General features: G+C 43.3%; 12 protein-coding genes, 2 long non-coding RNA genes and 2 other non-coding genes across 32 annotated transcripts in view; 10 read left to right on the top strand and 6 right to left on the bottom strand.

Moving 5' to 3' along the window:
* The first annotated feature begins 2083 nt into the window (after positions 1-2083).
* On the top strand, positions 2084-6289 carry LOC118315731 (lathosterol oxidase-like). 2 transcript variants are annotated; one of them, XM_035643250.2, is made up of 6 exons: positions 2084-2527; positions 3798-4015; positions 4226-4358; positions 4581-4681; positions 5561-5689; positions 5895-6289. In XM_035643250.2, the coding sequence occupies exons 1-6, from the start codon at positions 2494-2496 to the stop codon at positions 6165-6167; spliced, it is 888 nt and encodes a 295-aa protein (XP_035499143.2). In that variant the 5' UTR covers positions 2084-2493; the 3' UTR covers positions 6168-6289. The 2 variants fall into 2 exon arrangements, with proteins under 2 accessions (XP_035499143.2, XP_035499144.2); XM_035643251.2 differs by lacking the exon at positions 2084-2527 and adding an exon at positions 3016-3195.
* On the bottom strand, positions 6215-7394 carry anapc13 (anaphase promoting complex subunit 13). Its single transcript, XM_035643252.2, has 2 exons — positions 7103-7394; positions 6215-6442 (listed from the first exon to the last, which is right to left on the bottom strand). Exons 1-2 carry the CDS (start codon positions 7199-7201, stop codon positions 6317-6319), a joined length of 225 nt encoding a protein of 74 aa, XP_035499145.1. The 5' UTR covers positions 7202-7394; the 3' UTR covers positions 6215-6316.
* A 129-nt stretch (positions 7395-7523) lies between these two features.
* Positions 7524-9075, top strand: LOC124850135. Its single transcript, XR_007031010.1, has 2 exons — positions 7524-7907; positions 8741-9075. It is a non-coding gene; the product is annotated as an uncharacterized LOC124850135 (long non-coding RNA).
* Positions 9076-10469: 1394 nt separating this feature from the next.
* On the top strand, positions 10470-21378 carry rspry1 (ring finger and SPRY domain containing 1). 3 transcript variants are annotated; one of them, XM_035642830.2, is made up of 15 exons: positions 10470-10624; positions 11431-12056; positions 12270-12322; positions 14251-14363; positions 14948-15074; positions 15163-15221; positions 15604-15670; positions 16442-16573; positions 16721-16836; positions 16998-17141; positions 17248-17359; positions 17482-17584; positions 17724-17876; positions 18695-18799; positions 19079-21378. In XM_035642830.2, the coding sequence occupies exons 2-15, from the start codon at positions 11659-11661 to the stop codon at positions 19173-19175; spliced, it is 1779 nt and encodes a 592-aa protein (XP_035498723.2). In that variant the 5' UTR covers positions 10470-10624; positions 11431-11658; the 3' UTR covers positions 19176-21378. The 3 variants fall into 3 exon arrangements, with proteins under 3 accessions (XP_035498723.2, XP_035498722.2, XP_035498724.2); XM_035642829.2 differs by having other exon boundaries at positions 10493-10966; XM_035642831.2 differs by having other exon boundaries at positions 10493-10711.
* An 804-nt stretch (positions 21379-22182) lies between these two features.
* Positions 22183-22288, bottom strand: LOC118316079. Its single transcript, XR_004795082.1, has one exon. It is a non-coding gene; the product is annotated as a U6 spliceosomal RNA (small nuclear RNA).
* A 276-nt stretch (positions 22289-22564) lies between these two features.
* LOC118315290 (ADP-ribosylation factor-like protein 2-binding protein) lies at positions 22565-26236 on the top strand. Of its 6 annotated transcripts, none has more exons than XM_035642462.2 (7): positions 22565-22651; positions 23820-23889; positions 24227-24288; positions 24401-24507; positions 24711-24796; positions 24989-25085; positions 25701-26236. In XM_035642462.2, exons 2-7 carry the CDS (start codon positions 23852-23854, stop codon positions 25797-25799), a joined length of 489 nt encoding a protein of 162 aa, XP_035498355.2. In that variant the 5' UTR covers positions 22565-22651; positions 23820-23851; the 3' UTR covers positions 25800-26236. The 6 variants fall into 6 exon arrangements, with proteins under 6 accessions (XP_035498355.2, XP_035498354.2, XP_035498352.2 ...); XM_035642461.2 differs by lacking the exon at positions 22565-22651 and adding an exon at positions 22778-22932; XM_035642459.2 differs by lacking the exon at positions 22565-22651 and adding an exon at positions 22900-22936.
* Positions 26237-26693: 457 nt separating this feature from the next.
* On the top strand, positions 26694-29278 carry LOC118315288 (ADP-ribosylation factor-like protein 2-binding protein). Of its 3 annotated transcripts, none has more exons than XM_035642457.2 (7): positions 26694-26780; positions 27220-27289; positions 27563-27624; positions 27894-28000; positions 28194-28279; positions 28410-28506; positions 28708-29278. In XM_035642457.2, the coding sequence occupies exons 1-7, from the start codon at positions 26765-26767 to the stop codon at positions 28804-28806; spliced, it is 537 nt and encodes a 178-aa protein (XP_035498350.1). In that variant the 5' UTR covers positions 26694-26764; the 3' UTR covers positions 28807-29278. The 3 variants fall into 3 exon arrangements, with proteins under 3 accessions (XP_035498350.1, XP_035498348.1, XP_035498347.2); XM_035642455.2 differs by having other exon boundaries at positions 26717-26780; positions 27196-27289; XM_035642454.2 differs by lacking the exon at positions 26694-26780 and having other exon boundaries at positions 26988-27289.
* Positions 29279-29532: 254 nt separating this feature from the next.
* On the top strand, positions 29533-33761 carry LOC118315286 (ADP-ribosylation factor-like protein 2-binding protein). Of its 3 annotated transcripts, none has more exons than XM_035642452.2 (7): positions 29533-29809; positions 30136-30229; positions 30435-30496; positions 31080-31183; positions 31375-31460; positions 31660-31756; positions 31921-33761. In XM_035642452.2, the coding sequence occupies exons 1-7, from the start codon at positions 29728-29730 to the stop codon at positions 32017-32019; spliced, it is 624 nt and encodes a 207-aa protein (XP_035498345.2). In that variant the 5' UTR covers positions 29533-29727; the 3' UTR covers positions 32020-33761. The 3 variants fall into 3 exon arrangements, with proteins under 3 accessions (XP_035498345.2, XP_035498344.2, XP_035498346.2); XM_035642451.2 differs by having other exon boundaries at positions 29550-29809; positions 31077-31183; XM_035642453.2 differs by having other exon boundaries at positions 29553-29809; positions 30160-30229; positions 31077-31183.
* A 267-nt stretch (positions 33762-34028) lies between these two features.
* Positions 34029-40520, bottom strand: LOC118315289 (plasmolipin). 2 transcript variants are annotated; one of them, XM_047333430.1, is made up of 4 exons: positions 39991-40520; positions 36887-37060; positions 35978-36209; positions 34029-35363 (listed from the first exon to the last, which is right to left on the bottom strand). In XM_047333430.1, the coding sequence occupies exons 1-4, from the start codon at positions 40153-40155 to the stop codon at positions 35185-35187; spliced, it is 750 nt and encodes a 249-aa protein (XP_047189386.1). In that variant the 5' UTR covers positions 40156-40520; the 3' UTR covers positions 34029-35184. The 2 variants fall into 2 exon arrangements, with proteins under 2 accessions (XP_047189386.1, XP_035498351.2); XM_035642458.2 differs by having other exon boundaries at positions 36093-36209; positions 39991-40514.
* A 918-nt stretch (positions 40521-41438) lies between these two features.
* trnal-cag lies at positions 41439-41521 on the bottom strand. The gene has a single exon. It is a non-coding gene; the product is annotated as a tRNA-Leu (tRNA).
* Positions 41522-43547: 2026 nt separating this feature from the next.
* Positions 43548-49844, bottom strand: tgm2l (transglutaminase 2, like). The gene is made up of 15 exons (XM_035642450.2): positions 49692-49844; positions 49028-49198; positions 48536-48766; positions 47920-48038; positions 47307-47435; positions 46848-47025; positions 46412-46544; positions 46182-46285; positions 45862-46004; positions 45663-45762; positions 45173-45318; positions 44952-45081; positions 44656-44816; positions 44378-44514; positions 43548-44266 (listed from the first exon to the last, which is right to left on the bottom strand). The coding sequence occupies exons 1-15, from the start codon at positions 49705-49707 to the stop codon at positions 44098-44100; spliced, it is 2067 nt and encodes a 688-aa protein (XP_035498343.1). The 5' UTR covers positions 49708-49844; the 3' UTR covers positions 43548-44097.
* A 4512-nt stretch (positions 49845-54356) lies between these two features.
* On the top strand, positions 54357-62167 carry LOC118315599 (cytochrome P450 2F2). The gene is made up of 11 exons (XM_035643018.2): positions 54357-54558; positions 57722-57884; positions 58151-58303; positions 58550-58710; positions 59184-59252; positions 59327-59431; positions 59620-59758; positions 60528-60613; positions 60893-60994; positions 61281-61422; positions 61537-62167. The coding sequence occupies exons 1-11, from the start codon at positions 54397-54399 to the stop codon at positions 61719-61721; spliced, it is 1467 nt and encodes a 488-aa protein (XP_035498911.2). The 5' UTR covers positions 54357-54396; the 3' UTR covers positions 61722-62167.
* A 260-nt stretch (positions 62168-62427) lies between these two features.
* LOC118315598 (cytochrome P450 2F2) lies at positions 62428-69338 on the top strand. Of its 2 annotated transcripts, XM_035643016.2 has the most exons (11): positions 62428-63647; positions 64055-64217; positions 65208-65372; positions 65503-65663; positions 66033-66101; positions 66275-66379; positions 66485-66623; positions 66754-66839; positions 67241-67342; positions 68081-68222; positions 68331-69338. In XM_035643016.2, exons 1-11 carry the CDS (start codon positions 63486-63488, stop codon positions 68555-68557), a joined length of 1521 nt encoding a protein of 506 aa, XP_035498909.1. In that variant the 5' UTR covers positions 62428-63485; the 3' UTR covers positions 68558-69338. The 2 variants fall into 2 exon arrangements, with proteins under 2 accessions (XP_035498909.1, XP_035498908.1); XM_035643015.2 differs by having other exon boundaries at positions 66275-66623.
* Positions 69339-69538: 200 nt separating this feature from the next.
* On the top strand, positions 69539-86950 carry hsf4 (heat shock transcription factor 4). Its single transcript, XM_035643407.2, has 13 exons — positions 69539-70070; positions 72653-72761; positions 72858-72985; positions 73560-73684; positions 76500-76575; positions 76981-77048; positions 77663-77762; positions 78005-78123; positions 78303-78539; positions 78643-78760; positions 78892-78957; positions 82813-82878; positions 83807-86950. Exons 1-12 carry the CDS (start codon positions 69945-69947, stop codon positions 82870-82872), a joined length of 1332 nt encoding a protein of 443 aa, XP_035499300.1. The 5' UTR covers positions 69539-69944; the 3' UTR covers positions 82873-82878; positions 83807-86950.
* LOC118315820 lies at positions 84899-87772 on the bottom strand. Its single transcript, XR_004794950.2, has 4 exons — positions 87679-87772; positions 85716-85825; positions 85278-85382; positions 84899-84979 (listed from the first exon to the last, which is right to left on the bottom strand). It is a non-coding gene; the product is annotated as an uncharacterized LOC118315820 (long non-coding RNA).
* Positions 87773-103022: 15250 nt separating this feature from the next.
* LOC118315465 (guanine nucleotide-binding protein G(o) subunit alpha) overlaps positions 103023-138742 on the top strand; it is an 80990-nt gene continuing 45270 nt past the window's right edge. The window contains exons 1-3 of one of the 3 annotated variants that reach the window (XM_035642756.2): positions 103023-103843; positions 104936-104978; positions 123945-124086. In XM_035642756.2, coding sequence (XP_035498649.1) covers positions 103726-103843; positions 104936-104978; positions 123945-124086 — 303 coding nt within the window. In that variant the 5' untranslated portion in view covers positions 103023-103725. The remainder of the gene's footprint in view (positions 103844-104935; positions 104979-123944; positions 124087-138742) is intronic. The other 2 variants (XM_035642755.2, XM_035642754.2) reach the window with 2 other exon arrangements.

The following is a 138742-nucleotide window of genomic DNA, read 5'->3' on the forward strand; positions in this document are numbered from 1 at the left end:
ACTCCCTATTGTTTTGAATCCCATGGCGATAATTAGCATGCTTGCCTCAACAATAACATTACTGCACTCTCATGTGAATGACTGTATGTTCATATGTTCTTTTTTTTTTTGGTTTAAACCAGCTCAGGTTTCCACTGGTATGCAACTACGCACATTCAATATTATCGGATGACGGAGCTTGTGTAGGGAGCCTGAAGGCAACGCCGTGTGTTTTTTTTTGCGCTCGCTACCTTCTTTGGGAAAAATTTCCACACACTCTTCACTGACAGTAAATGTCACATAAGGTGCTGAGTCATAACAGGATGTTAAAAATGCAAAATCGCAGAGTGTAACGAGTGAAAAACATGACATGTGATCCCTGAGGAAAAAATATTACAATCAACCTATATGCTGTATTTATATAATGTATTGTTTATGTTACTATCTTATTGAGTAGGTCAGAGACAAACAACTTGACCACATTCAGGAATCAAATCCAATAACCTGTTTGTGAACTTTCAAAATGAAATTTTAGGTTTAAAATTTAAAATTTAAGATGCCACATATTGTAAGGAAGACAAAATTATAAAAGTGTAATCATACACCGGTGAAATTCCCCTCTCTGTGTCATTGTACAACCATAAAAATGTGAGTTAATAACAGTTTTTTGCACTTTCAATGTGTATTTGACGCTGCAGGAGAAACTGTGAAAATAACTTTAAGGGAACTTAAAGTAAGAATGTTAAACATCTCTGAATGATCAGCATGTTGAGCCTGAAACTCGTTTCTGTAATTCAGTTTCAGTAAATGTGAAACTGAGTCATTGTTAGTCATTGTCATGACATGGAGTGTTAATCAGTATCAGTGAGCCCTGCTTCATCATTTTGTCTGTTGAGACTCAGTTTGGGTTCCGGTTTAGAAACTTCTAAATATTAATTTGTAATTCATCCATTGTTTACAAATCATGTGTCACTAGTTTGTTTTTTATTTGGCAGTACTTCTACATATTTTCTGTTTTTCTAAAACCAGAGTCCAGATTGAAATGATTTCCTCCTTTATATTCTGGGAGATCCAGGGCGACAACCATGAAAAGTGACTTTACAGTTACAGTATGAAGGAGCTGCTGTTTGTGTCAGAGAGCTCTAGAGGGAGACAGCTCCACATTCATTGAGAGATGTACTCTCCAGAATATACTCTTCATGTATTCCGAGTAATTTGGTCACATTTTAATCAGGTAATCATTGTTTAATTTCATCTCATAGCACGCGGTTAAGTTCTGCTCAAGGTTAAATTAAACATATCATTATTTTAACACAACGACACCTTTCTTTACTAATATTAGATCCAGTCAGTAAATCAAAATTCATTGCCACCTGTTCACGATCTAGAAAAAAAATAGGTGCGTATTAAAGATGCTTGCGAGGTCATAAGATGAGGAAAAAATGTGATAATGGAGGAAATAAAAAAATCCTCAGCTGCAGACAGAAATAGAATGGAAAGACAAACTCTGTGTGTGAAAGCGTCTTCAGATTGCCTTTGCAGGTGTCGTTCCTATTTACTCTTTGACAATAAAAGATCACATTGTCCAACTCTCACTGAGTTACACGCTGGAAATGCTCACTCACAGATCATTTACAATTCCACACATTTTTTCGTCCTGGTCAAACTCAAATTTAATTTTTGGTGCATGCCTGTGTGTGTGTGTGTGTGTGTGTGCGTGTCTTTTGTGTGTTTGTGTGTGTGTGTGTGTGTGTGTGTGTGTGTGTATGTGTGTGTGTGTGTGTGTGTGTGTGTGTGTGTGTGCATGTGTATGTGTGTATGTGTTTGTGTGTGTGTGTGTGTGTGTGTGTGCAAAGGGCAGACCTCTCGGGGGGGAACTTGATCCTGCAGCCCCCCCCATGGGAGGGTACATGCACTGCAAAAAATGACATGCTAACCCCCTGCAAGTGGTTCACAAAAGTGTGTGGTTTAAATGGCTATGATTCAAATTCAGATGGCACATGAGTCATTAATGTGATTATATGCTATAAAAGACATGAGATTAATTCATATTGCAATGAACCACAGTCCATTACTTGGGAAGAAATGAACTACGTGCCAGCAAACTGGCATAATAACCAAGATTATTTCACTGTAGCTGCACTGAAATGAGCAGGAACCGTCTGTAAGGATCACGCCTCTCGCTTTCACCGAGCTCCCTGTTATTTGCCGAGCACGCTGGGATCTTGTTCCACCACGACTCACATTTGAGTCTTCCAGGAAGCTGCCAGCAATAATCAAGCGAAGAGGAGCGTGCGTCCCCTTTTGAATCTCAACTGCCTTCTTCTAGGAAGAAAAATCAAAGCACCTTCCTGGGGGACATATTGGAATGCACGGTGAAGTCATATTAGCGGTGTGCGGTTGATTTGCCACTTCACACCTGGTCACGTGCTCTCATGTCACAAATCATATGCTGGTGGTCGTGGACATGCTGAGGGTGAAGAGGAACGCGACTACTTTTCTGGGAAGGTTCCAATGAATTGGTCATCTGGCCCTGGTCCTAAAGCAGGTTAGTTCATTAGCAATAACTTGTTTTGAAGAAGAAAAAAAAGAAAAATCCTTACAGAAATAATTCTTTTTTTTAAAAAAGTGTACAAAACAGCTGATTGGAGTTTTAATTAAAAATTCAAATGAATCTTAATACATGGTAGTTAATGTAGTTGTCCTCCAGCAGGTGATTAGAATCATTGTTATCCTATTTGATTTCAGTACTTGTGTATTTTACAGTGCAGGCAAATGTAATTTTATTTTATTTTACATTATACATAGACTATACATTATATGCATTGTAATACATTTTCATGCCTAATTCATCATAATTAAAAGTGATAAATTAGCCATACAAATCTACTAAAATGGGGTATAAAGAATATTTAAAAAATAAAGGAACTGAAAAATTCAGGTTAAGTATTATTCAGCTTCTCACTGAGAGGATTCCTCATTGTATGGTAATTCTGACATGTAGAGACGAATGGTTGAATATAGTCTTGATTGGGATTAAGGTGGATATTATCAACGAAGTTGAACAATGCATCAGAAGCAGCTTTTGATAACCAAAGAAACAAAGTCAGGAGGACTTTGGTCGTCAAACGGTTAAAAAAAATTTCACTAACAGCCACAGGCAGTTTTGTGGCACTGGAATCGTCGCACTCCCTGGAACAGTGGTCCCTTGTACAGGTACGGACGCAAAACTGATCTACATCAGTTATTGATCATTATTGATAACGTCGGATAGATGATGATTCAATTTTTACTTGTCATGTTTCCATAATATTATTTATCTCAACTGTACAAGACTCCTTATAGACAGCATGACGGATTTCTCCCATTGTGCTTCAAGTGTTGATAAAAAATTTGTTGACTGCCATTGATGTTTCCAGTTCTGTAGACTTGGAAGGAAACGGCTAAAGATGCGTTGATTCTCTCAGAGGTCTTTGTCATGTTGCTTCTCTGCTTCGTGCGATACATCGTCTATCACGGTTTTTCTGTTCATGCCTGTATAAGCTGCCTCTCTCTCGGTCAAGTTTATCTTGTGGAAACATGTCAATGATAGACAAAATGAAGGTCACTATGCAAGATTATATATCAGAAATTCACTCTGTCTTCTCAGAGAGAAACATTACTGCACCTTTGTGTGTTTGTAGTTTTTTGCCTCGGTTAAAATTCTAGGAAATTTCAGCCAGTTCTTTCACTTCTTATTTCTCTCTCTCTCACACATAGTAGTCTTTATCGTGGTGGTGAAGAGCAACATTGACACCTTCGTTTCCTTTAACCCACAGACTTTATCATGGATCACGTGCTGAACATCGCCGACCACTACATCTTCACTCTGTACGTCTACCCGACCTCGTGGCCCGAGGACGAGGCTCTGCGTCAGATCGTCAGTCTGTGGGTGGTGACCACCCTGGGAGCAGAGCTGCTCTACCTGAGCTTCGGTGCTCTCAACTTCTACTACGTGTTTGACCACAAGCTCATGAAACACCCACAGTTCATTAAGGTAGGCTGTCTAATGGACGACGCTGCGTGTTCACAGACCAGTTACAAGTCAATGAACTAACTGGTGGTTTGTGTGTGTGTGTGTGTGTGTGTGTGTGTGTGTGTGTGTGACTGTTCTGTTTTTTTTATTACTTAAGATAACATCAGAACTCAATCCCAAAGAAAACACCCACTCCCCAAATCCTAACCTCATGTCTCTGATGAATGACAGGACCAGGTCAGAAAAGAGATCCGGCTTGGAATCGTCTCTATCTTCTGGATGAGCTTCCCAACAGTAGCCATTTTCTTCTGGGAGGTCAGGGGACACAGCAAACTGTACAACAACATCAGCGACTCTTATCTGGGTGAGAAAACTCTAAATTAAAAGAAAAAATAAACTAGGGGTTGGTGAACCAGGGTTCCCATAAAACCCATGATTGATTGGAAACGAACTGACACTTTGTCTCATACTAGAAAATAAACGGTGATTTACTGACTTGAAATCCAGCCATGAATCCCACATTTCCGATATAATGAGCAAGGGGATAAAATAATCGGAGACTTACTGGTTTGTTTTTCCGTTTCAGGCTGGCCTGGAGTGATCCTGAGCATCGCCAGTTTCTTGTTCTTCACCGACATGAGCATCTACTGGATACACCGCTGCCTGCACCATAAGAGCGTTTACAAGGTGAAAAGAGCTCTGATGAATTCACTCACTGTGCGCCAGCTACATGCTCAGGTCCAAACAGCCGACAGGCAGGCGAAGTTGGTGGAGACCAAGACAGACCTAAAGGCAGAATAGAGTACACGTCTCCAATGAATCATAAGTACGCGTTAATAACTCACTATAGGCTGACGGTATGTCAATGTCTTGTTCAAAAAAATCAGAGGTTTGATGAAAGTAAGGGTCTTTATTACTCCATATCTCTAATGGCAACTTTCCACCGTCCATCAGCGTCCCGCTTTGTCCTGAATTGCCGTTATTACACAGGTAGGTTGAAGGTGTTCTTATACACAGACCCAGTACAAGAGTTTCCACTTGTGAGTATTTCAGTGCAGCCTGTTGTTTATTGAAGTTGTTTGGGCAGATAGTTAACAAACCATACGATTATTGTAGCGTGTTGATCTCTTGCCGTTCTGTTCTGGTGCTGGTGAGAACAGTGAGCTCTCTCTCTCTCTCTCTCTCTCTCTACCTGTGAACCTCCATTTCCTATGTGACATATGCCCGTATATACACACACACACCCCTCCCTGTGCATCTAATTACCACCTCCAATTATCCAAAAATAATGCAAAATCTAAACAAAAATACAAATATTTTAACAACAAACATCAATGGCTTGTACAATATCAACTTCTAGTTGGTGGGAGGCGAATGTGAAAGTGGTATTGGCAAGTCAGGGGATCAACATCTGAACTGCAAATCTGTCTGACAACTTAGGTTGTTCAAATTTTCATGAAAGTTAATGCTGCCATAATAATTACTAATTTTAACCAGAGAACCTTGTTTGCATGTTCTTTCCTCCCCTCTAAATTTTTTGGGACTTCTTGTTTTTCTCCCCCACAGCAATTACACAAGCAGCACCACATCTTCAAGGTCCCTACGCCATTCGCCAGCCACGCCTTCCACCCACTTGACGGCTTCCTGCAGAGCTTACCCTACCACGTCTACACGTTCATCTTCCCCCTGCACAAGGTGGTGGTCCGACCGTCACGCCTTACAAAATATAATTCTATAGTAGATCTGAGGTTTGAGGAGTGACAAAATCCTCCCTCGCTGCACTTAACTTCAACTTTTCTCGAGCTGAATTGATTGTGAGGATATACGTTGACATAGCAAAGGTCACAGAATACATTGACGTGATGTTTACATCTTTTCATTTTGGATACTTGCGTCGCAGGTGGTCTACCTCTCACTCTTCGTCTTTGTCAACTTCTGGACCATTTCCATACACGACGGAGACTACCGCATCCCCGAGCCTCTGATATGTCTGATCAACGGCGCTGCTCACCACGTCGACCATCACCTCCACTTCAACTACAACTACGGACAATACTTTACACTCTGGGATCGTCTGGGGGGCTCCTACCGACACCCCTCCGCCCTACTGGGGGACGGGTCGCATGACCACGTTCGCAAGCTTATGGCAGAGGCAGCCAGACAAAAAACTTGAATATGAGGACACGATATGTCATTTTCAAAAAAATGCATGAGATAAAGTACAAGGTGAGGAGCAATTTATTTTGTGGACATATTTGTTCTGTTTGTAATTCAGTCTCTGTGGCCGTGAGATTGGTTGCGGCTTCTCCCGTCCCAAGTCTCTCAGCTGCCGGTGCTCGGTGTGTTTTCGTGGAGGCTCTGCAGGGCGAGATCCGTCCACTTCATCTCTTGCTCCTTCACGGACTCCGTGGATCCTCCGTTGTCCTGCTCGGCCTCGGGCAGTTCACTCTGACGAGAGCACAGGGAAAGAAATAAGATTCCAAATGGGAAAGAAGAAGAGCGGGATGCAAAGAAGTTCCATCCATCACAGTTCACTCTGCTTTAATATAGAGCTGCAACACAATTAATGGATTAGTAATCGATGACTAAATTAATCGCCAACTATTTTGATAATCCATTAATCGGTTCAAGTAGTCTTTATTTAAAAATTCTCTGATTTCAGCTTCTTAAATGTGAATATTTCTGGTTTATTTGCTCCTGTGACAGTAGATTAAATATCTTTGGTGTGTGGACAAAACAAAACATCATCTTGGTGGTTTGGGGAAACACGATTGACATTTAATGAACCAAACAACTAATCGATTAATCGAGAACATAATCAGCAGATTAATGGATTATTGAAAACGAAACGTTAGCCGCAGCCCCACTTTGATAACAGTGTGATGGTAGAGATCATCAGTGTGATGTTATCGAGACAGGTCAGACAGGTCTCATCATACCAACTGAGCAACAAACATGTGGTTTGTTTTATGCTCATTTTCTCACTAGTGCCATCAATAAATATATATATATATATATATCAGCTGAATAATATATTATATTTTACTGTAAACAAACTGCGAATGCTAGCTAGCAGCACTCTGTGTATGACACTACATCAACACGTACCAGAGGGATGGTGACATCCTCGTAAGGCAGCTTGTCTTCCCTCCAGGCATCGTCGGTGAGGTCCAGGACTCTCCCGTCTCTTTGGATCTCGCTGTCCATCCTCGGAGCAGAACCCCCTCCTCCTCCTCCTCCTCCTCCTCCTCCTCCTCCCCCCGGTCGAGCTGCTCAGGTATCCTCCCCCTGTAGCCGAGCTAGCCTCGAGCTAACTGCTTCACCTACTTCACTGCAGCACTTGTGGACAGTCGCGTTCCGGGGGGGTTTGTTAAAATTGCAAGTTAGACGTTTGAGGCGCGGTAGTTGTGCGTAAGGGCAGTTGACGCTTGGTGATGATGTCACTAATGATGCCTTCGCGTGCTGTGGGAAGATACAGGTTTTTCTAAAAGCCAATTCAGTCGCGTTGGTTAATGAGAGTTTTTAACATAAGCCGATATGCGGACTTTGGTTATAATAACCGGTTTTGACGGGGATTTGAAAATATTAAAAATGATTATATGTTGGTAACGGTAACTGGGTGGGCGGAGTACTTTTGAACATACCACACACTGAATGATTCCACTCTTTTTTGTCTTTGTTTCGTTGAAACAATATGTCTCCATGACAACCAAGAATGAGTTGAAAGGTCGGGGGGGCGGGGGGGAGAAAAAACTGTATGAGAGTGTCACACTACAGACTGGTAATTCCACCTTCCGTTTATCCGTCTCCATGGTAACCGGGGCCTTCTCTGAGCTGGGGCTGTGGCCAACAGTAGAATAAAGACGGTGTGTCTTTTTGGCAGATTGTTTCGTTGGTTTTCCTGCATATGAAGGTAACTTTTCAAAATTGCATAAAGACTGGGGACCGCAGGGATTCATTCAGATTAAGTTGTAATCATTGGATACGGTATATTTGGAGATCTAAGGTTAGCTATCTTTGACCTTTAGTAACTATGGGACAGCAATTAGCAAAGCTAAGTAAAATATTGTAGCCTGAATCATTTTACATAACTATAATAGAAGGAAGTATCCGTTTGTGTGACAATGTTTTTATTTATTTATTCTCAGTAGTGGAAATGTTTGAATTTCCCAGTGAGAAGTAAATGTGTAGACAAAGTTCTGACTTCCAGATCTGCTTCTCAAAGGCATCATCTGGAAGGCGAAAGAATAGTCAAATTCATAATGATCAAAGGATTCATGTGGTTTGTATGATCAAAGGATTACTGTAGTTCAAATGATCAAAGAATCATAAGCCTACTTGTGTTTAGTGAGGATAAAAATATTAAGTCATATGAGGATCTTTTCTTGGAATCTTTAACAGTGCACAAGGAATTTGCAATTATTTTGAAAACACGGCGCTACATAGGTATCTCTGATGTTAAAAGAGTAAATATTCGCTGATTTTTCCAAATGTGTATTGCTTTAGAATCGCTTACTTCCCCTTTAATGTATGAAATGCATGCAAGCATTACACAACTGCTTCTTAATGCATTTTCCGGTGGTCCATTTGGTAAAAGTTGCCCTTTGGTGTTATTTTTATTTAATACAGATGTGTTAATGGGTGATAAAATGAGAAAGAACCTCTGCAGAGATACAAAAAAAATGTTTTTGCATAATCTTGTACTGAAGCTGAGGTTTGAGATTAATTCTGTTATATATTTTATAGGTATTGCAGTGATGTCTGCGTCTCAAGAGCAGCAGGTAGAAGACACAAAACCATGTGTGAGCCCCGGAAACCCCGTTTTCTCGTGCATGATGGCTCGAACGAAGCACCAGAATCCCCTTTACAGGACCACAGCCAGTGACTACGGTCGTCAGTCGCCAACCTTTGAAAGCTCAGCGTCTTCTTTCTATCCCAGATCACAGAGATTCACCAAAGACCTGGGCAGAATCGGGATGTACCGTGACAACACCTTCAATACAGCCCTAGACCGAAGCCGAGTGTGTGACTATCCCAATTTACAACACACGATCTAAATACCTACTTGATTTCATGGAAAACCATTTTGTTCTGAGACATTTTTCACCTTAACTTAAGTTAAGCGTAGACTAGTCTAGGTAAACAGTGCAAGAATAGCTTTTCAATGTAGGAACAACCTCATTGATTATTTGCTAAATCCCCTTCATGCTAGTCCTTCAGCTGTACCCTTTCCTCATTGTTTAAACTCAGACTGTAGGTTAAGAACAGTTTTGGTCTGTAACATTTGTTTCACTGCATGTTGTGGATGCATTATTTAGCCGACTCGTATTTAAAACAATGATATTTACCTATACCTTAGTTAAACTATGTGATTGCCAGTTCAGATGCACAAATTCCTCGACGTCAAACTGACCTGGAGTTGTTCAACCACATTGTTGTTTTGACAACTCAGGAAGGGACTTTAAATGTGACTTTTAAAGGATCTCAGCCTGGAACATGGACCTGGACTCCGCGCATGTCTATACCCGCAATTTCCTCTGTGCTGTATTATTCTGATTCACTGACCTGAACAACCTCACGCTTGTCTTATCATGTTAGTGTTAATAAATGTTTTTTCATTAATGTTATTGCCTCCTTTTCAGTTATTCATAGACACTATGCAGATTCCCCTGAGCAACTGTGTATCCAGGTGCTTCGTTTTTCCCATCAAACAATCCCCAATGCAAGGAAATCTCACTTTTATTCTGCATCCTGTTCTATCAGTGGGACCATGATTATAATGGAAAAATTCCAAATTATGACATGTATTTTATATAAGCTCTTTTGATTTCTGATGGAATTATCCAACTTGTCTGGTGCATCGTTTGTATGCAAACGTTCTATAATGTATTTCACAAGTTGTTTTTTTCTTTCTCTTTTGTCTCGTGACGGGGTTGCGTTCAGGGACTCAGGGAGAAATCGAACTTAGGGCATCTATTTGCTTTATGCCTTTCTTTTTTACTAGAACACCTGTTTAAGGTATACATGGTGATCAAATAGTGTAATGTGGCTAGTTTCAACTTTATAATAATAATAATAATAAATTGCATTTATAGAGCACTTTTCATTGCTAAAAGCAATCTCAAAGTGCTATAGTTTCACACTGCATTTTTCATCTAATATAATAGTATTATTGTAACTTGTTTGTTTTTATTTTTGCTTATTATAATTATGATCTTAATTCTGAAGCTGTCTCTACTCATCGATCGTATTTCCTTCTGTGTTTTAATGTCACAAAATACTAGAAGGTGCAGAAACATCAGAGGTGCTCACAAAAGAAAACCACCACCCAAACAAACACAAATATTTCGTGACAGATTTTAATAGGTTACACAAGAAACGATGGATTAAAAAAGAAAGAGAGGACGTTTTTTGTTTTCTAATAAAGGGTCTTGACTCTACTTGACTCTATGTTGACGTTGTCTTCCACAGAAATCCTCCTCCTCCTTCTCCTCCTCCTCCTCCCTCGGCTTCACGTCTCCATCCAGCACAGCTGATGATTATGGCCAGCCTGTTAGCTGTTAGCTGTTAGCTGCCAACGCTACGGAACTTAGCACGCGGCTAGCGGTGTTAGCGTCGTTACAAAAATGTGTAAGATGCCTTTGATCGCCGTCACGTTGAACGTGTAGATTCTTTTTGCTCTTTCTTTTTCTTTTCTTTTCAAGACTTAAGCAACAGGTGTGTTGCGGAATACGAGGCGGTTCGTGTGAACGCGTCCCCCCCACCCGGAATACTTCACCGGCGCTAGTCACGTAAAAGCTAACGCGTCGCTTTGACAGCAGTATCAAAGGAGTGTCCCGCTAATTGGCTAACAAGCTAGTGCTAGCTAGCCGTTGGCTACTTCACAGCGGAGCTAGCTAGCTAAGCTAGCCAGCCAGCCAGCCAGCCAGCTAGCCACCTGTTTTTGTCAAGTACTTGGCTCGCGTGTGTAGCGTAAGTATGACGCCGGGTTTAAAACAATGTAGTGATACGTGCAGGTTTGTGTATTTCATTTGGAAGTATGAAAAAGAATGCTTGCTCGGTGGGTGGCTAGCTTGCTAGCCAGCTAGCCGAAGAGCTCTTGTTTGACAACAACAACAACAACAGTAAATCTTTGCAAACATCTGGTGTATAATGGGATCATTGTTAACACAGGGACATTTTAAGCAGTAAGACATCGTGCAGCGGCTGCTTTTCTTTGAGAGGTGGACAACTAAAGCTTTTTTTTTCTTTCCGCTTTCTATTTTTTTTTTCTTCCATTTCTTTCGGAATTGACCCTCGTTGTCCGCCAGCGTTGAGCTTAGTCGATGGGCGGCAGACGATCAGCTGTCAGACAGTTAAACATACAGGCCGCACAGACAACAACTCGGGGATAGAGTTTCACTCTTGTGTTTTTCCTCTCTGTGTTGCTTCCACAGCTGTGCGTGCCCAGAACGACAGCTGGACCTGACTCTTGTGCTGCTGTCTGCGATGTGCAGAGTTCCTACCGATGCGTCACCTGACCTCCGCAGGTCCCTGTAACTAGCCATATAGTGTTACTGTCAAAACTATCCCACACCTCTGCTTGACGACACTATGGTGATTTACACTCACTCCAGCCAGCCCACTGGGGCAGGAGTCCCCCGAAAGCAAGGTCTCCAGATGATATGATAGTAGCCGCCTGGATCACTTTCTGTGCCTGCAGGAGCCTTGCGAGGGTTCTGCTCTTCCTTTCCTCCTCAAAGTCCCTCCCCTCATTCTGGGAGACCCTCGCCAGTGCGGTCTCCGCCACTGGAACCATGGGCAACAGCTGCGTGTGCCGCGAGGACAGCGATGCGGAGGACCATCACCACGGCTCGTCGAGGGCGACCCGAGGACAAGCCAGGCGGGCGGATCACGTCGCGGGCGTAGGCGCCGACACCGGGGAGGCCCGGAGCAGTCGGCCGAGGGACCCGGTCCGGCCGCCCCGCCGCGGACGCGGGCCCCACGAGCCGCGGCGGAAGAAGCAGAACGTGGACGGACTGGTGCTGGACACGCTGGCTGTCATCAGGACACTTGTGGACAAGTAAGTCTGGTGATGGGAGAGGAAGTGAGTTGATGTATATAGAGCACCAGCACTGACCAGGTAATCAGGGTGTTCTAGCAGATTTTGTACAAGTATGCACATAAATACATGCACACATCACTAAATGCAGAGCTGAGCTTGTGATGTACAGCATTCAGGTAGACACTCCTAAGCCAAGCTGTAAATATGCTCTGTGGTCTTTTGTTTTTATAGTGACCAAGAACCCCCTTACTCCATGATCACGTTGCATGAGATGGCAGAGACAGGTAAAAAAAAAACCCACACACACTGAATATGGATTTATAACACATGATTTTGTCCTTGTTGCGAATAAATCATTCCTTTTTTTAAAAATCGGAAAAGGTCTAAACCTTTGCTCAACTCAAAAAGAGCAATTTGAAAAGGTGACTTATGTTGACTTGACTGACAAAACTGTGTCCTGGTTTTTAGCCTGAAGCGTCTTATATTTGAGCTGTGGGCTGCAAACAATTTAGAGGACCAAAATGATAAAATCCTACACGAGTAAAGATGTGTGGGTTTTAATGAAGTTTAAAAAAAAAAAAAGGCCATTCATGTCCAACTGGAGAAACAAGAGGAGGGAGGCTGCGACACCACCTGCCTTCTGCTGACAATCCTGCTGCATTATCGCTGCCTCAGTGTTTCTCCAACACTGTCCCAGTTCAGAGGAACATTGCATCACCTGGGGAAGGGACACGACCTCACACTGCAGACATCAGATGTTAGGTGCTCCTAGATGTAAACTTGAGTTTTTGCTCATGTTCGCAGCAAGTGAATAGACTGCGACGGCCTTTGTTTTCTGTTTATCTGACAGAAATTGACGTGCCTGATTCTCGTTTGAGTCAATTGTGTGTTCAGTTGATGTCTTGTGTTTGTTTTTGGTCAAGAGAGTGTTTGCTCTCTTGTGCGTCTGGTCACGCTGTGCGTGAGAGAGAGAGTTGCTGATGTGCGTATGCTTTATGTTAGCGCCTTGTGTCATGATGCACATATGGTGTTTTGATGCTCACATGGAGTTGTGTTTGTGCGGCTTGACAACAGCCTGGCTGGGTGTATTAGCTTTCAGATAACTGAACCTAAGCTAAGCAGAAAGTCAAGTCAGCCAAGACGGGCACTTTCTGCTCAACATGTGCTACCACGTTACATTATTCATAAACCCCCTTGGCTTTCATAAAGCGATATGGTTGGGATGAGAGCGTTTGTTTACTGAGTCACCTAATGGACAGGAAATGGGTTTTTTGGCATTTGTGCTGCGTCGCAATGATCGTAATGCAGGAGACAGTCTCCTGAAGACATGTCAGCACAGTTATCTGGTTCCATTCAGACGAATCATCAATTTATCATGAAGAAAAGTGCCAGAGAAAAGGAAACATCTGCCTCTGGATGAATGTAAAAAATACTATCCAGGCATCAATAACGTCTGTGGCAAGAAGTAATTGATAATGATATTGACATAATCTTTTGACCCATGTGCGGGAAAAAAAGGTCTGTGGAAATATGTTTGTTTTACAGGTCAAACAATGTGTTTTCTTAAGTTCTTGCCGAAGTGAAAAAAGCCTTTAGGGTTGTTGGTTTGGTTTAACACTTGCAAAAAAACTTTCACCTTAAAAAGCACAGGAGAATATGAAATGTGTGGCCGGAGGAGGTGTTGGTGTGCAGTTTCGACATTAGCTTTGTAAAGATGTAACCTTGATAAGACATCTCCAGGCCAGAGACTATTTTAGGAATAAAATAAATGGAGAAAGGTGAAATTTACTTGGTCTGTTTTATTCACTGGTTTATGTAAGATTAAAGGTGATGAACATCTAATATCACAACTGTACAACACAATACAAGATTCAAGAAACTGCACAACAATGTCAAACAGAAATGGGGGAAGATGGAGATATAATGAACAAAATCAACAAATATGAAGACTTATCTTTAGACTGTGAGATGATCTATATGGAAAATATTGCATATAAGGACTAAATACTGTATATATGCCTGCAAGTTTTAACCCATCACATGTTGAGTCATTAAAATTTTTTTGGTAAAAGTGTATTTTTGTCTACTGGATACATAATAAAAAATAAAACCATGATAAATAATATTAAGTATTCGGTCAGCAGGTAAATAAAAAAGAAGTTCTTCTTTCATCTTTTCGATGAATCTCAAAATAAACCATTTTCTCCCTTAGATGACGGTTGGCTGGAGGTCGTCCAGTCCCTGATTCGAGTGATCCCATTGGACGATCCTCTCGGCCCCGCGGTGATCACCCTTCTATTGGATGAGTGTCCCCTGCCCACCAAGGTCAGTGTTTCATGCGTATAAATTGAAAAAGATTTTTTGGAAATCTTATTCGGCTCCAGAGAACCTTCATCCTTCACTGCTACTCTTTCTTTTGACCTCTGCATTCCACCCACTTTGTTCACCCCCCTGCTTCCAAGATTTCTATACGCTTACAAGTATTCAGCATATTTCACAAAATGAATTTTCATGTTTAAAATATAAAATGCAAAGCTTCAAACACAAGCATGTTTTTTTCCCAACATGAGCAACACCCCAAGGATGCTTGTCCTCATACTTTTTTATGGTTGAGCTTGTCGCTGCTCATTCTAGAAGCTTGAGAGCATTAATGTCAATGAGTCGTCCCCACAGGGATAATGGAATAAACATGTGTAAGTGCGTGTCCCCCCCTTCCCCCCACTGTATTTTACCCCCCACTTGACCTGTTTTCTCAGAATTGTCCTTTGTAAACATGTATGGATTTTTGTTACGTTTAAATCTTCTGTATCTCCTTCCTCTCGCAACGTTTGAATATTGTTTATAGGAGCGAGTGTGTACCTGACCTTCAGTAGAGTAAATGGTCTGTATCCTCTTTATCCCGTCTCCAGGATGCGCTGCAGAAACTGTCTGACATGTTGAGTCTGAGTTCGGCCGTAGCACAACAGGATGCTCTCAACCCCGCAAAGCACAGAAACACCACCGCTGTCCTGGGATGCCTGGCAGAGAAACTGGCTGGTACAGTCCACGTTTACACACTCGCTTTTATTTAAGTCCTTGAGTCAATATTCCCTCTAATGTTTTTCTTTTTCTTTATGTCTTTCAGGACCAGCCAGTATTGGACTATTGAGCCCTGGAACTCTTGAGTATCTTCTAGAGAGCCTGGTTAGCGCACACATAAGCACACAGTGGTGCCTGTCAGTGCATGGCATTTATCAAAATTCTTTTGTTGGTCTCTGATGATGTCCAGAAAGAGTAGTCTTGACAAACGCTCATCCAAAACAGGACACTGCACTTCCCAGGGTCCCTCGGAAATACACATGCCAAGTTTGAAGTTGATAAGATCAGTGCTTGTTGAAAAAAAAATAGAAGGACAGTCAGACAGAGAGAATAGAAAGACGGATATTTCTGGATTCATAAGTAAGATAGTTCCCCACATATCATGTGTTTAAAGACCACCTGTGTGATTATTGTGTGTTTAAAATGAAAGGACATGTTTTTGTCAAATTAACCAGAAGTAAAAAAGTTTGTTTCTGTTTTTCCCCAGAGCTCGGAAGCCCATCCGACTGTCATGCTGTTTGCTCTCATCGCTTTGGAGAAGTTCTCCCAGACCAGTAAGCTTCACTCACTGTGTCATGAATACATTTTCTTAAAACGGCGGAAGATAAATGATGAGACAGCAGAACACGAGTTAATTATATAAATGGTGAAATAAAAAAGTTCCCTCAAAGCAAGGTTGATGCAGAGATACTGTTTACCATTTCCATGACAACTGCCCCTGTCCAGTGTCTCGTCTGTTATTTTCTTCTACTTGCCTGGTGGCTGTTGCATTTGCATATGAAATATGCTTTGAGATAGAAGCGTGATACAAGTTTCTTTGCCCATGTCAGACCAACATAGGTGTTATATTCCTGCCGACATTGTGTAAACAGAAAATGCACTGTAACGCACCCATCTGAGCACCAAGGGGTGTTTCTCTTCAAATCAGGTGTGGTCAGGTGCTGCATTGCGAAAGCCTTTGCGCGATCGGCCGGGTCTGAAGTCAGTGGAATGGTATTTCACTTGGTGCTTAACGGTAGTAAATACAGTAATATGCTTGGTAAATACACAGCTGATCTGCTCATGTTTAAAGTGAATCTGTTTCCTCTGCAGAGAAGCGTCCTCATCTTCCAATCTAGGCAAAATTCGGACAAACCCTAAACACACGTGCCATGTGCTCTTGACTTTGAGCTCAGATCTTTAGAACAGAGTCTCGTCTTTGGAGATACTCTGGGTTTCTGTTCGCTCACGCTGCTGTACCGTTTTCTTAATAATGTTTCCATATTGTTGTGTTTTGTTGTGTATTTAGTTATTCATTCATTCTCAACTTCGCTTCTCGTCCTCAGGTGAGAACAAACTGACAGTGTCCGAATCGTGTATCAGCAATCGACTCTCTGTCCTGGAGTCGTGGGCGGAGAATCCCGACTACCTGAAGAGGCAGGTTGGCTTCTGCTCACAGTGGAGCCTTGACAATCTGTGTGAGTAGCCCCATGTTATCAAAAATTGTGTGTGTGTGTGTGTGTGTGTGTGTGTGTAGCATCACAGGCTGATGAGACTGGGACAGTCTCTCTAATTGGGTACATGAGAGAAAGAGTATTTGGTGTTAAGTGTTTTTGTCTGTCCAGTTCTTAAGGACGGTCGTCAGTTCACCTACGAGAAGGTCAACCTCACTAATATCAACGCCATGCTGAACAGCAATGATGTCAGCGAGTACCTCAAGATTTCCCCCACTGGACTAGAGGTTAGTCTACATGCAAACTCAAGACTTAGCTTTTAGTCTGGCCTTCAATTGAAATGTAAATTATTGATATTTTAATTCTTTATACTCTCTGCCCTCATGTATGTAAAATCGGAATAACTCATGAGTGTTGTGATCTTTTGATCTCTTGTTCCCGTCATCAGGCTCGATGTGACGCCTCGTCCTTTGAGAGCGTGCGTTGTACGTTTTGCGTGTATTCGGGCGTCTGGTACTACGAGGTGACGGTCGTGACGTCAGGCGTGATGCAAATCGGATGGGCCACCAAGGACAGCAAGTTCCTCAACCATGTAATCCTCCTCCGTGTGTTTCCTGTTGAACATCTCATCATGCCGTGTCCCTGCAGAAAAATACTTAAGCATTTTGTGTATATGTGTGTGTGTATGTGCGCTACAGGAGGGCTATGGAATAGGAGATGATGAATACTCATGTGCGTACGATGGCTGCAGGCAGCTCATCTGGTACAATGCTCGCAGTAAACCTCACTCTCACTCCTGCTGGAAAGAGGGTATGTACTACACACTCACATCAACACATGGTCATTACTTATGACCACACTAGAAAGATATATAAATATATATTTAATTGTATATCAAGATGTTTATTCTGCTGCGCGTTTGTCCTGTGTAGGAGATGCCATTGGCTTCCTGTTGGACCTCAGCAAGAAGCAGATGATCTTTTATCTGAACGGACATCAGCTGCCACCAGAGAAACAGGTCTTCTCGTCAGCCACGTCAGTCCACACACTTCCTCCCATCTCTCTCTCTCTCTCAGTTCTTCTGCTTTTCCCTCCTTCCCTCTTTGCTCTGAATTATTCTTTCAACCGAACCCTCCCTCCGTTTTTTTTCCCCCTTCGCCTATGTCTCCGTCAGGTCGGGTTTCTTCGCTGCAGCCAGCTTTATGTCATACCAGCAGTGCGAGTTTAACTTCGGGGCCAAGCCTTTCCGTCACCCACCCTCTGTCAAGTTCAGCACCTTCAACGACTTCGCTTCCCTGCAGCCCAGTGAAAAGATCATCCTACCCAGGTACGAAGGGAAACAACTACTTCTTGCAGTGACTGTGTCTAAATTAGACAGCACACTGAAATTTTGGGGAAAGAAACATGTGTTATCATTGTTTCTTACCCAACTGCCCTATAGCCAGTGAATCATTCGTTTACTCACAGGGTTCAACACGTAGTTAAGACATGATGCAAACATGACTCATCGTTTTGAGGTTGCTCCAGAGGACATTGACCATCTTTATAGGTCTTTCATCACTCTACAGTTCTTCAGAAACTGAATGCGTCCATGTCAGCACCAGTCCTTTACTCCGATATCACAACTGGCATTTATTTACTTGTTGAATATTGTTTATTGGGCTGTATAACATGCAAAATAAGCATCTACATATTGTATGATATACCAAACAGCACGAAACAAACCTAAAGTTAGAGTTATATTACTTTCTATACAAATGTATATTTGTGTTAAAGGAAATAAGAAACCAGTGTAATGAGCAGAAAAAAATAATCATTACAGGCTACGTACAGCATGCAATATTCACTGACACTAGAGGTTGCTCTTGAGCACCAACATCTCAGATCAACACAAACGCTTCATCTGCCACACTTCAGCCACCCTTTCAGCCACAGGCTTTGCAAAGTTAGTAATGCAAACGAATGCATCTTCATTTACAGTCAGAAAGCCTGTGTACATGAGAGCCAACAGAAAAACAATCCAGCCAGAACATCCATCATGCTGATCCGTAGCGTCAAAGTGTCATTTTCATACATGGAGGAAAGCAAGACTTGAATACATGCCTGTAAATGGAAATGTTCATCTGTTTTTATTGTGTTTTCCAGACACCGCCGCCTGGCCTTACTAAAGCAGGTTAGCATCCGAGACAACTGCTGCACGTTGTGTTGTGACGTCATGGCTGACACGGAGCTGCGGCCCTGTGGACATGGGTATGTGTTCATCACCTTATTTACGATTTCTGACACTTTTTAAATGGGTGCAAAGCAAGGAGAGACTTACTCAGGAAGAGACAAAGTTGTACTTCTACTAGCTTCTACAAAAGTACTGAATTGAGGGTCTGCATACATTTGTAAATAAGAGGTTTCAGGTTTTGATTTTTAACTAAATCTCTAAAAACAAAAAAAGAACCTATTTTTCTCTGCCCAGTATTTTCTTAGAATTGGTTGATAAAATCTTCATGTTGTGTTTCCTCCCCTCTCTTCTTCCAGTGGTATGTGTATGGAGTGTGCCTTACAGTTAGAGACGTGCCCCCTGTGCCGCCAGGACATCCAGAACCGAGTCAGACTCATTGCACATGTCTCCTGACACGCTGCCTGCCCCTCCTCGCGCAAGGAGAGACACGCGAGCCCGACAGCCGCCGCCTCCTCCTCCTCCACCACCTCCCCGAGTCCCCTCTCACCCAACGGGGCATTGGGGACAGCGCCACAATGCTGTGACCATGCCAGAACTGTGAGTTCTGGTCAGAGGAGACAACGACGGAGGAGTGGAGAGAAGGAAGAGAGGAAATAATAGGAGGGGAATCTAAAAACCACGGCTGGATCCCCCGGAGCGTTTACCTATATCTCCTCTTTTATATGCTTCTGACGACTCACTGCAGGAGCTGGGCCACGGGAGCGTCGACTGCTATTGACAGTGTGATTTTTCAGATAACAAGAGCGGAACATGGGGAGCAGAAACAATTTTAAAGAGCCAGCTTCTCATATGCGTCTAGTTGTCAGATGCCCTACGCTTTAAGCCCAGAGGCTACTACTATTTAATCCTGTCACCCCCCCCGTGCATATGTCTGCAGATCTGAAAGGGCTGGAGATATCTGAAAAGAACACGGCCTTGTAGTACAGTATTAAACCCAAGGTACAGATAAATTTGAGATGCATCGCACTGTCATGTTTTTCGTGGTATAGATTTGCGAAATTGTGTTGTTCTCGAGGTAGCATTTTCATTCTCTTTTCGTAAGGTTGCACCAAAACCTCCTGCTTTAATCTGCGTCTGTCTGTACTGATTGATCGGCCGGCGGTTTGCCATCAGAAAGAGATTCCGAGTTTGTGTCGGAGAACTGGAGTGCAATTTTCTGATTTTGAATTATTGATTTACAGAAGATGTTAAAAGTCAAATCAGCTGTCATACAAAAAAGAACGTTGACATGACATAATTCTTGTTTTACAACCAGTTAAACAAACAACAACAACAACATACTTGAATCTGTATTGGGACTTTTTTTGATTTTTCCAGCATGGCTGACCCTGCTGCTTTTCTGTGCTGTAGTCGTTCATGTGTGTGTCGCAACCACGGAAAAAAAAAATCAATACACAGCAATTTCAAATTTACAGACTACTAATCTGTAAATGAAATTGCATGTTTTTGCCCAATTTTTTTTTTAGGTTCAAATGTTCAGTATGATTATGCAGTTGAATTCCAACCCCACCCCCTCTCTGAATTGATCATGGATTGCTTGATTGCATCAGTATAACTAAAGTCTTAATTCTTGTTTGTGACTAACAAACACATGGGTCTGTGTTTTACGACGACAATCCAAAAGATGTGATGTTTCAGTTCGTATCGTTAGATGATGCCAAACACTGATGTAAGAAACGTGGCTGAGAAGCACAACCAGTTTTGTTGATTGACATTTAGTTTTATCAGATGCAGTAAAACCTCTCAGACAAAATGTGAAATGTTTGAGTCAATTGTCTTTTCCCTTTTTTATTAATCAAAAATACCCCAGGTCATTGTTAAAATTATGTCATTTTGAGGATCTGATTTGATGGAGGAAATTCTTCAGTGAAACGACCCACAGCAAAGTGACGTGACCGTAAAATGTGTAGGCTTCAGTGTTGATCTCGTCAAAACAAGTTTGGGTTAAGACTGGGAAAACTTTGTTTTCCCCTCTGTGCTTTTTATAACACAGCAAATCTCTATGCTCTCTTTTCTTGCCAATTCTTTCCATCTTTCTCCCCCCAATGTCTTCAACTGTGTGTTTTCTGTCTGTCTTTCTGTCTATCCTTTACTTGAATCATCTCTGGGTGGACAGAATGATACATGTCTTTTTGGAAACAGGTGACTAAATGAACATACAAAGAGTTTGTTAGTGTGACATAAAAAAGGAAAAAAGAATCTATACCATTTCAAATTGAAACAATTAAGTTTGAATTCATTTTGGTCAAATTGTTTATGAAACCAAATTGCATGAAAACAAAATGTGTATGCAAAAAATCATTCAGACTATACTGGAATGATTTGTTAAAGATAACATGCATCACTCAGTATGACACACAACTGCTCGGTTCCCTGTTTTGATACGCTGTGTTTTCCTGGTGCACCTTACACATGCAAGTGAAATAAATGATATGGTTGTCCCTATGGTTGATGAGATGAACTTCATGATTGTAAAGAAAAAAAAGTTGTGAGCTGTATTTAAAAAAACAAAAAACATCTATAAAGGAATTTTGCCCCAGAAGTTCCCAAAGATGTGATTTATTGTGATATTTGTAATAAATGTACGTTCATGTGATTTTTGGCTTATGCTTATTTATATGACATATGCTTCTAAAGTCATATCCTAAATTATTTAATGCTCTTTTTATTTTACTGCTTCACTGCTTCTACACAGCCAGCTCTTGATAATATATAATAATAATAATAATATAATATATTTATAATGATGAAAAATTATATTATTTTATCCCATTTAAGTGAAGCTCAGGCAGAGAAAGCTTGAATAATTGGTGTAAGAAAACAAACGTGCACAGACTTTGTTTCTTTGTTTTCCCGGACAGGACTGAAATGCGCGCACATGCTTGCCGTTTCCCTTGGCAACAACAACATCCACGAAAGCGATTGATTGACTGACACCATGGACAATCCAGAAACGTAAATTCAATTCATTTAATTAACATAAAATTCAGCTTAGGATTCATTTCTATCCATACACATACAAATAAACACACTCGTATAAATACACAAAAACACTCATATACAGTGTAGTAGTCTGAATATTTACATTGTCTGTCGTGCATCTGTGTATGTCAGGATGATAATAGAAAAACATTCTATTAGTTTTTCTGTTTTTAATAATAATAATAATGATTAAATTTATTGAGGACCTTTCAGAAGTAGCTTCACAAAGTGCTTTCACAAAAACATACAAATTACAGACAATTAGAAACAGCTTTCCAACAATAATGCGGTTTTCAGGTCACATATCTGTATAAAAAAAAGATATACAAATTTGGTTGGAGTTCCGCCTGTGAGGGGGGGGGCGCTGTTTCAGACCCGGATGGAAAAATATGAAGTGTTTATAGTTTAAAAAAAAATTGAAAATGAGGAACGCTTCACGAATTTGCGTGTCATCCTTGCGCAGGGGCCATGCTAATCTTCTCTGTATCGTTCCAATTTTAGTATATGTGTTACCGAAGTAACACGACATAGTGGAGTTTCCGGAGAGTATATAAAGGGGTGTCACCAGGAACTAGACCTAGGTCAGGGTGTTGTCTCTCACGGCGGCTGTGACACAGTTAAAGTGACTCTCCGTGGGTCCGATGTTGGTCTAAACCGACAGCACGAGCAAATTTTCGAGACGCGCATTAATTCGGTTTCTGGACTCTAGTTCATGTCTGTGTCGATCGCGACGCTAGCGCAAGGGCTGATGGGAAATTTATGTAATGAGCCTTTGACTGCCGGCATCCGGATTGGTCTAGCGAGTGTCCCGCCCCTTGCCGCGTCACTTACAGAGACACAACGGCGCCCCAGAGATCGACGATTCGAGTCCCACTCGTTCTGATTATGTAAGTTTAGATAGAAATGTGAAATTGATCTAATTAACCTTTAACTTGTTTGGCAGCAGGCGCGAGAACAAAAGATGTGCCCCGCCCCCTCCTGCGTCACTCACAGAGACACAACGGCGCACATGAGTCTCTCAACACATTCCAGGAATGCCCCCTGACATCGACGGGTCGAGTCCCACTCGTTTCGATTATAGACAGATAGATGTATAATAATTCAATTCAATGGAGCTTAAAAGGATAGTTCATTGATTTTGAAGTGGTGTATGAGTTGCTTATGCAAAGTGAGTAAGTTACCTCATGGAGATGGCGAACAATGATATTGCTAAAACTTGACAGCCCGTATTCATTTAACACTACATCGGTCACTGTTACAGGGTCACTTTGAGATTGCTTTTAGCAATGAAAAGTGCTCTATAAATGAAATGTATTATTATTATTATAATTATTATTACTGTTGGACTCTATATGTGCTGCGCTTTATTGTTTGTCACGTTACTCTAAACTATTTTGTCCCGGTCAGGATCCTGTAGAATTATGATGCTGGTTTTCCAGTGATCTGATTGGTCAGTACTTGGACTGGTGACTTGGCTTTGATGTCTTATCTCGAACTTCACTTGGTCTGGAGCAGGTTTAGCCGTTCAGCATAAGTGACCATGGTGATTTACCCTGGTAAGAAGAGAAACCAGCATCCTAGGATGGAAAAGCCCAGAATTAAGCCCTGAAGTTCCCTCGATAACCGCAAATCCTGCTTCGTAGTACAGGCCTCCGTAATGCGCTGTAGCTCCTAACTCTCGAAAATACAAGGCACAATTCAACACAGAGCAATACACCTCAACAAGCCCACAAGGGCGCGCCTTGTGTCGTGCATTGTTAAACCTTTAAATCAGATTTCGAAGCAGTCACATGAATTAAGCTCTGATACAAAGCTTCACTGAAAATCATTTGATATTTTTTTTGACACGCGTCTCGGATCTTTGGTTTCACATCACTAATAATTACTTGGCCAATGTGCTAACTAGCATTATTGTTCAGCAACGTTCTTTGTGAACGTCAGTGTTACGTCTTACCCGCTAGCTCTGTTGTTTGATATACAGTCATTTTTTTACGTAACTCTAAACATTATAGTTTATAACGTATATTTAAATGTCGCCTCCCCTCCTTTTTCCAGATGGTCGGAGCTGTTCAGAGAATATCGTCGACATGATTGACATTGACGAAGACAACTTTGCTATATCCAGGTGAGTTTTCCCAACATGAGTCTTAAAGTCTTGAGTCAGGTCAAAAGTCAAGTCGCAAGCCTTCATGAGCAAATTTGCAATTCAAGATGCAGATCAAGTGTATTTGATTTGTAAATGCCGGTTGTAACAGTTTTCCATTTGAGTTGCATACTTGTTTTTTTTTAATTCATTGAACTTTCTTAGACCAATGCTCAATGCTTTCTTAGACCAAAAGTTTAAATGCAAGGGCAATGTTACTGTATTTTTCTGTTTCTTTTCTGTTTAGTGTTCCACCAAATTCAAATTTTAGACTTGAGTTTTTGCTTGCAAGTCAAGTATTTGATTTGTCTCCTTCCAGTTCCTCACCTGCATTTGCAGCTTTTGATGCTGTCATTGGCTGCATAGAGGACATCATCATGGGTAGGACTTTTTTTTTAAAGGAGGCCAGTCCTGCTGAGCCGACCTAAGACGTACAAATCATCAGCGTTTCACCGATTAATGGTGAAGATATTGTCTGTCACTTTTCTTTTAGAGGGTGAGTTTCAGCAGCTTCAGCAGAACTTCATGGAGAAATACTACCTGGAGTTTGACAACACTGAGGAGATAAAACTCAGCTACACGCCCATCTTCAATGAATATGTGAGTTAAAGGAATATGACGTACGACTATCTGATTCATGAGCTGATGTCTGAGTCTAATATAGTTTCCCTCAGTAATATGACAGTATATCTACTCAGGTGTCCATTCAATCTTACAGCTCTATAAAAGATTTTAACTTATTTCGAATTTCTGTCATTCTCAGGGAGACAAACTAAGACCAAATTCCCATGTATGTTGTGTAGGTTGATCTGCTGGGCAAACGCCTGGAGCAGCAGGTGATGGAGCGAATCCCCGGCTTCAACATGGACAAGTTCATAGAGCTGCTCACGTAAGATGTGACATCATGACTCTTGTCGTTAAAATTCAGGCGGTGACGTTAACGGTGTCACTGACGGCAGCCAGTATTCCCCCACAAAAGTTGACTCCATCCACCTGTTGCTCCCATGAAATTTTATTTTGAAAGTGGCCACAAGGGGGCGCACCAGTACAATCACAGTTTTTTCTCTTGTTTCATGTGCAGGCAGCACAAAGAGGAGGTCATGGATAACATCTTTGACCTGCTGCTGACGTTCACAGACCTCACGGCGTTCAAGGAGACGTTTCTGGAATACAAAGCTGTGAGTTGACTGGAAAAAGAAGAAATATGTTCATATTTATCAAGTATGTCTTTCTCCCTCATCCAGTGGGCATGCTTCCTGCTTCGTAGTTCAGGCCTCTAGAGTCGAAGACGAGAGCGTTTATTTGATGTTATTTTACCACTAACACAATGTTGCACCGAATGCCGTGGTATGACGCTGTCAAAAGATTGTTTTGATCTATGATTCGCAGACTTCACTACAACTTTAGGCCACCACATTGTTCCTATACTTAATATTAAATCTAAGGCACAGTCACCTAAACATATATGTGCTTTACTTTAAAGCAGTTAAAGAAGAATTGCAGATATAAACATGACAATAGCATATAGCACTATAATGGCAATAACAAACACATTAATTGTAATAATATGACTTATGATAACATAAAAAAACTGCCCAACAAATATGTGCTCAAGCTCCTAATTGTAATGGCAACTTTGTTTGTGCGTGTGTGTGTGTGTGTGTGTGCGTGCGTGCGTGTGTGTGTGTGTGTGCGTGCGTGCGTGTGTGTGTGTGTGTGTGTATGCGTGCGTGTGTATGTGTGTGTGTGGAGTGCTCTACTTTAATACCAGCTCTGAATCTGTGTGTTTCTAGGAGAAGGAGGGCAGAGGCCTGGACCTGAGTCAGGGACAGGTGGTCACACCTATGATCCCCGAGGGCTCCGATCACATCGACTCCACTGAGTCACAGTGACACTGGCATGATAGAAATGTTAAAAGAAAAAAAGATTGCGATTTGTGTGCTAAAAACCAATTTTGTGACATTTCGAATTCTTATTTTTGTTTCAAATTGTTAATGAAACCAAATTGCATGACCAAGCCCTGCAAAATCATTCAGACTATGCTGGAATGATTTGTGAGAGATAACATGCATCTGTCAGTGTGACAAATGACTGCTCTGTTTGCTACCTTGTGTTTTCGTGGTGAACCTTACACATGCAAGTGAAAGATATTATACGGTTGTCTCTATGTTTGGAGATGAACTTCATGATTGTAAAACAAATAAGTTGTGAGCTGTATTTAAAACAACAAGAATTCTGCCCCAGAGTCCCCCAAGATGTGTTCTTTTTTTTCTGACAAATTGTTGTTTCCTGGGTTGTGATTTTTGTAATAAATGTTGTGTTCACGTGATTTTATTTTTGTACGACTGGTTGATACTTCTTTACATGTCAAATGTCCTTCTACGGTCATATCCTAAATGATTCAATGCTCTTTTTATTTTCCTACTTTACTGTATTTACACAGACAGTTTTTGAAAATGAGCCGGGGTACAAACCAATACTTACAATTATAATAACAATTATATCATTTTATCATATTTAAGTAATGCCCCCTATTTTCTTGGAAAAACACGAGTTCATCGTTATCATCCATGGAAAGCGATTGACAACATGGACATTCCAGAACGCAGTAATTACATATTATTCACTTAATTAACATAAATGCAGCTCATTTATTTAAAGATGTCAATTTGTACTTTTACATCTCAATAAATCGTTACTCTAAACTCTTGTCCCCGTCAGGATCCTGTAGAATGAGGACGCAGGTTGTCCTGTGATCTGATTGGTCAGTAGTTGGACTGATGACTGGCTTTGATCACCTATCTTGAACTTAACCTGCTCCGAAAGCAGGTTTTGCCATTCAACAGACGACGCTACCATGTTGATTTACCCCGGTAAGAAGAAGTTCCCTCGACAACCGCGAGTCCTGCGTCGTAGTACGGGCCTCCGCAATGCGCTGTAGCCCCTAACTCTCGAAAACACAAGACACAATTCAACCCAACGCAATACACCTCAACAAACCCACGAGGGCGCCCCTTGTGTCGCGCAGTTTCAAAAACCTTTCAATCCGATTTGGAAGGAGTAACGTGGGTGTATGTGTGAAACGAGGCATCGGGCACCGTTGGTTGTGATTTTGACTGAACGAATCGAGCTCCGATACTTCACACCCGATATTACTTTGCCAATCTGCTAACTAACGTTATTGTTCAGTTACATAGCGCGTTTTACCCGTTAGATCTGTTGTTTGATATACAGTCTGTGTTTTTTTTTGTGTAACGGCAAGCGTTATGGTCTCTAACGTGCATTTAGATGTTGCCTCCCCTGGTTTTCCAGATGGTCGGAGCTGTTCAGAGAACATCGTAGAAATGGTTGACATGGACGAGGAAAACTTCGCTATATCCAGGTGAGTTTTCTCAACATGGTTTGAAGCCCAAGTCGAGTCTTAAAGTCTCAAGTCAGGTCAAGGGTCAAGTCGCAAGTCTTTGTGAGCAAATTGAGCGAGTCTATTTGATTTTCAGTTTCAGCCGCATAAGTGGCTTGTTTAACTTTTTAAAAACTTTCTTAGAAAAAGCGCTTGAGGTTAAACGCAAAGGCAATATCACTGTATTTTCTGTTTATTTGGGGGTTTTTCCACGTCAGTATCTAGTCCAGCATCTCTTGATTTGTCTCTTCCCAGTTCCTCACCTGCAATTGCCGCTTTTGATGCTGTCATTGGCTGCATAGAGGACATCATCATGGGTAGGACACGAGATGAAACCACACATTTTAAATATCAAAAAAAACCTCCTTAATACCCACTCGTTCACAAAGAGTGGTCAATGTTTACATAACTAAGATTTACAGTATTTTTTCTGTGGCTCTGACACAAATGTGTGCCTTGGTAATTTGCAAATTGAGGCTTTTTTTTTGAAGTGGCCAGTCTGCTAAGCCAGGTGGAGATGTAGAAATCATCAATGTTCAAAAAATGAATGGTGAAGATATGTGATGCTCTATGACTTTTCTTTTAGAGGGTGAGTTTCAGCAGCTTCAGCAGAACTTCATGGATAAATACTACCTGGAATTTGACGACTCTGATGAGAACAAGCTCAGCTACACACCCATCTTCAATGAATATGTGAGTTGAATATAAAACTATCTGATGTTTTCTAAGTGTAACACAGTTACCCTCAGTAATAAGACAGAATCTGCTCGGATGTAATTTCAATCTTGCAGCTCTACCAAAGATTCTGACTTGTAACTTAAGTTTCTGTAATATTCAGGGCGATAAACTAAGACCAAATTCATATCAACTCATGTATGTTGTACAGGTGGATCTGCTGGAGGGACGCTTGGAGCAGCAGGTGATGGAGCGAATCCCCGGCTTCAACATGAACACGTTCACAGAGCTGCTCATGTAAGATGTGACAGCCGTTCCTGTCGATACAATTCAGGTGGTGACACTAACGGTGTCACTGAGGGCAGCCAGTCCAGTCCAGTAACCCAAAAGTTGGCTTGATCCACCTTGATCTCTGTTTCATGTGCAGGCAGCACAAAGAGGAGGTCGCAGGTGACATCTTTGACCTGCTGCTGACGTTCACCGACTTCATGGCGTTCAAGGAGATGTTTCTGGATTACAGAGCTGTGAGTTGGCTAAAAGAAATCCAGGCGTTTTAGACAGAGGGTGACAAGAGGAGCTGCAGGAATGGGGCAGTATGAGAACACTGTGGACTTTTCTGAACATGTAATCCCCTTCAAGTGGCAACCCAAATTAAAAGTATGAACATGAATATGAGCGCAATATGTCGCCTTCAATACCAGCTCTGTGAATCTGTGTGTTTGCAGGAGAAGGAGGGCAGAAGCCTGGACATGAGTCAGGGACTGGTGGTCACACCGCTGATCCCTGCAGGCTCCAGACACACCGGCTCCACTGAGTCACAGTGAAACTGCCTTGAAGCGGCCTTGGTGGAGGTTCCACAGGCCACACCCAGTATACACCCCCTTGTCAAAGCTCAAGCAGATTGCGCCACGAATCATCAAGTCATAACCAATATATGCCAGTCAAACTACGGAGGAAGAGAGAGAGAGGGAAAGTGAGAGGATCAGAGGCGATAAGAAAAAAAGTGAGGTCGTTTGTCCTTTTCTATCCAACCACTGCATCACTGGATCACTCCAAAAAAAAAAAACACTCTGCATTTCAGTCTTCACTGTCAGTCACAAAACCGGTCATTCATTCACAACACAGCAGTACTACCCGGAACGGATCTCAAACAGACTGGACTGGACTGAGCTGACCCACAAGTTAAAAAAAAACCTCTTTAAAGGAATTTTGCCCCAGAGTTCCCAAAGATGTGATTCATTGACACACTGTTGTTTCCTGGATTTTGATATTTGTAATAAATGTATGTTCATGTGATTTTTTTAGTTGGTATGACTGGGTCGATGCTTAGTTACATGTCAAATATCTTTTTATAGTCATATCCTAAATTATGATTTATTATTATTATTATTATTAATAATATTAATCATTTTATTTATATAGCACCTATTAAAAAGTAGCTTCACAAAGTGCTTTTACAAAAACATACAAATCACAGACAATCAAAATCAGCATTCCAACAACAATGCGGTTTTCAGGTCACATGTATAACAAAATGCTCTTTTTTATTTCACCACTTTCCTGTATCTACACAGACAGCTCTTGAAAATGAGCCAACCGTAGAAACCAACACTTACAATCGTAATAATTATGTGATTTTTATTGCATTTAAGTAAAAAGCTCAGGCAGAGAAATCTAAAAATAATTCGCACAGGAACCAACGTGCGCAGACTTTGTTTCCCCGGACAGGACGGAAATGCGCGCACATGCTCGCCGTCTCCTTGGAAACAACATTACTTCACCATCCACGGAAGCGGTTGATTGACAACATGGACATCCAGGAACGAAGTAATGACATTTTATTCATTTAATGGAACAAATGCAACTCGAGAATGATGTAATGTAATACTTTGACATCGCAGATAAACCGTAAATATTGCCAGCGCGTGACAGTCCGTAGTCATTGAATGCTACATGTGTTAAGCTAACGCTAGCTAATATTTACTTAGCCAATCTGCTAACTAACGTTAGTGTTCAGTGACGTGCTGCTGGTCTCTACGTGCGGCGTAGTGACTGCACGTCAGTGTCACGTTTGACCTGCAAGCTCTGTCTGAAATACAGTCTGTGTTGTTTGTGTAACTAAACATTATAGTTGATAACGTGTATTTATTTAGATGTCGCCTCCCCTCGTCTTCCAGATGGTCGGAGCTGTTCGGAGAACATCGTCGACATGATTGACGTGGACGAGGAAAACTTCGCCATATCCAGGTGAGTTTTCTCAACATGGGTCAGGTCAACAGTCTTCATGAGCACATTGCAATTCAAGATGCAGCTATGTGCTTGATGTTAAATCATAGATGCAAAGGCAATGTTACTGTATTTAAAAGTATATATTTTTAGTTTTCTTGTTCAAAACGTTAGACGTTAGTATTTTGCTTCCAGGTAAAGCATCTCTTGATTTGTCTCCTCCCAGTTCCTCAGCTGCAGATGCCGCTTTTGATGCTGTTATTGGCTGCATAGAGGACATCATCATGGGTAGGACTATTATTATTATCTTTTATTTTTTTAATTCGTCCTTCAACCCCCTTTTTTAACATTTTAAAACCCACTTGTTCCCAACGGCTCTTGATAGTGTCATACCTATTTTATTTATTTTATTTTATTTATTTTGTATTCTTTTTTGCAAACTCTGTAAAGTGCCTTGGGTACCTTGACATGTGCTTTATATCTCAAATTATTATTATTATTATTATTATTATTATTACAATACTTTGTCAGGCCTTTCCAAACAATTGTACAAAGTAACAGTCCCAATGCTTTTTTTTCAGCTAGAAGTGCATGTAAATGTCTTACTTTGTAAAATATCTCAACAGTCTTTGTGTCCTTTTTTTTGTTCTGCAAGAAAAATGTCTATTACTTTTAGGGGAAAATACTGTTAAAGAATAAATCAGAGTGGTCAACGTTTGCAGAATGAAGGTATACAGTATTTATTCTTCGTCTCTGACAGACTCTGCTTAGGTTATTAGCAAATTGAGCCAGCATTATACGTAGAAATCTTCAATGTTTAAACAAACTAATGGTGAAGATATGTGATGCTCTGTGACTTTTCTTTTAGAAGGTGAGTTTCAGCAGCTTCAGCAGAACTTCATGGAGAAATACTACCTGGAGTTTGACAACTCTGATGAGAACAAACTCAGCTACACACCCATCTTCAATGAATATGTGAGTTAAAGGAACATGTCATTTCTATCCTATGTGCATGTTGAATGACGTCACAGTCCTTTGCGTCCACTTTATTATCTCCTCTAGACATCACAATGGCGATCTAGAGCAAGGGGAATTTGCACACATTCTTAATTTCTGTAATATTCAGCGAGACAAACTAAGAACAAAGTCTTATGTATGTTGTGTAGGTCAATCTGCTGGAGAAACACCTGGAGCAGCAGATGATGGAGAGAATCCCCGGCTTCAACATGGACGCGTTCACAGAGCTGCTCGTGTAAGATGTGACATCATAGCTGTTTCTGTCGATAAAATTCAGGCATTGACATAACCGGTGTCACTGACCGCAGCCAGTCCAGTCCAGTAACACAAAAGTTGGCTTGATCCACCTGTTGCTGCCAAGAAATACTATTTTGCAGCTGGTCACAAGGGGGCGCAGCAGCGCATTCACGGTTTGTCTCTTGTTTCATGTGTAGGCAGCACAAAGAGGAGGTCGCAGGTGACATCTTTGACATGCTGCTGACGTTCACGGACTTCCTTGCGTTCAAGGACATGTTTCTGGAATACAGAGCTGTGAGTTGACTGGATGCTTGGACAATCTTTATATAATATAATTTATTATTACATTTAGATAACAGATCGTATGGGGGTTTATTTGATGTTCTGTTACCATTTAAACAATGTTGCACAGAATGCTCTGCTTTAATACCAGCTCTGTGAATCTGTGTGTTTTGTAGGAAAAGGAGGGCAGAGGTCCCGACCTGAGTCAGGGACTGGTGGTCACACCTCTGATCACCGCGGGCTCCAAACACACCGACTCCACTGAGTCACAGTGACACTCTGCGGCAACCTGGATTGCACTGCAGGTTCAACAGGCTACACCCAGTATACACCCAGTATACACCCCCTTGTCACGTTGACACTGGAACAATGAAAAAGTCAATTTTGGTCTTTAATTTAACTTATCATGTGTCAACAAACCTGTTTGAGTCCAACTGTGGCAATTTGAATTGACTAGACGTAGTTTGGAAAAGCGCACACGCCTGTGTTAATAATGTCTCACAACTGGCGGCGGACGTAAGGACAGAAGGACACGAAGATCAAGAAACACTGGGACAACACTGAGTCACAGGGACTGTGAAGGGGGAGTTTCAGCAGCTTCAGCAGAACTATGGGAGAAATACTCCCTCCAATTCTGATGAGAACAAACTCCGCTACACGCCCATCTTCAATGAATATGGGAGTTAAAGGAATATGACGTACAACTATCTGATTCATGTGTCGTTTTTTAATTTAATGGACTGAGTTTTGAACAACGAACTGAACTGAATATGACGGTTATTTTTGGTGTGAACCGAAACAAACAAGTGAGAGTGGAATTATGAGTTGGAACATTCTTTTTTTTCTTCCTTTGTTTCTCTGTCGTTTTGTGGACTGTGCGGTTTTTTGTGTTGCTCTTTTGTATTTACACTAATCTTGTTTTTCTTCACTCAAATTGTGGTATTGTGTTTTTTTTGCTGACACCTCAACCAGAACTGGTCATACAGTGTAAAAGGGTATATATATATATATATATATATATATATATATATATATATATGTAGTATCTGTGTATCCTTGTGTGAGGGTTGTGCCTAACAACAATCTTAAATGTCAGGACAGAGACCTGGCTGCCACCCCTGTAACAAAAGTCAACCTGTCACGACTCGCTCACTGAAGCCTCCAGGATTCACTCTGTCTACATCTACAGACTGTGCACAAATAGCTCCCATTGGCAAAGTCATATATGCCTCCCTGTGTGTGTGTGTGTGTGTGTGTGTGTGTGTGTGTGTGTGTGTGTGTGTGTGTGTGTGTGTGTGTGTGTGTGTGTGTGTGTGTGTGAGTGTGAGTGTGTGTGTGTGTGTGTGTGAGAGAGAGAGAGAGAGAGAGAGAGAGACCCCCCTCTGTAGTTACTGGACATAAATATGCACAGATTTACAAATGAGTGAGGCCTAATTCTAATTTTACGACCTCTTTTGTTCACATGATGTTTTTGTTTTTGTGATTGTAGATTTAGCATTTATGAGTTCTGTCTGGTTGGGGAGTAGGAGCCCAATATGTTGGTGCTAGTACCTGGCAAAATAATTTCAGGTCATCTGATTCTCATGTTACGGGCATCAACAGATCCCTCAGTAAGTACAGAAACCATTTGATACGATTGAATGTTTGCTCCCTTTGCCTGGTAAGTTGTTGAAAATAATATAGCATTGCCAATATATGTTTTATGAAGATTTAAATGATCTGGTCCGTTTGAAAACTCATTGTATTGAGTTTTGTGCCTGTGAAAGTAATTTGTAATGTTGATAGTGTGTGTGTGTGTGTGTTTGTGTGTGTGTGTTTGATGTGTGTGTGTTCAATCAGAGGCCAGATCTACCTAGTTTTCAGTGCAACGTCAACGTGTTTTCTACTCGTCTTAAAAATGACAGTGTCTTTAACTGTAAGAGTGCATTTAGGTCCCTGCTGAAAAGCTGTCGATGTCACATTTTGTTGGTGATGTCAGCGACGTGGTGTGAGAGAAGGAATAAATCAGTCCAACATGTTCTGGGTTCAGTTTACTGACACAGAGGAGCAAAGAAACCAGAAAATATTCACTTTTAAGAAGCTGAAAAAGAGGAATTTTGACTTTTTTCCACTATTAACCGATTATCAAAATAGTTGGCGATTAATTTAGTAATCCATTCATCGATTAGCCGTTGCAGCTCTAGTATACAAAGTTATGTTTGAACATGTGTTCAAACCATGTAGCTGGCATGTAACATATTCACTCTCAGTAAAATTACAATAAAAAACACACAAACAGGTAAAATATCCTCAAATCACCAAGTGCTTTATTGGAACAAGAGCAATGTTGAGTCCCGGCACTAACCTCAGAGTTTCTCGATACAAAAAACACAACATACTTCATAAAGATACATACAGAGCAAGAGGAGTTGAGCAGTGTTTGATTCAAATCTGAAAATATATGTTGCACAACGTTTCCGCAACTCACTTGTGGAATAATATGAATCACTAAAGGAGTTAGTAACGTCCTGAAGTAACCCTGCATCTTCAGTGTGTCGACTTCAGGAAGTGTTTGATTAATAGTAAATACGTTGGGAATCTACAACCTTACATATGTGCATTGTTTTGGCTTCCTATGTGCGGAATTGACATCTTCCTATGTGAACTGGTGCGTAGTGTTTGGATATTCAGTGGAAGAAAATGATGATTAGATATTTGCTGGACACAGACACTATGCAAACAGTCACTCGCTGCCATTTCAGTTCATGAGGACACCATGATGTGTAAACAAAAAGTACAAAACAAACTTTCAATAACTATGTTGCTTCATGTTTCTTCTTCGATGGCTATAACAACTGTGCCGAGGAGTGCACACTGGAAGTGTGTTCATGCTGTCGGGTTTACAGACAGTTGTAACACCACACTCGTAAAGGAAATGGAACAAGTTTCCATCTTTTCGTGGTGAAAATCAGATTTTTATGTCATTTCTTCCCTTTTTTTTTTTTTACGTGTGATGCAAAATCACAAGTTGTTCCCAACAAAGTTTGTAATTGCAGCATTTCTCCCCACTGTTTCTATTTTCCTTCCAAATGAAAATATTCCATCTTTGGAATACATTTTTATTATCTATTTTAGGACAGGTTGTTATCTGAGTTTTCCACTCAGACATACGACAAGGGTTGTTGATGTTGTTTCCTGGTGACAGACATGAGGCTATTTTGCCAAACTCATCTCATATCTGATACTGTGTTCATGAGATACAGTATTAATATGAACATTTCCGTGAGGGTAATCCAGTGTTGATATTCAACCTATTTTCATAATGTGGAGGCAGACATCTGTTCAGGGATCTCTTCTGTCTGGGTTAGATTTCATTATTAATGATGAATAAGTTGAGATTCAGATTAAAGATTTGAGTCTACAGTAATAGTCAAGTGGGTTGAGGGTTGAGTGTATCAACACTAGACTATCCGGGCACCTGAAAACACGAGGAGTCTTTTTTTCCCAGGAGCAGTATCACGGGGCTCCAGTCCTACACCGGCACTGTGCTGGTGGCAGCGTTTCCCCCGTCGCCCTTCCAGTCCAAATAAGCGAAGAAGGCGCTTGCGCCGTACGCCAGGGTCACCACCGCGCCGAAGAACTGGCCACACACACACAGACAGAAGGAGGGGGAGACATGACTGCAGGAAGCAAAGCAGAGCAAAGGTCTGGCATCCTACAACAGCTGAAACCAATTCAAGGACACGGTTGCAACTCGTAAGCGTCGCCATCGATAGAGACTTGTGATTTAAACAGCTTAACAATGCCCTGATGGGCCATTATCCGTGGTAAAGATATGTTGACTGGTGAGCCTGAAAGGCAGTAAAACTGATAAGACTGTGTGATAGGACAGGGGCGGGTGTGTGTGTGTGTGTGTGTGTGTGTGTGTGTGTGTGTGAGAGTGTCAGATCATGTGATATATGCTGTTCTAGCAGTAAATCAACAAGGACTTTAGCCTGTGGCAGAGACTACACACACACGCACACACACACACAAACACACACCCATCTTTACCTTTCAATCCGTTCCTCAGCAAATGTTTTTTAAAGTCAACTTCAGAAACTACCGAGGCCACAAAGGCACATGACATGACATACTTTTCCCGGCCATGTGACAAGCACGACGATAAGACTCAGCCTCACCCTCCTCCCTTCTCTCTCTGCCTCGCCCATTGCCTTGTACACTCGCCACTGACCGGAGGAGTAAAATTCCTACCAGATGAACTCAAACCCAGAGGTGACTGGATGGATATATACACGGAAGGATGACACTGTATTTGCGTGTGCGGTTGCATATTTGAGTCGGCGTGAGCAGCAGTCAGGCGTCTTACAGCGGCAGCCGCCATGGTTCCATAGTAATAGGTGCCGATGTAAGGGCGGACGGACGCTGCGTTGGCCAGGAAGGCGGACAGGTAGACGACCGCGGCGATGCCGTTATATGCCATCACCTATGGCAGAGGAGGGGAAAGCATCAGACACATTTCATCAGAGCTTGTTTTCTTCTCCGCCCTGGTGTCCATTCTTGTATCTGGCTTCCTCATCTTCTTATTTAGGTGCCTTTCTCCTTGGCATTTTTAATTTCACGCCCCTACCACAAGTGATCCTCGCCAGTAATACATGAGCCTAAATCCTGTTGCCTTCTTCTTGTTTTATGCACCTTTTTCCAATTGCACTGGAAGACTAGGTGCCCTGAGATCTCGCCTAAGAACAAGAGAGTCTCTGCACCCGGATGTAATATACCGTATATAATGTCAACTGCACAGGGTGACACAAAGGAATCAGCATGTCAAGGCGCGGGAAACAGGTTTTCTTTGTGAAAATGTCATCTCATATTTGAGCGCATATTCCTTTGCCATAATTATATGACTTTACATGACAGATATCCGTTTGTACAGTTCAGTCTGTGTTTTTCTCACTGCTCGGACGTGGTCAGGGCGTCGTGAGTAGTAATGAAGGCAGAGGATGACGGTTTTTTAAAACTTCAATGGTCTCTATTAAACTTCCTGAAATTTGAAGGCAGGAACTGAGGAACATACCCTGGAATAAACGAATTATATAAAGAAAAAGTCCAAAGAAACAACTTTTCTCTCACTCCATCTTCCCCCTCCCTCCTCTCCCTCCTTACCGTCAGGGGCCAGGGGACGGCGGTGAGTTTTCGCTGGGCGCCGAACAGGATCATGAAGAAGAGGATGGTGGTGAGGATCCACAGAGTGACGGCCACGAACATCACCCAGCCGTACGCCGGCACCAACGTGTAGGGGGCGCTGGCTATCAACGCCCAGTGGAGCAGCCCCAGTAACTGGAGCGGTGAGAGAAAGACGTGGAAGGCCAACGTGAAGATGTTAACCTCTGACAGGCGTCGCAAGCAAAGAGACGGTTCATGAAAACGTAAGTTTTACGTTTGACTCTTGTCTTTTTCTATCCTGAGGGAGATAACTCCAATCGCAAGTCAGACTCATGTCAATCATGACATTTCACCCCATTTTTGTCTTTGGCATCAACTGCAGTAACTTAATAAAAACATTTTCTTTGAAAAATAAACACTTGAACATACCTCATATGAGATAAGAACTACCCAAAATGTCAGAAACCATATTTTGGGAAAATGACTTGCTGCCAGCCACCAGGGGGCGATTGAGAGTTTTGGCTTCACTTTTGGGTAACTAGCCAACATCGTCTTTTTTGTGATGGTTTCTTTATGAGTTCCAACTCACATATGGCAGCAGACAGATGGAGGCTGTTTGATCGATTGTTAAAATCTAAAAATGTTGCTTGGAGAAGCATTAAAAATCCCTCTTTGAGTTTCACCAGCCAGTGCCTCGTTGCCAACGACGACACACCTTCCCAGTGTTCGGGAGGGCTGTGTCCAACAATCTCTCTCTAAACCAAATTTGATGTCAATCCCTTTTAGTGATTATTGAGATGTCTCAGTTTGGAGACACATCAGCATTGCAATATTTTAGCCGTGCGTGGTCATAAAATGCGCCCCTACCCTTTAACCAAAACTGTGGTCCATGTAAAATGGGGAGATTGACAACATTCTCAGTGAAGGTCTGGTACGTCAACAGCATATAGTTATGTCTGAAATTTAAACCTGAAGCTGCTGCCTTTGCCTCGGTGTCTCTCTGCTCCTGTCCCATGAGAAAGGGCATGAAAGGACAGTCTATTATGTATGCAGAGATCGCGTTTCACTTCTTCACGCACACACACACACACACACACACACGCGCAGTGGGCACCACCGGGACAAAGACCTTACGTCCTGAAATAGAGGAACAGCAGACAGCTTCATTCTCCTGGTGGAAACTTAAAAAAAAAAGAAAAGAAATGTTGCTGTGATCCCCGACCTGAGTCAAGCTTGTCGTCTGTGTTCATATATTTAAGTGGTTGTAATATAATCAGGGACACAACCAGAAGATAGCAAGGTGTTGATGATAGAGAACAGCCATCGGGCCACTGTGTCGAGAACCTCTACCAAGAATCTGTTGGTATTGCCTTTGGCTGCTACTTGGTCTGTCATAAGTAATGGCAATTCAATTTGTGTCAATTCTCTACTCTTCCTGGTTCAGTGGTTTTACCACACAAAGAACCAATCAAACTCCAGGAGACACACAAGTGCCACAAACAGCAGTCGCAGAACTTGGGACCGTAGCTGTGAGAACACGGAGGAGCAAAGAGCAGCTGAAGAGCCAGTTATTTCCCTCAGGAGGAGGGTGGAGACCAAAACGGGACAAAAAGCAGTTGAAAAACACGACTCCAGGTGAATGCTTATGTTGCATCTTACCTTTAGAGAAATACTTATTATAGGGGGATGCCAGTGATGTGTTGGTTTACAGCTTCACAACATAAAAAAAAAAAACTGGAGCGTCAGGCCCTTTGTTACAGTTGATGGCTTTTCTTTTATGACTTAACATACGAAACTTCCTTCCAGGCCTTTGAATGACATATCTCCGTATATATCTCAACTTCAACACTGCAAGGCCACATGTCTCTGCAACACACTGTATGGGTCCGTTAGATGTGAGAGAGAAGAAGCACTATTCACCAGTTTAGCATTCCTGGTTTATTACCTCCGCTTTGTTTTTTGCCCCTATCTGTTCTCTTTTGTTATGGTTTGTGTGTCTTGATTTTTCAGCAGCGTTACGCAAAAACTGCGATATGGATTTCCACGAAACTTGGTGGAGGGGTGGGACATGGGCCAAAAAAAGAAGCCATTCAATTTGGCGAGGATCGGGACAAATACCCCAAATTTTCCCTCCCTTCAACTTGTACTTGCCCTTTGCAAGGGGAAGCTCGACCCCTCTGCTGCTCCGACGCCATCAAAAGCCGCCTCGTAAAGCATGGACGGTCATATAACCGTCATGTATGCATACTCAACTAACATTAACAGCGGCCCCTCTGTCCTTGGAAGGCGGTGGTTTCTGTGTGATAATAATGGGACGGTTTCAGAGGTGTCACGAAAAAGGTGCAGGGCCCCCGAGGGGACAAAGGTCTCCCGCACACGCCGGCGGTCAACCAAGACAAGTCACGTGTCCTCAGCTGTGGACAGACGAGTGCAAATACGTCCCTGGAGGAGGGGAAGTGAGTTTGAGCCTGATCCTGATCTACTTCTGCACTCAATTCATTCGCCTTAGAGCGACAAGTGCAACCACGACGCAGGGGCTCTGACCGGTGGCGGTCCTGTTTTCTTTGTTGACAGACAGCCAGTGACATTTACGATGCACAAAAACCCTGAAGCTTATTGGCTCACATTCAGAGTGCAGATATGCAAATATCTCTGTCTGGTTGTGTTGACTGCAATGCGACAACGTTAATCGCATACTGTGGTTTGCCTTTAACTCGTCCCCCGGTCACAACTATAATAGGATATTTAGATTTAGTCTTGCCCCCAGGGGTTTTGCTTACATGGTGAGAACAGAATATTACAATTACTGAAGACTATTAGTGTAGAATCAGGACAAATGGACACAATAACAGGGCACTATTGGTATTTAGGTGTTAAAGGATACGTATGTTTCATAGTTTTCGTACTGTCTTTAAAAAAGCGGGAAAGACTGAGATGATAAGAAAGCCAGCAATTGAGAAAAAGGTTAAATGTCACCAGTGCTTTCAGTCCTGCTGAGCCCAACAGAAAGAGAGGAGAAAGGAACAGAGTAGAACGGAGTTTGTTCTGAATGGAGTATGAATGGAGCACAAACACAGAACCGCTCTGGACCTGCTGCTACGTACTATTTCAGCGACCATGAGGAGAGCTGGGATGCTTCGGATGAAGGACACGTCCGCCAGGCTGGTCAAATTCGCCGCCAGCCCTCGGAGGCTGTTGCCCCCCTGCTGAGCGCTCTGGGAGTTGGGGGAGCTGGTCTCCGTGGCAACTTTGGACGGGAAGTCCGCCATTGGTCCACGCAGAAAGTCGGTTGTGTCAGAAACGGTAGGCCTCCTCTCAGGCTCTGATAACCCCCCCCCCCCCAGGTGGTCACAGGTCTTTGATGGGAAACGTTCCTCCTCCTGGAACAGTTTCAGTCAACGTTCAGTTACATCCAAAATGCAAACATTACAAGAAACATCAGAGTATCGATTGTTAAAAGAAAGAAAGAAGAAAAAGTCCTCCAGTGAAATGTCCAGGTTCAGATATTCAGTAGTGACTGTCTCCACCTGCACTGACAGGTGTCTGACGGTGATGGTGTGTCCCTACACCTCTCTCTCTCTCTCTCTCTCTCTCTCTCTCTCTCTCTCTCTCTCACACACACTCACACACTGAAGGTTTCGTCATCTTAGCTCTGTCTGCTCTGCCTCTTTTTTGTCACCTCGATCTGCCCCCGCCCGGTACCTCCCACATGGCGGAGCCTCTCTCACCTGAGTGACTTATTAATGTGTTTGAAAACTGGGAGGAGGAGGACGAACGGACGCGTGGATGTTTCTGTATGTGCATGCCTCTCCTCCACATTCATCTAGATAAGACCGTTAAAGGGTTGGTGACGTAACTGCCGCGTGTGTAGGACACATATCACCTGATAGAATGATGTAAAAAACATTTTTGGGAGCTTTTGTTGAGGGTTCGTCCCATTTCAAACACTGAACGTGCAAAATAAAAAGGAAAACAAAACATTGAATTGTACATAAACATAACAAAGCAACCATTATTCCACCATGACATTCATAACAAATATACAAATACTTATACTTTACTTGAGTATTTCCATTTTTAATCTTAGACTCTATGAAGATGTCACTACATTTCAATTTGAAAAATTATTATACCGTTTTAAAAATATTACAAAACAAAAACGTTTTTCATTTTACTAATACAGTTACACTGACAACATTAAAGTATATTTTGCTGATGTTCAATTGTAAAATGAGGAACTATTACTTGCAATGGAGTTTGTGCAATAAACCACCAAATAAAACACAACAGCCCTGTCGTCATCATTATCAATATAATGTAATATTCATGTTTTCTAATGTCACTTTCTTTCTTTACATAGATTAATGAACTTTATTGATCCCAAACTGGGAAATGGTTGTTCTATTAATTGGTGTTTGCTGCTGCGGCAAAGTCAAATGTCCTTAATGACGACCGATTGGGTTGTTCTGTTGTAGTATGAATGGGTCTTGATGTTCTATGTGGAACAAGTGAAACGTTTTTTCTGTACGACTTTTTTTTGGATAAAAAGGGATGTCAGAAGTGGGATTCGAACCCACGCCTCCAGAGGAGACTGCGACCTGAACGCAGCGCCTTAGACCGCTCGGCCATCCTGACTGATGACGAAGAGTATTAAAATGAAGGTATTTAAACCTGACTCCAACTTCCGGCGACCAATCGCCGTGGAGGATTCTTCCCTCCGCTCCAACATTTCCAGCATTTGACCAATCACAGCGGAGAAATTTAGCAAGACGGTCTTCCCTGCCAAGTGTCTCTCTTTCTCCCTCTGCTGGTACACATGCCCACCTACAGTTGAAAAAAAGCTCGCCGTCAAAATGACCGTGATCTGTGAATTCAAACGCGATTTCTCTGAATTCAATCGTGGCACATGACAATAAGCAGACAGTAGATGCATGATGCAAAGGAAAGAACCAAAAGAAACTCCTCTTGAACCGTCAGATGCAGGATAATACAATTTATGATGTTTTTTCCCACCTGCAGCTTTATTTAGCCATGTGCATTCACACAAGTACCGTACTTTAATTATTCATGCAAATTATTATAATCAACCAGGAGCGGCTTGTGGCATAGGCGACATAGGAAAGCATATAAATATACACTTTTTATAATAGCGAGGGAGGTTTTTTTATTTTTCTCCAGTGGAAGTGCGCCATCTCGTGGCGACAATAGAATAGTGTTACTAAATGGTGGAGACAGAGAGGGATGAATTTTGGACAGGGGCCACGGTGATTGGCTCTCAAATAATGGAGAGCGGACAAAGCGATTGGCTGATCAAAAAAGACGACAGCTCCAAAAGATGGACATAAATCTCAGCGATTGGCTGTCGAAAGATGGAAAAGAGGAGGCCTGATTCAACAAAGGGAGTCGCGACAAAGGATGTTCAAAATGCTCGCACGTCACGTGACTCATGTAGACTTGGCGATTTTTCGGTTATTAGTAGTCAATAAATGTATTGATTTACAATAAAGCAGACCGACATGCCTATGTAGTTACTCTATGTAGTTAGTCTAGAGACCCATTTTTGACTCCCTACCTAAAATAAACACTGCTCAGTAATCTGACTCACCTCCCACTGATGGTCTGGAGATTTCACAGGAAGTTCTTACCGACAGCATGACGTGGCGTGCTCTTCCTGTAATATTTGTGAATTCATAATCCTGTCATCTGATCTCTCTCTGACACACACACACACACACACACACACGCACGCACACACACACACACACACACACACACACACACACACACCTATAAAGAAATATAAAGAAATCACCAATGAATTAATCAATAGACTCTTAATAAGTAACATTGACATCAACATTTCTTGCCAGAAAAGGACTAGGAAGAAGAAACATGCTTATCTTGTTGTACTCTATGGTTGTACTCCATCAATTAATTAAATTTACCCCAAACAATTATCCTCCTCCTCCGCATTCATCGTACCCAACAAAAACAATCAAATGTGTATAGAAATAAACAATTACATCATTCATTCTCGTTCCTCGTTACTGTATCATTCAAAAAGTAACTCTTTGTACCTGTTTTGAAACTGTATGATATTATTACTTGGCCTGATATAGTATCTTCGCCCCAGCCTTTTCCACACAATCAATCAGGCTCGCCTTCTGAAACAGCTGAATATTTGACATCAAGTTCAATATTTGTTTCTGTTCTCATGCCAACAGAAAGAAGATAGAATTTTTTGTTGGGCCTTTTTCCAGCCCACCGTGGTCGGACAGCCACTGCTCCTCCTGTCTCTCACCTCGGTGTCATGAGCCCACAACACAGCTGTGCTCAGTCGACACACATTGGTCCAAATGTATTAGTAGTAAAAAAAACAGCGACATCATTTTCCAAATAGGATTTCATGCGTCTTTTGTGTTTTTGGGTCCTAATTAAATATGGGAAATATATTTTTAATGTGGACTATCAAAGAAGAAGGACTCCTGCTTGTGGGCATAGATTCCTCAGACCAACAGATACAGGTGAAAAAAAAACTTTATTGAAAGCAGAGATGTGCATGGTATCATATCAACTAGCATACACCAGATGATTATAAAAAATTAATACATTTTTTCGATTATATATATATATATATATATATATATATATATATATTTAAAAATAAGTAGTTTCTTCCATCATATTTAGGCTAAAATGGCATTGGAAATAGTGCAAAGACATAATGGAGAGACAGGAACATACATCAACAGATCATATTTGCTCAGATACTTTTCACTTATGAGAAAATATGTAGATCAATGTTGTGAGCCTGAGGCCCCTGACGGTCTTCATTTCATTTAGTTGTCAGGGAGGAGGGAGCGACGACAGAAGGGAAAAAAGCTAATTTCAAAGCAATTTGCTCAAGATAGAAATACAAAGAATGAAATGGCACAAAGAAATACTATGAACAAAATGAAAGACAATCTATCCTGCGTTTACGTATGTTTCATGTAGAGACAGAAAATGCTAAAATTAGACACAGTGGCTTTAAAATAATACTGATACACTTGTTGTCAAAACTATCATTTACTATTAATCAACTATTTGCCTTCACAGTTCACTTACCACTGATACCACTGCTATATTTTCATCCTATTCAAACCCCGGCCGCCACTACTCCTCTCCCGCATCATCTCACAATTTGAGATCGGCTCAGAACATTTTCTCCCCTAATAAACCCCAGAAATGAAGTGTCTCTTGCGGACAACCACAGTCGCGACTCCCTTCACATCCTTCAGCCTGTCGGAGTCAAAGTCCACCATGAGCTTCCTCACCCCGACCCTCCGGGGCGAGAAGGAGAGCATGACGGACACTTTCTGACCTGGAGCGATGTCGCCCCTGAAAGAGATGAGACGCATGTTTAGATCAGCTTTTTCCCCTTTCGTCCTCTCGGACAAATGGGACATTTTAGTCTGACGTGAAACCACGTGACGCCTTGCCGGCACTTACTTCACGTGGACCTCAGTGGCAGACAATAGGCCCGACCCCTCCACGGTGAACACGCCGCCCCTCAGCGGGACGGGTAGAGGATTGGCGAAGGAGATGTGGGCCGTCGCCATTTCCTGGACAACGGCCTTCCCAGGTACCTGGAGAAAGAGGAGACGGCTCAGTGGGTGAGAAGTGTAGAAACAGCTCAGTAGTATGGCGCACGGGAGGGAACAGACAACAAGTCCAGGTTCACTGAGGCTGTTTCCAGACATGAACTCTTCGGGTCATGGGTGCCCCACCTGTACCAGGAGTTCAGGCATGTTCAGCGGGATGTTGGCCACGGTCATGACGGGTTTGTCCTGCCCCGGGACCACCGCGAAGGCCCTCACCCGGATCAGGTGGTGCTCCGAGACACACTTGACGTAGTCGTCGTAGCGTAGACGCAGCACTTCCTTGTGGGCTGGACATACAAACACACACACACACACACACACACACACACATGAGGAGAAACGGAAAAATAGAACATCGCGCCGCAGGTAAGACAGAACCCGGGGACTTTTTTGGGGGGGGGGGATTCATTTGAGCCACTAACTTTTGTGCCCTGGCACGGTCACACTGGTCGCCTGCCTCTGACACTCGCCCCGAGTGAAGGAATTGTAAGTTACAGCCATGGCCAGAATGGTCAGCTGAGCGATGGCGTCTTTGCTTCCTCCGTTGTGCACCTGCGGACAGAATGGCTTCGTCATCAACGTGCAAAAAAGCACAGAAGCGCAGCCCCAGTGTGAACTCCCTCGCCCATCCGTCCATCCATACCTCGACGATCACGTCGAAGTCGGTGCCAAACACGGCCTTGGCGTGCCTGATTGACAGCTGCAGCTGTCCTGGTTCGGCGTTGCCGTCGGTGGAATCCGCGACCGGGCGTCCCGCCTTCTCGTACACCTCTCTCTCCTTCGTGGAGCCTGTGGAGGAGACGGCGGCCCATGACAACCGATCCAGAGGCGGGCAGAGTGTGAGCGGATATCGTGATAATAGGATCAGAGAATATCCAGTTTGCTCCGTCAGTGACCTGCTCAATCTACGTCATTTTAAGTTTCAAGAGAAAAATGAAAAACGCCGATACATACCCTTTGTTCATGCTCTACGTACCCCAATGAGGCAATGCTAACATTTTGTACTGTAATAATACAATTTACACCAAATGATGAGGACCCGGAGTTACCGTCCCATGTAATATCCCCACCCAGTTCGTGGGAAGTTCCTGAAACTACGCGTCTTGTCCGCCGCGTGCGACTTCTCCGCTAACCTTCGGGGTACTTGTAGTGCAGGGTGACGTCCTGTCTGAAGTCGCCGTTCACACTTTTGGTGCTGATGCTCTTGCCCACGCCGCTCTGGTCCACGTTGATCTGCGACGATGATGACAGTCAACATGAGGATGATCAATGAATGTCTTGAAATAATCTGTTTAGAACCAATTTTTATCTTCATTTTCTTTCGGCCGTCACCTTCTTCCGCTGGCCGTCTGGTCCGACCATCCAGTAGATGATGTCGGCGTTCACCTCGGCGAAGACGAACGGAGCGTCGTACTTCATGGCCAGATCTCCCTCCTTGATGGCCGCCACGGGACACGGGCCACAGCAGAACTCACCTGGGCAGGGAAACATCGATTCATTTTAAGCTTTTGAAACTGCGGCAGTGCCATTCCTAAACGACGGCGATTCATTTTCCGGCTGACGGGCAAACAGCAGCCAGCTTCGATTCCCAACAATTTACCAATCACGCGGCCCGAGAGAAAGCCAGCGGAGACGTTATTACAGCGACGTACCTTCACTCAGCTCCTGAGGTGTGGGGTCCAAAACCTGCCAGCCGTCGTTCCCTTTGGGAAGATCGTCCCTCCTCATCCAGGACTCGACCCAAACGTGGAAGTTCCTGAGATCACGGGGGGAAAAAAACCAAGGGAGATGAGAAGTGATTCATGATTTCATTCACGATTACTTAAATCCATCTGCGAGTTAGTGTGTGTGTGTGTGTGTGTGTGTGTGTGTGTGTTCCTACCAGCTACTGTCCTTCTTGCCCACGGTCTCCAGCTTGTCGTTCAGCAGGATGTCTATAGAGAGGTTTCCATCCACATCGTGGGCCGAAGAGAAGTTGGTGATGGTGCGCGTTGGGATTCCCAGGCAGCGCAGCACTGCGGGGACGGCAGCAGCAACACGTCAGACTTGGGACAAATCGTTCCTTCCCTTTTCATTCTCCCCCCACAAAGTCCAGCATGTATGCATTTGTACTGTCCTTTACATAGAGACTGACCTCAGGCTACTGCTACCTTTCTGGTCTTTGTAATAATATGATATTGCCGCGGGGATCTAGAAAATATAATGTATGCACACATGTGTTTATCTCCCGAAATCGAATGTTTATGTTTCGCACAGTCCGAGGAAGTTGCCCCTGAAAAGTGCCGTTTCAGCAGTGGAAATCCGGGAAAAGGCCTCACCTGTGCAGGCGACGCCGGCGAACACCCAGCACTGGCCGTACTTGACGGCCTTGGCGCCGTCCCGGCTCCACTGTTGGAGGATGGGCACGCTGCCGGTCCACCGGTACGGTGCGACCCCGCCAGAGTATGGCTCCTCCCAACGACCGGTCAACACACCCTGGTCACCGTTGGAGTTCACCTGGATCAGGTGGCCACGAGAAAGGGGGCGTGGTCACAGGACATGAAATCTCTGGTGACAAACGTTCAGTTTCTGTTCGAATCCCAATCACTCTACTGAACACTTTTTATGTATTTTAGAGAAAACCGCTCTGCACTTGTACTGAAAACATTCACGGTTGCAAACTGGGCAGTTCACAACTGCATACGTGGCTGGACCATATCCACAATAAAGGACACTAAATGCATTTGTGTTTTTTTTCTCGTATTGCTTCGGCGTCGAGTGGCGAAGAGATTCGTCACCATCGCGGTGATCATCCTGCTGACGTAGACGGGGTCGGATCTGTTCTCAGTGTCCGCCTTCGGGTTCTTCAGGGCGTCCTTGGAGTTGTCCAGGACATCGAAGCAGACGTCCATCACGTAGTCCTCAAACTGAGGGGGGAGACACACACAGACGGTGACGGTGAGGCACAGAGGAACCACGAGAGAAAGAGAAGCCAATCACATTTCTTTCCCACGGGTCACTGCGTGTCCGTTCAACACCCCCTGCTGTCTGTCTACCTGCCATCCATCTGTTCCCTTGTCTGGCACACACGGCCTCCCTGTGTGTCTTTCTCTCTCCCTCTGTCCTCCCGGGGAGCTGTGAAGGGACCAGCCCCTTGTTTGTGTGGTTTGGTTACATTCTGACACCCCCTGCCCACAAGTTTTCCTCCGTCCAACAAACACGCGTTTTTCCCGATCAGGCCAAGAGCCCCCGGCGTCTCCGCCGTCACACCGCTGTGACAATTCACACGGGCCACCTATTGGCCCGATGGACACGGACATGTTCAACTCAGGGTGTGTGTGTGTGTGTGTGTGTGTGTGTGTGTGTGTGCGTGCGCGTCTCTCTCTCTCTATCTGTGTGTGAGTGAGTTACCTGTCCGTAATTCCAGGGAATGCTTCTGATGCTGTCCGAGGCCCCCATGTAGATGACTCCGTCTTCATTCATAACATACTCCTGGAGCAGCCTTTCATCAGGGAGGTACACGACATCATCTGACACACACAAACACACACACACGCACGAACGCACGCACACAAACAATTGAAACACGCCGCAAAACCTACGGCATCCCTTTGTCCCCGGAATTACAAACATTAAAAATGAAATCACAGACTCAAGAGGAAGACATGACTGCGGATGTTTGTGCCCCAGATCAATGTAGAGGTTTACTGTCAGGTCGGCCGCGGCCTAATGAGCCGACAAGACGACATAAATCAGCCAATATGAGTTATTTGTGCGTTCGAGGGGTTTTGATTCGAGGACAAAACATGACCCTCCGGTCCTGTGGGAAATTCCACGACTCTGTGTTTCGATGACATTGCTGGAAACTGATTATGTCCGTGGATGAGTAATGTTGACCTGTTGAACGGGTAACATCTTTGTCATGGGTGCGGCAAACAGGTGAGAGGATGAGAGTGTGAAAAATGTCAGGAGCTGCATGATAAAAGTTGAAAAAAAGCTGCCGTAGGCGCACAGAAGTTGGTCTGACCTTTGCACCACGGGTTGAAGAGCAGGTGGAATCCCATCTTGTCCGCCTTGTCCACGACGTGTCCGACCGGCGACTTCGCCACCACAGCCAGACGATAGTGGCCGACGACGGCGTCCGGCGGACTGTGCAGGGTCAGCACAATTTCATCCTGCGCCCGCTGCTGGTCGAACCACCACTTGTCCCGGGCCTCCCGCTGCTCCTGCACCGTGATCACCAGCTCGTCTCGCCTACCTGAAAAAACGTTGGAAAAAAAAACAAAAAACGAAAGAATTATAGAACTTATCATAACATCACGTGTATTGTTTTCCCTCGGGAAGCTCCCAAAGCTGCTCGGGAATCCACCAGGGTGTTATCGTACATCGTGCCAGAGTATAATCGCACATCAGATTAGCTTCCGGCAAAAAGGATTTGAAAATGCCTTTCACAGACCAACAGGATACAAAAACAATGTTCTGACCCGAACGGTATTTTATGAGTTTGAATGGAACTCACCAAGGCGCAGCACCACTTCCAAGTGGTGATTGGGGGTCAGGGAGTCGGAGCACTGCAGCGTTATGGCGAAGGGTTGACCCCTGCGGACGATCAGGCGCTCCCGGTCGATCTCCCTGGTGCGGTGGGCCAAGTTGTTCTCATGACTTCTCAGATCCACATGAGCAATCAAACCTGAACGGGACCAAACGGAGGCAGTCGGTCGCACGCTGAACGATGGCGACATTTTTGGGGATATTGCTCATTTGCTCTCGTGCCGAAAGATCAACACAACTCTGTGCCGCACATGTTTCACTGTACCTAAATGCTTTTTAAACCGCAAGTATGACTTTGGTCTGATCCGCTGTCCTGGCTATATGCTCAAAAAGCAGCCGCGCGTATCTGCGTCAGGAATTAGGACGGGTCACATCGCAACCGAGTGTCAAGTCATTCATCAGCACATTTTTCCACACGGAGCATAATCTCCCATAAAGTTTGTTTCATGGACAGAGACGCAAAACAATAAGCATATATAGATAGATAGATAGATATACAGATATCTAGATAGATAGATATACAGATACAGATATATACATAGATAGATAGATAGATAGATGTACAGATAGACAGATATACAGATAGATAGATGTACAGATATACAGATATACAGATAGATAGATAGACTTACCTTTGTGGTTGGCCATCGCAGATTTTATTTATCCTCGTCTTTTAAAAGTTACTCCTTCTAACTCCTCTTTTTTATGCTCAGTGTCCGTCTCAGTTCTGTTTTTATGCAGCCCAAGGCAGACCCTCCCACCCCTCTGACACACACACACAAACACACACACACACACACACACACACACACACTCACCCCCAAAATACGCTCTCACTGCGCCACACCTTCGCCTGTGACCTCTGACATCACTGACTTACCAAAAACCTACAGTTCTCGCGGGTGTGGGGATGCACGTGTGTGCGTGTGTGTGTGTGCGTGCGTGTGTGTGCGCGAGTGTTACTTTTAAGAAGCGTTTCTCGTCCCTTCTGTGACAATGGGACCTTTGTTGCCACATGTGTTGGAGGGAGGATGTTGCTGGTGTGTGTGTTAGGAGGTGAGCATGCTGAGGACTATGACACCAGCGAGTGCAGCGTCAGCGCTGGTCCGACCCGGCTGAGGAGTAATATCCAATAATATCCAGTCAGATTTTTTCTCTTATCGGCCTCTCGCCAAATTAATATGACTTAGTGAACTACAACTGTTACACCAGAGGGATTTTAAGCAGAGAACTTCAACATCTCTGCTTATTTAGTTTTCGAACGGAGGGAGGCCGAGCTTCTGATCTCAGACCTATTCAGAATATCGCATTAATTATTCAGATTCCCCTCAATATCTAATCCAGAAAATTAACTTGTCACTTTCAATGCAAATTCACATCTATAATAAGTAAATTTTCACCCACAATGCAGTGGGAAAATTGCATTATCCATGCCGGAGCAAAAATTGTATGTAGCGTTTGTTTTATTGGTGAACCCTTTGATAAAACGTGGCACTGCAGAAGTTTCCGTCCCTGAAAAAAAATACCCCACAGTAAAAACCTTAAGATAATCTTCATTGTCTTCCTTCAATAAATTATCAAATTTTTTTGTTTTCCCCTTCAATTGTTGACACCAAGCAGATAATTGCTGAAGTGAATATTAGTCAATGGAGCCTATTCTATTGATGTTACTCAACATCACATCCATTTTATTTGTAATTATTTTAATTTTATATTAAAATGATGTTGAGCAAAATCTGAGACGCGGGCTGTGAATTCAAAGGTCTGGAACCAGGCCGATTAGCTAATTATGGAGAATAGAGAACATTTAGTGAGGAAGAACTGTTGCAGAGAGTCATTGTGTGCCAAGACGAATTTCTAGCGAAATAGAACAGGAAAAAAAACACATAAATTAACCCCCCCCTGATTATATATGACAGCAGCAGCAGCAGCAGCAGTTCCTGTGATTGTAGTTCGGTCGGCCAACAAAAATCATTGTTTGCGGTTTCTCTTATTCTTTTCGAATTGAGACCATCTTTTGGATCTGGCTGGATGGAGATAAGGGCCGAGGGAGGCTACCTGGAGCCGGAAGACACAGTATTTGATCTCACATCCTCAGACCTCGGCTGCCAATGACTTTGCCCCCGCCCGCTGAGCGTTTGCATTTATTCATGACTTGTGATAAATTGTGAACCCCTATTCATTTTCCCCCATGCACACGTGTGAAACGCTTCACCGGGCATTTTAGGATTCCAGGTATTGTGGGACCAACCAGTGGAGAGAAAGGAAAAAACACGGGAGGCGTCGAAGTACAAGAAAAATAGCAGTGCAGGAGGTTTACTGTGTGTGTGGAGTGGAAGATCGTCATGGCATTTTCCAGGATCCCCCGTTTGATCCGCTCTCTTATCCCTGCTGTGGATAAAAAACCGACTGCTGCTTGGCACTGCCATGTTCCTGCAGAAGCCCAGAGAAGACAAACCAAACACCGGCGGTAGAGAGACAGTCTCTGGTTGGGTGGGCTCTCTTACACGCTTGGAACGGGAGGCTGAGGCGAGGATTATTCAGAGGATTGCAATTCGCGAGTTAAACCGCGAGATGCTATAAACTCATCCCAAACGCTGAACGTTGTGCTGAAGCTTTGGTACGCGCACCAGACAAAGTAGACGGCACGATTTGGTGGACGGACCAGATTGGTGGCAAGTGAACGATACGAGAGGAAGAAAAATGTGCAAGCTTTGTTGCCGGAACATTGAACTGTATCGCAGACGGGCTCAGTTCGTCTTTGGCCTGTAAAGGCCTCATCTACGTGCAGGCAGGTGACTTGAGAGCGTTACTGTATTGTGTTACATATCTTAGTGTCCAGCTCCGGATGGAAGTACAGTCTGGCTCAGATAATGAAGTCTGTGACTGAATGATAGGACTGAGAACGCGCTCTCTCTCTCTTTCACACACACATTAACAGACATTAAATCGTGTCCCTGTGGGCTGGAATGGTGACGTACACAGACACGTTTTATTGTGGACCTCGCACACTCACACGGTTTCACTAACGCTCATAAAGTGATGCACCATATACAGTTACAAGCCCCTGTTAGTGACTGACTCAGCCGTAGGTTGACGTCCACATGACTTCATCATGGCTGTTCCCTGTAATAACACTCATTCCTATAACACACTCATTCCTTTTTGATGACGTGACTGAATGAATGTGACACAAAATAAAGGAAAGGCAGCATTCATAGAATCATTTTTAAGCTCTTAATGTATACATTAGTTGACCATACTCATTTTCTGACGGACACAAAGTACTCCGGTGATTTATATTTGTATTTATATAAGATTTGGGGACTTGAAAGTCAAAAATGAATGCCTATGCTCAGTGTAATTTTTGTAATTTTCTGGCGGCTTCTGGTGGTGAAGTTGCAAACTGCAACAAACTGATTCCGTTTACTGGTTTCCTGACAATTCAACGTGAATGCAACGTATTCTGGACCGTTTTGTGCAACAACTGTGTTCAACACGACGTAGCAAACATGGAGACTCACACGGAGGTCGGGTCCACCTCATATAACTATATTTAACTCATTCAGAGTACACAAAAAAACGTTGTGATTATACATATATGAACACATAGTTATAGACAATATATTCAATTTCTGTGAATAAGTTCTTCTAAATATTACACACTGTAGCTTTAAGGTTTTCTAACCGACACAAGCTCCTAAGTCAAGGCCGGTAACTAACGGTGACCGGGCTTTTACCATCAGGCGCCTGATGCTCTGGAACTTCCTGCCTGAGGAGATTAGACTTTCCAGCACTTGACCTCTTTTTTAAATCATTGCCTAAAGCATATTATTATAGGAAACCCTTTCAGTACCAGATTTTTAAACTGTTGAAATTGATGTTTTTAATATAATTTCTTCTTCTTTTTTTCTCTTATATGCCTCCTTTTGTTTTAACCTCCTGCAGTGTCACAGTCCGATCTTTGACGCCCGTGACCGATCGGACTGTGACATTACGCTGAAGCGGAGCAAACATTCTGCAAAGTAAATATGTGCATCTGCTTGTCTGGGAAAACGGCGTTTATCAGTGTGATGCAGAGCTGTGGAATGCCGGGATGGTCATGTACCCGGAAAACGAGGCCTTTGAGTGACCTCAGCCTCCTGATCACACCGACGTGTCGACAGAGTGATACACTGGTGGGAGGGGATCCGGAAGTGCAGTGCACTTCATCGGTCTTTCACCCGCTTTCTTTCTGCACATATCCCTAACACACACACACACACACACACACAGGCACAGACACAAACAGCGGATACAGCTCTGGGGTAGAGGCCGGGCTTCAGTCTTGTGCTCCGTGTTTCCTGATAGTCCGATATCTCTCGCCCGATGGCAGGGGGCCAAACCGTCTGTGGCCTGGGTGGGCTGGGTCTCCGCTGATGTCGCCAGCCTTCTCAAGGAGACGGCTGGCATGAATGGACTCGAGGTTTGGGAGCTTGGCTCCCACAATGCTCTGGGCGGGTCTCACCACCCGGTCGGAAGTCCCTCCAGCTGTTGCGCGGTGGCGGAGAGCGCCCTCTGCGGTGCTCCTGTCGAAGTTCACCCGGAGCTGGGAGGGGGAGCTTAGCTTACCGGAGCCTCTGTTGAGCCTTTTCCCACCAGGTGGGAGGTGTTAACGGTCCATGTCAGGTACTTTGAGATGTGGTTATGACGAGGTGGGGGGAACAAATTTAAGTTCCGGTTCTTCCGGAGATTTCTTCCTGTTAAAAGGGAGTTGTGTCTCTCCACCGTCGCCAAGTGCTTGCTCATTGTGGGATTTGTTGGGTTTTCCCTGTAATATTGTAATGTTGAGCTCACTATGGAAAGTGCCTTGAGACAATGTATGTTGTGATATGGCGCTATACAAATAAAATTGAGAACACCGATGCCTTTTCTGAACATTAGAGCATATAAACCTTTCCAAGTAGTAACACAAATTAAAAATATGAACCTGAGTATGAGCATAATAAGACTCCTTTAAAAATAACAAATGCTCCCTCTTGTGAACTTCATGCTGTGGCTTTTGTTTCTTGTTTTATTTTGAAGTTATTGTCCTCATGTGTCTGTTGTGATATAATTATTGTTTATCACTCAATGACAACACTGATTAATCTGCAAAGCTAAAACTGTCCCACTAATTGATTGGATGACACCCACTTGGCACCTTATCATTAATCCTGTCAGTACGTGTGCCTCCCAGTGTTTATACAACTTTGCGAGGAAACAAAGTACAAGGCAGGGGCAGGGTTAACTGCTGAAAGCCCCTTTTATAGCAAGTCAAGCAGGTTGCCTCTCCAGTTCAGTCCAGCCTGCTGCACCATGTTGGTTTCAGTCGTCCTGCTGGGGCTCTGCATTTGCTTCGTCTTCTTTCAACTCAGATCCCGGAGGACCAAGAACTTTCCACCGGGACCCCCCGCCCTGCCCGTCCTGGGGAATGTTTTGCACCTGAGCCTAAAGAACCCACTGAAGGACTTTGAGAGGGTGAGGAAAAAGTGAATGATGTTTCTCTTTGAGTGCCTTATATTCCTCTTGGTATTGATTTGTTGATATTACTTTAAATGTTTTATAATGGTTAAACAATTTGTCCTCTGTTCTGCTTTTCCTGACTGTGAGTTGTTTGTGCTGCCTCACTTGTAGAATACAAATGAATCCTATTGGTTGTGAACCAAAAAACACTGCAATGTGTACATTGCACTCAGCAGCAGCAGAGCTGCTGGTTGAATGAGATTGCATAACATCCCTTTCTGTCCAAAGTTGAAACCCGACCAACAGATCATAGGCTTTCCTATTGGCTCCCCTTTTGTGGGGCGTTACTTTACTCAAACCCAGTTCAATGGATTCTTTTGTCATACCTATTTATCCTTTATTTGGCCAGGGAGGTCCCATTGAGAGACAGCATCGCTTCAACATTGACAAGCAATGAAAAGAAAACAGTTTTTTACATAAATACAAGCAGGAACAGATGATACAAAAAAACACACTACAACTACAGCAAAATTACTAATGCACAGAACACACAGAGAAAAATACAGGAATCAGTGGCAAAAAATGAGTATGGATGAATCCAGGGTCTAGATAAGACAATATTTTCGGAGAATTTGAGGTTTGGAATAATAGGTGACAGGGGACAGGAAACCCGAAACGGAGCCTCCCTTTTCCAGAAGCGGGGGCATTTCCCGGGGGATAAACTACAGAGTGATAAAAATAATCCTTTATTATTCCCAGTAAGGGAAATTTTGCCATGTCAGAGAAACATCAGTAAAATATGTGTAGTATAAACACACGGAAAAAGTCCATACAATACAAACAGAATATAAAGAGTGTAAAACAGGATTGCAGATATGTTAACATATAAGATATATGATAAAGTTAAACCTGAGTGAGTGAGTTTGGTGCATGTGGTCTACTGGGACCAATAATCATGACAAGGTTTCTACAAAAGACCTTTTTAGGATTAAAAAAAAAAGTTTGATCCCTGAAAGCAACGCAAATAAGCTCCCACCCCCCAAAATGATGATGCGGTGGCTGAAGTCGCGACACTTATATCAGTGCTGGGCTGTTATCACCAAAAACCAACTGCACGGCACTAGTCACAGAAGTCATGATAGCTTTGAAATAAAGAGTTACAGCTGCGGCCTTCAGGACGTACAGCAGGTATATGGACTGCTGACGGCCAAATATAGGAAGTGTCACACATGAACTTTATGTCCATGAGGGTGTTGAATCAGGGGCAATTGGACTTAGTTGTAGATCCAACTACAACCAAGTCCGCGGGTGCGGTCCAATTGTCCTTCCTATCTACTATTCCTTGACCTCTGTGGAAAACGTCATGAGGTCAAGGACAGGTGTAGGGGAGGACTGATAGGATTAGGACATGCTGACAGCGCGGCTCAAGAGAATCCCACTCAACTTTCACTATACTACATCATCAGGCGACGGCGGATGTTATCGACGTGCGTCTGCCGCGGTGAAGCTATAAATTTCCGAAGATGGACTACAAAAAACACGGCGGCTCCATCCAGCACGCTTCACCACCGTGTGTCAGCAGATGTAAATGATTCATATGTAATAGTAACTTACATGACGATGTTTGTCTCTTCTGGGTCATATTCATACTCTTCAACTTCTTCTACTTCTATTTCGGATTGAATCGTTAACGTTCGTGCATGGCGCCTCACGTTAAATATTGCTGCCGCGATGAATTGTGGGGCGTCTATTTCTCCTTTCCTTTTGCATAGGAAAGTCCAGTGTACTATATGCTAAAGGAGATAGGGAAGGAAGCATTGAAGCTCCTTTCATATGTATTTAGAGAATCCGAACAGCTCTTATCATGGCTGCTGATCAAATACTCCGGGGGCACTTCAAGATTTAGGAAACTTCCTAAGCCAATTTGACAATTTGATCCGTACCCCAAGAGGCTTCTTCAGTTCTAACTACTTGGTATTTTCCTTCTGTGGTGTGTGGGCCGAGCTCGTTGATGCTCCAGACTCTTTCAATGGCCGTTGTTGAAGCAGTTGCAACGAAGGTCGTCGGAGTCGTTGGACCTACCTCTGTCCATACAGGTGTTGTTGTCACAAGAAGCTAAAGTTGGAGAAAGACGGTGTCTCAGGCCTCGTCGTCTGATGAGGAATAGTTTCAGATTTTTTAACAAATGGCTTCCTTCACTCCTATTTCAAACCATCTGTCTTCCCTGTCTAAAATATAAACATCTGTGTCTACAGAGGACCTGCTGATTTGAATTGACTCTGACCTGTAGATCAAAGGCAAATGTATTTCTATAAATAATGAAGAAATCTGTATCACAAGTTCAATTATTGTCTGTTATTTTGTACATTCAGTGTTTGATCTAAAAAATGGTAAATCAATGCTGTTCCTTGTTATGAAAATACACATAAATATAGGATGAATTGGTAACTACAATGGAGGGAAGAATTGATCTTTACTTTGAGTCTGCCCCTGTGAACTTTTGATTCTTGTGGACTTTGATTTATTTATTAGATTACCATTCCTAGTGTGTCTCTGCCTGAGTTAAGTTACTTTTGTTATCCCTTGTGTTTCTTGTATTTTGAGTTCGCTTCATGCGTTACTCTGTAGTTACTGGTCTTGTGTCTCTTCACTACCCTTTCCTGTGTATTCTTACTGTTTTCTTTACTTTTTCCTGTCTCCCACCGCTGTGATTGTCTGCACTTGTTGCTAATGCACCTGTTGCACCTGTGTTCAATTAGCCCCGCCCACCTTCATTCCTTTTGTCTTTGTCAGTTCGCCTGTAATGACTCCTGTTCTGTTCAGTCATGTCTTGTATCATGTTCTGTTTGGTTTTCAGCTTCTTATTCTGCTGCCGGTGATTCCCCTTGTGGTTTTTCTTATTTAGTTTGGATTTTGTGTTTTTGTTACCCACAAGACCGTCAGTCTGTTTTTGTTTTCCACTTATAAAAATATTTCTTTTTGCATTCTGCATTTGGGTCCTGCTTCGTCCATACCAGGACTGAAGGAAATTTATCCCTGATACTCCAAAGGCAGTTGCTCAGCCGGTTGTGGTTTGTAACTTCACCATCAGATGCCGCCATAAATGACACACTGTAGCTTTAATTTATGTGATATACATGTATTTTAAAGACTGAGGTGTTCTCATTTTCTCTGCCAGCTGAGGAGGACTTACGGAAATGTCTACAGCCTGTTCCTCGGCCCCAAACCAGTTGTTATCGTCAGTGGGATGAAGGCGATAAAGGAGGCTCTGGTGAACAGGGGTAACGATTTCGCTGGACGACCCCAAGACCTATTTGTTAATGATGTCACTGAGGGAAGAGGTATGAAATAGGGGAAGTAATATGACAGAGAATTTATGATCCATTTTAGCTAATAATAACTCAACAAAGTTTGGGGCCACATCATTCGACCAGCAAGTGGCTGCTTTCTCCTGCACATAGTGGATCGTAGGATGAGGTCTTCACAAAATTGTTGTTGCTGTAGAGTAAATAATAAAACAGGCTAAAGGGCAGACAAGCTCTGGAATGGAATGATCAGCGATATGTTGATATGTTAGCGCGGCCTGTTTTCTCTGCTTCTGTCGTAGGTGTGATCCTGGCAGACTATGGCCCCAGCTGGAAGGAGCATCGCCGCTTTGCTCTTATGACATTGAGGAATTTTGGTCTGGGGAAGAATTCAATGGAGGAGAGGATTCACGGAGAGCTACAATACGCCGTGGACACACTGGCAAAAAACCCTGGTAGGTCCATTCAATCCTCCTCTGATTGGACATCTCAGCACCACCAATATTCAAATATTACATGTTGGATTTTAATTACACATTTTCATTTATGCCTGCTTTTTACCTGCTTTTTTAAATATCCTTAGGACTTTCCTCTCAATGTGCAGGTCGTTGTTGCCAGGTTCATTTTTTTGTCGTGCTATTGTTTCTTTACTGTTCCTTTGTATTCTTGCGTCATACTATAGTTTACATTATGTCTTACAGGCAAAGCTGTGAGTCCTGGAGCTATGTTTCATAACATGTCCTCCAACATCATATGCCAGGTTCTGTTTGGCAAACGCTTCGAGTACGATGACGAGTTCCTCAAAGTGGTTGTTCAATGCTATAGGGAGAATGCCAAGATAACCAACGGCCCATGGGCTATGGTGAGTCTCAGTGCTCCGTGTCTTTGGATGTTCTCAGTCAGTTAGAACCGAGGAAGCCTTCAAGGACCTCAAGCAAATGCAGTTGCCTTTGTCTAAAACTTGTAGCAGGGTGAGGGTGGGACTCGTATTCTGCCCAAGAGTTTAATGGCTCAGACGACCACATAAATCATCATCGATCATAATGGAATATACGTTCATATCGTATATATGTTATGTGAGATTGTAACCAACATACGTACCTTTCTCATCAACATAAACTTCTGGCATTTGTTCTGTACCTTCCCTTAGCTGCAAGTTTCAGAGTTTCGCATATGAGCTAGTAAAGATTATTGTTTTTTTATTATGTATTATGACCTTTTTCAGCTCCTTCTCCTCTTTCTAGTCGTCATCTTGTCTTTTCAGCAGCAAATCTATCTGAGGATAGAATCATCTCATTAGAGCTACTCATACTCAGACTCATACCTTCTTTACAGCTGTATGACTCTTTTCCAATGATTCGTAACTTGCCGCTGCCCTTCGCCAAGGCCTTTAAAAACTTTAAGGTATGTTAATTGGGTACAACCAGTACATTCTGTGTGAGTGAACAACATACAACTTACAGTTTATGTTTTCTTAGACTTCTCAGAGTTTTGGACTCCGTTTGGTGGCTGAGCACAAGAAGACCAGGGTTCACGGGGAGCCACGAGACTTTCTTGACTGCTATCTGGATGAATTGGTTAAGGTGCATGTGTGTTTGTATGGGTGAACAGATTTTTGACAAAGTGACAGCCCCAGAGTTGTACTTAAAACTTACTAATTGCATAAAGACATAAGTGCAAGTGACTCTTCTCACCCTCTACAGTTGGCATGTGTGCATACTGTATCAGTCAGGTGTACATGCATTTAATACAATCACTCTCCTCTTTTTAGAGAGACAATGATGATACTACATTTTCAGAGAATGAACTCTGCTCGTTCGCTCTAGACCTTCACTTTGCTGGGACTGACACAACCTCCAACACCCTGCTCACTGGTTTCCTCTACCTTATGGCCTACCCACATGTACAAGGTATTTCTACCTGCACAAATGATCAGTCACAAAATTAAAACCAATGTCTTTGATACAAACATGCCACCTATCTCTGTTAGTACAAGCCCTCAGCCTGGGACCTGGACGAATTCTTGGAGCTCATTTCATTTGGTCTGCCAGAATACGTCTGGATCTCCCCCATTGGAAAGTGTTTTCCCGACCAGCAGAAATCTTGCAAATCACAACTGTTTATCTGATAATGGATGGAGTTTATACCATGACGCAGAGAGATGTGACCTTTGCCACGATGGCTGCCGCTAATGAATGAGCATTTGACCCAATATTTTCAAATGTCTCCCACAAAAACGGCAACACATGTTCACAGACCTTGTAGAATCATCATCACAGGCATCTCCTCTCTGCACGCTCTAGTCTGTTGACATTTTCAAGTCGCTCAACAGACGTCATACGATTCTTTGCTCTCACTGGTTGTAGTTCTGTCCAATTGCGGAGGCATTTTGGTCTGCGTCCGTTGGTAACGCATCTTGGCAATCGAAGATAAACAGAGAAGATCCACACTAACATGCATTTGAGTATTAGTCTGTCTAGGCCAGGCTACCAAGCCCTGGTGTTACCTGAGATTCGGCGCTTGTCCCATAGGACAGGGAAGAAAACATCCCCCCCCCCGCCCCAAATATCTACAAACACAACGAAAGTACAGCCATTTATAAATCTCATAGTTTTTCTTTGTATTTTAATATGATTGTATGACATTTGATCTGTGAAATATGATGTATTTCTCTCTCAGAGCGTTGCCAGCAGGAGATAGACCAGGTGCTGGAGGGGAAGCTTAAGGCTGCATTTGATGACAGACATAACATGCCCTACGTGCAGGTAAATGATCACTTACATTCCTCATAATAATAAAAACACTCAACAGAACAATTTGACAGAGTTCATTCACACAAAAGATAAAAAATCACAGTATATTTGGTGAGATAATGAATTTATGTCAGGCCATTGCAGCTCTGCTTATATAAGTGGCACTATGGTGTTAGATCAGTTAACTTAATATGGTCATTTTTGCCATGATTTTTTAACACATGGCCGACAGGTGTACATATTACAAATTGTATTTTTTAAAACACTTTGCCTCAATCTATTTTTATCCAGGCTGTGATCCATGAGGTGCAGAGGATAGCCAACACGGTTCCACTCAGCGTCTTTCACACAACGACTAAAGACACAGAGCTCATGGGATTTTCCATTCCCAAGGTAAAAGTGGCAAATGGTTGATGGTGGTTCATTTTTTTGATAGAGACAGTAAATGAAAGTGTTATGGATAGAAGCCTCACTCACCTTAATGTGCACACCAACTTGCTCTGCTGGGATTAAAGTTGAAAATGACTTTTCTGCAAATTCTAATTGACATTTAATCACAATTTGCTCGACTTCACTAACTGTTTTGACGTATGTAGATTTTCCAATCATACTGTTGATAATTACCTTTACTGAAGTAAACTTAACATTTTCTTCTTCTTTTGCTTCATTTTCTCCTCAGGGTATAATGATCATCCCTAACCTGACCTCAGTACTGGATGAGGAGGGACAATGGAAATTCCCCAATGAATTCAACCCTGAAAACTTCCTCAATGACCAGGGAGAGTTTCTTAAACCTGAGGCATTTATGCCTTTCTCTGCAGGTACCAGAGCACAGAAAATAAAACACCAGTATGGATCTCATTGTATCACACCTGCACTAGCATGCATAGACAGGCGGGTTAAGATTAAACAAGGTCTCTTTTTCTTCATTTCAGGTCCTCGTATGTGTCTTGGGGAGGGCCTGGCTCGTATGGAGCTCTTCCTCATCATGGTGACTCTGCTGAGGAAGTTTAAGTTTGTCTGGCCTGAGGACGCGGGAGAGCCAGACTTCACTCCAGTCTATGGGGTCACTCTGTCTCCCAAACCTTACTGCATGAAGGTCCAGCTCAGGGCAACATAGTAAGACGGTCTGCAGACACTGCAGCGGAATCAGAGGAGATTGATTCCGATGAGCAAAAAACGGCCACTTCCTCCTGTGAACAAATGAAATGAAAACAACAGAGGAGCTTTTTCTGCTAGCCACAATAGATCTTAATGAAACACTTAAACTAGTTGGGTGAGTATAACTATGGAAGCCCAGACTCTCTGTTAGTTGCTGTTGAAGTTAAACTGTGTTTGAGTGTGAGAGTGCAGGCAAGTCAACAGGGTCGCCAGTAGGTCAGAAGAAGGAAACATTTGCTTGTGTAGTGACAAAGTCTCAACTGAAGCCTGAACGTTTTGGTTATCATCACAAAAACGACCACGGAGTAGAACTAATGGAGAAAATAGTTTTTATACTGGGCTGTTCCATTGGATTGTATTATATTGCTCTGTTGTGTCTAATAAACCTCATCCAGTATATTTAAACACATCCTGTAGCTTCATCTCTCAGATGCATTTGACAGCAGGATATAAACACATTGACCAATTGTAATTTCGAGAAAGACAAGTGTAATAAAAGTTTTTTTTTAAAATAGAAAAGTGAAGTTATTGTGGTTTAAAGGTGTCCGGCCAATACTTCCGTAAGATGGTGACTTCATGGTAACTGAATGCTGCACATTTTGAATGAAGATGAAGATATTTTTAAAATTTGCTTGTGTTTTGTCTATTTGCATGTGTTTTATTAAATTGTATGACAGACTTTAGTCTGGCTTCCGCAAACTCCACTCCACTGAAACAGCCCTTCTTAGAGTCTCAAATGACATTTTAATGGCTGCAGATGCCGGAAACTCTGCCTTGTGGTATCCCCCAGGGAGCGTTCCTGGGTCCCCTCTTATTCTCCTTATACATGCTCCCATTAGGACAGATTATCAGCCGTTTTGACAATATCTCCCATCACATGTATGCTGACGACAACCAATTGTATTTCTCTTTCAAACCCCATGAGTCAAACTCTTCACTGAACAACTGTATAGACACAATCAGGGCCTGGATGGCAAACAATTTTCTGCAGTTAGTTGCAGACAAAACGGAAGTTATGATCTTTGCTCCATACAGTCTTCATTCAGAGAATTTATCAGAACCTTGGTGGTTTGTCCTCATCCCTTCGGTCTTGTCTGGGTAATCTTGATCTCATTTTTGATCATTCCATGAGCTTCAATGAACATATTAGATCTCTGACTCGATCCTGTTTTTTTCATTTAAGAAACTCAGGTCTGTTGTCTCAAATAATGAATTTGAGATGCTAATTCATGCTTTTTATTTCTTCCCGTTCAGATAATTATAGTATAGTACCTCCTTTCAAACAACCTCTGAACTACCTTTGAAGGAAAATAATTGTGTTGTAATATGCAGTAATATGTGTCAAGGTTAACAGCTTTTTAACTTCATGAACTGTTATAGTCACATCACCTCCACTGACAACTGACACTGCTCTCTTCAGTGTGTTTCTACAGTAAATGTTGGAAAGGGATTTGCATGCGAACTCAAGAAAAGACAGAGACTAGCTTTTGACCATGGTTATAGTATCATTCATTCTGAGATGTTAACAGTGATGTATGATGATTGGACACTTTTCTACTGATATTCAGGGCAAATCAACAGTGAACAAGTGACTGACCTCGTGGAACCTTTGAGCAGGGCACGTGACTGAGCAAAGGTTGTGTGTGTGTTTGTAAATCTACCACAAAAAGACAGACCCAGAATGAAAAGCAGAGAGTAGATCAGTCAGAATCACAACTTTGTCATGTTTGTGTCTGTGGCTCTATTCTTTGCGTCCGCTTTGCTCTTCCTGCTCCTGTTTCAGAACCGCAGGGCTAAAGATTTCCCTCCAGGCCCCCGGGCCATCCCCGTCTTTGGGAATCTGCTGCAGCTCAACCTGGAGAGTCCCCTTGCAGATATGGAGAAGGTAAAGTTGAATAACCCTAGCAACAACAGGTTTATTCTATTCTTTCCATCTCTGTATCTTGATCTCAATTTGATTACTCGATTAAATGAAGTTTGAAAATATTATATATAAGATTTAATGACCTAAATGTAAACAGAAGTGCATACTTACTGTGTTTTTCTGTTTTTTTGTGGGGAAAAAAATTGCATTTTTTTCACATTGAAATGTATTCAATAGCGTGTTATGACAACCAGACTTTTGTGATGTGCTCTTCACTTATAAACTGCGGCTCCTGTTAATTAAAAATGATAAAATAACTATAACTTGTAAAATAGACTCATTACAGTGACTGATTATTACACCACCACATAAAAGTCATGTCAACCTTCCTCTGTATAATAATATACGTAGTGTCTCTCTCACCCCAGCTGGCGAAGCGCTATGGTAACGTCTACAGCCTTTTCATCGGCGCCAGGCCCATGGTTGTGATCAATGGGGTGCAGGCCCTGAAGGAAGCCTTGGTCGACAAAGGTGCTTCCTTCTCGGGGAGACCAAAAAACCTAATGGTCAATCATGCCGTTCAAGTGAAAGGTACAGTGCAAGATTTGGCTTGATATGACTTTGTCCTGGATCCCTTCAGCTTTTAATGCATCTAATATCACTAAAGTAACAAAAAAAAAAAACTCCAAGGAAACAAATATCTAATTATTAATAAAGTGCATTATATAAGAATGCCTGTATAATCGCGCAGATTTATTGTCAGAAGTAGTTTGCAACAATTGCTGACCCAGTCTGCAGCAACATAGCAGTAATATAATAAAACTTATAACGAAGCATAAATATATAATATACAAAAAAATGTATTTACAATCGATAGATAATAAAATACTGTACTTTTTCCGCAATAAACATTTTCGCAGCGGCATCCCTGAGTCAGCTGACACTGATTTCCTTGGGCAGATTGTTTCAGAGGGCTTGGGGCCCCTGACTGCAATTCTGTCCCGGTTAACTTTCACCAAGATTTCATGAAGAGATAAAGATCTGCTCTGCCCGAGGATCTCAAGTTACAACCAATGTGTGGGGTAGATAAAGGTTTGTGATACAGCAGGGAGAGAGACCTCAGTTGAAAGTTATCAGTAAGATCTTAAAATCAATACTGGGAGGAAAAAAGAAGTAGTGATGTGATCATGTATCTGGTTAAAAGAGTCTTAAAGTAACTGTAATTGCATGTAGAGGAATTGAGGATTAAGTATATTATGAATAATAAATACCAAAACAAGTCCTTATGGCACCATCTGGTGGCAGTAGTGGTCAAAGACATTTTCAGGGCCTCAGGTTAAATAAAAGTAACAATAAAACAACATAAAAAAACATTTCTTCAAGTAGAAGTAGAATTTTAGTTTTTGTATTTAATTCTTTATATGATGTTACATTACTTCATTAGACAGATGACGCAAAAGTTTATAATAATCAAGTAAAGCAGGAGTACACAAACATACATTCTGATAAGGATTTTTTTCTTTTCTACACACAAACACAAAAACAATTTGATATTTCTACGTCAACCATTTGTGTGTGCAGCTCACGCCCCAGGAGTGGTTCTAGCAGATTTCGGCCCGTGCTGGAGAGACCACCGGCGCTTCGGTCTGATGATTCTGAGGAACTTTGGTCTGGGCAAACGTTCCATGGAGCAGAGGATTCTGGGAGAGATACATACGGTTATAAAGGTTCTGGATGAGAGTGTCGGTACGTATATGACATTGACATATAGGATCAGTATTTTTAGATATCCGATATCTTTGTTCAACCTTATAACCATCTGAGTCTTAGACCTGTAGTTTCTCGAATTTCGTCACTCTTATTGTTATTTTCCCAGGTAAAGCCATGGACCCTCACCTGCTGTTCCACAACGCGGCCTCCAACGTCATCTGCCAAGTTCTCTTTGCCAAACAGTTCGACTATGACGATGAGTTCATGACGTTTTTCGTCAGCCTTTTTCACGAGACCTCCAAAATAATCAACGGCCGCTGGGGTATGGTGAGTTACAACTGTTGGACAGCGAAACTACCCAACAAAAAGTCCTGACGTGTCGGCAACATCTGCCATCTTCTCCCAAGTATCACCGTGTCAGTCTGACAGAAGAGAAGGCAGTTTGACCATGTGGCCAATTAAATCTCACTCGTGTGCTCTATAGCACGCTTTACCCAAATATTAAATCAAGTTTTCCTTTCAGGAATGTATGGAAGTATGTGTCCACTGTTGAGTAAAAAACAGTTTGGCACTGCAACACCATACTCAAAGTCAATTACAGTCAGAGGTCATGGTACACTGTGATGGAAACAAACACTTTAAGCAAGAAAACTTTGGGGCGCCTTAAAACTTTTTAATTTTTCTTTCTATGTACAGATTTATGACTCTATTCCCATGGTGCGCAGCCTGCCACTGCCCTTCCAGAAAGCCTTTAGGATGTTCAAGGTAAGTTGTGTCAATCTTTCGGCAAATCGACCCCTTAAAATCCCTTTGTTTCATTACAAAGAAAACGGCTGTGGGGGGTTAAAGTTATATATATAAGTTGATCAGCAGTAGCCAACCTGCACTTTGGAAATGAGTTCCCTCACTCTTGATATAAGAACTTGTTTCTTGTCCAGGCTGCACATGAAAGACGTTTACAGATGTTGGCCGAGAGCAAACAGACCAGAGTCCCCGGGAAACCACGACATTTCATCGACTGCTACCTGGATGAACTGGATAAGGCGTGTGCATCTCTTACTGTGAACGTGAAGAACACTACTGAAGTATTCAGGGAAGAGTTTTCCACTAATGAGCCTCTTTTGTCTCCTTTCTGTCTGTCTGCGAAGAGACGAGACGAAGACTCGACATTTTCCGAAGACCAGCTCTGCGCATTGATTCTGGATCTTCACTTTGCTGGAACTGACACGAGTGCCAACACGCTGCTCTCCGCCTTCCTTTACCTGACGAACTACCCGCGGACACAGGGTATCTGTCATCTGTCGGTTTGAGCCATTGCCAGTTGGCGTGGCCGCTCGAATGACAATGTTGTCCCGTCGGTCGGTCGCAACGACGGCTCCCCGTCCCTCCGTCCCTGACGTCTCCCCGTCTTCCTCAGAGCGCTGTCAGCGGGAGATCGACACAGTTTTGGACGGGAAGGATCAAGTCAGTTTTGAAGACAGACACAAGATGCCCTACGTGCAGGTATGCGGCTTATGCGATTATCGTTATATCACCAGTCACAAAGTGCTCATTTTAATATCTTGTTAGAGCAATATTAGTTGAATAGTTTTGGCTGCAACATCCTCTATTTTGTTTTTCATGATATAGATTGTGGTAATGAGTTAAACTTTTGAACTGAATGAGAAGAGAGTGTTAAAAGTGGTTCGGACATCTCCTCCTCCATACGAGGTCATCGATAATGAAGGATAATTCTTCTGTGTGTTTGTGCGATGGAATGAGCCAGAGGACGAGCCAAACTTCACTCTGCAGGTTGTTCCGGGAAAGAAAGAAAAGTCATCTGAGTCATAAGGCATCGCAAAAGATGGAAGACAAATTGTTAAAGAATTGGCCATGCACAACACCTGTCTCTGTTTGTCATGCAGGCCGTCATCCATGAGATCCAGAGGAAGGCCAACACGGTTCCTCTCAGTGTCTTCCACTGCACCACGGAAGACACCGAGTTAATGGGATACTCCATACCAAAGGTGAGTATATGAACCTAATACTTGTGCTACCATCCATCTGAAGTATTGTACAGTAACATGTACGTGAGAGGAAATCATTGAGAATGTTGCTTTATACCGAAGATCCATTGTAATGCTCCAATTATTTTTAGAATATTTATCATTGATATGTTTTGCTTTGTAGAGAGACTTAACGTTCAGGTTTCCTGTGCACATATAATCACAAAGATTCTTGTTACAACAATATAGTTCAATGTTTAAATGTTAAATTTGTTAAACTGGTAAGATAAGATACACCTCTATTCGTCCCACAATGGGGAAATTTGGGAATTTCAAGGACCAGATCAAGAGAAGATGTAGCATCAAAAAGTGCAAAGTGTTTTAAATAGTGCACGGTTTGATGTATTGTTTGTGTACACTACTGTATGTGATGCTGTCATTATTAGGTGATATAAGTTATATGAATGATAAGCGTTTGCAATGCAAACTGATCAAAGAACCATCACTTTATAGCCTCCAACCCATATTTTTTATGAACCAGCTATGATATATCAAATCTTATATTCAAAATGTTTCTAAGCAACTGGCAAAGCTAATTGTGACGAATAATACCTCTTCTCTTCTCCTAGTGGGTTTCACATGCTCTAGATTTAACATCTGTATTTCAGTAGGACAAGTTACAAAAGTGTCGATGAGAGAAGTTATGCGTTCACGCATTTGATATTCTTCTGTTCTTAACTGCTGTCATTTGTTCTCCAGGGAACCATCATCATCCCCAACCTGTGCTCAGCGATGGTTGAGGAGGGACAGTGGAAATCCCACCACGAATTCCACCCAGAGAACTTCCTCAATGACCAGGGAGAGTTTGTTAAACCCGAGGCCTTCATGCCTTTCTCTATAGGTGTGTGTGCGTGACATGAATCAGAATCAGACGCTGACTTGGTCGAGTGGATCGTCAGGTTGCAGAAAGTAAGCTGCATGTTCATATCGCGGGCATTTGTCACCGCAGGTCCTCGGACGTGTCTCGGTGAAGGTCTGGCTCGCATGGAGCTGTTCCTCATCCTGGTGACTCTGCTGAGGAAGTTCAGGTTCATCTGGCCCGAGGACGCGGGAGAGCCGGACTTCGTCCCCGTCTTTGGGACGACTCAGACGCCCAAACCATATCGCATGAAGGTCCAGCTCAGAGGAGCCGACATGAAGAATCCAAATCAGACATCGTCCTCAAACTGTGACTAAGTAAACATATAATAAACATTTTGTCTTAGCATTTTAGCATCTGGTCCAGAATAACTTAGAGTAATATAGAGTGTTAGGACCATTAAAATATATATATGTATATATATATATATATATACATATATATACTGAGATTTTAAGAAATAGGGTTTTAATATTATGAGAATAAACGAATTTAATGAGAAAATATTCATAATATTTTGAAAAAAAATTCCAACCCATATTTTTCTGCTTTTTGTTTTCATTATTGGTGAACGTATAACCACAAATCCTCATTTTTAACAAAGATGACAGGATGAACTTTTGATATTCCCCCTGTTAATGTTCATGTCGCCTAAAATTACAACTATATTTTCATGATATTATGACTTTTATTGGTGCAATGCAATTACTTTTTTCTCTCAAAATATTATAACTTTGTTCCATTTTCACTTGGCCCTAATACTCTTAAAACTTAAATGAAGATACACAAATTGGACATAATCCATGTCTGCCGGATGTTTAAATTCTGCAAACTGTGTGCGATTACGACTTCATGTTAGTTTTTTGACGACTGATGCCCCCAAGTGTCCAAAAAATGAACGCGCGCACACACACACACACACACACACACACACATTAATGCAGCACACCTCCCCACCTGGATCGTTCAACAAGAGGAGGACAACGAAACACTGCTTTCCTCCCTGTTGTTCAGACGCTCATCACAAAAGAATCACAGAGAAAAGAGGTTGAATCAAGTTCAGTTGTCGTGGTGTAAATGAATAAATAGTTAATTATGTATTCTTCAAGACGTGTGATCTTTTCATACCTGACATTCAGGCCCACTGAACCCTTGCATCTGTTCAGCTCAACCTGCACCGGTGTATCTACTAAAGCTTTTGTGCCTTTTTTTTGTTTTACTGGGCGGTCTCACGATTGTCAGTGGGAGGCCGGGGGGGGGGGGGGGGGGGGGGGGGGGGGGGGCAGGGGCGGCAGGGCCGGGCCTGAATGGGGCGCGTGTGCTGACATGGACCTTCTTCGATGACAATCAGTTGGATGACCGGCGTGGTAGAGAGGACAGAGAGAGCAGAGCAAAGAGAGGAGAGATTACAGCGGGATTCATCACACAGGGGGAGAAACAAAAGTCAAGGGGAGGAGGAACGAAGAGACAAGAGGAGATTGTTTTATCGAGGATGCACAGAGACAGGTCGACCGACTGAGATGGAATCGACGGGACTAAGACAGACGTGGGATTATCAGTAACAAATCATCGGCGGTGGAGTTATTCAAACATGGACTAGCCTGGGAATTGGCACGTACATACGCGGACACACTCCCACAAACACACACACACACACATTTGGTTCCCTGTTGTAAACCGTCTTGGCAGTGGACAGGTGTCAGTATGCAGGAGTCTCCAGGTGCCATGGGTGTAGATGGCAGCTACGCCAGCAACGTCCCGGCCTTTCTCACCAAGCTGTGGACCCTGGTGGAGGATCCCGACACCAACCACCTCATCTGCTGGAGCGCTGTGAGTCCGAACGCGCAGTACATGGTACTGCAATAACCCCGCGAAAATATGTACTCCTTAAACCTTTCCAACTCACTCACTGTTAAAGCAGACTCCCCAGAACCATCAGTCTTCCACAGTGTGCATCGCCGACCTGCAAGTTAAAAAAAATATTGTGGCCCAGCGACAGTTACCTGTTTTAAAAGTCAACAGTTACTGTATCTCACGACATGAAGAGAAAAATATTCCCTATATCCCTAGTATAAGGAAGGAACCTGTGCTGAAAATGAAAGCTGTTTTCTCGGTGCTTACTAGATTCAAAATATCTCGTTTTTACCGACAAATTGTAGAAGGATTAATACATGTAAACAAACAACATTGGTAGCAATGGATACTAATTTAAATGCATCTACTTTTGTTGAATTTAATAATATTATATAGGATAGCAGTCACCGCATATGATGTTAATTAGAGACACACAAAAGAGTGTTTCCTTTCGATCGGTAAACTCCGCATGGAGATTGCGTCCTCCCGAGGCCAAACTCATGAACCTATCTCAAAACACCTGTCAAGGCCATGCAAGCATCGATTTAATGATTGATCGCTCGATTTAGAGATACAGAAGACTTTAATCTCTTTGCACTTCAATTCACTGAAACTGCCTGTCGCGCGACCTTTGCTCCCGATTGGACAGTCACAGCGTAAGGACGGTGATAACACGGTGGCGCGCACTAACGCAACAATTCATCAACCATTTCTAAGTCAGTGATAAGCCATGAGACAACGTACGTAAACTTCCATCTTCGTTTTGTGTGTGTGTTGAGAGAGATCCATGTGATTGTTGTGTATCGTCTGTCAAAGCTCTGATGAGGACGCCTTCTGCTATTGTTTTCCTTTTGACCTTTGACCCCCCCCCCGATACCTGGCTAAACGTCCAATTATCTTTCACTGCGACATATCTGAATTTGTAAATTGAATAGCCACAGTGACATAACATACTGAAAGAACGAATGACTTTATATTTCCTTCACGTGAGGAAATCAAAAGATAAATCCAATTACTGACTGAATTTCGATAGCGTTACAGAGATAATAGAAAACATCTGCTGTTGTCTTTTCCTCGGGCGTGGATATGGAAGTGAGTCACAAATGTGAGGCTTCAGTCATGAGCTGTAAGAGAACAGCCTCTCTGTTCTTGTTTGAAAGGAGACAAACACACAAAACAGATGCCGCCCAGTCCCATGACAGCCAGAGTGCGCCGCGTCAGCTGTTGCATTGTGATCGCACACAAGGTAAAAAACGACGTATCATAATAAATGATCTATTCTTAACCTTTAAAATATTTTTTAAGGCACAACGCATGGAGCGTTCACCACACGGAGCTGATTTTCAGAGCAGTTGCTTACTGAGGCCGAGAGAGGGACAGAGACCATGACTCATCACCCAACGTGAGAGAGGGAGAGAGGGACAAAGAGAGAGGCTTTTTGATTGGCTGATTCACCAACAGCTAAAGGCATGAAACCAAAATGTTGTTGTTCCCCTCTCAGCATCTCATGCCAGTAAAACATCAGATGGGTTTTTTTGTCTTTAGAATCCGAAAGAAGATACAGAGTAATGTGTAATCTGTGTTCTGGAACCACTTCTCGCTGCTTTGGGTTCAAAAGGTCAATAATTCCTTGAGGGTTATTACAGTACGGTCACTGGTAACATTAGTTACTTGCCAACATGATTTTACGGATGTTAAATTCACATTGAATTGCCAGGTCGACATATACAGTACATAGCATATAGCAGCATCCCGTTCTCCATCCGTCAGTTCCTGGAATTTGAACATGTTCACTTTGACTGTCACCTTTATGAATGATCGTTGAAGTGTCATGGTTTTTATTTTTATTGCTCGTTGATTTTTAATTTTTTCTTTACTGACTAATAAAAAAACAGACAGATATAAGTGATCATAAACTTGGTGTTACCCAGATGCACATTTGGGGTTTTAAAACATCTCTCCACTCCTACATGTCTCATCCAGGCGTGTGAGACCATATGACATTTGGATGAACGAATGAAATCCAACTCGATTCTGAAATAAGCTGATTCAGTGGGCAGGTCAAAAAAAATATTTTGTCTCTTTCTTCACTTCTGTTCTACCAGACTGTGCCAACCAGCAGCAACCAAATGCCCCCCAGAAATTAAAAAAAAAAAGGGTTGAGCATACTCGAATAATGCAATTAAGTGGCGGATACAATATTCACACTCACAGGTTCCTTAGTTTGTAATTTTTTTTAAAAAGAATTAATGTTTTGCCATATGCTTTATCAAGTCACTCATTTGTTGACAGCTGCTTCTCTTTTGTTCATTTCATTTTTTCATTTTTCTTATTACTGACAAGGTCCTTACTGGACTTGTTTGTTATGCATGGAAATCATGATCCCAGTGTTTAACTTGGTTCACTGGGACTTCTTCAGAGTCTTTCATTGAAGGCTTTGCAAAGGGAGGCCTCAGAATCCAAAATGTACCAACATACTGTACTGTACAGACTATACACCGAGTGAGATATGATCAGAGATGCCGTTAACTAACTCTGCACCGGTCAATGTGTTTCAGACTGGGACCAGTTTTCATGTGTTTGACCAGGGACGCTTTGCCAAGGAAGTTCTGCCAAAGTACTTCAAACACAATAATATGGCGAGCTTCGTCCGGCAGCTCAACATGTGTGAGTACAGCACACACTCTTCCTTCTTTTCTCTCCTCTTCTCTTCTCATCTTCACTAGTGTGTATGTGTGTGTGTGTGTGTGTGTGTGGGTCTAGACGGTTTCCGTAAGGTGGTGAACATCGAGCAGAGCGGCCTGGTGAAGCCCGAGAGAGACGACACGGAGTTCCAACATCTGTACTTCCTGCAGGGCCACGAACACATGCTGGAACACATCAAGAGGAAGGTACACAGAACCAGGTTGAGGAGTGTACGTTCTGCACTGCAGATTTACGCCCCTTAGTCCTTAGACCCACTGAGTCCACAACCGTGCTAGTGGCTCTGGTGACGATCCCTCGAATGGAAAGATTCCTCATTTGGTTGTCGGGATGCAGAGTGGAGCGCAGTTCACGCCGTACTTAAGAGAGACACATTCAAACCAGAATATATCTGAAGTCTATGGCCTAAAATATATCTTAAGTAGTACCAAGGTTGTTCTGGTTGAACTTTGTTAGAGTCTCTCGGGTCAAGATGTGAAACAAATGTGTGATCTGAAAATGGTGCTAGAGGAAAAGTGAGGAGATCATCGAAGCCGTTACAGAACATCCCTGACAGGGACAGGCTATGATATGTTTAAATATCATAGCATTTAATCCAATAGCGGCTGAGGTGACTTCAGAGGTGACGTCATTAGGGTTCATCTTCTGGGGACCATGAAGTCGTTTTTGAGACCAAAGTGGACAGACGGACACTGTCAAGAGTGGAAGTGTGTGGTGTTACAAGTGAAAGTTACAGAATCAGGCCGTGCTCCGTGTCCGCAGGTGTCCATAGTGAAGAGTGAGGAGACCAAAGTTCGCCAGGAGGACCTGAGCAAACTGCTGTATGAAGTCCAGCTCCTCAGAACACAGCAGGACAACATGGAGTGTCAGATGCAGGACATGAAACAGTGAGTGGAGGGACGCGGGCCCCTATTGTCATCGTGCGAATGTGTGGTGGGGGGGGGGGGCTAAGTGCAAAGCTGTAGCAGTGTGAGCGTCTCCAAATATACGTGCAACCTATTGTGGTTCGTGTGATGCAGCAATGCAAAGGGCAAAGGGCTGACGGTGGTGGTGCATGAATCGCAGGGTGCGGCATCGATGAGCTGACACATGAGGACGATCCCTCAAATGGAAAGATTCCTCATTTGGTTGTCGGGATGCAGAGTGGAGCGCAGTTCAGTGGGTCAAAGAAAAAGAAAAACAGTATAAAGCATCTGTGGACAGCAGACACCAAAAGAATCAATCGTATTCATTCCCTGATTCACTGACATTCCTCGTTTTAACCATTTTTCAAACCTGATTTCCATCTAATGGCAAGAAAATGTTAAATTAAAATTGGTTTATTTCCACGTTTTTGTGTTATTACTTTGCATATGACCCAAGTTTTTATCAAATTGGCAGCAGATTGACACCAACACTCGTGCCGGGGGCCAAAAACCAAAGACTTCTACAGGTGCTTTTGTAAGTTTGATACGAACAGAGTTGCCTCCAGGCAATATCGATATATCCTGCCCTTGAAATCCGACACTGACAAAAGATTTTTTTAACAAACTACGCAGCCATACACGTGAACGCATCACAACCCCAAATGTGTTTTAAAAAGTCACTGTGTGTCATTGTGAAGCCGTGAACTGTGAGGCCCCTGCGGCTGCTGCCAACCGGCACAAACATGACTCAGCCGTCGTGCATGTCCACTCGCTGCTCTGAACACTTCCTGTACACGGGGAACTGCAGCGTGTACAACAGACGAGGCCAAAGAACAGGGTCACGTGTGTTTTTGCCGACCTCTCAAGCACTCCGCACTCCAACAAGTGTTACATGTCAATGACGTGAGCAAATACAGCGAGCTTGAATATTGGCAACATATTGTCTTTTCATAAAATATTTCAGTTTTGAATTTGTCGATTGCAAATGTATCTATTGGTCTCACATACGTTTAAGGCCTGGTCTTGTCAAAGGGCCTAAAATCTAGTTTTGAGAGTAGGATTATGTTTTTCTTTATATTCTCCTTGTTTTCAATTAAAGATAGATAGATAGATAGATAGATAGATAGTTAATTTATTTATCCCAAGCTGGGAAATTCCGGTGTCACAGCAGCACGTTTCACACAGCCCACAAATTATATACGATACATACACAAACAAATGTAAAAATATACGAATTGCAAAAATATAGAGAATAGGAATAATAAATATAAACAATTTACATGAATATTAATAGTGGAAATACTGCAGAAGCACAATCAGTTACCAGTAGTGTGCAGAGGAACATGGTAACATGAAGGTGCAAATGTGCCGCGATTTATGTTTAATTTAGATTTTAGATTTAAGAACCAGCCACCTTTTAAACAACGCACGGGAAACTAAAGTGAAACGAGAGTATTCTAAATTTCTGTTTTGGTGTTTCGATAAGCCGTGAAACTCATAGTCTCTGGACGTGGTCATTGATTTCATTGTCTCCCTGGTGCCTGTCTCAACCACGCAGCCCTTCGCACAGTCCACAAAAATACTATATTCCATTTCAGCCTCCGTAAAGAAAGAGGCTTTATGGTTCACGGCACACACCAGGAGCCGTCGACCTGTCCGTTGTTCCTCTCGCTAAGTTGGAACAAATCACCCGTGTGGGTGAACGGACTTTTGCTCTGGAAGCTATTGTTGCTGAAAATAGCCGCCGTGTGTCCATTGTGTGAAGGCCGCTGCTTTGTGCTCAGCATTGTTTGCTAATGAGAGGAGAGAATGTTCACCTGCTCACCTGACTAACACACACACACACACACACACACCTACACACGGGTATGTGTGTGTGTGTGTGTAACGACATTCTCAGAAAAAGGATGAACAGGTGTGTGCGTGTGTGCACGTGCACATGCAAAGGCCGATGGACAATGCTCTTAGAAATTAATCCACCGCAGACAATAAGTTTATTATTTTAAATTTCTTTAAAAAAGACCCATATCTGACAGTAACAATAGCAAAAATGATGATTCCATACTGTATGCTGTAACCTTAGGTTTTCATAGTAGCTAAGTCAATGAGAATGAGCCTATGCACAGTAAAGCTGCAACAACTTTATGGACCTCCATCTCCATCCTCAAGGGGCAGGGGCGAGACGTTAACTTATATAACTGACTGTTGTTCAGTTTAATTCAACCTTCAGCTTCTGGTGACTATAAGCCAAAGTCCAACAATTTTACACATTAGGTCTGTTTTCTGGGTATTGGAGTAGGACTGCAAATGTGGAAACAGTCTGCATAAAGCAACTTGAGTCAGCGTCGGTTCAGTCTAATAACTACAGGCCCCATCTTAGGTGTGAAGTGGCACCAAGTGGCTTTGCTGGTTCCAGACCAACACGGCTGACATATTTTCTCTCCCTGCAGCCATGTTGTTAAAGTAGCGTATGTGCATTTCAAATGAGATGTTGCCAGGAGCGTTGTTACCTTGAGGCAACAAAAGCCGGCAGACACGTTTTGCCACCATTAATATAGCAATCTCCCGAGGCGCATGAACGCAAATGAAGACGGAAGTTTACCGACAGCAGAGCGATATGGAATCAAATCAAAATGCGAAGACTTGCTGGAAGGCCCGCTCAGAAAAAAAAAATATCAAATTTCTTCTCACTTTGTTGACAAATTAAAAGTACAACTCAATTGTCTTCTTTCTTTCTGTTTGTCCTCCTGCTCTCATCCACTTTCTGTCCACGTGGTCCTCCTCTTCACGTTTGCAGGCAGAACGAGGTGCTGTGGCGAGAGGTGGTGTCACTGAGACAGAACCACACGCAGCAACAGAAAGTCATGAACAAGGTCCGTCTTATTACGAGCACTTATTATGTCACATCTGACCACTCAGACACCTGCAGTTGTGTGTGACGGGAAATCATGCCTTGATGGATTATTATGTTGTGACACAGAGATGATCAGTGTTGTTCTCTTGTGCTCTGTTCAGTCATATGAACCAACGTTGTCTTTGGTTCAACAACCCAGGACTCTTCTTGTCTCAAAACTTTAACCGGCATTAGTTGGAAAAATTCAAAAGTTTCCATCCCAGATAAATCCTGCTACCATATTTTTTACAAACATCTTGTTTCCATCAGTATTTTTCTTTTTCTGTGATGTGTGTGTGTGTGTGTGTGTGTGTGTGTGTGTGAGTCCAAGTGAAGATGCTGACTCATGCTTTGCTTCCTCTCTCTCTCTCTCTCCCTCTGCCAGCTGATCCAGTTTCTGTTCAGCCAGATGCAGTCCAACACACCCAGCACTGTGGGCCTAAAAAGAAAGCTGTGAGCGCGCATGCACACACACACACACACACACACACAAACACACACACACACACACACGCAGAGTGGAGCAATCAACAAAAGGGGAGACAAACAGGGCCGCAGAGGGGCAGAGGGAAGGGCTGGCTCAGCTGACAAACTGAACAATCTAACTCAACAAGCGCTATGAATGGAGACAAATGCTGAATCAGTCAGTCACTCACACACACACACACACACACACACACACACACACACACACACTCTGACACACACAGTGAAGGCAGAGCAGAGTGCGTGACCCTGCTATAGCCTGTTTGTGTAAAATGCTGGTTCAGCTATATGTTGCCGAGTGTGAACAAGGCCGACATGAGAAAGGAAAAGCACGCCGGGACACAAAAGGGCCAAAGGAATCGGGTTCACTGTTCTGCCTGGGAGAGGACAGGAGACATTTTGCCTTGTGTGTTTCTATTTGAACATCTGCAGTGAAAAGGCCGGTGACGTTCACCATCCGTTGCCCATTTTTATTCATTTGCTCGTCAGCTCTGATGATGACGTTCCGTCACGTGACTCTGTGCTGTACAACTCGTATGACTCCAGATGTGCGAGAGATTCAAAACGAATGTTCTGTCCAGGCCCCTGATGTTGGACGACGGCTCCCCCAGCCCTCCTGCTCCCAAGTTCAACCACAGTCAGCCGATGGAGCCCATGCACGAGGCCTTCTACATCCAGTCGGTGAGAAATTCAATAAATTAAGCGCATGAAGAAATTAGGTGCAGTTTCTACAGCAGTTTTTTTTTTTTTAATATTGAGCGCCTGTATAGTTTTTGCCAATCTCCTGGTGACCTTCCACATTGAGCATCAATGGTGGCGGCCATTTTGGGATTTTAAAATTTCACCCCGAATTAACGCATATTTTGACACAATAGAGCGATGACAAGGAACGTTAACACGGCCCTCTCCTCTTTCGTCGCCAGCCATCCAGCGACACGGCTTCCTGCTCTGCCGGAGGGCTGACAGGGGGACCGATCATATCGGATGTCACCGACATGTCCCAGGCCAGCATGGCCCTGCAGATGCAGCCCGACGAGACGCGGTGAGTGACGCAAGAAAACGTGACTGTTTCCCGCGATAGAAGTCTCCCTCCGCCGTCGACAGCTGTTGGGTGATGGATATTGAGTATGATAAAGCAGCTGGCACTGATGCATCAAACTGCTCAGGCTTCACAGAGATGTGGACGGTGCATTCACGGCAGTATTTGACTCTGCCTAACAGGGAGAAGTGCATGATGCTTATCAAAGAGGAGCCTGTGAGTCCAGGAGTGAGAGGAGGAGGAGGAGGACAAGGAGGCAGCGGAGGCGGAGGAGAGGCCGCAGCATTGACCTCCACCTGTGAGGTGTGCTCCTCCGAGCCGCCCGTCCTGCCCGTCGCGATGGTCCAGTCGGTCCTGGAGGGGCGGGGCTCCGCGGCCGCTGTGGTGGAGAGGAGGAGCAAGAGGCCCGCCCTGGACAGGTAGGCGCTCAGATGATATTCAGATGCCTGAGGATGTCTGTTTTTTATATCTGACATACAACTCTGTGTGTGTGTGTGTGTGTGTGTGTGTGTGTGTGTGCAGAGTGGAGGTTTCCGATACAGTGGAGAACGTGGACATGAGCCTGGAGGAGCTGCAGCAGCTGCTGCTCAGGAGCCATCAGCAGAGCACCGCGGAGGCCGGGACCAGCGCTGTCATGGATGTCAGTCGACGACGCACACGATAGAAACACACAGGCCGCTTGTTGTATCCGGCTTTTTAAAATACACAGCAGACTTTAAAGCGATCGATTATTCAATACAACATTGTCTCTCTCGTGTTTCACCCCTGTAGCCCTTCACCCTGAGCCTACCTCTGACCGAGTGGAACTTCACAGAGATGGAGTCCAACCTCAAATCAGTAAGTCATATAGTGTGACTACTCTAACCTGTAGATAACAAGTGAGGAGGAGCCGCACTTCACCTTCAGTCTGTACACTCTGACAGATTAGCGCTGGGCTTGTTGGTGCGCAGGCCCGGTCTGAGAAACACGTCCATGAGTGTCAAGACTCGTCAGAAACCAGCGTCTCGCCGTCCGTTGGACAACGATCCGGTCGCACATTTCATCAACAGTTCCATCAACAGTCCCATCAGCTTTGAGGCTGAGCACACAATTTACATCAGTAAACAACCAGGAATGTGTGCTTGCACATTTTTTAATTCGGTCTGATGCATTTTGTTTTGCAGCCACATGGAACTTTTTGGCCTTTGTTCCTTTTTTGTGCGAATGTTAGTCCAAACAAGGCCCAAGACCTTTGACAAAGACTTATGTCAAATGCACTGATTCACTGTATTCTGTGATTGAATATACAGTATATATATATATATATATATATATATATATATATATATATATATATATATATATATATATATACTCCCAGTAGTGCAGTGTGGAAAAGTTCCACCAGGTGGAGTATTTCTGCCAAACTTGGATAGCGACTCAACGAGCAGATCACACAAAGAGTCAGTTTAGGATGACAATCAAATCTCTCAACGTCACTCATAGATTCAGGATCCACTGGTACGACTCCAATTAATAAACGTCACTGACGTCCAATTTTCTGGGCCACCTTCTACTGAAGAGTCCGGGTGATGAGGCTGCTCTTGACACATTGTTGGGCTTGGGGGAGTTCTTTAATGCACTCCACCTCATGTACAGTACCTGTACAGTAAATGCTTTGCCATCTGCTAGATTGCATTTTAACAGCTTATGAAAGACCTTAGGTGGGAAGTCCATGAATTATTGACAGATTTGCAGGTTTCAAATCCCCTTGGCCTTCTCATCGTGAACACGTTCTCTCCTCCTGTGCCAATTCATGTGTTGCGGAACTGGGGTGCAGCGAACCGCCACATGAATGGTTATAAGGAACATCCAATGTTTAAATGCCCCAGTGTTCACTGCCTCTTTATCAAGGATAACTATTTGCTGATGGTGAGGAGGGCGGTTGCATAACAAGTCATTAAAGGGGCAGCAAGCGATTTTAATCCAAAACTCTTTTTGTCAAATTCAGCCACTACTTCCTCACGGTCCGTTAGCTGTCGCTTTTGTATGCGTGCAGAAAAAAAAATCCGGGTTTTCGGCGCTGCCCGGGCTCAGTAAATCGAAAACAAACAAAAAAAATGGTGCGGACCGCACCACACAACACTGCAGTAAAATCACAACAACAACAGGGAGAGAAACAAGCTTTCTCCAAAATCGCTTACTGCCCCTTTAAGTTTATATTTCATCACTTGTTTATCTGCAATAAGAGACGATGCAGTCTGATAGGTTTGCAGGTTCAGAAAGTCCAAACTCCTGTGGATGAGAGATGGGAGGATGCGGTGCAATGAATTACGATACCCGCGCACATTAGGACCCCCGAGTCCACAGAGGCAGTGCTGTCGACATACAATAAAAACATGACCCTCAACGTCATACCAGACATCAGACAAACCAATGTGGCAGCAAATATTACATTTCAAAATGTATCTTCCAACATTTAAAAAAAAACCAAAACGCTGTAGAGACATCAGAGCCAGCAGTAAATTACCGAAGGGGTTCGCTGAGCTCAGGCGGCTCTCCCGGGATGAGAACAGATATTGACCGACTGGAAGCAGCAGAGATGACTGGTCGCTCGCGCCTCTTTACGCCGGTACCTCACCATCTCATGGTAGGAAGCGAGCACATTTCCCAATAGGCATTATTTGGATGAATTGACCGCACATTGGAAATGTAAAAAGGTCTCTGACCGGAGTATGTTGAAAATGAAAACAGATTTGAGCCTGGCTTGAAATATTTCCCCTCAATGCGCAGACTGCGATCATTGGCCGCCCCAAGTCCACACAGGTGAACTTGTAAAGTGTCCTCGATGATTCAGACTGTGGCTAAAGGTTTACTTTAAATTAGACATAAGTGTCTAAAGTCGCAGCGGTTAACTCCCCATTCGATATATTTACCCATCTGTCGTTGTCCAGATTAAACAAATGATATACAACATGTGAGATAATGAGGTTTTTTTTAGTTTTTTTTTTACAGCAGCTGGCAAGCCGATGTTTTGTTACATTTTTTCGAGAACAGTCTCACTTGCCGCCACCGCAGCGCTTCCATTATTGATGTTCCGCTACACTAATCATCTCCTGGCTCCGGCTGCATGACTCACAGACACATAAGAGAGTGGTATTGATCTTCGCCTTCGTCTAACTTTTGGCGAGAGAGAAAATTAGCGCGTCCCCCCCCCCAGAAATGTCAAACTATTCCTTAAAGGATACGAGGAAGATCTGCTGCTACCCTTTTCTTTTTAAGGAGGCTTTTATGAAAAGGCTTATGAGTTGCAACTAATAACTTTCAATATGATAATGAACTCGTCAATAAGAGACACTTTACGGTTGATCGCTCGCGAATCATTAAAAGTCTAGTCATGAATGAACGTGTGTGACTTTCTCACTTTCTAATTAGCCGTTCATCTTTTAGTTATAAATATCAAAAGGTCATTAAAAAAATCTGAATTTGCAGTCACAAATGTAATGGATCCTTCAATAAAGGATCAAAATGACTGATTTATTTGCTTCTTACTGCAATTATACATTTTGTGAAGATGATTTTTCACAGTAATCAACCAAGTCTTGGACAAACCGAATGTAATAATGGTTCAGAAATCATACTTAATATGATTATCAATGTATCATTATGAGTATTGCCTTCAACTAAACGCGAGAAATTATTGAGGGTCTGGCGCGCGTTTACAATCATCTTAAGTAATAATTAGAAATTAGCCATTTTAAATAAAACTCATAACCCCTGATGACTGTTCAGAAAGTGGAACAGGATTAATATGTAGAACATCATAACCTTGTACCCTGCAGATCTATCCTGGTCATGTAACGTACAAGTCCTCGATCTTTGCAACTTATCTGATCTCATCTGAATGCCTCATTTTTTTTAAAAACGTGCTCCTGTAAAAACAATGGATCATTATAAGTGAACAGCTCCTTCGTGCCCAGAGGAAGTTCTTCTTATCATCCGTCCTCCCGGGCTGCACTCCTCCATCTCGAAGGCCGACTTCCTGATGCTTATTGTAACATCTCATTAAAACAGAGCTTTTGTTTCTCTCTCTCTCTGTTTTCTGCGTGTGCCGCCGACAGTCAGCGCTGCTCCCATTAGAGAAGTGCTGCGGGTCCCCCCCCCCCCCCCCCCCCCCCCCACAGCACTTCCAGTCACGGTCGGTGTTTGCCTTAGTTTGCCTCGTGTTCTGGTTGTTCATCACACTCTCTGTGCCGTTTACCCGAAGACATTTGTGTTACCGTCTTCAGGACTTGGAGATCTCTCTTTGGTCACGAGGGAATACACCGAATATTATACAGGGAATAATAAAGTGCTCAGGCTTTTCTGTGGTAGGTCGGCCTCTGGTGGTTCATTCACGTCTTCCCTTCACTTCGGTGACAGTCATGGGCCAGCAGACAACTTATGATTTATATTTGCCACTCTTCCTCTGTGTGTCCACCTTCACCTTTCTTCAATACTGTCTGCTGCTGTTGCTCTTCTACCTCCTCTTCCTCTCTTTTATAAAGATATTGTAACTTCTTCTTCATTGTCTCCACGACGTCATCGCGTTGTACGGCACTCTGCTGTGTCCACACATACTATAGAGTAGTTCTACTGTTTTATCATTTTGTTGTTAAAATCAATGGTCCCGGGTTGAGAGACTAAATGTGTGTTTCATGTTCTCCTTCCCAGTACATCTTCCAGAATCCGGAAGCGGAGGCTTATCCAGCTGCTGGCTGCGAGGAGCAGTGATCGAAGGTAACAGTCCCGTGACTCAATCCGTCGGCGAACTGGTCACTGTCGTCCAGGAACATATCACCAAGTACGACCGACACTGATAAAACTCTACGGCATACGCAATATTTGGCTTTCGCTACACAGGCGGCACTTGTTATCAAGATTAGACAGTTGTTGGTTTTGATCCCTATTAGACAAGGATAGATTTTACCAATACAACAGGAATTCCAGGGAATTATGTCAGACACCATACACAAGGAACCAACGGCTCATTTCTGGGAGATTTGTGCAGCTGCTTCTCTCAAACTGCTCTTTATCAAAAATACTGTCATCGCCATGGTAGCATGCAGGCACATTTCAAGCAGCCCTATTGTATTGGCATGTTGCAGGTCTACCATTACTATGTTCTAATAGTCAGCGCACCAAAAGCCGTTTTTATTTTCTACAAGTACGTCTAAAAATACTCATATTTTGTTCCTGTGACAATGGCTGAAAGCAGGGACTCAAACGCAGAGAATTGACAGGAGACCAGGTGTACAGCAGGAACAAAGATCAGGGTCTTGACTACACTGTAAGTCTAAAAAAGAACATACTAACAAAACCTACAGTTGTTGTTGTTGTTGTTGTTGTTGGAGACAGTGAAATTAAACTTTCCTCCTGTTAGTCGCATGGAGGCACTGAAGAATTCACATTTGTTCATGTGTGGTCACGTCAGGAGAGAATCATTCTATTGACACTGCGGAGAGAGCGACTGAACAATCATCAACACCCCGGGAGCCATACTTTCAAAATAAGAGGTGTATCAACTTAATGGATGAATGTTCTATTATGTTTGCTCAGGGAGAGATGAGCTCCGATCCTCACCAACCTACGTCAGAGTTGCAGAATATTCATATTGCTCAGGGAACGGTTGTTTGCTGACTCCTGTCTCCTTGTTCTGTCTCCTCAGGCCACAGGAGCTGCCCTCAGCCTCATGAATCCACTCTGCGTGAGTCCGACCCCACGGCCCCGCCAGGCTCTGTCCCGCACATGGCTTTATTTGAATTCTGTATACATCTGCGTTCCTTTCCAAGGAAAAGGCCTGTATGGGTAATGTGGATATATAGATATATATATTTTTGAATGATCCGATCAAAGCTTGTATTTCCTGGTTGGCTGATTGCCCCACCAGCTCTTGGCTCCGTGGGCATGGCCGATGCCAGCATAGGGAAAGACGCTGGTCTAAGTTTTGAAAACAACTAGTGTGTTATGACATGATGATATCTATACTCCAATATTAAGCCAGCTGGATGCAGACGATGCATTCATGGCTCCAGCACTTTAGTCTTTGTGTGAGCGAGGGAGTTCCTGCTTGTGGAAGTGGATTTTATTTTTCTTCCTATAAAGAAACTACTACAGATGTATGCAAACGGATATTTTGTATTAATTTATGCTTTATTACAAGTGATATTTGTAATAGTCACTGGTTGGCAGCGTAGAATATATTACAAGTTACGTGAATTCTGTCAGTCTGTGTGAGGCTCCTCATAGAAATCTACACATTTCAAAACAATGATGAATGTGTCAAGACAGATGAGAAGTGTGTTGACCTTCGGGATATTGAAGGTTTCTTCGAGAGTCAAGCCTATCTAAAATCATTTTGGGAGATTTTTACAAGCATAAAGACCCATCTAATCTTTGCACAGGCCTGACGTGTAGCCAGAGACTTAGAGTCACTTCTCTTCTGTCCATTTAAATGTGAGGTTTGAAGTATTGAAGAAGACTTCTCATCGACAAAAGCATGAACACCACTGCATTTTTGCACAATCTGTACCACTAGTTATTTATAGTTATGACAACGGGTCAGTTATTTCTTGTTTGTAGATGACTAACACTCTGTGGCTCTAGACATGTGTGTCTAAAAAGAGATATACCGGCCTCAGTGGCAGGATTTTCCAAAAAAACTCAAAAGCAAAATTTAGTCTTTGATTAGTCTCTGAACGTTACTGCTGTTGTCATCTGGAAACAAAGACCACACGTCAAGTCGAGGCTGAACAACTGTCACGATTGTTTTATTCACTGAAACTCTGATAAACAGTCAAGACAATGGGATGCTGGTTTTCATACTTGTCCAGGAGCCGGTCTTAAAAAAAGAAAAAGGAGATTTCATTATGGTTCAATATGTTAAATCAAATGTATGGTGGGGTGGTTACTTGAGAATTTAATCTGGTATAAAACTATGAATACCTGCTTGATAAAATGCATATTAGTGACAAAATAAAATTATAATTCTCACTGATTATGCCATTTCATGTAAAAAATATCAATCCTCAGCACTGGTTGCAGGCAACACTTAAAATGTAGAATATACTTTTTTGGGGGGAAAACTTCCTGGATATGAGTTGAATTGTGCAATACTGTACAGAACTGTGAGAACTCACTGAAAAAATTGCAATACATGGATGACCATAGGAATGTAGGAAACAGCAACTGTGAGTGGTGGCCTGGAGCACAGTGAGGTGCACGGCCGCGGGGGTAATGTTAACCTGTGAATAATAAAAGCCCTGTTAGCTCGAGCAAAAGCCTGAAATTGTAATTTAACTGCCGCGGAGGCGCCATAGACTGTGTATAAAGATGGACGAGGACGGGTCTCTGCTTCCTGCACAAAAATGAAGCCAAAAATACCCTGGATACGGGTGCCGCCATCTTTTGCGCTGCATGACCTATTCTGCAACCAGCCACCAGGGGGCGATCGAGATGTTTTGGCCTCACTTTCGGGGAGCGGACATGCCGTCCATCTTTATATACAGTCTATGGGAGGCACAAAGCGACAACGTAGCCCAGTGCAGGCCTACGACCAGGCTACTGCAGCTACTTACTCAGTTTTGTAGCGGCGTCATCTACCCTCAACGCAGAACTGTAAATTCAGCTTTAGGAAAGTATTGCCGTACATTTTGTCCCCGAGGTGAATCCAACATCTCGGCTTGCTCTTAACACACAATCAAAACAAGAGGACTTTAAAAAACTGAGCGACCATGAAACTCCCTCATCGAGGCTACATGCTGATGCTAGCAGGGGCTAAAATCCAGGTAGCGATTTGCATTAGCTTCTCAAAAAGTGCTAATCATCGCATTATTTATTTTTAACGATGTACTTTTCATTCTATTTTATCCTACCACTTACTATGGTATGACAACAATTACTATTAGTCTTATTATAAACATATTTCTGAATTGATAATGCTGTAATTTTGCATCTATATTTGGTTGAGTGAGACTCTGGGAAACTGAGAAAATTAAATCCTGAGACATGATTACAATTTAGTTTTTCATGTCTGCATTAAGAGTAAAAAATAGTACAATAACTAATGAAAGAGTAGCTTGAAGAAATTAAATAATTTGTTTAATTGTGTATAGATTCACCTAAACATTATGTTGAATTGGTCAGATAAAGAGCTAATGCAAACTACCACCTGCAGACTCATGTTTTTTGTGGCGGACCCTCCATCTGTGCACGTGCATGCTTTGGGGAGAAGGGAGAAAAAGCAAGCTGTGGTGTGTAACAAGTGAAATTGCACTAAAGATCACAGTTGTATGATATTTGCGAGTACATGGTACATTTTTAGACATAGCATTTATTCTTGTTCCTCATGATAATATGAGTGTTATTGATTTTTTCTTTCTTTCAAGGAGTGATGAATACGCACATTCAGTTGCTTTTGTGTTTTTTAAAAAAAAAAATTATTCTGTTTTTCCATTTTAATCATTTGCACTGGAAAGTAAACGGATGTGTGTTCAAATGACATTCATGCTTGTCAGGATTGCAAATAGATAAGGAAGTATTTCCCTGCTGTAACGAAGCCTGGCATCCCGAAAGCACCTCTGCACTATGAAAGGACAACACCAGCCTGCGTCGGTAGACAAACAGTGAGCGTCCCGCCTGCTGTCGGGTGCTGAGCTGCTTTTGAAAGTGGGCCACAACCTGCTTATAATGTGAATTGTTTTTAAATGGGTTTTTTTTTCCAAAGACTAAAGTGTATTGTAAACTGAACATGTATTCCAAATGTGTATGAAATATTTAAGTTGTTAAAAACAAATAAAAGTGAAAGAAGGCAGACTTGAATCCATTTCCTCATGCATGCGACTGGCTGTTACCCTTTTCCCCTGAACATTGCTTGTTCCGCTTGGCAACTGTAACAGCACACAGTGTGTTACATTGGGCTGCAGAGAGAGAATTACTTCATATATCGAGGAGTTTAGAGAGCAGTGTATTTCGATTCAATTCACCATTGTGAAGTCAATGTCAAAGTCAAAAAAACGCAAGAATTGGATTGAACAATGTAGCAGCTCTTATACAAGCTGCTAAAGTTAATGTGCCCAGCTAACTTTAGTTTTCAACAGCAGTTTACCAAGTGTTATATATAAAAACTACATAATTAGCTATCAACATTATGTGGTTATCAAGCATTATTATGCTTCTAAGCATTATTTAAGATTTTCTTGGTCTTGTTCTGCCTTACATTTCAAAGGTTTTATCGACCAGCATAGGTCCAGCTGCAAAATCAACAGTTGCCCGATAACCTTTAGAAGCCTCTACTTTTGTCAGCTTCAGTTTGATGTCAAGGAACTGCTATTTCGAAGAAAAAAAAAATTATAGGAATTTCGAATGGAAAATCTGCCTATGCGAAATTAGAACGCTTGACGGGTTTTGCAACACGAGCCGGAGTCGACAGGACGCAGCAAAGGGCTGGTTTGGATCCACGGAACAGCACGTCAGAGTAACGTCTTGAAGACGCAAGTTCTAAATGATCAAATCTCATGGAACTAAATTCGATGTTCTCACCTGCAAAGACAAATGAGTTTGCACTGTAACCGCAGAGGGCCGTATGTCTGGAGTTGAGGACTGTCCATTAAATATCCCAAACATCCCTGTGAGACAGAAAAACAATGAAGAGTTGCACAAGTGCGACATCTCCACAAACCTACATACGTTTGTCTGTTATTCATCCACTCCGTTTATATGTTTGTGTTCCTTCTCCGATTTTCTCTCCATTGTACAAAACCCCTGTTTTGATCAGCTGTAGACAAACAACGCTGTTATGTTTGCAGGCCCCCTTCAGGACATGTAGTTCAAAAGAGGCGGAGGTGGAGTCATCTGTAATAACCAGCAGCACAATGTCAGAAAAACAGGGCTTCAAAAAAAAATTGCTTTTCGCTGAGAAATGCAAAATATCTTTTGTGCTCCACGTCACAGACAACCAACACTTTAGAAACTGCCCGTCCCTTTTCAAGGCAGACCTGCAACATGCCTTTTACAATTATTTAGTTTTTTTTCCAAGGGCTGCCAGTTATTGAAAAGATAAATATAGAAGCAGTTGCTACAGTCATTTTGTGTGAAAAGACTTTATCAAAACACTCGGTCCAAAGGATATTGGATATATGTTTTTTTTTTTTTTCATTCACTTTGACTTTGTAAGTAACATAATTCTACATTCATCTAATATAATATCACATAATATTGTCAATGTTTTTGCAATTACAGGTAGGCACTTACAGAATAGTTTGGCTCGGATGTCAAGGGAGGTGGTAGGTGGTAGGTAGGCAGACATCCTGACTCTCAAATTACAATGAAGACAATAACTTGTAAAATTCACTCGTGGAAAATCAAAGAAAAGAAACATGTACATGGCCGCACTGACTCACCTCCTCCTCCGTCCTCCGTCCTCGAGACACAAAACTCCAACTGAATATATACAGTAGGTTGTTCAGTGAACACCTACACCACTTCAGACCGTACCAGTATTCCCCGAAGGTTGACACATACAGATCTCTTAATACCAGGAAACATTAATTGTTATTTAACTCCTTCTCCCAAGCTTCATTACATCACTACATTCGCTACATGAAAGGTTAAGTATCTCAACACAGGATATCAACAAGCAATTTAACCATCAAATTAAACATTACCAGTCAACAGAAACCCCCTCGCGCAGTTGGTTCAACCCGTGATGTCAGCGATGACATCACCGACACCTTAAAAGCCCGGAAATTCTGGGCGGGGCCTCTCTCAAACATCACCTGCACGATGGTAACGATGGTAAGAAAATGAACAAAGAAACAAACAATGAAACAATTTCCAAACCCGCAACATAGTTAACATAAATGAAAGTAATGTTGGGCCGTGTGTTTTTGGCTTTAACTCACTTATGTGCGTTGATGTGGATTGTAAGATACTGCTAACACAAACAAACCTGGTAAAGTGAGTGAAGCAATGCTACATTAGCAATGCTACATTAGCAATGCTACATTATAGCTAAATGAACACATGGAAGTGTAAGATGAGCTTCAAGGCTGTTTTTTGAGTTGCTCTTCAAACATGAAGTTTCAAGGAAGTGTGAGGAGACGACTGTGAAATCTGGACATTTTTTATATTTCTACATTTTTTTCAAGAAATTAAAAATATCTTATTTGAAGTTTTTAACCTAATGTCAATCCATTGAAAAGGGACAATGTACATTAATCAACATTCCTACTATTGTAAACGCACCCAAGTTAGCTTAAAGGCAAATTCAGGTTTATTCAGCCTTTCAACTTTATGTACATTTCCCTCCATTTTTATTACAGGTTTAACTTATTAAAAACCTTGAACTTAATGTGATGCCTTGTGTCAAGTGAGGACGGGATCCTACTCGTACACCCAATGTGTCTGAAATGCTTCATAATCTGGCTGATGCTGATTGATAGTATGTGTTTTAGTGATCCTTATTCTAATGTGTGATACAGGCAATAATCCCTTATACTGTAAAAAAAAAAAAAAAAGGGAAAAAAAGGATTCTAGTTCTGCTGGGTTTTTTTCAGTTGACAGTGACTTTGACGTGTGCAAACACAGCCACTGTATATTAGATCAATTGTTTCCCTTTGAAATGAAACGGGCCATGTGTGGTTTGCACATGTCAACAGCAGCAAAAGGAATAATGTCGAAGTTGACATTCATTCCAAAACTCCAGCACATTTGTGATCCACACACACAAAGACGGAGAGACGGGAAGCGAAGCTGCTATAAATGTCATTATCTCTCTCCTGAACTCGTGCGTCTCGTCGACTCGTCTTCTCCTCGCTTGGTGCTGGTGGGGCTGCACCGCTCTCCAGTTACGCCACTGATGGAGCAGACGTCCCATTTGCGGAAAACCTCCAAATTAGATTTCCTCCCTTTTAAACCAGCCGTCAGGCCGAGAGGGGGCTGGCGGTGGATTCGCTGTCGAAATCGGTTTTGTTTGTCTTCTTTTTTTTTTTCTTCCTTTGGACGATGATGCCAGGGAAAATGTTGCGTTCTCTGATTACTGGCACGTCAGACTTACAGTCGGGGTACGAAGCACAGAATATCACTGTCAAAAAATGTATTTTTGCTCCTATTAATGTTTTTCCACTATCAAAAAGTTTTTTTGAAATGTAAAAATGTATAATTCTAAATTTGAACTATACCAGTAACTATGTTTTTGCCTGTCCAAAATGTGTCTTTGAGAGTGTGTGGAATTACAAATACAATGGGTTCAGTTCAGAACCGCTCATCCAAAACACTTCCCAGTTGACACCGCACCACACGGGGGTCCTCAGAAATGCCCCCCACCACATTTGAATCAGAATCACATTTATTGGTAAGCAGGTTTTCACATACGCGGAATTTGCTCTGGTGCTTCGGTGCGTAACAATGAACAGTAAGTATAAAGGGAGGGGAAAGAAGGAGGCAAATTGAAGAGCCTCTACTTGGAGTGCACGGAGAAAAGACGAAGACAAGAACTTAAAGTGCAAGAGCAGACATAAAGTGAAAGCCATAAAATAAAAATATCAAACGCATAAGTAGGTCGGAAGAAGGACAGACAGACGCAGGTATTTCTGGATGTCTTAGTTGGAATAGTCATAAGTCCTGCTACTAAAAACCTGCTCTTCATGTCCAGTCACTGGATGATTCACACAACATCTCCGCCGAGACGAAACTGTGCCGCCGCAAATCAGCGCAACTCTTGTTGGCTGCTCGGGTCTTAAACCTCGTTCGGCCGTTTTCAATATACTCGAGCAGGATCCTTTGCTTCATTCTGAAAAAAAGTATTTAATCGGCAGCCACGGTAAGAATTCTTTAATGCTTAGGAAAAGTACTTTGATACTTCCCTTCCTATCTCCTTTAGCATAGGGTACGATGGACTTTCCTATATGACAGGAAAGGGGAAAAAAAGACGCCCCACAATTCATTGCGCTGTTGGAATTTCATTTCAAATTGTTGGAAATAAAGAATTCCAAATCAAATATTTAACGAGACCTGCCCTGCTTGAACGTAAAGGATTAAATCCAAAGAAGCAGAAGAGTATGAATACGGCCGAGAGGCGATGCAAGGCATCGTGTGAGTTTCCCTTGCCCTTGAAGCATTTCCATCTGAAGCCACACGGGGGTCAAGTGGATGACTATGAGCGGACAGGAGCGTGCGCAAACATTCTCAATGTGCGGACCTATTCCTTTCGTTCTCGCAGGCTGTATTATCGTTTTTATTGCATTTCAGGAAATACGAATAGATCATTTTTTTACTGTGTTGTTCATGTTTAGCCTGCGTGCACGTAAAAGAACTCGCGGGGCGAAGACGCCCATTTTGTAGTCCTGCTTCGGCAAATGTATAGTTTCACCACGGCGGGTAGCACGTCAATCACGTCCACATAATTACGTGCTGTCCTTTACACCTTTCCTTGACCTCACGACGTTTTCCCCTGAGGTCAAGGAACAGTGCATCGGAAAAAAGACGCTGGGAAGGACAACCCGACGCCGACCCAGTGAGTAAATCACCCGTTCATCCAGGATATGTCCAGCAAAGGGTGAAATGCTTCCTTTGCGTCGGTGCACACACACACACGCGCTGCTGTTGCACAAGGATCCTTGTCAAATGGATTTGCCCCAGCGACGGAGCTGGCCGTGCGGCCCGGGCTAATCTGGCAGGGGAATCACATCGTGCACTTTCGTCTGTTTGACTGTTGTTGGACCCACGGACTGACTTTGGTGACTATCTGCACCTAAATCGATAAGTGGAAATTGATCCTGCGTTGCTCCGAACCGCTAGAACGCGCTCACCGTAAAAGATAAAGCTCCGGTTTGTCATCCAGTTGTGCATCGGTAGCCGCTGATGCCCGAGCTAAGACTTCTGCAGCCACTGCACCTTGTGCAGGCTTCTGAAATGAGGCTGCGTCTCGCTGTGCGGGGGTCACGTTCGGCTGCTATTGTCTCTACGTAATTCACTTTTCACTTTGACACCGCTTGCAGCCTTGACGCCTCGGTCATTAACGCGAGTCTCTCTCTGCCTCCGCATCAATGTGAAGGAGGATGAAGAGGAGCGAGTTTGGACCTGACTGACCGAGCCGATCGCGCGTCGACATCAGTCCGATCAGTTTTTTTGCTCTCCTACTTTTCTCAAGTGGAAATTCTGCTACCGTTAACGCAAAAAATCTGCATTGCAATTAGTTTCACCTACTTCAGATCATATATTTTCTTCAGGCTATTTCTTCCAAAATGTTTCCTCTGAAAGCCCATTCCTCCCCCGAAGTGTTTCCTTCTTTACTTCACCACGCGTCAGGCCACTGATAAATTGGAAGTTGGAAAAAAACTTGGCATGGGTTTGGGTTTTTTTCTTCAACCCCGATTCTGATTTTCTTGTTGTCTTCACAATGTGCAGGTTCAGCATGTCACACTTGAAACTCTCTTTCCAAATAGAGAAGCTTATCCCACTGTTGTGTTCACTGCTGCTTGGAATTTATTGCAAAAATAATCATGAAATGAAAATAAAGAGGCAGTTGATTATCGCTCAATTCATAGCATTGCAGAGGCCCTTTCCCCCACAGACATGTTCATGGGGAACAGGCGGAGGTCAGCGATCGTATCTGCTGCAGCCCATCTCCTTTCTCATCAGACCACATTGTGGGGACGCTCCCTCACCGGTGCTCACTTGCCGCCAGAGAGGCCGCTCCAAGTCTGCAACCTGTTCAGAAGGGTGTGATAGTCGACTGTATCAAATGCAGCAATCGGTACTAATGTTGAGTTTATTGACGTCAATGTTCAGTCTTGTTGAGGATGGAAGCCGAATTGAAACTTACTCAAATATACATCTGAAAATAAAAGCTACAGTGTGTAATATTATTTATTTTTTTTCTCTGAATGATTTAAATATAGTAACATGAGGTGGACCCGACCTCCGCGCGAGCCTCTCCGTGTTTGCTACGTCCTGTTGAATACAGTTGTTGCAGAAAAACGGTCCAGAATACGTCGCGGAAATGGAGTTAGCGGTGCGCCACCATAAAGTGTCCCCTGTCGGGTGCTCCGTTGGTTGCGCTTTGCAACTTTACCACCAGATGCCGCCAGAAGAGTACAAAAATTGCAAGTTAAGTAATCATTCAGCTGTTTGAATTGTAATTTCTCGATGACTTACTAATGATAATTATATCGAAATAAGTACCAATATTCATTTATTGTTAGTGATATAAACCGATGCACATGGTCCTTTCGACTCTTCACCCTCCTCCACGGCAGTCCGTGATGTTTTGACGAGCAGGCCCAGTGTGCCGGGGCGTCGTCGTCCGGTGGACTGTCCAAAACTCCACAAAGTTTCCGCTGGCCCTCTCCGTGTCAGTCGGTGGCGTGCATGAGAAATGTGCTGCACGTGTGTTCCATAGTTGATATTCTTCTTGCCCTCACCTCCATCTCCCCTTCTCCTGTCCCGCTCCCCCCGCCTGTCTCTCCCTCTCTCATTCTCCTCTTCTGTATCGGCGTGGAACAGCTGTCCTCCCCATTCGAGCAATTTCCCCTCCATTTCATCTTCATCTCCCTTGTTCCCTCTCTCTCTTTTCGCCCGCACCTTCTGCTGTGCTCACTTCATTCTGTAAATCCCCCCCCCCCCCACACTTACTGCACAATCTCTTTGACACCCTCAAATTCTTCCTCTTCTCCATCCCTTCACCCCTCGCTCCCTCCTCCTCCTCCTCCTCCTGTTCCTTTCCCTCCCTCCTCCCTACTGCTGCATTATTCAGACTGAGTGCTGTTTGGAAAGGCTTGTGTTGTCCCTGAGTACGCATCCTCTCATCGCGCTCCGCGAAGCATCACTCCGGAGGTTAACCCCTGCCTGGAAAACTCCCAACTGCACCAGATATATATATACATGCACGGACCCGCATGAGGTCACACCATTGCTCCTGCACGCCGAGGGGAATTTTAAAGCAGCACTTGGCATTGTCCTGTCACACATGCTCCTTCTTTCTCATTCTTCCCCAAATATCATCCGGGGGTCCTCAGAGATCTCCCAAGGACCAGACAAGTCGTCTTTCATTTATAACTACTGTTCCAGCAGCACCAGGATAAAGCACCTCGGCTGCAGGCGCCACAGTCTTACAACTCCGAGCGGGGACGAGGTTCTGCAGCCTTGGGGTGTAAAAAAAAAAAGAAAAAAGAACAGAAACATCCCTGCATATTTAATCTCTTAAAAAAGCAGGGAGGACCGAATGGAAATACAAGGGAGGTGAGAAGAGATGTTTACAAAGTATATGGAAATGCTTTGGCTGAAAAATAGATGTGATGGGGTGAAGATAAAGATCACGACCTGCCAGCTGATCTGAAAGAGACAGAAAACCCTTTGTGCTCCTTCTTTTTCCCCCGTGGAACATTAACGGTTGTTCGTGGATTTCTCGAGTGTTTGGGCGTTTAATCAGCTTTCCCTTTTTTTCTTCTTCAGTTTTCACTAATTATAAGTATCAGTCTGGTAGAAATTAAAGCAACTGTTATACTACCCCCCCATCCCCCGATATGTTTACAGTACATGTCACTAACCCTGTTTGTGTTTTCTATCTCTCCTAGTGTATCTCTGACCCCAGAGCTGCAGGACCCAAACCCGTCATTATTATTATTGCTATTATTAATATTAATACTAATATCATCACTAATAATGACAACAACATAATTGTATTTTTTAATTATAAGTATCAGTCTGGTAGAGATTACAGCGGCGGTTGTACAACTGTCCTCTCTCTCTCTTCTCTCCTACTGTCTCACCTCCCACCCTCTTTCTGCCCACCTCTCCTCTCTTCCTCCTCTCTCTCCTCACCCCAACCGGTCGAGAAAGATGATCGCCCACAACTGAGTCTGGTTCTGTCAGAGATTTCTTCCTGTTAAAAGGGAGTTTTTTTCTCTCCACCGTCGCCAAGTGCTTTGCTCATTGTGGGATTTGTTGGGTTTTCCCTGTAATATTGTAATATTGACCTCACTATGTAAAGTGCCTTGAGACAATGTATGTTGTGATATGGCGCTATACAAATAAAATTGAATTGAATTGAATTCTCCGGCCTCCGCGATGCCTCGACCATCCGTCTGTTCCGACAGCAAGGTTGTTGTTGTTGTTGTTGTTTCATTTTTTTTTTTGCCCAACAGCTGTGCAGATGAACTTAATGGGATCGCAAATGAAAGACGTGCGCTATGAATGCTCTTGAGGGGGAGAAAAAAAACCCCACCAGGCTTAGTGTAAGTGGTGGCGATGATGATGCGACTGGGGCGTCAGAGTTGAAACACTTCTGCATTTTTCATGCAATGTATCTTTTTATAGTTGTGCCCGTGTGTATATTCTTTTTCCATCTGGCTGCCGCTGAGGGAGAGTTATTGACATCAAACAAGACCGAGACACAGAATCAGTGAGGTGAAATTCTTTTGCTTGCGAGAGATTTTAAAGGGCAGAGCCCCAAAGTTTACGGCTTGTGTAGTTATGTTATAACAGTAAACCTGGGAGGTGATTTTGGATGAGATGAAATGCTTATCGAAGGAGCTCGCCGTGCGAATCACTGTCGGCCGCAAACGGTAACCGCAGGTCAAGTGTCAGCCTAAATTGGTTGCTAACTGCGGAGCGCGTCTTTCATGTTCACCAATAATACGACAGAACTAATCCTTGTAACACAAGCTCCTAGCAACCGATCAAAATAAATCGCACCAGCCCCATTTATAAAAAAAACTAAAAAAACAAAAAGCCTCTCGCTCCACTTCAGATGAAACAGAGGTTGTTATTATCATCATGGGCCTTCACAGTAAAATTAAAACTGAGGCTACTGGTCAGTGTTTACCTGCGTATTTTTCTACGTGAAGCCTCAATCACTTTGTTCAAAACCATTAACCAGAGAAAAGAAGGTTATTTCTATATAGCGTCGTGATTTCAAAGGTTTTTTTTCATGGGGCAGCAAAGTGGTAGAGGGTCGGAGTTTGTCAGTGGGAAGAATCTCTGCATTAATTCAAATCCTATCAAATGATGCCAAGAGGCGGTACCGCAGGGATCTGTGCTCGGTAACTCGCTCCTCTTTACCTCCACTGGTATGGTTGTCCATCGGTTTTTCGTACCACTGCATTTCGAAATGGGCAGAATCCCCTTTATGTCGGACGTTGGCCCCAGATTTCCTTTCATCTCCTCGGCCACAGCGTACGTAACATCTCTTTCTCTGCATCTCACCGGGTGTTTTGTCTCTACTTCCATTTGTGGCCTCTTTCAAAGTCCCTTTTTGTCCGAATCTGAATCAGAATCAGTTTTATTGTGCCAGGCACGTAACAAGTTACATATACGAGGAATTTTTTTCGGGTGCATTTAGCAGTCAACATGTATACACAGAATTAGAAAAAAGAATATAGAATCAAATCAAATCAAATAAAATAAGATAAAATGAAATAAAATTCACACTACAATAAATATCGGGGTGACAGATGGCTAAGTGTGCGGTGGATTACGTTAATAGAACATGTAATGTCCACGGGGAAGGCAGGGGGGTGTCAGTGGGGGTCCCGGGCCCTGTTGATGAAGTCTTGAAGTCTCGTCTTGAAGTTGAAATGAAAATTAGTTGTCAGTTTTTGGTCAATCTCACACTCTTCTGACTTTGACTCATCCATCGACCATCTACGCCGCTTGGTCCTTTTAAGGGTGGCGGGTGGGGGGGGCCGAAGCCAATCACAGCTGACATTGGGCGAGAGGCGGGGCTCACCCTCCACAGGTCACTAACGTATCGCACGGCCAAGATACAGAGACAGAAAACCATTCACGCCTACGGTCAATTTAGAGTCTCCAATCGACCTAACCCCAAACCTGCATGTCTTTGGACTGTGGGAGGAAGCCGGGGAACCAGGAGAGAACCCACCCGCAGACTCTTTCTAGTTCCATTAGGATCAGTCCCGTCCCTCAGAGGAGCCGAGCTTCTCCATCATCACTTACCTTGAGAGATGCTCTGTTTCTCGCTCTGCTCAGACTTTCAAGCTTCATTTTTTATTACAACCAGGGGGGAGAAAACAATTACGGTAAATATAATAACTGCAGAGGAATGGAAGAAATATTGCATGATGGTAATTCAGTTTGATTTCTGTCGGCGGAAATGTTCTTCTTTCGAATTTATGCCGTCGGGTTTAAACAGTAGTTGATGCAATCAAAAAGCTGAATCAAGGATCAAATTTGTTTCTTATGGTATTTTTGTTTGACGTTAAAAATCAGATGTAAGTTAATTTAGTTTTGTCTAGTTTCATATTCCATACACAAACATCTTGTTGCCAGGTTACAGCCTGCGCACACGCAGCGGTACGGTCAACAGTGAAATACGTATCTGTACGCCGACATCATTTTTTTTCTTTTCTGGCAGGTAACTGGTCACACTTTTTTAAACCTGAGCCGATTAAAGAGTAAAGTAAATCAAAGATGGTGTCTCATGGCTTTAGTCAAGATTAGACACGGAACATAAACCACCTCAGGGTAAATTAAGGTTTCAGAGTTGTTTTTTGTTTTTTTCCTCATCTGAAAGTTAATTCAGATGAGGAAATATCAGTCAATAAATTGCCACAGTGAACTCAGGGTGTTGTCATTGAGGTAGAATCTATTCTGTCAGCTCTGCCCCTTCGCTATGAATGGAAACATACACTCACTGCTCACTGTTTATTTTGTTTGAAACAAATTTCATCACGCGGAGGTGTTTGTTTTGACAAGTCACACTAGACGCCAAGCAAACAGTAATTGTTCCAAACCCACGAGGCCAATAACCCCCCGCGCAAAAATGCATTACTCACAATCGCACAATTAGCAGTGACGGGGCATAATACACATCGCTAACAGCTGCAGATTGATTAAAAACGTTGCATAATCAAAATCAACATTACTGTGATTCTTCTGCAGCCCTGAACGAAAAAGGCAGAATAACATTGCACCGGTGGTCGTGTCGGGGGGAAACTCGGCAATCTCCGCTTCGCCTGTAATCGTCCCACAACTTTCCAAACTGTCCGGCCTTGACTCAGGAAGCGGGAGTGGGCGTGTTGTGTTTTTTGAAAGGCCCACACAGAGCGGTGCCCCCTCGCATCAGTCCGTTGACCAGTGTTCCAATGGAACGTTCGGCCTGCATGTGAGTGTTGGGACTGTGGCCGGAGAACCCGGAGAGAACCCACGCATACGCGGGGAGAACGTGCAAACTCCACACAGGAAGGCGCTGGTTGGTTTGAACCGGGACTCGAGCCCAGAACCGTCTTGCTGTGAGGCGACAGCGCCGACCACTACGCCACCGTGCAGCCTCTTTGACAGCCTGTAATTTAATGAAAACAGCGTTTCGTTTGTGCTTGGACACTGTCACTTCTCGGTTCTGCGGCTGCTGCGGGATCGCCTGCATCTTGACGGTTCCTGCCACGCTCCTTGACACTGTAAGAGCCTCAGATCGGTTCCCCTCCGAACCGCGGGATCCATGTGCCTCTCCACTTCCTCGTTCCGTTGGTCGGTGCGACACCCCCCCCCCCCCCGTACTGCAATTCTTTGTACGGCACATTTTCGCAAGTCAGCTTCCTCTTTTGAGTCCCTGATATGAAATACTTTTCTTACATTGTAGCTGACACTTCAGTCTGTAAACAAGACTACGGGCTCAGATTTTCTGCAGCGACAGTGTTTTTTTTCAAGTCTTTTTTGTTTTCCATCCGCCCCGTCCGGTCATTTTGACCTCAAAACTCATACTTGCCGATATTTATGCTAATTAGGTGCCACAGGGCAGATTTGTTTCTCATTTTGGTACAAATCTGTAACACGACTCTCGGCGAGGAGGAGGAGGAGGAGGAGGAGGAAGAAAGGTGTCAGGTTGTTTCTCACCGACTCCATTTTGTTCCCCGTCACAGATGTAGAAGAAGAACGAGAAGGGGAAGTCGTGGAAAAACACATCCAGCTATTGGAAATCCTCATTTTGACACCACTGGGGCCTTTTAACCGTTTTTTTTGCTCCTAATATATAATTGATGCTTCGTGTAAACCTACACATTACTAACCTGCGCTGATGTTGTCATGTCACATTGACCTGCCTCACTGTTTTAGTCTGTGTGGCTCTCTCTGCTTTCTCCCGTGGAGAGTAACTCAACACATTTCCGTGTCCCTTACTTCTCTCCTCCCCTCTTTTACCGTGTTTTCACTCAGTCCCCGCGGCGGCTGTTCATGATGTCATCATTGGGAGAGAGCCCTACTTTGGGACGTCGCCTCCTTTCCGCCCCGCTGCTCCGCACCGCTAGCATCACTCCATCCTTTTAAATTCATCTCTCTCCATCTTTAGCCGCGTTTCTTTCCTGGGCAATGCAAATTACATCCTGACACCTCGAGCGAGCCCGGCTCTTCCCACGCTCGGCACTTTCGCCGGCTGCGTCAGTCGTGTCAGTCAGTAGCCCATCGCCGGAAACATCTGCACACGTTTTAAATTGGGGAAAATCGCCCTTTGCTTTGTTTTTTTGGAGATAAAGTGTCGTGTTACAAGCTATTCCAGTAAAAAAAAACTGGACGACATGCCATTCTCCAATCTGCGGCCCCTGTCATTACTGTTGCTGCAGGCTGTTCTTTCTTACTTAGCACATGCATCCGGTTTTTGAAACGGTGAGGATGTCAGACAGAGGCAGACCTACAGCACAGTTTCTTATTCCCTTTGCCTCTGCAGATTTGTATTATTCTTATATCTAGAGATCTAATCAAACTCGGCTCCATGTGTAAGATTTAACCGGCTGACTCCTTGATATTTCTCCCCGACTCTTTTTCAAATTGAACCCTGTAAAATGGGGTCTTGAATATGAACTCGGCGGCTATGAACATCAAATTATCTAAAGGCTGAACCAGACAGGTCTCTGGTGGGGGTGGGGGGGGGGGGTCTTCACCAGCTGAAAGATGTGGAAATAAAAAGGTTTTCTGTCGCAGTGTGGAACTAGTTAGTCCTAGTTTGGAATGGAAAAAAATAATAATCAGACTGTTATTTTGTTCCAACTGAGTCTCTGTTTGGCTGCTTAGCTCATATTTTCAATATGATAATATTAACAAAAGTGCAGGACATGAGCTGAAAAACTCTACTAGCACACAGGACCATCTCCCACACACTTTATTTGTTAGTTGTGAAGAAGGATTTCAAATCTCTAACCCCACGAAAAAATACTGTATTCAGTTAATGATTTGCGTCTTGGTTGTGAAAGAAACGCTCAAGATGATATATTTGGGTGTTTGTAATGTATTAATATTAGCTTTGTTATTTTTTTATTTACCTTCATAAATTTTTTTTATTTTGCCCAATCAGTGGATCCCACCCTGAGTCTGAGGCAACAGCATAGTTCTTGCATTCTGCTTGGAAGAATTGCATCATATCAGGGTTGATCGTGTGTGTGTGTGTGTGTGCGTGTGTGTGCGTGTGCGTGTGTGTGCGTGTGCGTGTGTGTTGCTTGTGTAAGAGCAACCGCAGCCTGTGTTGGTTAACGGACTGACCAGATGTAATAAAGGACGGAAAAAGGGAAAGACGCCGCAAGAACTCCGCTCTAATGTCAGTGAACATGTTGTACGCCACTACCACTTACAGAAAAACCCATGTACAGTGTGCAGATGTGAGATTCCTGCCGACACGGCTCACGATCGGGGCTCACGAACGCTGCAGATGCAAATCTGTTCAATCGATTGGATAACGCACCATTTGTGTTACTGCACTGTTTTAACTTTCATTTACTTTGATTAGGTTTGAAAAGAAGAGGAGTTATGTTGCAGATGTCTGGTAAACTCACGTCATCTTAATTGCACACCCAATGCTTACTCGAGTGACATCACTCGAGGCAATTTAGCAGATTCTGTGCAGCAGATTATACCAAATTGTTGGTATAATCCCTCATATTGAGAAGTGCACTTACCCAGTTTCTGACAGAGTTAGATGTGAAGGGGCCGAATATACAAGTTCAGAATTAGATAAATGACGCCATGGCAACCTCGTGGCGATAACAAGACCCCAGGAAGTCCCACTAATCCCACCCAGATTGAGGAGTGAGATACAGGGTGTTATCAGTGATCTTCAGAGTTGCTGGTGGGCAAATTTCTTATCCTTTGGAAAGAGCCAGATTTGGTGTTTCACCCTGTTTCCAGTCTTTAATGTAAAATAAATCTTTAGCCATCTAATGTTGCGGTTGACTATTCCTGCAAGAATTCCAATAGCTTGAAAGTCTGTGTCTGACAATTTGTGAAATGTTTCCTGGATGTGTTCCCTAAAACAAAGAAGTTGTGGTCAAAATGGCTCGTCTGCCCCAATCAGCTGATGCAGATTCCACTAAGGTTAAGTTTAGTCTGCTCATTGCGAACAGGCAGCTGAGACGCACGTGGTTGGAAGCACCAAACAATTGCGTCTTGAATTGCAGGAGATCGCAGAGGTTGGCGCCGTGACAGAAGATTGTCACAGGCACTGTGGCGGCTGGAATGTAAACAGATGATTACTGATGGTGTAAATAAAACAGGATAGAACGCCTACTTGAAATGAAGCTGAATGTACACTTGGTTTCTGTTCCAACCCCCCCCCCCCCCCCCATTGACTTCTACCTTTGTCATGAAATAATCATCCCATGAAACAACGCCAGGATGTGGCTACAGTGGCAGTTAGCACACGCTCGATGTTTGACTTCCTGCAACAGCCACTTGTTAATGTTGGCTCACTGCCGCTTCATGCTGGGCAGGGTAGTTGAACACTCGGCGTGTTTGAGCGGGTGTGCAGGAAACAGCTGCTGGGTGGGGTGGGGGTTCATGCCTGGGGACAGATGACGGCCCTGAACCCTGTAGTTTATATGTGCAGTCTGCAAAAAAACCCCCCATAACTTAAAACGCAATGTCTTAACTTGATCTGAGCCAGTTCTTCGGATTGGGTAGAAAAGGGCTCAGCGATTGTCTTTTATATGAGGAAATGTGCAGTAGTATAAAAGAGGATGCAGCTTTTAGCGGTGGGAGACTTTCATTCAAATAGCCTATGAACCGTGTCTGGAAAAGGGCAATTGAAATTTCTTTTTGATTCATGGTCTGCGTTGTTTCTTGGTATCCATACAAATGTAACACGTGAAGTTTAAAAACAAAAGTTGCTCAAAGATTTGAGCTAAACGCTAACCGCAGCATGCTAATACATTGGCAAAGACAGCGCTAACATGTTTGTGTTTTGCAAAGGGTTAAGAACGGCTGAGACTGATGGCAGTGACATAAGTTTACTAACAATTACAATATTTCGGGCCTTGTTATAAAGTCATATGGAAATTGTTGTTTTGGTGTAGTACTTATGTACTAATAATATTGGCTTATAATCAAAATTGATCGTGTGTGGCATTTTCACTTCCATAACCTCACTGTTGAGCTACATTCAACATGACCGTAATTTCCCAGTTCGGGATTAATAAAGTATCTCTCTATCTATCTATATACTCTTGTATATACTAAGTATTGATAATTCGTTTTATTTGTAACGCACTTTATATTATAGAAACAAATCTCACATAGTGCTCCAATATAGTAGCATTTGAAAAAAGTGACCATGTCCACTTTGGCCCTAATTGGCTCTAATTGACCGCATACCATCTAAATTGGATTCAAATGTCCATGCGCTGACATAAATCAATGCTCCCCGGTGCTTATAACCAACCACATCTGAAGCTGCGAATTCACCTAATGTTCGCTGAGTGTGTTATCAGCTACAAAGAATACAAATAAAATGTTACCGAATTAAAAAATGAAGAACGAGAGAAAAGGGGCCTGCAGAGGCACGGCAGTGCACCGCCAGGCGGCGCCAGTGGGCGTCATCGCTGCTTCTTCTTTTTTTTCCCCCCCTTCTCCCCTTCACTCTTCTGACGTCAGCAACCTGCAACTGAGCGACTGAACCGAAGGAAGGACCGAGCCCCAACTACCGGAGGAACCGGGAGGCAGTAGCGTCCACAGCAACAGAGCGAGTCCCGCCCGCCCGCCCGCCCGCCCCGGAGGAGCCCAGACCAGGAGGAAGGTCCGCCGCGAGCCGCCGTGTGAGGAACCAAGCGATGCCTGCGCCGCGCACCGCCGCCCAGTAACACGAACCACCACCGACGACGCGCGGAGGAGGAGGAGGAGAAGAAGAAGAAGAAGAGAACCGTTACCGAGATTTACCGACAGAGGAAAGAAGAGGAGAATCGAGACGGACCGACCGAGACCACGTCCTGACAAACCGACCAGAGCCCGAGCTGCGGAGGCTTCGACGTCGGCGGCGTGTCTGTTCGACGCGGGCGGATCAAACGCGAGTGGACCCTCGATTTATTCAAATGCTGTAACGGCGCCGCGTCCCCGGTTCGAGACGGAGCGAGAGACGGAGGGAAATAAAACCGAGTCAGAAGAACAAGAAAGAAAGAAAGAGAGAAAGAGAGAGAGAGAGAAAAAAAAGGGATTTGGAGCGTTGGTGTGTTTTTTCACGAGTTTCCACTGAAAAAAAAGAAAGAGAAGAATCCCCCAGTTTCATTCTCATTTTTTTTTTCCTGTGTGGGTTTGCTCTTCCGACCTTCTGCCGTGGATCCTGTTACCAGCAACGCTTTCAAGCTGTGCTCTCTAACCATGGGATGTACTCTGAGCGCGGAGGAGAGGGCGGCTCTGGACCGGAGCAAGGCCATCGAGAAGAACCTGAAGGAGGACGGGCTCACCGCGGCCAAGGACGTGAAGCTGCTGCTGCTCGGTAAGACACGACACCCCGCCCGCCCCGCCCGGGCGGAGTCACCCCGGCACCAGGGGCCCCGTAGAGCCCCCAGGGTAGAGAAATGAAACGCTGCTGGTGCTGATGGTGTTGGATGAAAGGTGTGGTGCTGATGGGGATGGGGGTGGTGATGGGTGGGCGTTTGGTAGGAGATGGTCATCTCAGGGTTGAGGTTGGAACAAGAAAGACAAAAAAAACAAACAAACATGACATTTATCATAAGCTATAAACCATATGAGCCAAAACTCAAGCAAATGGGGCGCGAAGAGGAACTGTGTCTGTTTTTTTCGAATCTGATTGTGCTTTCTCAACACACCCCGCCTGCTTCCTATTACATCACTGTCAGGCAGCAGAGCTGCTGGTATCAGGACGGTGTCCAGTAGTGTGTGTGTGTGTGTGTGTGTGTGTGTGTGTGTGTGTGTGTGTGTGTGTGTGTGTGTGTGTGTGTGTGTGTGTGTGTGTGTGTGTGTGTGTGTGATCCATCAAATGTGATGCAGTTGTGCACACATCAATCAGGGCAATTTGACGCGGTTAAAAAGAAAAGAAAAGAAGAAATAAATAGGTGAAAGGAACCAGATCAGATCATGATAACTGCAGGATGGATGGATGCCGGGGAAATGGCAGTATGATGCAGCAAGGGGGGTGCAAGCACACAGACAGCGTTGGTCCATTGATTCTTCATGGGACATGATCTTGTACATTGTCTATTTTATTTGGATTTGGATTTCTAGGTTGAAAGATGGAGGGTGGAAGGGGGAGGGGGGGTGTGTGGAAAGAAAAAAAGGATGTTGAGGAATAAAGGGTGCAGCAACTTTCTGCATCTTTTTTTTCCTCTTCTTCTTTTTCTTAAATCTCCACCCCACTGCTGCTGTGATTATTCACTTCAGTTTGTGAGAGGCTGATGCTCCCTTTCTTTCTGTATATCTCTCTCTCTCCCACCCCCTCCTCCTCCTCCTCTCTCACTCTGTCTCCATCTTGCTGTCTTACACACACACACACACACACACACACACACACACACACACACACCCCCCCACCCTGTTTACATTGTCTTCTTGTCTTCTTATCCCCCAGGGGCTGGAGAGTCAGGGAAAAGCACCATCGTCAAACAGATGAAGTAAGTCTATTATAAGTCTAATAACCCTATAGTGTGTATGTGTGCCCCTCTGTCACTTTTTCTTTCCTTTTTTCTCTCTCACACACACACACACACACACACACACACACATGGGCGGACGGTGTGTCTGGCCATAACTGGACGATGGCCTGCAGCACCCTTAGTTTGGATGAATTCCCCAAGAATAAAAAGATTGTTGTCAACCCCGTAGCTCCCCTGACCTCAACCCAAACAGCGATTGGTCTCGCCCGACATGTGACCGACCACTCATCAATCTTTCAAACCTGGTTAAACAGCTGATGTTGCTTGTGTGAAAGGGGGGAAAAGATCTACCAAATTGGGTGTGGGGAGTGGCACACCGAACATAATGCAGATTCATTGATTTGCTGCGCTGCTGTGAATGCGTGGACATTGTTTGAACATGCTGCGACTTATATCAGACGAGCTGTCGTATACTTCTATAGATTCAATCCTTCCTCTAGCAGCGTTTACTGATCTTTGACATTGTTGCCTGCATTAGTCAAAAGATCCTAGGTGTGGCCGTGTCACCAGACCTCGCTGGTGATGACGCTGGAATGAAAAGAGTAATCCTCCAGATAAACTCAGAAACAAAGCATGTTACAATAAATTTAATCTCTTCTTAGTCATACTTGCACACTATCCATGTTAGTTATATCGATATATCTGGACAGTGGGGTATCTGTCGTTGATATTGCATCGTTTTTAGGACATGGACGCCCAAGGGTAGGGATAGGCAACTATTCTGAATCAAATTATCTCTTGCCAGGAGGTTGTGTTTTAACCCGGGCCCGTTTTGTTTGTTGGTTGGTTTGTCAGAAGGATTACCCCCAGAAATACTGAATGAATTTCCACGAAAATTGGTGGAAAATGGAGGATGGACCAACGTAAGAACCCATTAAGTTTTGGCGTGGATCCAGATATCCAGGATTTTTTTTATGGCACTTTATTTAACGTTGCAAGATAGAATCAGTGGGGTTCCTTTGGGGGTCATTTGCACAGACTTCCCAGGGAATAATTCATACATCTTGAGTTGTTGTTTTTATCTCCTAACAAATACCAAAATTATATCTGTTCCAATTTCTCAAATGTGAGGAAATTGAATATCTGTTGTTCTCCAGAAGAAGAAAAAAAAGAAAGATTGACTTATGGAACATCAGTTGCCATTGGCTGTTGCTGCTGTTGTCGCTGCTATAATACGATTATGTAAATAGCATGTAGCCTGTTGGCTGTGTCAGTGTCTGTGAAGGGGCCTGCTTACTAACCAGGGGGGTCAGCCCAATATAGCTCAGATGAAATACCACCACAGTACATCTGTAGCGACGGGGAACTCCTGGACCAGTCATGCTTAACAATGAATTTAGTGGCTTAATTGAAGCGGACTGATTTTTTATCTTCTTTTCTCGTACGCCGTCATTATGTGGACGTCAGTGTTTCCACGGGGATTTTTTTTTCCAGCTGCAGGGAGGGGGTGGAGGGGCACTTAGTACTTGGTGTACTTTAATAGTATCTTTGTATTAACTGTATCGCTGCAGTAATCCTGTGTTATACCAAGAGGAATTACTACAGATTAATATATATTACTAAACATAAACAGCGTACTCAAACAACCCCCCCACCAAACACACACACACACACACACACACACACACACACACACACACACACACACACACACACACACACACACACACACTGTCATTTTATCTTAATCCGGTTATGACATATGTTTTTTCTTCAATCTCCTCTGCTGCATCCTATTACAGACAGCACAGTGCGTTTTTAGGCGATAATTGGCTTTTGGCTGTGGACCTGATTCTGTTGGTCTTTCCTGTAGCCTGGGATCCAGACGAATTCTGGGAGCTCATTATGCTCATTTGCTCTGCCAGAATACAGGTCTGGATCCCCTCCGTTGGGAAGTGATATCTGCCCCCAGGTGAAAACTTGCCGGTCCAATCACAACCGATTATCTGATAATGGGCGGGGCTTATACCGCAACGCGGTGAAGAAGCGGCTTTTGTGAACGACCACGATGACCGCCGCTGATGGACGGGCATTTGACTTAAAGTACCAGATATTTAGGAAATTTCTCCCACAAAAAACGGGCAACAATCCTTCACGGACTTTGTGGAACCATCATCACAGACGTCTGCTCTCGTCTGTTGACACTTTTACGTCGCTCAGCAGACGTCACATGATTCGTCTGCGTCCGTCGGTGTCACCTCTTCGGAAATCGGAAATGAACCGACAGGTTCCCGACTAACACGCATTTGAGTATTAGTCTGACTACGCCGGGCTAGGTTGTTGTTTCCAGCAGCACAGCACGTTGTGCGCTCTGACTGGCCAGCTTTACCAGGGAGGTTCATTGAATATGTATTTATATTTGTACAGTTTAGTAAGCCATTGTATGTGCACATACATACAAATGCATGTTAAGAGGTGGCTGTGTTAGTCCATATAGCTAAAGATACTATAAGAGGGTTGTGGCTGTATACGATGACTGCTATTATATGAATTTTGCAGGATTTATTCATAGAAAAAGAGCCACTCTTTCTTTCACCTGGTTTACATCATGCTCACGTCTTTCAGTCATTCCCGCCTTCGTGTGTCTTGAATGGTTACAAGCTATTCTTGCTTATTCTTATGAGCAAGATGATGAAACTGGATGTGGGGAGACAGTCTGTTGATGTTTTCATGTACTCCACTTTGCATTCATATCTTGGCCCGGGGGAAATAGACGGCAAATTAATGCAATGTGCAACTGCAAAATTTCTCCTTAATAAAATGTGCTGACAGTGAATGATTCATAATGGCCGTTTTCAGAAACTTTTCATCAGTCAGACATTTTCAAAGTGCCAGATACTGTAAATACTTCAGGAGAGGAGAGCCACCACAAAAAAAAAACCTTTGAGCCATGCTATTTGAAGATGCACTCTTTTTCGATCACAGGGAATTCTAGTGTTTGTATATAGATATATTTTTCTTTTTAACAAAAAGCCTTTGATATTATAGAGAAGGGGGGAGCAGCTTGTCAAGTGCTGGACAGCGCCCTGCCAGGGGAAGCCTTTACATTCCTGCTCAGAGATGCCCAGCTATTTCCGGAAGCGCATCAGAGGAGTAGAAGGCCCTCACTTCGCTTCATTTCACAGTGCTTTGAGCATCTGGGGGCGTGCTCAAGTGACCAGTTGTGTGTGTGGCTGTGAGTCAGAGAGCGACGAGGGGAATTCGATTTAGATTTTATTGTGTGTCTATTGAGCTGCGACGTGTGACGCAGCAGCTGCGTGCATGTGATCTCAGCGAGTGGAAGTGCATCACCACTGCGTTCACGACAGAGGGAAAGTATTGCAACTATGCTCACCGTGTAGTCCTTTTCTAACCGCTCTTCAAGGAATTTTCTTCTCACTTGAGCGCTCACCTAAAGCAATTTACCAAAAGTGTCAAAAAACTCGCCTAGTCTTCTTCGAAACACAGATTATTGGTTTCTAAGATTGCGAAAGTGGCAGTTGTCAGGTTTCCACCCAAGTGCACTGGATTTTTTAACCACATATTCATGAAAACTGGCAAAGGAAAGGACACATTGTTTCCATGCATTTCCATCAGGCCAATATAAGGAGTTTGATCATTAAGATTGGTGACGCTTAATCTCCAGAAAGGCGCCATTATATAACTGCAGAAGAAGAGGGGCGCAACATTAACATGATGGAAGGCTTTGTGAGGAGGAGCATATTATATATTTTTCTTGTATGAATTCAAGGAACGCTGCCGTCTCCAGTCCACACATGCCTGATGTTTTTGTGTTTCCTGAGTTGGTTCAGTCAAAGTCTGAACTTTTCCAGAGGGCCCGACTGTTGCAAATGTCCTAAGATTTGGCCTGTGGACCGTTTCCAGAACCGTTTCCTGCCAGCCCCTTTTGTAAAAATTCCAGAAAATGTCTGAGTGAGCCCATGTGAGCGCGCCGCCAAAGTGCCAACCCTCAGCTGAATGTTCCAGAAAACGTTCCTGCGGCTATGGACACTTCTGACTCGGGACAATCTCCTGCTTCCTTTGTCAAATGTGGACGGCAAACTTCGGAAAAAATGTCCGGCCCCCGTCTCCCCAGAGTTCATATATCTGAAAACCGGCCCGTAGCTGGAGAGAAGTTAAAGTTGGGATTTCTGTACGTCGCCTTTTATTTGCTGAATCTGTTTTCGCACAACCACTTTGGCACCTCTCCCAACCTTTTTTTCCAATATTTCCCCGGTGTGTGAGGGAGAGCGAGCGAGCTACAGAGAGTGAGAGAGAGCGAGTGCTAGAGCGAGTGGATTACAGTTGTGCGTGGAGGAGTGAATCATCAAAGTGTGAAGCCACAGCACGGTGTCTTATAGGTCTACATTTGTAAAACAAGGTCGGGGGAGGAATGACGAATTGAAGAGGAAAATATATGACAGTGCAGAAAAAAAAGGGCCAAAAGAGTTGCTGCAAGAAAAAATGTACATGACTTGTACGTGTGTGTGTGTGTGTGTGTGTGTGTGTGTGTGTGTGTGTGTGTGTGTGTGTGTGTGTGTGTGTGTGTGTGTGTGTGTGTGTGTGTGTGTGTGTGTGTGTGTGTGTGTGTGTGTGTGTGTGTGTGTGTGTGTGTGTGTGTGTGTGCGTGCAGACTAGAGTGTGATATTTGGGCCATCAACCCCAGGGACGTGGTCATGTATGAACAACGTATCTTTATCTTGTGCATCGAGCTGGCTGTGCGTGTGCTTGTGTGTGTGTGTGTGCGCGTGCGCGTGAGACACCATCTGTTTATGAAGCCTGTGTGTGTTTAGACATGTGCAAAGGTTTCTCTCGCTGCCCAGCTGGCAAAACTGACCTCTCCAGCTGTGCTCACTGAGTGTGAGGAAAAAGATTTACAGTAATACTTTCTATATAGTTGAACTGAGGCACTGAGGAAGCCACAGAAACAGTCGGGGGGGAAAGATTGGATCTTAGGTGGGTTCGAGTGCAGCCCCCCTCCCTTCCCCATTTCAGTTGCCTCTGGGAGGGCAAACCCCAGCGCTGGACGTAGTCGTACCAGGAAAAGAATTATTCCTGGTTAACGAGCTCAAGCTATAACTAACTATAATGTGTCTAGAGCTGCAACAGTCAATCAATTAGTAATTAACTTCAATATTAATCACCAACTCTTTTGATAATCGATTAATTGGTTTTATGTAGTCAAAATTCTCTGATTTCAGCTTCTTATATATGGATTTTTTACTGGTTTCTTTGCTCCTCTATGACAATAAACTGAATATCTTGGGTTGGTGGAATGTTGGGGGGAACACAAGCGACATTTTATGGCTTGATCCATAATGATCGAGAAAATAATGGCCGGATTAATCAATAATGAAAATAGTAGTTAGTTGCAGCGCTAAATGTGTGACTAAACCATCAATATTACAAAAAGTGGAGTTAAAGTTTTTTTCATGTCCAATTCATAAAAAAAAACCAATATTCTGTAACTGTAAACTTTTCAATATTGTTTGTTGTTTACCTGCAATGCTAGCGACGTTTTTCATTTTGAGTTAATCGCATGAAGATTACAGGGGAGCAAGGGAGACTTCCTGTTAGAGACCAAGAACAATGAAACATTGAAACGGGCAAAAACACAAACATATGTGCCAACACAAGCTGGAAAAGACTCTCAGCTTGGAGAAGGAGTAAGAGGATAAATGATGGCATCTAGACTTATAGGGGTTCAAGTCAAACCTACTGTCGTGATTTAATACAGTAATAAGAAAAAAGTGTGTGAGCCCAATGACTCCGTTGACTGACTTTTTCTAAAGCACATGTGGTGTCCAGGTAGTTTCTCGCTCTCAATCATTAACAGAGTTCAACCCATATAAAACTTTATGAACTGTGAGCAGGAGACGTGACAGGTGCCGAATAGCAGCAATAGAGACGTCCCACACACTCACTCACACACATCAGGGCTGATCTGTACTTTAGTAACAGAATCAGTCATTTGTCTGAATCTAAAATGGTCAGGCTGTTTTTTTGGGGGGTTTTTTGCATTTTCCTTTGCTTCTTGGTTTCTGTGCGGTGGCAATTTCAGATTGTTGTTATGCAATTTGTGTGTCGCCGTCCTAGCATTTGGGCAAAGAAAAGTCGCTGCTCACGCGCGTGTGCGTGTGCGTATGTTTGATGCACAAAACTTCTCGTTCTCTTTCCTCCATCTTCATCTGTGTGGGTCTGTGCCTCGTTGACGTGATCAGAGGCGACTGGCCCGAAGGGAGAACAAACGCTGCCCGTCCCTCGCGACTGTACCGCTTCCCACAGGCTGTTTCCACCGTGTGTGTGTGTGTGTGTGTGTGTGTGTGTGTGTGTGTGTGTGTGTGTGTGTGTGTGTGTGTGTGTGTGTGTGTGTGTGTGTGTGTGTGTGTGTGTGTGAGAGAGAGTGTGTGTGTGTGATTCTGTAGAACAGGAGATAATTAGGTTTAAGCCTCAGATGAGGAGAATAAAAGGGGGAAGGGGAGGAGGACAGAGGAAAAAAAGGTGGTGGCGTTTAGTGCAGAAAGGCAGCGGGTGAGAGGGAGAGGGGAGCTATAGATGAGGGGAGGGGGAGACAGAGAGGGAGTTTTAATGAAGGGAAATAAGTGCCCAGTGTTTTGAAAGAAAGGAAGGAAGACAGAAAGAAAAGAGAACAGGGAGGTGGAAGAATATGCGGAGGGCTGAGGAGAGATGTGAAAATCCTCAGTGACAGCGAACACCCAGCCGAAGCAACCAGGGAGAAAAAATTCAATTCTTTTTTTGAAAAAGGGGCAACGTGATATGGGAGTGTGAAAAGAAAAAAAAAAATGGGAGAGGAGAGAAGTGGGTGAGCTAAGATAAGAGGAGAGCAGGAGGAGGAGGACGGAGTGCGAATGAGGCTGGGGAGGTAAGAGGAAGCGGGCGAAGCCATTTTGAGCAGAGAGAGAGAGAGATAGAGAGAGAGAGAGAGAGAGAGAGAGATTGGCAAGTGAAAGAAAACATGTTCTCACTTATTAAGCAAGTTGTAGAGGAAGCGACAAAGAGAGATGAGGACAGCGTTGCCAGGGACACGGTGCAAAGTGCGCTCCTCTGCTGGACTCTGGTCTCTGGTGATAATTATTAGCCTCCTTTACCCTGGGATGGTTCGACACCAGGAGAGAAAGCAGGGCTTAAAAAAAAGAAAGAGAGAGTGAAAGGAAGGTGGAGGAGGGAGGGAGGGGGGAGTTAAGAGGGGAACTCATGTTGGCGCCGACACAAGTGTTGCATGAAGAGACAGTCTGTAACTGGTCATCTGCAACAGTCTGTCAGCCAGATAGTGACCCGTCATTGGTTAAATATAGCCCTGGGGCGTGCTCATCACCGGGGTGATTTGATTGGCTGCAAGAAAAACAGCGCGGCATCATGATAGCTTAGTTTGCATAGCGTGCATGTGCTCGCCAGCACGTCCGAGCAGCTTTCTCTTTCTCTCTCTCTCTGTGCGTGTGTGCGTGTGTGTGTGCGTGTGTCGTTTGCATTTTGTAAGTAATAAGCTGGATGACTTAAAGTGGTGTACTGGTTTACAGGGTGCACCATGGCATAAAAATGGATGGTTGCACATTTGCTTATTAACCTTATTGAAATAAGTGCAACCGATGGTGATTCTTGTCTGGGCATCTCTTTTCCCTCTTGACTGCTCCAAGAAGATGTTTCGTTTTGTCCACAAACCAAATATATTCAGTCTACTTTCATAGAGGAGCAAAGAAACCAGAAAAATTTCATATTAAAGAAGCTGAAATCAGAGAATCTTGACTTTTTTCCCCATAACTACTTGCTACTAATGACTTAAGGGATTATCAAAATAGTTGGCGATTATTTTGGTAGTCAATTACTAATCGATTAATGGATTCACTGTTGCAGCTCTAACATATGTTTATTTTTGTTTACATATGGCTTATAAATGGAAAATAGACGAGCTAGCAGGACATCGGTCACCCAGGCATCACATTACATAATCATGTAACATGATCGAATGGTAAAGTATTGGATGAATACGACTGATGCATCGACACACACGCACCATTTTGAGTTTGTAGCCGACTGGACAAAAGCTAACTGTAAATTACTTCCTCATCATGTGTTGTTTTTTAAAAAAAAAAAATCATTCTCTGCAAAGAATGAACTAGAAAAAATACTTCCGTTAAGTATCTGGACATTGTACGTGCCACTGTGCCTGTCGCCTGCTTTAATGCCACTCACTTACTCTCTTCAGTCCAAACCATGTCCGCTTTCTCTTTCTCTCTGTCCTGGTCTGTACAGTTATAAGAGTCCAGGTCAGTATGAGTGTGTGTGTGTGTGTGTGTGTGTGTGACTGTGTTTGACTCTGTGTGTGTGTGCGCGCTAATCAGGGCGTCTTAAAAAACAAAGGTCTTTTGTGGGAGGAAATTTTCTGTGTTTGCCAGTGTACGTGTTATAGACAACTGAGAGTGATTTTTTTTTGTCTTTGCTTTTGTCTTTGTGCATATGTAGATGTGAGTGAGTGTTTTGTGTGTGAGTGTTGTGTGTGTGTGTGTGTGTGTGTGTGTGTGTGTGTGAGAGTGTGTGAGACCTTTTTGGCAGATTTCATGTCAGTTCACCACACTGCAGGACAATGGATTCTTGTTACAGTGGCCGCGCTCAGCTGATGGAGAGTCAGCTGATGGGGGACTGTGGCGGAGTCTGTAGCTGGAGGAGTGTGTGTTGCAATGCTGTGTTTTTTATCACACCTCAGTGTGTACGGAAGTGTTATACAATCTGTTTTTTGTGATTTCCCCTTTCTTTAGGTGACTCTGCTGTTTTTCCAAGTTTATTTTGGGGCAGTGCCGATTTAAACTCATGATAAGAATTTCAGCAGCTGAATTTGTAAAATGGAAGGTGTTTCTGCTGTAATTTAAATATCACATTGAGATTAAATCAATTTGAACATCTTCGTCTGTCGTATTCCCTCCAACAACCACCATGTTCATCAATCTAGTAGAGACTAAAGTTGCCTGTGACAGAGCAAACGTTGCCTCAGTCAGGCTACGATACCGATGTTATCCGCTGCTCCTGGAAACAATTCATTCCCATAATTGCGCCGACAACTGGAAATGCAGACCAAGAGTCACCGTTTCTTTTCCATCCCTTTGTGCTTGCAAAGCTTAAATGACATCTCCTCTAAATAGTTTCCACTTGTTTTCATTACTAATACTTGTTTATGGCTGTTGAGTGTTCTGAATTACACAAATGTAATTTGCGTAATTACATTTTGCTTTGGACATATTTGCTGTATTCTCCTTTCAGTGTGCTGCCAGCAAAGATTACATAACATGACAATTTTAATACAAGCTAGATTTTTAGGTTTCCTTTAGATGTAGTGGACAGTGAATGGCCTAGATTCAATGGAAAGTTGCAAGAAACTCCCAAGAAAAAGCCAAACAGTAAGCTGTACAGTCAGAGAACTTATGAAGGAAACTACCTCACTGTGGGTAACTGTAGCTGGCTGGAGGAAAACAGTGGCGCTCATAGCTTTTTTCCGCTTCTTTAAATTATTATTTTGACAGCATATATTTTACAGAAGTTAAAGATGTCAAAATTCAACCTGATATGTTGCACAGAACAGCTAAAACGTAGTGTCGTGACCGGATGAGGCGGCAGGCGGATATTGCGTGGCCTTGAATGTCTGCAGCGGTGTCGTTGTGATCCAGCCGACAACAATGTGAGGCAGATATTTAAATTTTATTCACTCATGAGTAACCGCAATAGGGCTGAGCATCCATCAAGTTTGAGGGCCTTTGCACATCAACGGTGACGCAAATGAACAGCAAAAAATTGCCTATAATTCAGATTTTGGCTTGTTTTTTTCCGCATCAAAATATTCATCCAATTAATTATATTTTTATTAATCACAAGTCTTCAGTGCAACGTTCTGGGTGTGGCTCTTTGTGCAGCTCCTGTTATCTAGCCGTTAATTGGGCGACGGCTGTGACACTGCACTCTCGGCAACTGTCACGCCAGGCTTTGCCAGGTGAGCACCTGTGTGTGTGTGTGTGTGTGTGTGTGTGTGTGTGTGTGTGTGTGTGTGTGTGTGTGTGTGTGTGTGTGTGTGTGTGTGTGTGTGTGTGTGTGTGTGTGTGTGTGTGAGAGAGAGATTGTGCTTCCCTGTACAAATCAGTCACTGGGAAAGGGATCAACACTGCTTTTTTAAAATTCATTGATGATTGCAAATGGAAACAGGAAAGGAAGCAGGAGGAGAGGAATTAAAAAAAAAAAAAGGCAAAATAAATGATTAGGAACGAGGAGTGAGAGGGGAGGAAAGAGAGCGATCGACCGAATGAGTGAGTGGAAGAGACTGACGGAGAACAAGTGTGATGTGTTGGGTAAAAAATGTACAGAGAGATGAAAGAGGACCTGGCAGAGGGGAGAGGCAGATAGAGATAACATGTGACAGTGAAACAGAGAGATAATGGCAGACAGATTTAATGAGGTCTTCCTAGATGTAATACTGGACTGTAATTATTCTGCTCCCTTGTCTGCCTGGATTTATACGACTGTGCATGTGTGTGTGTGTGTGTGTGTGTGTGTATGTCTGTGTGTGTGTCTGTGTGCGCAGCTCCTAACATCCCAGCTGAACCTGAGTGAAGTGTCCCTTGGCACGAGAACTCTCCATCGGCACATGACCGAACCTGGAGCCAAGACGACTCCTCCCCAGAGGAGGGAGGGGGGGTCAGACATCTTTAGCGAGGGAGGAAACTCCTAATCTACCTGTCACTGTGATAATACTGCGGCTTTACATTTTAAACGGGCGTCGAGTAGCAGGTGCACAGAAGTCAAAGACATGAGCTCTTTGGGAGTTTTTTATTTATTTATTTATTTTTTGCCATACTAGTAATTCTAAATGCTAATAATTACAAATCTATCTGTGAAGATTCTGAGTCATCCAGGTCACGGTTATCCAAGAGGAGTTGGTCGGGACTCAATCGAGCTTGCAGCTTTCTCGTCTACACTGCACTTCCTTTACCCTGAGCAATACACCGGCAGTGACATTGGTGTGTGCCCTTCTTGCTCCTATAGGGTGTTACGAGTAAAAAAAGACCCCAAACATTGGCAAGGTAAAGATTTTTTGATGTGATATATAAAGGCGAACCCCCCCTAACCCTAAGGGTAAATTGTCCGGGTGCCTCACTGCCCTTGCGGTGTAGCTCAGCCTTTTTCTCCATGTCAAATAACATCCAAAAGAGTCACGCACAGTCCACGCTGCACATCAACAATACAACCGGCCAAATTTTGACTGGATGAGCGGTTGTCAAGAAAAAACAAAATACAGCCCGACAGACAGAGATTCCTCCATTTATCGTTAGGCACAGTGAGCAGGGTTTTTTTTATAATGAGGACATTGAGGAATATAATGCACTTATCACCCCTCATATATCTTCTGATCATCTAACTGTTGCAATATTTAGTATCTAGAGTGGAGCAGAGGCCTCATTGGACATAAGTCATGTGCTTGTGTTGTTATCGCAAAGAGAAACCATCTTGTCCATGTCGGATTTTCCAGTTGTTTTTGAATGTTTCAGCGTCACACACGTCAGTAGTATTCATCAACAATATCCGTCTTAAATTTCATGTAAATCCGTCCAGCAATCGGTGGATTGTGCGACCGACTGACGACTGTCACGGCTGACAAAATTGATGAGCTGAGACTGTGTGTGTGTGTGTGTGTGTGTGTGTGTGTGTGTGTGTGTGTGTGTGTGTGTGTGTGTGTGTGTGTGTGTGTGTGTGTGTGTGTGTGTGTGTGTGTGTGTGTGTGTGTGTGTGTGCGTGCGTGCGTGCGTGCGTGCGTGCGTGCGTGCGTGCGTGCGTGCGTGCGTGCGTGCGTGCGTGCGTGTGCGTGTGTGCGCGCGCACCCTCAGGATGCTGCTGCTTGACCTAAAGGTGTGATGGCAAGTGAGTGGAGCCAGATGACATAGCAGCTGATGCCTCCATTTCACTTAGTGTGTGTGTGTTTGTGTGTGTAGGAGTTACTGACACCCTCAGTTATTTATAGCTTATTTTTCCTGATTATCTCCCTCTTCTTTCATGCTCTCTTTCGTACCCATTATCAGCCATCACATTGTTATCCCTCTCTTTCTACTTCAACCTCCGACACTCACACACACACACATGCTGCGTTAGTAACTCCAACACCAGCGGTGCTGACAGGAGTTGGTCAGTGCACACTTTATCACGACTAAGAGCGCTGTCGACAAAAACCACCAAGTACATGCATGCACAGCATATCAATGACTCAAGAACTCATCCCAGGGTGTGTGTTTGTGTCGGAACAAACAGTGGTAGCTAGCAACAATGCAAAACAAAGATAAAGACCTAATTGCACAGTGCAGTGTGTAGTCTTTGTGTTCACATGAGTGGGTGTGAGGATAAAAATATGAGTGTGGGGGATAATGGCAGACAGGAACAAGAGAGGCCAGCGTGTTGTTTGATAACTAACTTAACTAAGTATGTGTATTCTTTGCTATAAACTGGATAAAATGGAAGTGCCACAGTTTTTTTTTCCTGTCAATATGTCTACAGGAGACTAAAAGTGACTTTCACATTAAAGGGGCCCAGCTGGAGACACATCATTTCAGTGAGGGTTGCCATTTTGTGAACTGAAACGATATCAAATATAATGGCATTGTGTGTTTGTCCTTGGAGTGTAGAAAATCTGGCCTTGTATATGTTGCCGAGGGGAGAGTTTTTTAAAGGTCGGTCTGATTCTCACCAGGTCCCACAGGAACCGGTACCAGAAGAGTGGTTGTCATTACTTAATTGCCTATAAGCTGTCCAGCTGTTTTCGGGGGGAGGGGGTAGGGGGGCATTACTCTCAGACTGATGCTAAGATCTGCTGATGTGGACATTGTTTTTCTCCTACATTGCAGTGCTTAAAGGAAGCCGCAAGCAGGTTTTTCCTCTCTGTACTGTGTTCACACAGGTAAAATGACCAATTATAGCAATCCCAGACAGTATGAGTACTCAATGCGGCCATTTAAAAAAAATATGCCATTGGTGGACTCTTATTTTCCCTCAATGCTCAGAACCACCATCTTGTTTTGTTTTTTCACAGACAAAAAACACAATTGATTCCTATTATCAGCAGAAGTTGAGTCTTATCACGTGGCGACTTATCATGAGACAGACGAGACAAAGGCAGAGGATTTTGTGTCAAAGCAAAAAAATCAAAAAAACATCTCCTATATGGCATTATGTCGGATTTAAACCATATGCCAAAATGGAACCTGCTAACATCAATCAGGGCGTTCTCTGAACTTTGTCTGTTGAAGATGGCAGCAGCTGGAAGCAACACTTGAAAATGACACACACACGCACACACACCTTCAAGCGCACCACAGGATAGAGACGGCCCGCAGCGAAATCGAAAGTTATGCTCTACAGATATTGATCCGACACGTCTTTTTTATTTGTCGTATAAAAAAAAAAGTGCAATGTCACCTGTAACACTAGTGTTGTGAATAAGTTCATAACCCAGCGAGGAAAAGGCCACACCATAGCATCTCTAGGGACAATCCAAAGATGCAATTCGCTAGATGTCCCAAGCACACACACACACACACACACACACACACACACACACACACACACACATCCATCCACTCATCTTCCAGAAATATTGAGTAACTGCCTCTCAGATCATAAGCAGCAAACTTCAAAGAGAAAAGAGTGGAGCACACGAGTGTGGCACCTGCACATCGGCTCTGGTATCTTTTTATCAGAAAGGTTTAAACACCTGCTTTCTCTCTTCTACCCAGTGACACATGTTCACCTATCCAGGTAAAAAAAATAAATATATATGTGATATTCAGCGCACACACTCTTTCTTTCCAGATCTTATCTCTATTGAGCGTTCTGTTGCTAGGAGAAAAGGGGCAGGCCAGGTTATGCTCAAAGCTGGAGGCACGCAACGCAGCTATGATATCAATTTGTTATTCTTATTTTGATTCTTAATTTACTTAATATCCTGCATAATGCATAATATATCTTTTTGTCTCTTCTCATCAAATTGCAAAAATGTAATATATTTTTTAAGAGAAAATGAACGCTTATTATTTACTTTATTAGTCCCTGTTTTATTTAAATACCTAAATGATCAATACCCTAGTGTATTTATGCCTTTTGTTATTGACAGGTTGTTTTTTTTTCTCCCATGTACACCTGCAATCCTTAAATTATGAAGAAAGTAAATAAATATATAAATAGATTATACATACTGTATGTTATAACTTCCTGTAGTGTACAATTAAAGGCTGCTTATCAGTCAGTGCGCAAATGAACGCCGTCCTAGTTATGCAGATCTTTTCATACTTTCACTGTGCCCGAGGCAACAGGGTTCATATGTGGTACACGCCACATGGGTTGGTTGAGCATGTGCGAGCCAACTGTCAGTTTAACCCCCAAACGCACCTGCTGCATCACGATTCAGCTGGGATGTGCTGCACATGTTAACATGAGCAATTGAGACTTTGAGAGAAACTGAGAAAAACAGATAAACTATCAAAATATCAAATGGTCCAATGAATGACCGAACACGTGCTATTCGGCCTCCAAAATGGCCGCCATAAAAACGCTATTGTGGAATAATATCGTGGTTAAATCGCCCATATGCCCGTCGCTCTGTCCATCTGTCTGGCTCGGTGTGAAACTAAACTATGTTTCAGGTCACCGTGCAGATTTTGCCAAAGCTACGGGGAATTGCACAGGCACAGGCACACACACACACACACACACACACACACACACACACACACACACACACAGTGCAGGTCTCTCTTTGCTGACAGAAGGGCTTGGAGTGTGGATAATGAGAAAAGGTCCTCTTGCATGGAAGCTCACGTCAGCGAGCCAGTCAGCCCAACACACACACACACACACACACACACACACACCCACGGAACGCTGTCTTTAGCCGTGACACACCTCTTACAACATTTGCCACAACACTGATCTGAAATCTTTGCTCGATCAAATGAATCCTCTTTTTTTTCTGTACTCTCTCAATAACGTAGATGTTCTTCACTTCTTGCCTGGTCTCTCTCCTGGTTAATAAGGTCAATGTGAAGACAGTGATGATTCTGCAGTTTTTTGTCCATCAATGCCCAACTTGGATTACTACTTGGAACTAGTAAAGGAACATATAGAACATTTAAAATCCCTCCAGGTTTGGAAATGATCTCTCCTAAATATGTATTTAGCTGTTCTTAGTCTGGTGTTTCCGTTCTGCATTAAAGCAACGCAGCGAAACACTAAGTTAGTGACTCTGTATGTTATTATGAGGAGTGTAAAAACAAACTCTGGCTCATTGTGGGTGGGACAGAATAGACTATGGTGGGCCACCACAGTGTAGGTAATGGAAACACTGACAACAGCCTTATTTTATGAAAAATTGCACACAGATGTTATTGTCATTTGCGGAGAGCAGATATCCCATGTCTTCTCGTGTTAGAAGAAAGTGCAGGGGTCCCTGGTGTCTTTTTCAGTTTAGCATTTCATGTTGCTGTGAAAACAAACATCAACTTTTCACTAATCCCACAAAAACTGAAACACGGAGACTTGTCCTCCTCTCGAATTACACCCCGTAGGTCGCTGACCATATAGTTCTGTTTCATTGTCAGGCAACCTCTAGCGTCTGAAGTAACTCTGGGAGAAGTGGAAGGAGGAAGTCAGGCGACGCAGTGCAAGGAGCTGAGTAAGAAGTCTGTGTGTCAGGAGGAGGTCGGGGTGGATGGCTGGACAGGCCAACACAACACAAGACTTTCGCTCAGGAGATCCAATTCTCCTAATTGGAAGCTTGTCCTCATTTCACCTCAGTGGTGAAAGGAAAGATGGAAGGAACAGTGTCAGGTTGGCAGGTCATTAAACCTGAGTGAAGACTAAGAGTCAGGGTAGAACATTTAGAGCTGCAAAGAATGTCGATATCTGTTTTTTTTTGTTTTTTTTGCTGTTGCCGTGACGCAGTATATATCCATGCACAGTCATACTTCCGCCCTTTTCGGAACTTTTATTGGACATGTTAGAAGCTGACGTACACGTCACGTTGACAATTTATACGTCCTAGTTCCAGTGTATAGATCTGTCCTTTGGCCCTCTCTGTGAAAGTCACTGATGTAAATAGAAGCCTGGTGTATTTATATGGGCCTGGCAGGCTGCCTGATTGATCTTGAAACATTACACTCCTGGACCGTGCTGTCCTCAAGACCAAATGTACACACACACACACGTACACACACACACACACACACGCTCAGAAAAACGCACATACAGATATTTAGTAGTGCATAGTTTTTCTGTTGTGAAGACACACAAGTGGAAAGACTGAGATCAGATGTGTATTAACTACACTGTCTGCATGCTGACTGCACAGCTGCTGAGGTGTTATGGAGGCGTGTGTGTGTGTGTGTGTGTTTGTGTGTGTGTTCTTTTGCATGTATGAGAAGAACAGATGCCAATTACAATGTGTGAACTGAAATGCCACTGAACTATTTGAAAATATCATCTTGTTGCTTTGTAATTTCAACCATTATATACGTTAGATGATAAAGATGCCACTCGGTGCTGCCTCTGTGGTCGGCACATTCACCGTTTTCTGTGGAGACATCTATTTCGCTTCATCAAAAGTATTTGTAATCGTGATCGAGAAGCACATAACCTGTTGTAGAAACGACAAATTGTCATTTTCGATCTTTGTTTTTTGTACTGAATAAACAACGTTAACGAGTAGGCTTTAGCATACGTTTAGTGTTTGGGCCATATTGAAGAAGAAAAATAAGTTATTTTGAGAATAATGTTGTAAAAGCACCAAAATAAAGTTGTTAATTAAGTCAAAAAAATTCACACTATTGCGAGAAAATGTTGAAATTTAATGAAATAATTTTTTCCCTTTGGAAAACAGCCATTTTAACTTAATCTCGTAATGTCATGAAGTTTGTTATCTTAATATTGCCACTGTATTCTATTTACTATTTACATAATTACTATTATGACCTTTCTCTGGGATTCTCACGTTTTTTCCCCTAATACTCAGTCATATTTTAGAGATGGTGGTGGGCAGATTCTTTTTTTCCCTTTGGAAAGAGCCACGTCCGCTGTTTTCCCCGTGTTCCTCGTGTTTGTGCTAAGCTAAGCTAGCTGCCTGCTCGCTCGAGCAACATTTGCTCTGCAGACGTTCCAGTGGCATTGATATTCTCTTCCACCAGCTACAAATAGTATTTCCCAAAATATCAGCGTATTCCTTTAATCCAGCTGTCACGCATCAGACTTCGCCATCATTGCATTTCTTTGAGTGTGTCTTGAATTAATCGATTAGGTGCCCATGGTTCTGATCTGTGTTGTTTAAAGTTGGTCTTTGTGACTCCTGAAAGGCCAAAAACAAGAAGATTTATTTTTAAACTGCTCTCAGGCTCAGCAGTGCTGCACATGTGGGGCTGCCACAATGGCTGCATTTGTTCTTCAGTTTTCCCCCCCAAGTTTTTTTAGTTTAATGTTGGTTCGTCATTCCTGGGCAGCCTCTGTGCCGGGATCTGATCTCTGTGGTCTTGGAATAAACCGTATGCTTCTTCTGAGTTACTCTTGGATCCCAAACCACTCTGTAAATTTCAGTTTTTCGCAAGACTCTGGATTTTTCTTCTTGGCTCAATGTTCAAAATAAAGCTGGGTGTCAAAAGTTATCTGGCTTGTTTCTAGATCGGCTGCCCGGCTCACATATGTTAGCCAGGCAAGTAGAACAGTTTTTTTTTTCACCGTAGAGATCAGTGGGTGTTGTGGCCATCGGCAAATCTTTGGGCCGTGTCAGGAGGATTCAGGAGGCCAGCGCAACAATAATAGGCATTTATGCCAGGGGATAGTGATGAACATGACCAGACAGGTCGTTTTGTTCAAGCAGTTTAGTACGACTTAGCAGACCTCTAGCGGTCCTTATGTACGCGGCCCCTAAAGGTCAGCGGTGGACCTGGTAAGTCTGTCAAGTTTGTGTATTTAAATGTTGCTTTTGCTTATATTCTGTAAAGTGATCGTGCTGATTCTCTGCCATGTCACCCTAACCATCACCGCAACCTATACAACATCATCAACCATACGTTGGTAAAGCAAACAAAGCCCCGTGATGCACTGAGGCGAGACGCATTAGTTGCGTACCTTCTGTCACCAGTAGAGGCGCTATTGTTTTTACCACGTACGACATGCTGTGATACAGTAGCTACAGGGCCAGACGAATGCACGGTACGTGTGACAGAGATGGGTGTTGCTATTTTAAGTTGTGATTTCAAGACGGAGCCGGGTTTGATCTTTAGTCGGCAGCCGCTGTTCACCCAGATTAATTAATGTGGTGGGTTCGTTGTCCATCTGAATTGCCTCACAACGCTGCCCAGCCCTTATCTGTCTGTGTGTATCAGGTAATTGTTTCCTGGTGTCCTGTCTATTGTTCTTGGCCGCCCATCTCTCTGTCATTTCCCTCTGTTTGACCGTGTCTGATTTCTCCATCTGCACAGTGGCTGTCTGTCTGTCCGTCCGACTGTCTGCCTGCCTAACTGTCTAACTTTCTTTGAGTCGGTCCCTCGGTGTGTGCTGGGCTGCGGTGAAAGATAGCATGACATTTAAAACAGCAGGACGGGCTGCTGCTAGGCACTGTGTGCCTAAATGTCAGCTTAGCCTACTGTTTATGGAGCCTCCCTCCCTCTCCCTTGCCTTTGTGTTTTGTTGTTGTAACCCTCCTTTAACCACCTGTGTTTCTGTTAAACCTCCCACATCCATTTTCCCCAAAACCTTTATTTAACCTAACCTTTATAATACACCTCCACCGTCCTCATTTTCAGGACAGCACACTCATCTGTGTACTGATATGTGTAGGTCTGTATGTATTGACAGTATCACTGTTGATGTGTATAAAGGTAAAGGTACTGACTGTGTGTGTTTCTGTGTGTTTAGGATCATCCACGAGGACGGCTTCTCTGGCGATGACGTTAAGCAGTACAAGCCCGTCGTTTACAGCAACACCATCCAATCTCTGGCCGCCATCGTCCGCGCCATGGACACACTGGGCCTGGAGTACGGAGACAAAGAACGCAAGGTCAGCATTCGTTGACTTCCTTTCCAGACACGCCCACCACACACACACACACACACACACACACACACAGTGGAGTGGAATCACATACAGTGCAGCGCACTCAATTTTTGAAATACTTCATGGTGCATGATGACACATTATCCTACTCAAATGTGGCAAAAAGAAACAAGGCCATCCCAGATGAAAATGCCTCGAGTTTGTTTATATACTGAGCTGAATAAAGCCGAAGAAGAAGAAGTCAGTAAACACGAGGCGCCGAGCTAATGCTCCAAAATGCTCAGCTTCCAGTTCCCCGGTGCAGCAAGAAGCCACTGGATGGATGCCATAGGAACTTATGGAGTTCAGGGAGAGGCCACGGTGTGCTTTTCTACAGAGTTACAGGTCTTTCAACCAAAGTACCATGAGTCCAGCTCTGGGTATTTGCTCGGGTGAAGTATCTCTGAGCAAAACAATCTCATCCAGCTTTGTGGGTCCTTGCTACGACCTCAGGGGAAGAAAAAAAATACTTCACATTATGTTGGTTGGATCCCTGCCTTGTCAATGCAGCAGAATACAGAAGCTGTTGTGTACATTAGGTAGGTGGACGGTGTTGTTCGTGGTACGGCTCAGTTTAGCTTCTGTTAGTAGAGAGCTGAACGACTGGGTGAGATCCTCACAACATTGGCGTTTTCCACCGACACTAACAGAGAAATGTCCTGAATGTCTTTATTTTCTATGCACCAGCGACATGTTTGTGCCAAACACACATTTTCCTAATTTTTCTATTCAATCTGATGACTATTAGATTTGAGTTAATTATCTACCAAAAGACACTTGGCAGTCGCCGGGCGGTCTTTGTCAGATTTGCGTGAATGGATCCACAGCCGCAGTAACTGACTGGTTAAATATATATTAAGCATAAACATGGCCCTTGTTCTGCTCTCAGCTGGAGAAAAGGTGAAATCTCAGATAATGCGTGTTGTCATCCTCAACTAGTGTTTTTATAATTTTTCAGGTAGAAACTACGATCCATTGAAGAAACGGCAACATATCGATCTTCTTCAGACGCTGTGTAGAGCATTTCTTTTTTATGAGAAAATACATTTGGACAGCAGAAGAAATACAGTGATGTTGATTTCTATTTCAAGAAGACATTCAAGAGAATCTGAAAAAAATGATTGTCCATGTCGGTGAAGTTAACCTGAGCTTTGGAAAAACAGGATGCAAGAAATACTTTGTACTATTGATTACACTCCGACCAATATATCAGTCGGCCAATTTTATTGGAAGATATTGGCATTTCACATATCGGGATCGGATTGTATTTTGTCAGATATGTGTTGAAATTAAAAATCTTTATTTTACAGAACATAAAACAAAAAACTATTTTGTAGGTGAACAGAAATACTAAAACACAAACCAAAACCTGCAAAACCTCTACTGCTGAAAGAGGTTGCAGAATAAATTAACTATATCCCAAAAAATATTACTTAATAATATGCTTTTATATCACACTTTAAAGGTGGTTTATGGTTTATTTAGTCGTCTCCCTCTTGCTGGGCTTCGACGCGAGCTGCTATCTTTGGCAATTGGCTTAGTTATTGAGTGTCAGCTCTTCATCACCCGTCGGGTCTTTTATTTATTTAAACTGCCTCCATCAGCATCGATTCAGAAGTTAATGGGAACGGCTGCCAAGCCGACCGTGTCATCGCCCATGCCAAAATTCCTTCATTCGACGTTAGCTACGCTTCTTCTAAGTCCTCCAAATCCCAAAGCACACAAGTTCAATGTACGTATGATACGCTAATTGAGGATTATGATTCTAATCCACGGAAGAACATCAGTTAAATCCCAATACAGAGCGATGGAAAGAGGTTAATTGGGTACACAGGGGTCATGGAGACGCAATGGTGCACTAAAAACACCGCTCAGTTTCTCGTAAATTAGGCCGCTGGACTTTTCAAGATATGGCTATATGCTACACATTTGAACCCTGTTTTCAATATGAACTGTAAAGGGACGTTTTCCGTATATAGACTGTATTTTTCCCAGCAGCCCACATTAATAGACTTATTACAGATTAACTTATAAATACGATCAAGTAAAACGACTTCTCTAATCAAATGAATGCTGTAATTCAGATGCATGCTCATGTATTAGCATGTTTGATGATAGATCTTAGCACCATAACATTCCCTGTGGGAAATGTACAACAAATGATTTGCTGTATATAACACCCTTTTATTTTATTTATAGCAGCATGTTGTATATGAAATGTTCTGCAGCCCATGCTACAAGTGGCCCCGCCTAACTCGCACAATTCAGAAGCTGAGAATGACGGTTGATAACGACGTGTTAATGCTGATGCTGAAGATTATATTGGTATAATGATGAAATTTATCTTCGAACCAGTCACAGGTTTGTCCTTTTTATAGTATTTGAGAAAAAGAGGCTCCAAGTACGCACACACACACAACCACCCACCCACCCACCCACACACACACACACACACACACACACACACACACACACACACACTGGTTAACAGACACGTGTCATTGGCCCTAACCTTATCCAAAGGCACAGTATATTTTTAATCACAACGGAGCTATTGATACTGAGAGTAGAGGGCTGAAATAACAGTACACCTATTGATTAGGATATGATAGGACTTTGGTTGTGTGTGTGTGTCTGTGCGTGCGGTGCATGCGTGGGCGTGCGTGTGTGTGTCAGAGGTTATGACTTGACAAAACTTCCCCCTCATCCCATTCCCCTGTCCTCCTCCATGCATGTTCCCCTCTGTTGTGATGTAGATTATGAACTGATAATGGAGGGAGGTATTAATGGATCTCAGGCTGCATCCACACTAATATGTAATAGTTTTAAAATACATTACCGTTTCCACATTTACGCCTGACATCCATACTAGCCCCTAAAAGCCCCTCAAGGTTTTTTTTTTTACCAGTGATATGTTATGATGTCACTATCAAAGCCTCCTGACAAAGAAATGTATTTGAGGTTTGATATTTTACCAATTAACCACAAGTTTGTAAGTTTTTTAAGCTTTTTTTTAACGCATACTGATCTTTTCTGCATTGCTTATTCTGTAAAATAAAAGTTTTCCTATCTATCGGCAAACATAAATGCTGATACTGATGTGTCTGTGAGAGGCTCATATATCAGCCGATACATCTGTCAGGCGCTAACGTATAGAGGCCAACACTTACACTGACATATCTGCAATAAGGTGATCATTTATAGTTCTATCCCCACTCATATGAATAAACACTGCTGACTTGTGGCTAGTCTCTCTGAGTTTCATCACTCTTTATTGTTTCAACTCTTGAAAACTCCCAGTATTCTAATATTCATTACATTTTTGGGGCATTACAGTTCTGTGAGTTCACGGTTAACAACATTTAAAGAAAATAATTGTTCAGCGGAATAGAGGTAAAGTAAAATAGAAGAAAAGTGCGAATGAAGGAAAGACATTTTGTGGTTGAAATGAGATAGAATACTAGGGAAAAGAAGAAGAAAGCTGATTATTTACGGGAAAATGGAGAGAATGTGACAGTGGACAAGAAGCAGACGTGGTCCAGCCTGAGCTGTGTTTAAACTACGCTCCACGTTTGACTTCCCCTCAAAGTAACCAGGAGACTTGGAGACATCCTACTCACCCCGAGGAGAGACGAAGAGTACAGACACCTACTCATACATTTGAAATATGCCAGATCTTTTTGGTTGATGTTGAACCTAATTTGTGTGCTAACACGTGTCGTGAATATTCTTTAAGTTCTTCTTTCGCTCCCCTTCTTTCCATTCTGCTTGCCTCCTCCTCTTCAACTTTCTCCATCGCTCTTCGTCCTCTCTCACAATATAATATCCAACTCCATCTGTCCTACCTTTATTTATTTTTTCCTTCGCTCGCTTTCACCTCGTCTCATGATAACACCACCGCCGCCACCTCACCCCCATCTGTTACCCCCCGGTCTTGGCTAGTTGCTGTGGCAACCCAGTGTTTTGCCTTCCTTTCAAAACATTCCGCAAGCCGACGTCCAAGGGCGGTGTGACACATACTGTACACTAACACACATACACACACACACACACACACATATGATGATAGCGCACTTGAAATAGACTACATGTTGTCACTGCTGTACGAAACTTTTAAGCAGTTTTTTTTACTCCTCTTACGAAGAAGAAGATGCAGCTCCAACAGGGATATGGAACATTTGTTAAATCTCCGCATATATTTGTGCATTGAGATAATTTACGTTTTGTCCTGAGGAAATCCTCCCTGTCTCTTTTAGTGTGTCATAAAAAATGACATTGATAATGCAAGACTTATTTCTCATCCTCCCATAGCCAACGTTACAACATTTGGCTGCTCATTCTTCTGGCATAATTATGTTTTCTGACACTAAACATTTTGGCGTTTTGGACTTTGGTGATTGTGATGACTAGTGATAGGGTTAGAGTTAGTAATTGTCATTGTAAAACCTGTGTAAGGAGTCATATAGAGCTGCAACAGTTAATTGATTAATCAATTAGTAATCGATTACTAAAGTAATCGCCAACTACTCACTATTTTTTATGGGGAAAAAAAGTACTGATTTCAGCTTCTTCAGTGTGAATAGCTTCTGGTTTATTTGCTCCTCTGTGACAGGACACTAAATATCTTTGGTGTGAGGACAAAACAAAACATCATCTTGGAGTTTTGGGAAACACTATTGACATTTTATGACATTTCATGGACCAAACAACTAATCGATTAATCCAGAAAATAATCGAAAGATTAATCGATTCTGAAAATTATCGTTAGTTGCAGCCCTAGAATCATACACAATCAGGACAAATTCTGTAACCCTAACCCATAAACAATAACAAAAACAATATTTGCACTGTTCAAAATTAAGTTTACTAAGGTATATCAGGCGAATAAAAAAAAACTTCAAAAGTAAAAAGCTCTGGAAAGGCTCACTGATAAAAGTATGTTTTAAGAAGAGATTTAAGAGATTACAGATTCAGCTGACCGAATTTCCTCGGGCCCTCACTGCTAATGCCTCCTCTTTAGTCTTCAGCCGCAAAAGATAAAAGACCTCTGCCCGAGGATCTCAGAGTACGCGCCGGCGTGTACTGCACTAACAGGTCTGAGATATAGCAGGCAGAGAGGCCGTGAAGGGTTTTAAAAGTAACCGGTAAAACTCTTTAGGCTAAGACAGGCGTGGTGGGATCACGTCTGAAAGCCTGGCGGGCCGAGTTCTGTGCGGTCCGGAGTCCGTTCGTGGATTTTTGTTTCATGCGAGAAAAAAGTTGTCCAGGTTCTTGTTCTTGTTTGGACTCTTAATTCCTGCGGCGCGTATTCATGATAAACTAGTACTGTCTGTGAAAACTTGCCTGTGTATCAGTGGGACTTCATAAATATGAGTCAAGCTTCCTTTCGCCTCCACTGGACTGGTTGCACAGAAGTGCAATTAAATCTTTCAAACTTTGACTCCTGTGAACAGCAGCAGTGGATCGTATGAATTAGCCTAGGGCGATATTCAGCTTTCATTTTTTATTGTGTGTGTGTGCGTGCGTGCGTGCGTGCGCGTCAGCGTCAGCTTGTACATTACTGCCGCGTTGGCTTTAGGCTTTGTTTTCTATAGTGATTGCTTCAATGCTTCCTCACAACTCACCGACCTCACACATCAACCTTAGTTATTCAAGATCGTTAGACACTGTAGAAATAAATGAAGTCAGTGGTAGAAACACACACTGCACATACTGCACAAACTGGTGATGCAGATCAACCACATTATGTTGCAAAAATAAACTAATTTTCTTTACAAAATGTCAACAATTTTCTCATATCATTTTTTTATGTTGCTTTTTTTCTAAATAACAGCTGCGACAGAAACGATGGAGGAAAAAAATCGTCTCAAGTATAACTCGTTCCCATACCTCTCATTTCTCTCCTCTCGTCTTTACAGCGTCTGTTGTGCCTCCTAATACTCAATTGTCAGAAGGACTGATGAAGTGAAGGACACAGCTGCAGGACGTACACACACACACACACACATACAGTACACAGCGACTGAAAAACACTTTGTGTCTCGATGGACTCTTGTAGGGAGAGAGGGAGGTGGAATGAACAGAGGGTTGAGATGAAGGGACAGACGCAGAGGATGAGAGTTTTAGAAAATGGGAGACGGAGGGAGAGAGAGTGGGCGGGAGGAGCTATAGCAGACCGGTTGCTGCCTGTCGTTGTGGAAACCAACAAGTTCTCCCTCGTGTGTGTGTGTGTGTGTGTGTGTGTGTGTGTGTGTGTGTGTGTGTGTGTGTGTGTGTGTGTGTGTGTGTGTGTGTGTGTGTGTGTGTGTGTGTGTGTGTGTGTGTGTGTGTGTGTGTGTGTGTGTGTGTGTGTTTTTTTACGGGGGAGGGTATGTGAACGCCCCTCTGATGATGATGTTCCCTTTGCTTGTTAAGGAATACATCGACCTGGCGCATGGGAACACACTCAAGTGTTGTCTGAAGTGGAGGTGAGTGTGTCAGGGTCGCTGCTGCTTCAAGAGTTTTAGTGTTCGTACAAGATTCAATCATTACCACAATAAACAGTCAGAATTGCAACACAATAAGGGCAATGATGTGACCCACGACTGTAAAGTGCCAGATTAAAGGAGACATACTTTTTCTCGTTATCATGTCCTTATTTTTAATTTGAGTTATTACTCGAAAAGGCATGCTCTAATGTTCAGTAAACACATCCGTTTCCTCAGACTGTCCATTCCTGAAGCTCCTCTTTCCAGCCTCTGTCTGAAACACTTGGTTTCAGCCCCTGTCTCTTTTAAGGCCCCTCCCTCCCGATGAAGCCCAGTCTGCTCTGATTGGCCGGCTGGCTCCACTCTGTGGGAAGTGTCGACCTCGGCTCTCGCCGTACTTTGCTTTGTTGGGGGCTTGTCAGACGAGCCGCTATAGTTGTGCCCTAGGCACTTCCATAACATTGTAATGTCACGATGGTACGGAAGTATAGAACGGCCTACCGACGAGGCGTTTCAGGAGCTTCAGGAATTTATTTTTCTGTCGGGTGGAGGAGTTTGGGCTTGTTAGCTTTGCAGAACCTTTTACATACACAAAAAAATACATCTAACATACTAGAGGAAAGGGAAAAACTGTAAAAGCATAATATGTCTCCTTTAAAGTGCTTGTTTATACCAGGGAAGCATTTTTTTCTTTTACCTGAAATGTGATGACTGAATAGCGAGTTCGCTTGGTGTGAGAAGTGCTTAACATTTCCATGAACCGTTTTCTTTTTGTGAAAAGGAAATATTTTCGACAAATATTTCAGTGTAAGTAAATACACTGCAAAGTCCCAGAGTACATTGCAGTGAGAAAACCTTCATTTAGAGAGTTTTAAGAATAAGCCTGTTCATTTTTTAGTTATAAGGTAGAAACAAGACAGGGCAAATGAAAAGGTTAAAGCTGGACACAGCCTTGTCATCATAATGAAGCATGACTGTGCTGCAGTTTCCAATGCGATCGTCCACGAAGTGTGTGTGTGCGTGCGTGCGTGCGTGCGTGCGTGCGTGCCCTAACCTGTGACACACACACATGCATGTGGTTATTGATCAGTGCAAGTGAAGCTTTGAATCAGCCTGTGCTGCGTGTCATTATAGATTCCTTCCTGCTAGGTTAAGAAGGTCATTGTATGGACACAGCCTCCGTGACACACACACACAGAAGTCAGAAGTTTTTGTATGTTTCTTGTGCATGCGTGCGTGCGTGCGTGCGTGTGTTTGAAGTGTGCATCAGTCTGCCTACCTCCCTGCAGTGCTGAGCTCCCTTTGATTTCCCCTGCACTCCTCTCTCCTTTTTGTTATTTTAAGCATCCTCTTCTTGTGTCCCCCCTCCTCACATCCTCTCACCTTTATTCACCTCTCCTCCTTTTCTCATTTTCTTTCTTCTCTCTCTCTCTTCCTCTCTACCTTTCTCATGTCACTGTGTCACCCTCATCTCCTCTCTTGTCCTTCCTCATCATCTCAATCTCCCTCCTCTCTCCTCTCCTCTTTCCTAGTCTTTCATCCAGTCATTTCCAAGCGATCAATGTATAGGCTTTTTACAAGACCTCTGATTGGGTAGGTTAATCAATTCATCAAGACATTCGATCTTTAATCCCACTCCCCGGTTATGTGAGGTCATTAGTTATTGGGTAGCTGACTAATTAACACACACACGCACACACACACACACATACAAGTGCACTGTATGGACGCTAGGCCAACTGTGTGTGGATGTGATGTGACCAGAGAGACTGGTAGAACCAAGAGAAAGAGTCTGCATCGTCACGGCAGAAAAATGAACCGTATCCTAGCAACAGACAGGACCGCGATCCCATACCTGAGATTTGGGGAGTGTGTTATTTCTCTGTGTCTTAAATGTGACGCAAATCTTCTCCCGTTCCAAGTCAACTAAGCCCCCGGCTGTGGTCTGCGGACGCTCAGTTTCACTTGGATACCGGAAGCTGCCATGGCTCCTTCTTGGGATCAGTGGCTGGTCTCTCTGTTGGTCTGGAACCTTCCTGTGTACAGTTGGCATGTTCGCTCTCTCGCTCTCCTGCTGTCCAGAGACACACAGATTAAACTGGTTTAACTGACCACTCTGAACCGACTGTAGGTGTGAATGTTGGTAGAGACGTGTCTGTCTGTGTGCCAGCCACTGTGATAGACTGACAACCATTGCATTCTGGGAAAGACTCCAGCGTGCCGTGACCTTGAAGGAGGCTAAGCGCTTTAGAAAATGGATGGATGTCTGAGTCAGCAGCATCTCAGTGCTACTTGCGGAGGAGGAAAACGAGCATCACACATTTCCCCAAGAGAGCGTGTGTGTGTGTGTGTGTGTGTGTGTGTGTTATTAAAATGCTGTGTGACCCGTGGAACATTTGATTTATATCACTTAATTTTGGACACAACTGTTAGGGATGCAATTATTGATTACATTGATTGCAATTAGCCATGCAAGCAGAGTGGATTGTCATGTAATCTCGTACAGTCATTCCTGATCCCCGGTGGATGAATCCTATTGACGCTGGTGGTCCTCTGACTTTTGCTCTTGCCCCAATGGGCAGTTCACAAGTGGATTCTGGGCTGCTGTGGAATTTTGTCACACACGTTCATGTTTCCCCTCAGGATCAATTTAAGTAACTGTTAATTGTGAACCATGATCCAGTCAAATTTCAAATGTATCCATTACTTTGGTTTGTGACCGAATTGCCCGCAGAAATAATGACATTCCCACCTTCCTGTACTTTGTGATGAGTGCTAAATCATGTTTACATGCTGATGTTAGCATTAAGCTCAAAGACTGACGTTTTTTCAGACGCGAACTCCAGGAAATGTCCGGAAAAGAATTCGGGAGATCGCCTGAGTCACGGCGTGTTCACGACAGCAGGAACATTTACGGAACATTCAGGCGAGGGGTGGCGCACTCGCTCGCTGTCAATTTGACTGTGGGGCTGGCGGGAATACATGAAATATGTATTACAAAGAAAAGCATCAAATGTGCATGTTTTGCAGGGTTTTTAAAAAACGATTTGAATGTTGAACTAATCAGCTCGTCACACTGTTTAATAGAGAGAGAGAGAGAGAGAGTGAGTCTTACTAAATTGTCACGGGGGACCGCGTCAAAAGTGATGAAAGGGTGTCCAAGACAGAATGGTGCTTGTTATTTCTACTGTAATCGACCGAGGAGAGCAAGTTTGGTTCTGAGAAGTAACACATGGGGGGTGTGTGTGTGTGTGTGTGTGTGTGTGTGTGTGTGTGTGTGTGTGTGTGTGTGTGTGTGTGTGTGTGTGTGTGTGTGTGTTTTTCTCTCTATGAACCAACACTCCCTTTAAGATTAAGTCTGCAAAACATGTCATCGTGAATAACTTGAATGCTCAGAGTAGGCCCTTTAGGGAAGGCAACATATACACACTGGCTCCCACACACAGCTTGTTCTCCACCAGAGCTCCATTAATTGCCCTGTAGCTCTGTAAAACCACAGATACACACACACACACTCACACACACACACACACAGCCTTTCTCGCACCAACCGCCTCTCTGTGTTTGCCAGACTGGTGCTGCCAGCATCATGTGACAGGCACATGGACCTGCCTCGCCACGCCAAGCCACAACACTGCACTTCGCGGAACAGTATTTGGGTGCAGTCATGGACACGTTTCACATTTCGCAATTCATTCACGATTTAAAGAAAAATGGATACATTCTTTAATCGTAGCATTGTGGACAAAACGGTTAACCAGCGCTGGGCATTCCTAAAATGATATTTAGTTCATCCACAGATATAGAGACTTAATGCTGAGACTTAAATTGTAAATCTAGTCTGTGAGTAAGTCGACGGCTGAGCTTAAAGAGCTGACTTGTTTCCACGGAAAGAAAAATGGAAAATAACATAGTGACTGTAAAGAAAACGGAGTGTTAGGTCAACGAGTATATAAATGTGTCTGTAAGTGTGTGCTGTTTCCCTGAAGACCACTCTTCAACAACAGAACACACCATAATAGTGTGGCGAAGGTGCGTGCGTGCGTGCGTGCGTGCGTGCGTGCGTGCGTGCGTGCGTGCGTGCCTGCGTGCGTGTCCTGCTGCAGAGTTTTCCCCAGGGATGTGTGTAAGTGACCTCTGGGATTGGGATCTCAGGTGCTGAGAGAAGACAGAGTGCGGACCATACTCCCCTGAGAGGGAGGGAGAGAAAGACGAAGATGAAATGTTCTCCCTCAGGTGTAAAGCCTGATGAATAGAGTGACAGAGGAGAGAAAAGAGCACGGGGAGGGAGGGAGATGGTCCTGAGGGGTTGGCACAGTGGCACACCATGGTGCCACTACGTGCCTTTGTGTGTGTGTGTGTGTGTGTGTGTGTGTGTGTGTGTGTGTGTGTGTGTAGTGTGTACAGAGTGGATTAGGATGATAAAGCACCCTGCGTTAATGTCATCACATTTCCATTCCTCTGCGAAAAACTCCAAATGTCATTATTTGCTGCCTGAGTTTGGACCACAGATACAGTGCACCAATCTGTATACAGTAGATGCTGTTTGCAAACACACACACACACACAAACACAAACACACTGGGGTGGAGCGATAGGATGACAAATGCCGCGAGGGACAATAATATCAGCTGATAGATTAGCTGCCCCCCCCCCCCCTTTTAGTAGCTCGGGTTGTGAGGCCATTTTCAATTCAATTCAATTTTATTTGTATAGCACCATATCACAACATGCATTGTCTCAAGGCACTTTACATAGTGAGGTCAATATTACAATTTTGAGCAGAGTTTTACAGCAATATTCTCTTTTGTAAAGGAGACATATTATGCTCATAATTCAGGTTCATAATTTTATTTTGGGTTATTACTTGAAAAGGTTTACATGCTCTAATGGTCAGTGAATGGTCCGTTTCCTCAATGTGTCCATTCCTGCAGCTCCTCTTTCCAGCCTCCGTCTGAAACACTTGGTTTTGGCTCCTGTCTCTTTAAGGCCCCTCCCTCCCGATGCAGCCCAGTCTGCTCTGAATGGCCAGCTGGCTCCACTCTGTTGTGATTGGTCAACGGCTTCCAGCGCGTGTAGGACGTTCTCTCGCTCTCGCTTTACCCAGCTTTGTTGGGGGCCCGTCCGACTAGCCGCTAGTCGTGCCTTACGCACTTCCGTAACATGGAGACTCACAATGTTACGGAAGTATCTGTCAGCACAGACTTTGAGTTTTTTTTTTAGATTTGCAGACCTTTTAAATACACAAAAAAACTATATAACAGGAAAGGGAAGGGGAAAACAACAAACAAAAAGCATATGTCTCGTGTAAACAATGTGATGAATCACCTGGATTTGTCAGATTAATGGATTGGGTGAAAACGGACTGCCGCATGTGGCTATTTCATCTGCTGTCACTGTATACTGCTGACATCATGTACCGTCTACTGACATGTTGATAAATGACAACGACACACGATGCGTCTGTTAGATTTCAAGTTTGATATAAGTTTGAACGTTTCCTGATGTGGACAAGTTTGTCACAGAATAGATCTTCAGAGCGGTGTTTGGCACTGTACCATGCAGAGTAGACTTCGTTTCTCACATTCTTCTGTCTTGTTGTGACGGAATTCTTCCCTGTTCTGTGTTCAACGTGTCGGCCAACTGCTGGTGCCGCTAATTAGGCCAGGCTAAAAATAGTCACCTGCTTATACCATATATCATCGCTGTCATACAAAACCTTGGATGTGTAAATCTGCCTGCCTGCTCGCCGGTCAGTGTTCTACAGAGGACGATTAGGGCGGGCCAGATATCCTGGTTTTGGAATTGATTGTTTTAAATATATTTAAATATATTTATATACGTTAAAAAAGACTTGGTGGTAGAACGGTACGACGTAACGAGACTAATGTAAGAAAAATACGTGTATATTTTTAACATTTATTTATGGATGTACGTTTTAACCTATTCCATTAGCAAATGTCGACAATACATCTAGCCATCGCATCTTTAACTTTAACTTGAGTGTGCTCTCCGGCACCACATGAATAGCTCTATACTGTCGAGAACATTGTTAGCCAGTTAATTGTACCCGTCTCAAAATAGCCCCTTGAGTAATTAAAGTATGGCTCTGCGGCAGCTCAGGGCTTTGTGCTCAGACATTCGACTGCGCTGTGAAGTAGCACAATGAGTTCAGTAACAGCCATAATCACGATCAGAAAATCCAACAGCACAACATTGCTTAAACAGTCACAGAATCAAATGCGCCTCAGCACGCTGGTGCTTTCGAGCTAGATGCAAATGCCGTCATGCCAAAAGTACTCACGTTGACAATGCTAATGTGTTTATGTTAAGTGGGTATAATGTTCACCTTAGTTAATTTAGCATGTAACAATACAAAAATTTGCTATTTAGTGTTGAATAAATTTGTTTTGCAGGTATAAACCGAAGAACTAGACAAATAAAAACATTTGATCTAATTGTGTCCCAAGAGGAAAAATTCAATTGACTACCAAAGTAATTACAATTCATCATGAGGGAGGTCATCAATCAAAAAAAAATCAAAAATCAATGAGAATTTATTTAAAGTGTAAAAATCACCATTAGACATGGTCTCAAAGCACTTTACGATTAAATGAACATTTAAAATAACAGACAGCAATAAGACAGTTGAACAACATTGAAACAGTTATTATAAAACAATATTAAGTTAAACGTGACATAAATACGTCACCATATTCCATGGCAATCCATCTCTGTCTGTATAGGAAATGTTTAACTAACGTGTATAAGGAGCATCAGCAGCGGTCGAGGGAAAAGACGAGCTACACAGTTAGAGAAGAGCCTGACCAGGGGAAGCCGAGGTGGATCAGTCGTTGCGGAGGAGAGAGGTCGGCTCAGACACATGGGAGGGACGAGGCCACACCTCATGACAGCGAGGGAAGAGGGATTTCTTCTTTCTTTTTCTCTTCTCCCTCCCTTTCCTGTGTTGTCTCTTCTGTGTCCTAGTTTTCCTGCTTGGTGACGTACATATTTCCCAGTACACTCATACGATGCACTAACACACACACAAACACACTCTCATACAGTACATACACAGAGGGCAATGGTAGGGTGTGTGTGCGTGTGTGTGTGTGTGTGTGTGTGTGTGTGTGCGCCTGCATGCCCGCTCGCTGTGCCTTGTAGATGTAAATTATGCAGGACATTTGAATCTATATTTGATGACTGCCTCTTATTTAGAAACCAGGCATTTGGCACAGCGCGCTGTCTGCTGCGGGCGTGCGTGAGTGTGTGTATCCATACATGTATGTGCCATTTTATCTACTTCTGAGTACATGTATGCGTCTGTTTATAGGCACCGAAGTAGTAAAAGTTTGCAGCTGTTAATATTTTGTTGTTGTTTTGAGCTCGGCACATGCTCGTATGGCATTTGTTCATCCTCATTATTCTTGTGGGTATAGAAACCACGTGCAGGCATGTGATACGAGTGCACAGAACAATACTGTGAGCGCAAAACCATGCTCGTGAGCGAGCATTTCTGCTCCGCAACCGCTTCTGATTCGTATTTTGGGACTAAATAAACGCCATAGACTTGCTTCATGCGGTTTTTCAGAACTTGGCAGTGGAATTGGCACAACCAAGTTTAAGCTGTAAAAATATAGCATAATGTAAGTTGTTCAACTGTGATCAGATAGTTTAAGAACGTGCTCTAACTGTAAATAAACTTTCTCCATACATTTGCAACATTTGGTCGGTGGGTTGGATCCAACTTTTTTTTAGTAAACCACCAATTAAATCAGGGATTTACACAGGAAGGAAAGTAAGAACTACTTCCTCTAGTGGACATGTGAACTTTGGGAGATGGAGCGGTGAGTCAGTACTTCAAAATTACTACGTTTTAGTTTTAAAACGCATCACGGTTGCCATGAGACCTTTGGAAACACGGCTGAGCCTGTTTTACTTTGAAAAACTTTGAACAGACGTTTGGAAATGATGAATTGAATGGTGAAGTCACTCGCATTCACCTTCTGATTAGTCACGACTCGACCACCAGCGGTGAAAGCAAATCGGTGTAGACACACACTGTCTGTAAGTGTTTTACCTCATCGCTGGTCCAAGATAAGAAGTCCCTGCTCCGTCTCGTCACCGCTGCTGTTCCTGATTCATAGTTTTTC

The sequence above is a fragment of the Scophthalmus maximus genome, chromosome 7 (assembly GCF_022379125.1).
Source record: "Scophthalmus maximus strain ysfricsl-2021 chromosome 7, ASM2237912v1, whole genome shotgun sequence".
NCBI classification, from domain to species: domain Eukaryota; kingdom Metazoa; phylum Chordata; class Actinopteri; order Pleuronectiformes; family Scophthalmidae; genus Scophthalmus; species Scophthalmus maximus.

What these genes read in the sequence shown, in the direction of transcription:
- hsf4 (XM_035643407.2), top strand. Translation starts at nt 69,945, where the DNA reads ATGCAGGAGTCTCCAGGTGCCATGGGTGTAGATGGCAGCTACGCCAGC. An exon ending in CGTCCGGCAGCTCAACATGT is followed by an intron (nt 72,762 to 72,857) that starts GTGAGTACAGCA and finishes GTGTGGGTCTAG; the next exon opens with ACGGTTTCCGTAAGGTGGTG. An exon ending in TGGAGTCCAACCTCAAATCA is followed by an intron (nt 78,958 to 82,812) that starts GTAAGTCATATA and finishes TCTCCTTCCCAG; the next exon opens with TACATCTTCCAGAATCCGGA.
- LOC118315599 (XM_035643018.2), top strand. Translation starts at nt 54,397, where the DNA reads ATGTTGGTTTCAGTCGTCCTGCTGGGGCTCTGCATTTGCTTCGTCTTC. An exon ending in CACTGAAGGACTTTGAGAGG is followed by an intron (nt 54,559 to 57,721) that starts GTGAGGAAAAAG and finishes TTTCTCTGCCAG; the next exon opens with CTGAGGAGGACTTACGGAAA. An exon ending in TGGGATTTTCCATTCCCAAG is followed by an intron (nt 60,995 to 61,280) that starts GTAAAAGTGGCA and finishes TTTTCTCCTCAG; the next exon opens with GGTATAATGATCATCCCTAA.
- LOC118315290 (XM_035642459.2), top strand. Translation starts at nt 22,915, where the DNA reads ATGAGTTGCTTATGCAAAGTGA. An exon ending in GAGTTGCTTATGCAAAGTGA is followed by an intron (nt 22,937 to 23,819) that starts GTAAGTTACCTC and finishes TCCTTTTTCCAG; the next exon opens with ATGGTCGGAGCTGTTCAGAG. An exon ending in CATAGAGGACATCATCATGG is followed by an intron (nt 24,289 to 24,400) that starts GTAGGACTTTTT and finishes CTTTTCTTTTAG; the next exon opens with AGGGTGAGTTTCAGCAGCTT.
- LOC118315288 (XM_035642454.2), top strand. Translation starts at nt 27,174, where the DNA reads ATGGTCTCTAACGTGCATTTAGATGTTGCCTCCCCTGGTTTTCCAGAT. An exon ending in CACCCATCTTCAATGAATAT is followed by an intron (nt 28,001 to 28,193) that starts GTGAGTTGAATA and finishes TATGTTGTACAG; the next exon opens with GTGGATCTGCTGGAGGGACG. An exon ending in ACGTTCACAGAGCTGCTCAT is followed by an intron (nt 28,280 to 28,409) that starts GTAAGATGTGAC and finishes TTTCATGTGCAG; the next exon opens with GCAGCACAAAGAGGAGGTCG.
- LOC118315598 (XM_035643015.2), top strand. Translation starts at nt 63,486, where the DNA reads ATGTTTGTGTCTGTGGCTCTATTCTTTGCGTCCGCTTTGCTCTTCCTG. An exon ending in CCCTTGCAGATATGGAGAAG is followed by an intron (nt 63,648 to 64,054) that starts GTAAAGTTGAAT and finishes CTCTCACCCCAG; the next exon opens with CTGGCGAAGCGCTATGGTAA. An exon ending in TCATGCCGTTCAAGTGAAAG is followed by an intron (nt 64,218 to 65,207) that starts GTACAGTGCAAG and finishes TTGTGTGTGCAG; the next exon opens with CTCACGCCCCAGGAGTGGTT.
- LOC118315731 (XM_035643250.2), top strand. Translation starts at nt 2,494, where the DNA reads ATGAATTGGTCATCTGGCCCTGGTCCTAAAGCAG. An exon ending in TGGCCCTGGTCCTAAAGCAG is followed by an intron (nt 2,528 to 3,797) that starts GTTAGTTCATTA and finishes TTTAACCCACAG; the next exon opens with ACTTTATCATGGATCACGTG. An exon ending in ACCATAAGAGCGTTTACAAG is followed by an intron (nt 4,682 to 5,560) that starts GTGAAAAGAGCT and finishes TCTCCCCCACAG; the next exon opens with CAATTACACAAGCAGCACCA.
- rspry1 (XM_035642830.2), top strand. Translation starts at nt 11,659, where the DNA reads ATGATAGTAGCCGCCTGGATCACTTTCTGTGCCTGCAGGAGCCTTGCG. An exon ending in ATCAGGACACTTGTGGACAA is followed by an intron (nt 12,057 to 12,269) that starts GTAAGTCTGGTG and finishes TTGTTTTTATAG; the next exon opens with TGACCAAGAACCCCCTTACT. An exon ending in CTGCGGCCCTGTGGACATGG is followed by an intron (nt 18,800 to 19,078) that starts GTATGTGTTCAT and finishes CTCTTCTTCCAG; the next exon opens with TGGTATGTGTATGGAGTGTG.
- LOC118315289 (XM_047333430.1), bottom strand. Translation starts at nt 40,155, where the DNA reads ATGGCGGACTTCCCGTCCAAAGTTGCCACGGAGACCAGCTCCCCCAAC. An exon ending in TCCTCATGGTCGCTGAAATA is followed by an intron (nt 37,061 to 39,990) that starts GTACGTAGCAGC and finishes TCACCGCTCCAG; the next exon opens with TTACTGGGGCTGCTCCACTG. An exon ending in TCTGGGTTTGAGTTCATCTG is followed by an intron (nt 35,364 to 35,977) that starts GTAGGAATTTTA and finishes GTGTGTGGCCAG; the next exon opens with TTCTTCGGCGCGGTGGTGAC.
- tgm2l (XM_035642450.2), bottom strand. An exon ending in ACTTCGACGTGATCGTCGAG is followed by an intron (nt 45,082 to 45,172) that starts GTATGGATGGAC and finishes TTCTGTCCGCAG; the next exon opens with GTGCACAACGGAGGAAGCAA. An exon ending in GACCGTGCCAGGGCACAAAA is followed by an intron (nt 44,817 to 44,951) that starts GTTAGTGGCTCA and finishes TTGTATGTCCAG; the next exon opens with CCCACAAGGAAGTGCTGCGT.
- LOC118315286 (XM_035642451.2), top strand. Translation starts at nt 29,728, where the DNA reads ATGCTCGCCGTCTCCTTGGAAACAACATTACTTCACCATCCACGGAAG. An exon ending in GAAAACTTCGCCATATCCAG is followed by an intron (nt 30,230 to 30,434) that starts GTGAGTTTTCTC and finishes GTCTCCTCCCAG; the next exon opens with TTCCTCAGCTGCAGATGCCG. An exon ending in CACCCATCTTCAATGAATAT is followed by an intron (nt 31,184 to 31,374) that starts GTGAGTTAAAGG and finishes TATGTTGTGTAG; the next exon opens with GTCAATCTGCTGGAGAAACA.
- anapc13 (XM_035643252.2), bottom strand. Translation starts at nt 7,201, where the DNA reads ATGGACAGCGAGATCCAAAGAGACGGGAGAGTCCTGGACCTCACCGAC. An exon ending in AGGATGTCACCATCCCTCTG is followed by an intron (nt 6,443 to 7,102) that starts GTACGTGTTGAT and finishes TGCTCTCGTCAG; the next exon opens with AGTGAACTGCCCGAGGCCGA.